This window comes from Chlorocebus sabaeus, chromosome 21 (genome assembly GCF_047675955.1).
Source record: "Chlorocebus sabaeus isolate Y175 chromosome 21, mChlSab1.0.hap1, whole genome shotgun sequence".
Classification (NCBI taxonomy): Eukaryota; Metazoa; Chordata; class Mammalia; order Primates; family Cercopithecidae; genus Chlorocebus; species Chlorocebus sabaeus.
This window is the reverse complement of record NC_132924.1, coordinates 23,990,831-24,135,009: the sequence shown is the minus strand read 5'-3', so window position 1 is coordinate 24,135,009 and position 144,179 is coordinate 23,990,831. Positions and strand designations below refer to the sequence as shown.

General features: G+C 38.7%; 1 protein-coding gene across 5 annotated transcripts; it reads left to right on the top strand.

Moving 5' to 3' along the window:
- The first annotated feature begins 27,838 nt into the window (after positions 1 to 27,838).
- On the top strand, positions 27,839 to 96,635 carry GPR141 (G protein-coupled receptor 141). 5 transcript variants are annotated; one of them, XM_073008957.1, is made up of 6 exons: positions 27,839 to 27,992; positions 50,559 to 50,653; positions 54,826 to 54,924; positions 78,852 to 78,950; positions 79,889 to 80,011; positions 90,779 to 96,635. In XM_073008957.1, the coding sequence occupies exon 6, from the start codon at positions 90,793 to 90,795 to the stop codon at positions 91,708 to 91,710; it is 918 nt and encodes a 305-aa protein (XP_072865058.1). In that variant the 5' UTR covers positions 27,839 to 27,992; positions 50,559 to 50,653; positions 54,826 to 54,924; positions 78,852 to 78,950; positions 79,889 to 80,011; positions 90,779 to 90,792; the 3' UTR covers positions 91,711 to 96,635. The 5 variants fall into 5 exon arrangements, with proteins under 5 accessions (XP_072865058.1, XP_072865057.1, XP_072865061.1 ...); XM_073008956.1 differs by lacking the exon at positions 54,826 to 54,924; XM_073008958.1 differs by lacking the exons at positions 27,839 to 27,992; positions 54,826 to 54,924 and adding an exon at positions 44,521 to 49,430.
- The last annotated feature ends 47,544 nt before the right edge of the window (positions 96,636 to 144,179 follow it).

Below are 144,179 nucleotides of genomic sequence, written 5' to 3'. Positions count from 1 at the left end.
ACCCCACTGTGGCAACTGAGTACATTACATATCCACATACAAAATCCAAGATCACATCCACATACGAAAACCAGGAAGAATATGAGTAGCTAATTGAGTCTTCTTTCTGCAAATGGTCATAAGGGAAAAGTTTGTATAACTTCCTGCCTGCCCTTTCCACATTCCCTTTATACCGTACAAGTCTTTATATAGTTCAGTAAACCAAACCTCCATTCTTGTTCATTTGAGCCTTTGGAGTCCTGCAATGTATGGAATTACTGGAGTCTTAGGTTTTAACCACTACACATGACAGTATCAGGAGGCACCCTAGAGAATCTCCATGTTCTAGAATATTCACCTAAGTTCCCATTATGTAGTTGGAAACCACTTCTTCATATTTGGGATCAATCACGTCAGCTAAATGCCACAGCAAGCATGTATTTTGCCGGATTTTCTAATGTCATGGGAGAACTGGCCAGTTGCATTCTTAACTTCCGTTTGATGGAACCATTGTTGTATTGCCTGGTGGAAGCGTTAGTCTCTTGGGTACTAAGACTGCTGAATCAACACAGCTCAAATTTGTGATAATAGGAAGCAAAATTTTTCATATTGTGTCATATTTTGTGCCATATTAGAAAAAGACACTTCAACTTCTATCCCTAGACTTTCAGACTCCTATAGTTCAAGTGATAAAAGAAGCAGCATCACATATTGGCTGCTGGTTCAGAATATATTGGCTGTATATATTCTGTACATATTGGCTAGTATGCCAAACTCACAGGCTTTTCTAAAACTTAGTTGATGCTACCTCTGAGACTCCCATAGGTCTTTCTACCCTTCTATAATGTCGATTTTTGGATGATGGATTACACAGTGAGATCAGTGAACCCCATAAGCATCAGCCTATTGCATTTACTTCTTTTGCCTAAAATGTGATCCTTGGTTAGAAGCCATGTATCATTATGATGAATACGGATTTTGTTAAGTCCGTGGATGGTATTGCTAGAGGAATTTCAGGCAACAGAGTATAACAAAAATAGGTTTCTATTTGAATGTGATATATCACCGCCCATTACATAATGAAAGGGATCTAATTCTGTTGATCTGCCACCAGGTGCAGTCTGGTCCCCCTGGGCTATGGGGTTATATTTGGGAATTAGTGTTGGTCTCCGTTGCTGGTTGACTTGAAGTTAGGTCAGACTTGGTGAGGGGAAGTACGTGTTGTGAAACTCACATGCAATCTCCTTCCCTGCTTCCTCTGGTCACCTCTTCATTGGCCCATTGTGATCAATGGTGTATCTGGAGAAGGAGGCTGACTAACATTCACAGAGCATGTTGTCTTGCCCACTTTCTTATCTAGAATCTGTTTTATAGACACCTCCTGAGGAGTGTTCTCTAGGATGCAGATATACTCATACTCGTCTAGCATTCTGAGAGGCACCTGCAGAAACCTCTTCTCCAAACCTTATTGTTATTAATCTTCAAATCTTGTTCCTTCTTAACCTTTGATTATTTACCAAATCACCAGCATCAACACAGGAGCATAAATATCTGGCCACCTGTCCTTTCAGGGAAAGGGCTTAAAGAGATAGACTGCTTGGAGGTCTGAGTACTGTGAGGATTCCTGAGTCATTAGGAGAGTAATTCTTTGGTAGTCCACTGGGGCCAGCACATAGTGCAGTGCTTAACTGTTTTTGGCCCTAGTAAGGGAGTTGCAGGATGATCCCTATTGGGCTGTAGATTTGGGAGAAGGGTGAAGAGGCCATGTGGCAGGAGTAGGCACACTGGGAGTGCTCACCAGCTGCTCAAGCAATGTACTTGTGCTTTCAGTATCTCCTCAAACTCAGTCTCTCATAGACCACTTCCTCTTGAGGGTAGGATGCTGCTGGGCACACCCAGCTTAATGCTGTGTGAATCTAAATAAATGACAGTCACTTGCTGTCCACGGTCAGAAGCTGAATCTACCAGGGCTACCAAGCATGTCTTAATCCCCAAATACAATAATGGAGTCCTAGTATTTAACCTTCCAGTGCAGTTAGACGCAGCCAGCCTACTCCATGATTCTTGTATACCTAGTACCACATCAAAGTAGTCTATCACAGATGCCACTTACTCTCTCCTAAAGATGACCCCTTACATAACTCTTTTATCACTTTGAGTTATGGAATATGATGTCCCACCCATTAACGCTAACCCTTTAACCCAAACTGAGTCAGAGAGCTGATTCTAAATTCCAATTGCCTTGATGGTCTGTTGCCTGCAAACTTTTTTTGGAGGGTTCTAATTATTGCAGGAAACAGGATATCAGGTAGATTAATCATAAAGAATTTTTTTACAGAATTTCAGCAAGAATCAGGGAAACTCTTTTGGTTACTTCACAGGTAGGATTGATGCAGATTAATCCACTTTGTTTAGTGGAAACCTCAAAGCTGCCACCTCCTCCTCAGTACTTGTGATAGTGGCACCTCTGCTGCAGATGTTCATGGAAATTCCATCTCCCTGAGTCTAGATGTCATCTCACACTGCTCACTCCTGCCTTCTAAGACTTGTATGAACATTTCTGCTTGGTGGAAGGACCTCCAGCTTTACCCCCTCTGTGGTGGAGGAGGATGTGTGAGAAGTGGTGGAAGTAGGTGTCAAATTGCAGTAACTGCCACACCAAGAAATAAATATGTGCCTTTATTATAAATACCTATATGAAGAAAATACAAATGCTCAGCAGTGAACTAAAAGGAGATACAAACATAGAAAAAGATATACTGTGAACTCGGATAGGAATAGTCACTATCATAGAGATGTAAATTATCTTTAAATTATACATGTGATGTGATCACAGCAAATACTTTAAAAACTGTTATAGCTAGGGAAGATGATCCTGAATTTCAAATGGAAAAAAATAAGCAATAATAGAAATAAAATTTTTGAGTGAAAAGCAGGTACTGAAGTTGATTTATCCTTACCAAACACTAAAACATATACTAACACTATAACTAACTAACTAACTAAAATAGCCTGGTAATGTCAACATGAATAGAACCAAATAAATGTCTAGAAATGGTACCAAGCATATGTAAATATATATGTGTGTGTGTGTGTGTGTGTATATATATATATGAAGTGGACTAACAAATCCATAGACAAAAGGTAAATTATTCAGAAGTAATGTAAAGATAAATGGATAGCCTTCTGTAAATAATATGATTGGATCAATACTTCCATTGTAAGCCAAAATACAGATGTAGCAAATATTTAAAATTAAACAGACATTTAAGTTCTAGAAGAAACTATGTGAGAAGTAGAAATGGTCCTTTCTATTAGGACATAAAACCCAGAAACCATGAAATAAAAGATTCATAAATGTAGTGCCTAAAAATAATTTCTCCATAGCAAAAATATCATAAGCAAAGTCAAAAGTCATACAGCAAACTGGGAAAATTATTTGCAACTTATTGAAAAAAACAAAGGTCAAATTTTCTTAAAATAGAAAATATGTGCTAAATGAGTAAGAAAAAAAGCTGCCAGTAATTCAATAGAAGAGAGGGTGAAGAATTGAACTGAGAGTTTACAGGTGGGCAAACATGAAAGGCTTTTAAACACATTAAAGATATTCAGCATCATTCGTGGTAATAAAATATAAACTAACACTTCACTGAAGTTGTCTTTTTCTCCTATCATACTTGCAAAACCAAAAGAGTTTGGCAGCACACATTGTTGACAGGTGTGGGGATACATCCGGCTGTTATGGGTTTAAGGGAGACAAACAAGAATGAATTCTTTGGAGTATGAGATGGAAATAATTTTTCAAAATGACCACTCTTGGGTGGGAAGAGGGAGAGAAGCAGAAAAGACAACTGTTGGGTACTGGACTGAATACCTGGGTGATGAAAGAATGTGTACAACGAATCCCTGTGACACGGGTTTACATATGTAACCTTCACATGTGCCCCTGAACCTAAAATAAACGTTAAAAAACCCCAAATAACCACTTATCTATTTGTAGGAATTTATCTCATATATATATCCACACATATGCAAAATGATAAAAGAAAAATGTTATCTATTGAAGAATTTTAATAAGAATTTGCAGTAACCTAAGGTTGGGGGCATAGCTTTCTCTTAATAGCCTACTTCAATAATTTGTAGCCCATTCATACAATGGAAAACAATGCAACTATAGGAAAAGATGGCAGAACTACTTTGTGTCCTAATATTGAACAATTTCCAAGATAGATTATTAAGTAGAAAGTAACATGCATGACATTGTATGTAGTATGTTTCTATGCTTCCATGTATGGAAAGGAAGTGGAGGGAGTAGAGAAATAGAAAAGAATACTTCTTGAATTGGAAACAAGAAACTGATAATATTATTGGCTCCTGAGGAAGAAGAGAGGGGTGAGAGATTGTCACTCTACTGTATGTTTTGAATTTTGAATCATGTAACTACATTATCTATTAAATTCGCATTAAAACTATATAGTTTTCTATATTTGTAAAAAGTATACAGTTTTGTATATTTGTGTGTGTATGTATGTGTGCATTTATTTTGTCTCAAATTACTCACCTATGAAAGTGACAACTGGAAATTTAGAAATACAGGGGTTCTTAAAATAAGATAGTCGTATGATATTTAACCTTTAAAAATGTCGTCTTTAATACTTCAAGAAGGAAAAATGTTAGATGTGTCAAAAATATAACAACATTGCAAAATCAAAACAAAAGACTCTGTCTAAAACCAGACAATATTTTTCACACCATTTTTGAGAATCACTTCAATTTGACAGGCTGGTGCACAGCAAGATGAACCAAGATGCAAAACCTCAACTATGCCAAGCATATTGTCCACTTCATTTCAGAGTACACCACCTCTGTACTTAAAAATGATTTCTTTTGACATGCTTCTTTTGTATGATATCAGTATTAAAACTTCTTACTGTATTCTTTCACCTTTTACATTCTATTTCAAATACATTCAATTTTTTTTTTTTTTTTCGTTTTCAATGTTCAGAAACTTACATGTAGTTGGGTACAACTAAGGGTATGAATCTGTTACTGGAAAGCGCTCCAGATCCAGATCCCAAGAGGCTTCTTGGATCTTAAGAAAGAATTCGAGGGGAGTGGATACAGTAACGTGAAAGCAAGTTTAAGAAAGTAAAGGAATGAAAGAACAGCTAGTTCGTAGGCAATTGTCCATTTTTATGGGCAACGAGGTGGATTAGTCATGAGCTTTCAGAAAGGAGTGGGCAATTCCGCAGAACTGAGGAAAGGAGTGGGCAATTCCGCAGAACTGGCTTACAGGCCATACAGGGTAACTTCCTGACATTACCATCACATTTGTAAACTTTCCGGGCCCTGGTGTGAGTGTCTCTTAGCATGCTAATGTTGTATAATTAGCATATAATGAGTCATGAGGATGACCAGAGGTCACTCTTGTGGCCCTCTTGGTTTTGGTGGGTTTGGGCCGGCTTCTTTGCACAACCTGTTTTATCAGCAAGGTCTTTATGATCTGTATCTTGTGTCACCTCCTATCTCATCCTATGACATAGAATGTCTAACCTCCTGGCAATGCAGCCCAGTAGGTTTCAGCCTTGTTTTACTCAGCCCCTATTCAAGATGGAATTGCTCTGGTTCAAACACCTCTGACAGATGGATTCACTTCTTTTCTGCTGTAGAAGTAAAATCTTTTCAAATAATCAAGTAGAATCTATCCTACCTTGTGGTGAATATAAAATTTGAATTTCTGAGAACAAAAAATGGACTCATAGGTATAGAAATAATATACTGTATATAGAAATCATACGTATTTTAAGCAACCAGTATGTAGTTATCATTTTAGCGTCCTCAATGATTATCTTACAACAGAAGCATTGCTTTGTGAATACGTTCGTTCACTCATTCACTCTAAAAATACTTAGTCCTTACTTTGTGCGAAGGGCATCTTTTGAGACCAGTTTCAGGTTTCAGTAAAACCTTCATGCCTACCTTATTTATTTTATAATTTCTGAAAGAAGCTCATAACTATATGCTAAGTGTGTTTTAATAAAGAAAAGTACTGGATTATTTCAATAAGTTCCAAAACATCAGCTAAACAGCATCACAAATGAATGATTTCTCATACAAGTCAGATGGATAGTAAATTAGACTAAATTTCTTTTAAAGCCAGCCCATCCAATTTCATAAGGTTACAATCTAAAATATATAATATTTTCAAAAGTTTCAATTCCACTGAACTATTTTTTATTGAGGATGTTCTAAAAAAGTAAGAGACTTTGTTCTTTCATTATTGTATTGCGAGAGCCTAGAATAGTGTTTGGAATACGGTAAGTCATGTTAAAAGAAAATCTTTAGCCGAATTACATTTAAAGGAGTTTAATTGAGCAATGAATGATTCTCAAATTGAGCAACCCCCAGAATCACAGCAGATTCAGAGAGACTCCAGTGCAGCCATGTGGTGGAAGATTTACAGACAGCCAAAAGAAAGTGATGTACAGAAAACGGAAGTGAGGTACAGAAACAACTGGATTGTTTACAGCTCTGTTTGCCTTATTTGAACATGGTTTGAACAGTTGGCTACATTTGATTGGCCAAAAACTCAGTGATTGGCACAGGTGTGGGCTATGGCTGGTTTATATCTTCACTTGTTATAGTTCACAACGTAGAGAAAAACCTTTAGGCCGAACTTAAATATGTAAGGACGCAGCTTAGGCTAAACTTGATTTAACAGTAGTGAATTTTTTTTTAGTAAATGAGTGAAGGAATAGATGTTGGTTCCATTTGTGCTAGGTCTGGGGATTCGAATATAAATAATACACACTTCCTTCTCTCAAAGATATCAGTGTTACCTACTAATGTGGTGCAGTTTGGTAATTGCTATAGGAATAAGCTTGAAGAAACAAATAATTTTACTCAAAAGGAAGGTGAGGTTACAAAGAATGAGATATTTGAACTAAGTCATGAGAAACAAATGTCTTCTCTTTGGACAAGCAGGGGAGTACACATTTTGGAAACTTGAGTAAAGTCATCAAGGTATAAAAGTTTGTAGTTAAATTGGAAAATAGTAAATAATCAGGTCTGGCAAGTAGAAAAGTTGTGGTCAGAACTGTGGAGTGATTGGAGACAAACAGTTAAATTTAGTACATACACAGAGAGCCGGGGTCTTAGGTTTCATCTGAGAGGCACTGGAATTCTGCAGGCAAAAGAGGAGAATGTTCACAAAATTATGTATAACAGATTCTGTCAGATCTTAATGTGAGGGAAACCTTTTTGTGTTGTTGCTAAATCTATTCAGCTCTTTTAAATATAGTTACCCTAAAGTGATTGTGCTAACCCGATGATTGGAATTAGTAATCAGTAGGAACAAGAGCCTCGTTTGTCTCAACTGAAAAAGCGTAAAGAGAGTGACAGCTAACATTTGGGCAAAGAGACAACAGCTGGTTCTGACAAGATGGCGCAATCTTAAATTGTTTCACAGTATGATTGCTCCCTATACCAATTCTATTTGTTTTTATTAGTGAAATGTGATCAGTACATTTTTTGTCAAAGACTTCACCAGTGTGTAAATAGGTCCACCTCACATACACTGGTGAGCCTCCCCAAATTGCTCCTGGGGATAACATCACTATTGTAAAACCTAAAATCAGTGTTTGAGATAGTTTGCAGTCCCTGCACTCGATGTGCCAGCTGACACTACCAAACCAGTAATCTGGCTCAACCAGTTCTACAGTCCCACCCAGGAAAAGAAGACGCAAGAAAAACTCATTTTGATGCCCTATGATTCCGTCTCCAACCCGACCAATCTGCACCCCCCACTTCCGAGCCCCTGCCTGCCAAATTATCATTAAAAACTCCTATCCCTGAATGCTTGGGGAGACTGATTTGAGTAATAATAAAACTCCCATCTCTCACACAGCCAGTTCTGTGTGAATTACTTTTTCTCCATCGTAATTCCCCTTTCTTGATAAATTGACCCTGCCTACACATTGGACAAGGTGAAACCTTTGGTCAGTTATAGGAGTAATATGCTTTGGCTCTGTGTCCTCACCCAAATCTCATCTTGAATTGTTATCCAAATCACAATCCTCAGGTGTTGAGGGAGGGACCTGGTGGGAGGCGATTGGATCATAAGGGCCATTTCCCCAATGCTGTTCTCAGAATAGTAAGTTCTCACAAGATCTGATGATTTTATAAATGGCAATTTCTCTCTCTCTCTCTCTCTCTCTCTGCCCCCCATCCTCTCTCCTCCCTACCTCCCTCTCTCTCTCTCTCTGTCACTTGCCACCATGTCAGACGTACTTCTCCTTTGCCTTCCGTCATGATTGTAAGTTGCCTGAGTCCTCCTAGCCGTGCTTCCTGTTAAGCCTTACAAGGAGCAACACTAAACAAATTGTGATAGTATCTGTCATGAGTAAAGTTATCTACTAAACACAAGGACTCTCAAACTAAAACAAATGTTAAAACAGGGAACTCAGAATAACTTAAAAGTAAAATGTAGATATTAGGAAGCCACGAACAGACTCAAGGAAGACAATAGAAATATTAAAAGCATATTTAAGGCAAAAATTTAAAAATTAAGCAGAGCAATTTAGTATTACTCTATATTAGCAAAAGGAACATTCCATAGTGAAAATAATCTCATAAAATATTGGGCTCCTGATTTTTGAGTATTGAAATATATAATGCCTAGCTAAATAGAAATATTGGCTACAATATTTCTTATAACTGAGAAAAATCAAACCCTTAATTTCCGACTCAGCTAAGCTGCCACATAAAATTCTTGAAAACTACCCATATGTGTGCGTATCAATACCTCATCTGTGTTTATTTCAGGGTGGTGGCATTGTATATTATTATTTTCTTCACTATACTATTATGAATTTTCCAAAGTATCCAAAGGAAATATGTACTTGTAGCCACAAAGTAGGTTAGTTGCTCTCTGCATGAAGAGTCCCACTAACAAGAGTGAGGTCTTGGGAAGTCAGTGTGAATTGGCCTTAGATTTCCTGCCCCCAGACCTTGGTGTTTTCTCTTTTAGGAAGTTAGCACAAATTGGCCTTAAGTTCCCTGTCTCCAGACCCTGTTCTCATTGCTGCCTCATTGGTACAAGAAAAGGAATTTATTTCTGAAGCTAGCCTGGGGGAAGTTCACCTTGCTTGGAATGTGTCACTTTGCCTTTGGAACAAAAAGTGGGCACTTTTATTAGGTAAGGAATGAAGTGAGCAAGGCCAGGGGGTGTCCTGATACCCAGAAGTTATCAACTAGGCAGTTGACTTGGCATCTTTCTGAGCAAGAGTCAGTTATTGAAGTGGCCTAGTGGGCATGCCTAAAGCATGTACCTGGAGATGGGAGCTCCATGGGGACATGCTTTGATCTGCAAATAGACTGTCAATTCTAGAGGAGAGATCCAGAGCAAAGAGATGAACTTGCCCTCTAGGGAATGTCTGGTGAGAGAGAGGTGAGAGGTTATTTTGCATTTCAGAAAGGGCTAAGTGAGAAGTAGGGGTAAGGGGAAAGGAGAAAAGAAGAGAAAAATAAACAATTAGAAAAATGGGGGTACTTTGTTATATACTGGTTTTTAAAAACACAATTATTATTTTAAAATTCTACATTTAATTGAATCCTTTGTTATGGCAAATACATGGTTAACACAAAGCTGTGAGATGGGGCGGGGAAAGATACTGAGGAGCGGTTTTTGTGGTTAGGATGGTGGATGGCTGGTTACTGTTTCATATATTTTTTTCTACTGATCTATTCCCCTTTTTCTTTCCCACGTTGAAACAAGCACAGAAATTTGTCACGAGATTAAAAAAAAAAATAGATGTGGTGTTTTTTTGTACATTCTCAGGTCCTCAGGGAGATTATCTGTGGATAGAGAAGTGGCTTGGCGGGAATTAGAGAAGGACTCAGTCTGCCCAGGCTAGAGGCAGTGCAGGAGCCCAGGACTCGGTCTGCCCAGGCTAGAGGCAGTGCAGGAGCTGGGTTTATTGATTGTGAGAAAAGAGGGAGCCTGTGCTGTCCTGGGGATATACCGCCACAGGGGCCAAATATAAGAGAAAGGCTGCCTGGTGTTTCTGGGAAGATGGGACTGTGGATACCTTGCAGATGTTCCCTGTGTTTTTCATCAGCTGCAGTGACAGAGAGCTTAATGTCTTCTTAAAGCCAGCTGGTAGTGCAATGGCAGATAAGCAATGAAGGATGGGATGCCTTTTTTCCCCTGCCCTGCTGGGCCTTGGCAGCATTGGAGACTCTGGACATGAGGCACTGCTCAGGGCAGATAAGGAATCTCCAGAAAGAACTGTGTTAAGTTTTTCTCAATAGCCTGTGGGAATGGGGGCTTTAAGTCAGAAAATCATGTGAACAGAATATAAACAGGACATTTCTTGTGCCCTAGTTTGTGGACTGAGAGTCATACCCATTAGTTCGACTTTATTCTTTCCTGCGTTGAGGAGAGCAAAGATCACCCGGTGGCTATCAGGCAGACCATCCAGAGGCAAACTCTGTATGCAGAGAATTCAGAAATAATTAGACGTCCCTATTATCTAAAGCCAGCACCTGGTTTCAGGTTTCTTTCCCCACAATTTATAACTAGAATTTCTATACATTTCCAAAATGCTTGCATGTTGAAGCTCATTACGTTAACCTTTACATCAAACACCAAAATTCCTACAAATGTAATCATTTATCATGATTTATGTGGCTAATGTGGTCCAATTTACTCTTAAGCTCCTGCTTTAAGGCCCATAAATACCCGAAAGGAAAAATCCACCGCTGTGTGCTCAGTTCTCTCTTGCTGAGGCACCCCGCCGCACTCTCCTGCAGTGTTCTTTCATCTAATAAAGCGTTCCTCTTCAAACCTATACTGTTGTTGGTAAATTCTTCTTACTACTTGTGAGACAATCACTTTCTGTTGCTGAGGCTCTGACACCTTGCCCAGCATGAATCTTCTTTCTTAACAATTGCTTCTCAAAGAACCTCACATATTGTTCAGTGATTTGTCAACCCTATGAGGCATTACCTGTTTGTACAGCATGACTGGTCCTGTCTTGAGCCATCACTGTTGCCCAACATTTATTATAATTTTGAGACTAAACTACAGAGCCAGACAGGACAAAGGCATCCTTAGCATATTCAAGCAAAAAGATCAGGAAACTCCTAACTTACTGTGCAGACCTCCTTTCTGAGGCAGTGAGGATTCTCTCCCCTCTTCCTCTCCTCACCTCCTCCCTCTCCTTCCTCTTCTCTCCTTACCCTCCTTCTCTCCTGCCACCTCATCACTAAGTCTCTACTCTCATTCACTTAGAGAAAGAGGCAACAGCACAAACTCAAGGCTCATGAAAGCATGTGGAGGAGAAACGTAAGAATCCTAACAATTAACTTCTTCTGATGATTATTCACAAGAAAAAACAATGCCTTTGAGAGCATTTACTCTGTGTTCTCAAGAACAAACAAGAAAACATGGACACTGAAATGAGATGAAAGGTGACAAAACAGGATGAGAGTATGAAATAAAAGCTAAGAGAAGACAGAAACTGGCCAGTGTGCAGGCTGTGGGAGGGGGAAGGGAGGCTAAGAGTGCCCATTTCTTTGTATGAGGCCCACGTGACTGGAGATATAAGACGAAGGATCCAGAGAGACCAAATAAAGATTATCATGCATATAAAGTGATAATGAATGCCGTGGTTTTGGTGTGAGAGCTAAATGGGCTTGCCAACTTCATGACCACAGGGAATGGCCTTCAGGGAGGAAACTTTGAGGGGCTGACTTCCATAGGCCCCAGGTAGAAGAGGAGAAAGAAGAAAAAAGTAATCTCTTCCATGTCAAGGGCTTTTGAAAAATTGGCTCCACCCAATATGGAAGTATGGAGACCAACTGTTATTGTTCATCAGTACAATAATTGTTCTCATCTCTGTGGGGAGAATTAAGAGGTAGGCAAGAGAACATAAGGAAAAACCTCCTCTTCTCGAAACCATCTAACATTTTCTCAGCTACTGCTTCTCTTAATTCAGTGGGGTTAACCGTTACGCTCATGCTGATCAAGGAGTTTGTGTTTACCCCTTTGGGAGGGAAGATTATGATTCTATTAGCACAGATCTCCTCCTCTAATTTTAATCAATCACTGTTCCTTTTAGGGTCCTCCTAGGACTTTCACTGTTTTTTTTTTTGACTGAAGACTCTGAAAAGGGTCAGGACAAAATATTAAATAAAATTAACCCTGTAGCCACTCTGTTCCCAAAGCTAAAATTTTTATTGACTATATTATTTTTCATCCCATAAAATATCCAGCTACATAATTCAATATAGGCTTCTGCGTTGAGATCAGATAATAACATGAAGATGTTTAGTTAGAAGAGAAACTCCAAGGCCAAGCATGATGGCTCATGCCTGTAATCTCAGACTTTGGGAGGCTGAGGTGGGTTCAACACCAGCCTGGCCAACATGGCAAAACCCCATATCTACTAAAAGTACAAAAATTAGTTGGGCACGGTGGTGTGTGCCTGTAATGCCAGCTACTTGGGAGGCTGAGGCAGGAGAATCACTTGAACCTGGGAGGTGAGCCAAGATCGCACCACTGCACTCTAGCCTGGGTGACACAGCAAGACACCATTTCAAAAAAAAAAAAAAAAAAGACACCCCGATTTGGAATGTAAGTGACTTCCATCATGATATCCCAAGGGAAAGAATTTAGTTCAAAGAATAAATTTTCTTGCAAGTTAAAATCTGAGCACATTAAAGACCAAAGGAAGTAAGGTCTGACACCCAATTTTCATGGCTCTGAAAGTTAAAATTGAAACAAACCAAGCTTCCAGATTTAGTTTACTCAATTCTTAATCTATTCTGTCAACCGGATGGGTTTTTGATACAAGGTGGAGTTGATGTTTTTTTCTGCAGTCTTGGAGTTGGGAGAATATAGTTCCTCTGAAGTTAATTCAATGCTAAGTCATTGAGTGCCTCATATTTTTAAAGTTTATCACAGTAGTCCTAGCTTCTAAAATTTATCCCAGGCAAAGTATGTTTTTAGAAAGTGTACTTATTGCTGTCAAAAGCCATAGCAGAAACACAATGGGAGTGCAAGTTAAGGAGACAGACCATGAAAATATTCTTGATTTTAGGCTCACCAGGATGTCTGTCAGTCAAGACTCACAGTCATGAGTCCAAGACTGGTAAAGATACACTCAACAGGGAGAATCCCCCTGCCAAGAAGTTCACATTGGCATTACACATTTTATCATATCTGGGGAAGAAGGAATCCGCATATGTATCTGGTCTTCTCACCTCAAAGAGTGGTATTTGAGTCACTGGTGTTGTGTTTGTGACAAGTACTTTGTTTCTCCTGCAATCTGTGAATCCCTTCAATGGCTACAAGGTAGAAGATATTAATTGCTCCTTTTTCAGGTGAGAAAGCTAGATAGGAAAATATTTCTCATCTAAAATCAGACCAAAACTGGAGAAGAATGGGAAGATTTGGTATGCAAGGTTTCAGGGCATGTGCAGGCACAGTATGGATGTGTCTGGTGCTCCCCTATTTTGGGTATTGGACAAGTTTACTGGTGTCCCTTCAGAGAGATACTATGGGGATGAGTTTGTGATCTTGCTTCAGTGTTCCCCAGATGAGTTCTTGCAATATTTATTTTCTAGAAAAAATGCTGAAAGAAAGATAAAAACAGGAAGTCAGGTGCCATGGCCTATAATCCCAGCACTTTGGGAGGCTAAGGCAGGAGGATCACTTGAGCTCAAGAGTTCAAGACCTGCCTGGTCAACATAGGAACACCTTATCTCTACAAAAAATTAGCCGGGTGTGATGGCACACACCTGTAGTCCCAGCTACTCAGGAGGCTGAGGAGGGAGGATTGTTTGAGCCTGGAAGGTCAAGGCTGCAGTGAGCCATGATCACAATACTGCACTCCAGCCTGGGTGCCAGAGCAAGACCCTGTTCCAAACAAACCAACCAACAAACAAAAAAACAGGGAAATTTCACTAATACCTACTTTTACTTGCCTGTTGGTTTATTTTACAGCTTTTCAGTGGAATTAGCTGGATGGTGGAAGCTCTGAAAAGTGTGTGTGTGTGTGTGTGTTTTGTTTTTTGTTTGTTTGCTTGCTTTTGCAGTGGTAGGACACTGTCTTTGAATTAGGATGGGAAAGGTTGAAATATCAAGTGGCATCAATGAAAAGGGCACAGTAGGTATTCATGAAAAAAGCTCTTCAGAGAGGTTTCTGGAAATATGGAGAGAGGATTTTCCTGCCTTTCCTATAGCCTTTGTCATACAAAAAATATCAGTTAAATGCAAAAAGAACAATCAATTACTCAGCAATACTTCATCACCCACTGAGATAATTGTAAGGAAATCACAGAAACTTGTACTTATCAGTTACCTGACACTAGTTATATATCAGGTATGTGTCATGTACATTTTCTTTTCACAGTAATCAGGTGAGATAGGTATTATATTCCTGTGTGTGTGTGTGTGTGTGTTTTCATGAAGAAATTGTGGCTTATCAACTTGGCCAAGTTGACAGAGGGACATGACACATGTTAGCTCTGGCTGCTGGCAGCACTGTTAAATTGTCTCTTAAGGATGCAAACGCTCTCTTTTTCTTTTCGGTTGCAACTAGTAACACATATTAATTAAGTTAGGGTTTTTTTGCACTTAAATGGAAAACTTAACTAAATATGACAAAAGTTATAAATATTAAATTATCTCATATTAGAAGAATTTTTGAGAATACATGGAAGAACAGGGGTTTTGTGCAGTGCCTGGACTGATGTCAAAGACCCAGCTCTTAATAATCCAATATGCCAGCCTCAGCATGTTGGATACTTGTTCTTAGATGTACCCCCTGCATGGGTACAGCTACGGAAGCTTGTTCTCATTCAACTCGTTTGAAAAGGACAGGTCTCTGTTATTTCCCTGCTAACCCCCTAAAAAAGGGGAGAACAAAGTCTTTCTCAGGAACCTCCAGTGGCTGCGCCTGTGTCATATTCCCACTTTTAGACCCATCACCAGCAAGGAGGATGTGCATCACCAAGACTGGCTAAAAATTTATTGGCTGAGAATAGATCCACCTATTCTGGGCACTTTGCCAACCAAACAAAATTGACATCCCATTTGAAAGGAAGTAGGAAAATCCCTGGGTGAGCAATAGCTGTGTTTTCCAAAAATGTCAATCTGCAGGAAATTTCATCCTCGTGTCAACTTTTGTTTCGTGGTGTTTGGTACTTACTTTAGTTTCTGTAGATGAATAGAAGGAAACAGAAGACAAGCAAAGATTCAATACCTGAAAATAATTGATAGGTATATTGACTTGGCGGTAGAGTACATTTAAATGAAGAATGAGGAAATTAGATAACCCCGATTCACTGTTGAGTTTTCCTATCATAAAACACACCACAGTTTTATTTCCTATTTAACCGATGTGTAAGAAAAAACAAATACATATATTTAATAATATCAAAGCATGTCAAAACCTGTGGTTCCATCCTGGTCCTTATCAATAATGGAAGATGAAGTTTCAAATTGATTTAGTGATGACAATTTAGTGATGCCAATGACTTTCTGTAATGGGGAACTAGAGGAGCAACTGTAGATTAAACTGATTTTATTTTCTTTAGGTAATGCTGTTTCTAGGAAAGCAGAAGTTTTTTTGTATGCTCCATTTCCTGGATTGGCCATGGACAGAGAAGTGAGTAAGTGAAAAGATTCCATTTAATAGCTCTCATTTAGATTGTCCTGCACGTACAGAATACATACAATGAATGTAATAATTGTACTATCTTACGGATAGTACAACCCCCTCAGGGTTGCCTGAGGACTCTGTAAGATAATAGGAAGAAAATATTTGTTGAAGGCATAAGTATCCAATAAATGCTAGCAATAGGATTATAAATATAAATGCAAATCTGACTAACATAATACCAAGTAATAATAGTATTTGTTAATAATGGTCTTGAGCAACTTACCACAATATTTCTAGTTTGCTTCCCTATCCATAAAGTGACACTGATGATTCCTACCCTTATAAAATCATTGTAGGGGTAATATTAAAAAATTATGAAATTCTTACTATCTGCCTGGCACAAAGTAAGCATCTATCCATCCACCCATAAGCAAACATTTGAGCACCTACAGTGTTTTTGGTGCTACTGTGCTAAGTGTTGGTGAAGCAGTAATAGATAAATCAAATTATCCTAATTTCATAGGGAATTTCCTATGAAATTAGGAAAATATAAGATAATATAGATATTGCCTATGAAATTAAGATAATAGATAAATTATAGTTCCTAATTTCATAGATCCGCCTTTCTGTTGAACTATATACAAAATATGGATATCAAATCTAAACAATTGAGTTTATTATGGTAGATAATTTAAGGTTTCAAAGTGCAAGTTGAAATAGTAGTGAAAGTGAGAGTGTGAGAAGGAGACTGGTGCACAAAGGTGAAGGAATTCAAAAGCAAAGAGACTGTCTAGTGGAGTGCTGGCAAATGCAAGGAGGTTGTTGAGTGACGTTGCACAAGCAGATGACACGTTCCCTAGCAAAGGCAAAATCAAACTAATGGGCAACTTCTGGACCTACGCTGTTAAGTGCAATGCCTGGTCTAATCAGCATTTTTGAATGAATTGATAAAGTCATCCTTGGAGAAAATCCACTCTAGAGATTCAGGGACCACAATAAAGGATTAAGAGAAGGATGTTAAGTAAACGGTAAGCCACAGATTTTTTTTTTTTTTTAAAGAGAGTAAAACTCTTTTAAAGCCACTAAGGGAAAGACACAGTGTAACTGTTTCTTATCTTTCTCAAGCAAGAGCTGGCCATTCTCTTTGAACCTCTCACAGAATGAGTGTTAAAACTATCATTGATGATGAGTTCCAAGCTGGCACTCCATCAGGTAGAGAGATTGCCTGGAACTGAAGAAGCTAAATCTACCTTCAAGTCCAAGGTGCAGCCCCGGGCCACTAAAAGGAGTTAAGGCTAAACTGTCAAGAGCTGAATGAATGTGGACTTGGCAGTGTGATGATTAATATTGAGTGTCAACTTGATTGGACTGAAGGATGCAGAGTATTGTTCCTTGGTGGGACTGTGAGGGTGTTGTCAAAGGAGATTAACATTTGAGTCAGTGGACTGGGAGAGGCAGACCCACCCTCAATCTGGGTGGGCACCAACTAATCAGCTGCCAGCACGGCCAGAATAAAAGGAGGCAGAAGAACATGGAAAGACTAGATTGGTTGAATCTTCTGGCCTCCATCTTTCTCCCATGCTAGATGCTTCCTGCCCTCAAACACCGGACTCCAAGTTCTTCAGCTTTGGGACTCTTGGACCTTTGACCACAGACTGAAGGCTGCATTGTGAGGTTCTCTGCTTTTGAGGTTTTGGACCTTGGACTGGCTTCCTTGCTCCTCAGCTTGCAGACGGCCTATTGTGGGACCTCACCTTGTGACCATGTGAGTCAATACTCCTTAATAAACTCCCCTTCATATATACATCTGTCTTGTTAGTTCTATCTCTCTAGAGAACCCTGACTAATGTAGGCAATGAGACGAGAAGTTAAGGTTACTGTCAAAAGAAAAGGTCAGAGACTATTCCAGCAAACATGGCTAGGATGCCTGAAGCTCGTAACTGGTGGCTGACTGGCTTAGCCTGGAATAAAAGCTCTCGTTTGGTGATTCAGTTACTAGATCTATTTGATATGTGTACATGTGTGTGTTTGAATCTTACTGATGAATAAATACATTAAAAATTGAAATTCTGCCCTGATATTCTAAGCCTTCCTGCCTAAGACAAAATACCGTTAGATTTCTTCTCTATTTATAGGAGTATTGTCTCCCACAGAGCAGGGCCTGCTGCTCTGCTTCTGGAAAAACACATTCTGCTTTAAAAATGACTCTGTAACTCTGTTTCCTGAGAATTACACACGCCTTGAATCTAGTCCTTTGCTGAGATGAAGTACAGATTTGAGGTGCATTCATGCTCCCCGTAAAATGTGTTTGTCACCCTAGCAACTGCCCTAAAATACCTTGTAATATCCTGACATGAGTATAAATACAATTTCTTGTACTCTGAGAAGCCAAGCAAGTGACATAAGTTATTCCAACAGCAGAAGCCTTCCAGGTGTAGACCTCAGGGTGGAAGCCAGGATATCATTATCGTCATGATCATCATCATCATCATCATCATCTTCATCATCTTTGTCACATCACTTTCTTGTCACAACATTTCTTTACAGGCGACAAAGGTTTTTATAACTAAATATAGTATCTGAATGCATCAAATGGTAAGAACCTTTGCTTCTGCACTGGTGGGGATGTTTGATAGCCTCTGTTTCAGATCATTCTGAAGTGTGAAGTTTGAAATTTGTTGAACACTTTAAAGAGAAAATACTGCTTTAAACAAAGGTCACACAAATTGTAAAACAAACAAATTTTCAAAAAATCTACAGTAGAGTTATAGGTAATTACCCCACTGTCGTAATTAGCAAAATGATGCTCAGAAAGTCTATATGGTCTTTCTACAGACACCCAGTTTACTAGATGAAGGGGAGGAATTGAGTGCAGATGAACTTCCAAATCTCTTTGTAGTATGTGAATGCAGCATCTACATCCTAATTCATATGGCTGGAAAGCTCAGTTGCAACAGGAATATTTTGGACAGGTCATCAGAATAAAGATGGACAATATTCATTAGTCACAGGTATGTGGTATTCAGCGAGGCATTTGGCAGGGCTACTGCTGACTATCTTGACCTTACGGAAACACAGGCTGTATGATATTTGGAGAAGACCTCCAGGCAAAGGACACTCATGAATGAACTGGTGCCCAACTGGAGGCTATCAGGTAGCTGGTGGAGGACTTGTACCTCAGGTCTGTTGTTTTGGACAATTTTTCACATCTTGAATGAGGTGAGTGGTCAGATTTAGGATCTAGTAAGTCCTGAAGAAGGCAGGGGGAAACTCAAGTTTAATAATGATCAATAAAAGGTCCTTCTCCTGGGTCCAAAATCACAGGATGGTGGAAGTTGTGCTTGAAGGCAGTTCTTAAAACACCACATAAGAGGAGAGAAATTTTATTTCACAGGTCGGAGCACACTGAAGGCATTTGGTGTAGTTCTGGATGAACACTTTAAGAAGGAGGAACTTACGGAAACTAAAGGATGTTGTAAACAGAGTGGCTGGGAGAATGGAGGAACTCAAAACCACATCACGTGAGTATTGCTTTAAAAGATCACAGCTCCACACATGGAGAAGGGAAGACTCAGACCGAACAGAACAATCGTCATTCAGTACTTGCAGGGCTGTCACGGAGAAAAGGGATTAAACTTCTTTTCTCCTTGGCTTTAAGATGGGAATTAAAAATGTGGGTCATTAGTGTAAGGAAACATTTCAGTTTGTAAGTAATAAATAATTTTAAATGCCAGAGCTGTCAGAAGATGAACAACTAGATACTGGATGGTACTTGGAGGGTTGTCTCCAGTATCAGCGAGTAGTTCTAAACACTGAATTTCTGTGCTTCACAGATCCCTCCTTTGCTCTTTACATATTTGGCATGTTATCACCACCCTGTTTCTTGTGTGAAGTCCCAATATTGGAAATCATCCTTTTTTTGTGATTCGGATAATTTTGAAGATATGCAGCAGAGTTCAACCAGAGTTTACTTTGCATGTAATAACGTTGATGTAATAGGTGAGAGCTGGAAGCTCACAAATGCCATATGCAAATTTGTTCTAAATGAGCTCTAAATATGGATTTGGAACTAATTGTTCTGGCATTTATTTCAATGAGATAAAGCATTGGACAAATATATTTTAAAGTGAGGAAGAGGATGTTTTAGCATCGTTCCCAGGAAAATGAGCTGTAGCATGCAGGTAATTCAGAAAAGGAGGACATTTAATGTGAAGCTTCATGTGAGAAAATTGAATGTTGGCTGGATCATTATTTAGAAATAATAGAACTGTGGGTGAGGTGGGTGGATCACGAGGTCAGGAGTTCGAGACCAGCCTGGCCAAGATGGTGAAACCCCGTCTTCACTAAAAATACAAAAATTAGCCGGGTGTATTGGCATGCGCCTATAATCCTAGCTGCTAGGGAGGCTGAGGCAGGAGAATTACTTGAACCCGGGAGGTGGAGGTTGCAATGAGGCCAGATCACGCCATTGCACTCCAGCCTGGGCAACAAGAGTGAAAACTCCATCATAAAATAATAATGATAATAATAATAGAACTGTGAAAATAATTAGTGTTAAATCACCTGTACCACTAAATTTTTAGTGTGGAACATTTAAAAATGAACTTTCATTATTGAAGTATATTGTTTAGACAGAAAAATGCACAAATCACAAGAGTGCAACCAGATGAATTATCAGTGTCAGCACATTTGACTGCTTACCACCCAGATCAAGAGATAGCACAGAAGTACCCCTTCTTCCCCTAATTGCTCCCACTCCTCCCACACCTCCAGTGGTAACCACTAGCAGGACTTGCAGCATCATAGATCAGTTTTCTCTGTATTTAAACTTCGTATAAATGTAACCACACAGTGAATTGTTTTTGGTTTCTGTTCTCAATACTATGTTTGTGAAATGCATCTATGTTTTTGCATGTAAAATTATTTCATTCATTTTCATTGTTAAAGAGCAACTACATGTCCATATTTTTTTTTTTAAAAAAAGAATACATTTTATTTTTGAGCCACATCAAGGATATTTCCAGATTTTGACTGATGTGCATATTTCTGTTGCAAACATTCTTGTAATATTTTTGGCACATATACATATGCATTTTCTGTTGGGTACATATCTAATAATGAAATTGCTGGATCATGAGACAAAGTATGTTGAGCTCGAGAAGTAAAGTTTTAGCTGTACCACTAGCAGTGTATGCAAATTCTATTTGCTCCACATCCTCCTCAATACTTGGTATTGTGAGTCTTTTTAATTTTAGCCATTTGGGATATATTTCGTGTTATTCCATGGCTGTTTTTAATTACCATTTACCAAATGACAAATTTAGATGAGTAACATCGCCTGTACTTATGAGAAAACCTTCTTTTGCAAATTGCTTATCCATGTATTTTGTATGTACTAATTTTATTGTATTATCTATCTTTTTTCTCATTTATACATATTTGATATGAGTCTTTGGTCAGTTATATGAACTGCATATATCTGCTTTCATTCCATGGTTTGTCTTTTTACTGTCTTGATGGTATCTTTGATGAGCATAAAATCTTATTTTAAAGTAATTTGACTCAGTCTCCTTTTTAGTGATTAGTGAAATTTGTATTCTTAAAAAAATTTTCCTATACTTGAAGGTCAAGAAGATAATCTTTGTTATCTTCTAGAAGCCTTATTGTCTTACTTTTCACATTTAGATCAACAATCTATCTGGAACTGATTTTTTGCAAATAATGTGAAGTAGAAACTCAAGATTCATTTTTTCCCCCTGATTTGAATGTCTAGTCGACTCAACACCATTTCTTAAAAAGACTTCCTTCCTTCCTTCCTTCCTTCCTTCCTTCCTTCCTTCCTTCCTTCCTTCCTTCCTTCCTTCCTTCCTTCCTTTCTTCCTTTCTTCCTTCTCTCCTTCCCTGCCTCCCTGCCTCTCTCTCTCTTTCCCTCTTTCTTTCCTTTTTCCCCACTGCTTTACATTGCCACTGTTTTTGTAAATAAGTGTTCATATATGCATGTGGCTCATTTGCTGGACTCTGTACTATACTTGTTTATGATTGTGCTAATACTATGCTGTTTTAATAATTTTAGCTTTAAAATAGATCTTGGTATCTGGTAATTCAGTCTTTCAAATATTTGTATTTTCTTCCATTGTCTAGGACATTTAAGGCTCTTTACATTGCCTATAAATTTTTGGATTAACTTGTTAATTTTCACAAAGTCGCTTATTTGGATTTTTATTAGGAATATATTGAATATAGGTAGTTTGGGGGAAGCACTGCTATCTTCACAATATTGAATCTTTTTACCTGAAAGTAATGCATATTTGCATAGTCTTCTACCCATTGAGATCTTTGTTAATTTCTCTCAATATTTTATATTATTCTACATTGAAGACTTGCTTATCTACTGTTAAATTTATTCCTAGGTATTTAAGTTTTTCATTTTGATGCTAATTTAAATGGTATTATTTTAAAAATTGTATTCTTTGCTTCTTTGTTGCAAGTGTGAAATGCAATTGATTTTCGAGAATGAATATGTAACTTTTGGCTTTGCAATAGTTAACAAATTTATTCTGTAAGTCTATCTGTGGTGTCTTTGTATTTTATATGTATAAAATAATGTCCTTTGCAAATAAAGATTCTGTTACTTCTTTCTTTCCAATATTTATACCTTTTATTAATTCTTTTGCCTCACTACATTCTGTTAGGATCCAATAAAACATTTTTAGTAAGAGTGGCAACAGATGGCATCCTTGACTTATACTTGCTATCAGGAGGAAAGCATTCAATATTTTCCCATTAAAGCAGGTCGTTTGCTGTAGGATTTTATATGTATATGTCTATTCTTCATTTTTAGGTACCTTTTAAAAAATCATGGATGGGTGTTGAATTTTATCGCGATTTTTCTGCCTCTATTTGAAATGATCCTATGATTTTTCTCCTTTATTTTGCCTATGTGGTGAATTGCACTCCCTAATTTTTACATGTCTTGTCTTGTCAGAATAATTCTTGCCTGACCATAATGCCATGCCATTGTGTGTGTGTGTGTGTGTGTGTGTGTGTAATTTTTCTGTTTGTTTGTTTTGAGGCAGGTCTCATTCTGTTGCTCAGGCTGTAGTGCAGTGACTTGATCATAGCTCACTGCAGTGTTGAACTCCTGGGCTCAAGAAATCCTCTTGCTTTGGCCTCCCAAAGTGCTGGCATTACACACTTGAGCCACCATGCCCAGCTATAATTTATATATATGTATCACTAGATTTTATTTGCTAATATTTTGTGTAGGAGTTTTGTGTCTATATAAATCAGAGTAGACTTTGCTTAGGCCCTTTATTATAATTTCCTCACTGAATTTTGCTATCAAAGTTATGATAACCTCCGAAAATGAGTTAGAAAATCTTTCCTTTTTTCTGTGCTGTGGAATAATGTATATAAAATTGATGTTATTTCTAAATGTTTAGAAGAATTCACATAAAATCATTAGGCCTGGAAATTTGTTTTCAAAGGGTTGTAGTTACAGATTTCATTTCTTTTATGAGATATTAACTATTTGTGTTATATATTTCTTCATGTGGCAGTTTAGTATATAAATAATGGCTTTTTAAATTATTTCAGCATTTTATTGAAATCATTGCTCTAAAATTGTTATGATATATTTTTGTTAGCATTTTATTACCTGAGGGATGTATAGTTAAGTCCCTTCTTTAAAAAAATCTTAGTATTTGGATTTTGTGCCCTCTTTCTTTTTTTCTCTATTTTTCTAGAGATTCATTAAATTTATTAGTCTTTAAAATAACGAACTTGTAGATTTATTTTCTCTTTTATACATTTATTTTATCTTTCATTGACTTCTGCTTGACTTTTCTTACTTCTTTCTTGCTGCTTACCTCGAGTTTCATTCATTTCATCTCTCCACCTCTACTGTATGCATTTAAATATGGCCTTAATTGTAATATTAAAGTTTTTACAAGTTGAATTTTCATTATCATTCAAATGATGGTATTTCCTAATTTTCATTTGTACTCACATTTTAGCTTGTGATTTATTTAGAAGTATATTGAGTACTTTTCAAACATATACAGGTTTTAACATTATCTTTTTGTTATTGATTTCTAGCCTAATTGTGCTTTTTGTCAGAAAATATACTCTGTATAATTTCAGTCTTATTATATTTGTTATATTTGTTTTATATCTACCATTGAGTTAATTGAGGTTGTTCATGTGATATGAATTCTGCATTTGCTGAGTATAAGGTACATGAATTAGCTCAAGTTTATTGATTGCATTGTTCAAATGTACTATATCCACATTGAATTTTTGTCTGCTTGTTGTATCACAGAGAAGTTTGTTAAAATCTTCTACTATGATAATGAATTTGTCCATTTTCCCTCACGTCATGTCATTATTTTGCTTCACATATTTGAGACTAAAACTGCAACAAATTCAGAATTGTAATGTTTTAGAAAGATTGACACTTTTATTATGAAATTAACTCCCTTTGTTGCCAATAATGTTTCGTGCCTTAAAGTGTAATCTGGTAAGTGCTCAGTGCATTTACATATTATTGTCATCAAATATGGGGTTTTAAGTTTGCTCTCTTACTCTTTGTTTTCTAATTATCTATCCATTCTATATGTCTTTTCTCTACTTTTTGGCATTTTTTGGATTATTATTTCTTCATTCCATTTTTTCCTGTTTTATCTTGCTATTTTTGTTGTTATTTTTTAGTGACTATTCCAAAGATGATGGTGAGCATTCTTGACTGATTAAGGTTCAATATTAATTAGTACTTTTACCACCTTCAAGAATATGCAAAGATTTTAGAACACTCTTCTATGTTTTATCCTATTATTGTCACGAACTTTGACTCTACCTATATTTTAAATCCTGTTAGGTGATTACTAGTGTTATTGTAAATCTTCGATATGTACTTAGGTTTACCCACACATTTGCTCTTTCTAGTGCTCTTGGTTTCTTTGTGCAGCTCTGGCTCTCACCTGCGATTGCCTTTGCACTTTTGGAATCAGTCCTTTTAGCATTTCCCTTAGTTCATGTTGGCAGGTTACAAATCATAGGTTCAGTTTGTCTGAAATTATTATTTTGTCATTAAGATGATGGGTATTTTTATTGCATAAAGAACTCTAAATTAGTTATTTTCTTTCATAATTTTGAAGATGTTGTTCCATTTCCTTTGGGTTCCATTGCAATTGTTGAAAAGTTTTATATACTGGACCTTGGTGGAGTTTTTGTTGTTGTTTCTATCCTCTTTAGGATTCATAGTGCTTCTTGAGTCTATGCCTTTTTTTAATTATGATTTTTTAAAAATGTATTGCCCTTTAAAATACTGTTTCTTCCAAATTCTTCCTCTTGTTTCTTTCCAGAGCATTATAGGCATATTAAAACTTTGCCCTGTGTCTTTCATGTCTTTTGTGTGATTTTATATGATTTTTATCTTTTTTTGTTGTCATTCCTCAATCTGGTATTTCTTTTTTTTTATTTTCATGGTCTGTTTTTCTAGACTTGTCTTCAGACATGGCTGTCAATAGTTATTGAAATTTGGACGTTGTGTCAAAAAAGTTTGAGAACCAATTTGTTGATCTGGTTAGTGTTATTGTCCTCCAGAGACTCTTTACTTTTGCTTGGTGTGTGTGCGAGGAGGTTGTTATGATGGTGGCAAATCTCCTAATCTATTCAGTGATTGTCTACCTAATTAAGTCATTTAGGTGATTTGAAATTGAACTCCCACTTCATGATGGTACAATATTTCTAGTGCATGCTCTCTCCTAGGGTGTAGCCCTTCAGGGGTCCTAACTGAAAATTTTGAGGTAATTATAAGGGCACCACCTCCTTGGTGGTCTCTAGACTCTAATTTTGCTTCTTAAACTAGATTTCCTTTACTTCTGAGCATCTTAGACACTCCATTTCTCCTGTTTCTTTACCTCTAAGTGTCCAATTTCAAATCAGCAGTGCTTTGAGTAAAACGTACTCAAGAGTTGAAAATCAGATTCACTTTTTGGTACTTCCCTTCTTCTGGGGATTTTATTTCTTTAAGTTCTCATCGCCTGGCCAGCTTTCTAAAGCCTTTGAACTTTCAGGTTTTGCATTGTGTTCATTCTTTTAAGCTGCTCTCAGCAGGAGGGTTTGTCAGCAACAATCTTCTCTACGATTAATAAAGCTTGAAATATCTCTAGCATGAGTTATTTTGAAGCAGATAACATTTCAACGCATATAACGGAAAGAACGTACATCTGCTGAAATTGAAGAGTTTCCTGATGTAGAGGCCTTTCCTTCAAACTAAGAAACAAAGTTGGAAGCACTTATAACATTATGTTCGGAGTAAGAAATGTGAACACTGATGAAAGCAAAACTGCAAAAATTTTGCCTAAAATATGAGTGTTTTAGCACTGTAAAGAAGACCAGGAATCACCCAAAATGACCAAAATTATTCTACTTAGGGACCTTAAAGTAGAAAGAATCTAGGACCAGTATCATTTTGATGCCTTTTAAAATTTCTTTTTGAAATGGTGAAATGTCACAGTGGATTTTTTAAATAGGGGAATGTGGCCGGGCGCGGTGGCTCAAGCCTGTAATCTCAGCACTTTGGGAGGCCGAGACGGGCGGATCATGAGGTCAGGAGATCGAGACCATCCTGGCTAACACGGTGAAACCCCGTCTCTACTAAAAAATACAAAAAACTAGCCGGGCGAGGTGGCGGGCGCCTGTAGTCCCAGCTACTCAGGAGGCTGAGGCAGGAGAATGGCGTGAACCCGGGAGGCGGAGCTTGCAGTGAGCCGAGATCCGGCCACTGCACTCCAGCCTGGGCGGCAGAGCGAGACTCCGTCTCAAAAAAAAAAAAATAAAAAATAAAAAAAATAAAAAAATAAAATAAAATAAAATAGGGGAATGTTTAAAATGTTGATATTTAATAAATTAGTACTTTTTAACTGACAAATTTCCATATAATATTATCACGCTCATTACATCAGGAATTCTCAATCCCGGGGCCACAGACAAGTAGTGGTTCATGGCCTGTTAGGAACTGGGCTGTACAAAAGGAGCGGAGCAGTGCACAAACGAGCCAGCAAAGCTGCGTCTGTATTTACAGCTGCTCCCCATCACTTGCATTACTGCCTGAGCCCCACCTCCTGTTAGATCAGCAGCAGCATTAGATTCTCATGGGAGTGTAAACCTTATTGTTGAACTGTCCATGCTAGGGATCTAGGTTGCAGTGTTCCTTATGAGAATCTAATGCCTGATGATCTGCCACTGTCTCCCATCACCCCCAAATGGGACCATCTAGTTGCAGGAAAACCAGCTCAGGGCTCCCAGTGATTCTACATTATGATGAGTTGTATAATTATTTCATTATATGTTATCATGTAATAACAATTGAATAAAGTGCACAATAAATGTAATGTGCTTGAGTCATCTGGAAAACATCCCCCACCCCTGTCTGTGGAAAAATTGTCTTCCATGAAACCTTTCCCTGGTGCCAAAAGGTTGGGGACCGCTGATTTACATGATAATTAGAACATTTATAAAATCCTAATTTATAGAGTGGTCATAAAATGGTAGGAAAGTTAAAACAGTTTGAGGAACTGACGATTTTTTTTTTTTTTAATACTTGCATTGCATCTCTATGACTGTGGACAGCTTCTTTTGGAGATAATGTTGACAGTCTAAGAAGTTAAGCTGTGACAAATTTACTCCCCTCCCCTGCCCCTATAGCACACTCTAATTTTAAATGCTTTTTATCTTAATTCTAATTAAATGACATAATTATAGTACCATGTCACAGTCAATGTCATTTATCAGTAACAGCTAATTAACACAATTATAAAAGTGGGAGCCCTAAGTGGGAGCCCAGTGAGGTATAGAGCAACTCTGGAAATTTTCTCCTTACTGAAAGGAAATATTACACATATTCCTTCACCAGAAGAACAATACACAGTTTATCTTCCCTTTTTGTTTTTGATAATATCACTTTGTTCCCCATTCTCTACAAAATTTCGTTTGAATAACATTTTAAAAACTTGATTCATCATAGTCATTAATCCTTCATAAATATTTCTTGACATAATTGGCCTCTCTGTAGTTTTGCAACTTGGACTATTCATGTTTAACAGCTTAGTTTTTCAAGACTATTGTGTTTCAAACGGTTTTGAGGTTTTATGGTCTGTTGACATTCTGAGGAACTTAGAACACATTCACTTCCTTTTGCTTGGTGAGCTGTCCAGAGCCCTTGCAAATGCATGCAGAGCATGGAAATGCCCCAGCTGCCCTGCTGTTGAAACAGAATCCTATTTGGAAGGCAGACATGTGGCCCATCTCTGTAGCCATCACTGAGAAATCTGGATTTTCAAGGTAAGTGCAGAAGACTTAGGTGTGGGGAGACATGAATGAAAATGCCGTAGAAATAAAGCATACTGAATTGGTTGGCATAGTTCTAATTCAGAATCTTCCAATGGTTCTGCTATAAAAAGCAAGCTTATTCTCTCTAACCACAACTCTTTCTTCATAGAAAGAATTGTTCTATTCTTACTGCTTAGGATACGCTGCTCTGAAAGTAAAACCTAATTTTTATTGGTAGCTATGAACCAAAATGATTTCAGAATCTCTCTGTCAAAATACCGGCTAAACGGATCATAGAATTTTTTAGGGCACCTGGCACTATTGAATTTATGTATAATTATTTAAATGCTTATCTTTTAAGTGATGTCTTAATTTTCTTTTGTTACGAAAAATCCTTTAACTCTATTACTGCATTATTTTCAGATAGAGTTTGAAACTATTCGGGCAGCCCTAGTCAATAGAAGGAAACAATCTGTAAGCAATCAGGTACTTAGACATTTCTAAAAGAAGCATATTCAAAATAACATGTGAAATAATGGTAATTATAATGCTTTCCATCCCACTTTTAAAGTACTACATAACAGGAAGGATCCAAAAATAACTTCTTAAATAAGACAAATAAAAGGAACAACATCTGTTCAAATAATTTTACTTTAAGTAAAATACTGTCTGTACCAGTATTTTCTACTTCCAAGCAGTAGCAGTTTTCAAATATGTCGAATGAAATATAATGCAAAGTTTTTTAAAAAATAAGTAATGCCTAACCTGAATATAGGCATTTAATTTTGTTTCACAAATTTGTTATATGACTTTTGATAGGTCACTTAATTCTCTGAACTTCAACGTTCTACATAATTGCACAATTAGTTATCTGAGAAATTACTTAGTAAGTACTCCAGAATTACATGTCTTTGTTTTCTGTTTTATTGGGTTTAAATCAATTAATTAGTCAGGATTTTAATCAGTCAATAGGAGTAATAGGAAGACCAATGAATGAGGAATCAGGTGGTGTGAACTCTAGTCCTCTGTTTTCTAGTAACTGGTTGCATAATTTGGGGGAATATTATCTAAGGATTCCAGACCACAGGTTGGCAAACTTTTTCTACGAAAGCCTAGATAGTAAATATTTTAGACTTTGCAAGCCAAGAGGTAGAACTGAGGCTAATATATTGGTACTTACATAACCATTTAAAACTATAAAAATCATTTGTAGCTCATAGGCTGTACAAAAACAAGAAGTGAGCCAGATTTGACTTAGGGGACACAGTTTTCCAACTCTTCTTCTAGCAATGATTTTCAACAATTATAAAATGGAAGTTGTAGACTAGATAAGAGATGCTCAGCTAAGGGAGATCCTGGATGGTCTTTAGAGTGATACACCAATCCTCTGAAATTGCATGCAAAAATGTAATGTGTGTTTTTCTTTTCTTTTTTTTGTGTGTGTTTGTTTTTCTCTCCCTCCTTACTTCTTGCCTGCCTGCCTGCCTGCCTGCCTTCCTTCCTTCCTTCCCTCCTTCCTTCCTTCCTTCCTTCCTTCCTTCCTTCCTTCCTTCCTTCCTTCCTTCCTTCCTTCCTTCCTTCCTTCCTTCCTTCCTCCCTCCCTCCTCCCTCCCTCTGTTTCTCTCTCTCTCTCTCTCTCTCTCTCTCTCTCTCTCTCTCTTTCTTTCTTCAGGGCCTTTCTCTCTGTTGCCCAGGCTGGAGTTCAGTGACCCAATCATGGCTCACTGACTGCAGCCTCAATCTCCAGGGGTCAAGTGATCCTTTCATCTCAGCCTCCTCAGTAGCTGAGACTACAGGTACTTGCCACCACACCTGGCTAATTAATTAATTTTTTTTTTTAAGAGAGACAGGGTCTTGCTCATGTTGCCCAGGTTGGTCTCAAACTCCTGGGCTCAAGTGATCCTCCTGTCTTGGCCGTGTTGGGATTACAGGCGTGAGCCATTGTGCTTGGCAGCGCTTTTTTTTTTTTTTTTTTTTTTAAATAAGAAAAACACGGATTTCATCAGATTTTCAAAGTGGTCCAAAATCCAATTAAAGTTAAGGACCATAGATCTAGCTAATTTCTAAAAGTGCTTTCCAAATTTAAAATCAATGAACCTGTGAAATGTTTACTGGTGTCTACTATGTATAAGCCATTGTGCTAGCACTATAAGAGACATAGCGTGTTGTGACTAAAATATGTTAAATATATTGTTAAATAATACATTAAAAATATATTTTTGGGACAGGGCCTTGCTCTGTCTCCAAGGCAGGAGTGCAGTCACGAAATCAGAGCTCACTGAAGCCTTCATCTCCTGGAATCAGGTGATCCTCTCACTTCAGCCTCACGAATAGCTGGGACTGTAGGCGTGAGCCACCCTGCCTGCCTTTTTTTTTTTTTCTTTAGAGAGGGGGATCTCACTGTGTTGCCAAGGCTGGTCTCAAATCCCTGGGCTCAAGCAGTCTTCCTGACTCAGACTCAGACAAAAAATATTTTAAAGAAGATTAGAGTATGTGCAAGTCAGTACTATCCTTCAAAGTAGTAACATTGAAAACAATTTTCAATTGGTCAAAGATTTCTGAGACATTGCTTTGCAAAGTGTTTTCTTTTCCTTTTTTTGAACTGAAGAAGAGTTTCTTTTTATTGTTTAAGTTCCAGGGTACATGTGCACAAGGTGCAGGTTTGTTATATATGTATACATGTGCCATGTTGGTGTGCTGCACCCAATAACTCGTCATTTACATTAGGTATATCTCCTAATGCTATCCCTCCCCCCTCCCCCCTCCCCACAATAGGACCCGGTGTGTGATGTTCCCCTTCCTGTGTCCAAGTGATCTCATTGTTCAATTCCCACCTATGAGGGAGAACATGCGGTATTTGGTTTTCTGTTCTTGCGATAGTTTGCTGAGAATGATGGTTTCCAGCTGCATCCATGTCCCTACAAAGGACACGAACTCATCCTTTTTTATGGCTGCATAGTATTCCATGGTGTATATGTGCCACATTTTCTTAATCCAGTCTGTCACTGATGGACATTTGGGTTGATTCCAAGTCTTTGCTATTGTGAATAGTGCCACAATAAACATACGTGTGCATGTGTCTTTATAGCAGCATGACTTATAATCCTTTGGGTATATCCCCAGTAATGGGATGGCTGGGTCAAATGGTATTTTTAGTTCTAGATCCTTGAGGAATGGCCACACTGTCTTCCACAACGGTTGAACTTGTTTACAGTTCCACCAACAGTGTAAAAGTGTTCTTATTTCTCCACATCCTCTCCAGCACCTGTTGTTTCCTGATTTTTTAATGATCCCCATTCTAACTGGTGTGAGATGGTATCTCATTGTGGTTTTGATTTGCATTTCTCTGATGGCAAGTGATGATGAGCATTTTTTAATGTGTCTGTTGACTGTATGAATGTCTTCTTTTGAGAAGTGTCTGTTCATATCCTTTGCCCACTTTTTGATGGGGTTGTTTGTTTTTTTCTTGTAAATTTGATTCAGTTCTTTATAGGTTCTGGATGTTAGCCCTTTGTCAGATGAGTAGATTGAAACAATTTTCTCCCATTCTATAGGTTGCCTGTTCACTCTGATGGTAGTTTCTTTTGCTGTGCAGAAGCTCTTTAGTTTAATTAGATTCCATTTGTCAATTTTGGCTTTTGTTGCTGTTGCTTTTGGTGTTTTAGACATGAAGTCCTTGCCCATGCCTATGTCCTGAATGGTATTACCTACCTAGGTTTTCTTCTAGGATTTTTGTGGGTTTAGGTCTAACATTTAAGTCTCTAATCTATCTTGAATTAATTTTCATATCAGGAGTAAGGAAAGGATTCAGTTTCAACTTTCTACATATGGCTAGCTAGTTTTCCCAGCACCATTTATTAAATAGGGAATCCTTTCCCCATTTCTTGTTTTTCTCAGGTTTGTCAAAGATCAGATGGCTGTAGATGTGTGGTATTATTTCTGAGGGCTCTGTTCTGTTTCAATGGTCTATATCTCTGTTTTGGTACCAGTACCATGCTGTTTTGGTTACTGTAGCCTTGTAGTATAGTTTGAAGTCAGGTAGCGTGATGCCACCAGCTTTGTTCTTTTGGCTTAGGATTGTCTTGGCAATGTGGGCTCTTTTTTGGTTCCATATGAACTTTAAAGCAGTTTTCTCCAATTCTGTGAAGAAAATCATTGGTAACTTAATGGGGATGGCATTGAATCTATAAATTACCTTGGGCAGTATGGTCATTTTCACAATATTGATTCTTCCTATCCATGAGCATGGTATGTTATGTTCTTCCATTTGTTTGTGTCCTGTTTTATTTCACTGAGCAGTAGTTTGTAGTTCTCATTGTAGAGGTCCTTTACATCCCTTGTATGTTGGATTCCTAGGTATTTTATTCTCTTTGAAGCTATTGTGAATGGAAGTTCATTCATGATTTGGCTCTCTGTTTGTCTGTTACTGCTGTATAAGAATGCTTGTGATTTTGGCACATTGATTTTGTATCCTGAGACTTTGCTGAAGTTGCTTATCAGCTTAAGGAGATTTTGGGCTGAGACAATGGGGTTTTCTAAATATACAATCATGTCATCTTCAACCAGGGACAATTTGACTTCTTTTCCTAACTGAATACCTTGATTTCTTTCTCTTGCATGATTGCCCTAGCCAGAACTTCCAACACTATGTTGAATAGGAGTGGTGAGAGAGGGTATCCTTGTCCTGTGCCAGTTTTCAAAGAGAATGCTTCCAGTTTTTGCCCATTCAGTATGATATTGGCTGTGGGTTTGTCATAAATAGCTCTTATTATTTTGAGATACGTTCCAACAATACTGAATTTATTGAGACTTTTTAGCATGAAGGGCTGTTGAATTTTGTCAAAGGCCTTTTCTGCATCTATTGAGATAATATTGTGGTTTTTGTCTTTGGTTCTGTTTATATGCTGGATTACATTTATTGATATGCATATGTTGAACCAGCCTTGCATCCCAGGGATGAAGCCCACTTGATCATGGTGGATAAGCTTTTTGATGTGCTGCTGGATTTGGTTTGCCAGTATTTTATTGAGGATTTTTGCATTGATGTTCATCAGGGATATTGGTCTAAAATTCTCTTTTTTTGTTGTATCTCTGTCAGACCTTGGTATCAGGATGATGTTGGCCTTGTAAAATGAGTTATGGAGGATTCCCTCTGTTTCCATTGATTGGAATAGTTTCAGAAGGAATGGTACCAGCTCCTCCTTGTACCTCCGGTAGAATTTGGCTGTGAATCCTTCTGGTCCTCGACTTTTTTTGATTGGTAGATTATTAATTATTGCCTCAATTTCAGAGCCTGCTATTGGTCTATTCAGGGATTCAACGTCTTCCTGGTTTAGTCTTGGGAGAGTGTAAGTGTCCAGGAAATTATCCATTTCTTCTAGGTTTTCTAGTTTATTTGCATAGAGGTGTTTATAGTATTCTCTGATGGTAGTTTATATTTCTGTGGGGTGGGTGGTGATATCCCCTTTATCATTTTTTATTGCATCTCTTTGATTCTTCTCTCTTTTCTTCTTTATCAGTCTTGCTAGCAGTCTATCAATTTTGTTGATCTTTTCAAAAAACCAGCTCCTGGATTCACTGGTTTTTTGGAGGGTTTTTTGTGTCTCTATCTCCTTCAGTTCTGGTTTGATCTTGGTTATTTCTTGCCTTCTCATAGCTTTTGAATGTGTTTGCTCTTACTTCTCTAGTTCTGTTAATTGTGATGTTAGGGTGTCAATTTTAGATCTTTCCTGCTTTCTCTTGTGGGCATTTAGTGCTATAAATTTCCCTCTACACACTGCTTTAAATGTGTCCCAGAGATTCTAGTATGTTGTATATTTGTTCTCATTGGTTTCAAAGAACATCTTTATTTCTGCCTTCATTTCGTTATGTACCCAGTAGTTATTCAGGAGCAGGTTGTTCAGTTTCCATGTAGTTGAGCGGTTTTGATTAAGTTTCTTAGTCCTGAGTTCTAGTTTGATTGCACTGTGGTCTGAGAGACAGTTTGTTACAATTTCTGTTCTTTTGCATTTGCTGAGGAGTGCTTTACTTCCAACTATGTGGTCAATTTTGGAATAAGTGTGATGTGGTGCTGAGAAGAATGTATATTCTGTTGATTTGGAGTGGAGAGTTCTGTCAATGTCTATTAGGTCTGATTGGTGCAGAGTTGAGTTCAATTTCTGGATATCCTTATTAACTTTCTGTCTCGTTGATCTGTCTAATGTTGACAGTGGGATGTTAAAGTCTCCCATTATTATTGTATGGGAGTCTAAGTCTCTTTGTATGTCTCTAAAGACTTGCTTTATGAATCTGGGTGCTCCTGTATTGGGTGCATATATATTTAGGATAGTGAGTTCTTCCTAATGAATTGATCCCTTTACCATTATGTAATGGACTTCTTTATCTCTTTTGATCTTCGATGGTTTAAAGTCTGTTTTATCAGAGACTAGGATTGCATCTCCTGCTTTTTTTTGTTTTCCATCTGCTTGGTAGATCTTCCTCCATCCCTTTATTTTGAGCCTATGTGTGTCTTTGCATGTGAGATGGGTCTCCTGAATACAGCAAACTGATGGGTCTTGACTCTTTATCCAATTTGCCAGTGTGTGTCTTTTAATTGGACCATTTAGTCCGTTTACATTTAAGGTTAATATTGTTATGTGTGAACTTGATCCTGTCATTATGATGTTAGCTGGTTATTTTGCTGGCTAGTTGATGCAGTTTCTTCCTAGTATCGATGAACTTTACATTTTGACATGTTTTTGCAATGGCTGGTACCTGTTGTTCCTTTCCATGTTTAGTGCTTCCTTCAGGATCTCTTGTAGGGCGGGCCTCGTGGTGACAAAATCTCTAAGCATTTGCTTGTCTGTAAAGGATTTTATTTCTCCTTCACTTATGAAACTTAGTTTGGCTAGATATGAAATTCTGGGTAGAAAATTCTTTTCTTTAAGAATGTTGAATATTGGCCCCCACTCTCTTCTGCCTTGTAGAATTTCTGCCGAGAGATCTGCTGTTAGTCTGATGGACTTCCCTTTGTGTGTAATCCAACCTTTCTCTCTGGCTGCCATTAACATTTTTTCCTTCATTTCAACTTTGGTGAATCTGACAATTTTGTGTCTTGGAGTTGCTCTTCTCGAGGAGTATCTTTATGGCATTCTCTGTATTTCCTGAATTTGAATGTTGACCTGCCTTACTAGGTTGGGGAAGTTCTCCTGGATGATACCCTGCAGAGTGTTTTCCAACTTGGTTCCATTTTCCCTGTCACTTTCAGGCACACCAATCAGATGTAGATTTGGTCTTTTCACATAATCCCATATTTCTTGGATGCTTTGTTCATTTCTTTTTACTCTTTTTTCTCTGTACTTCTCTTCTCACTTCATTTCATTCATTTGATCTTCAATCGCTGATAGTCTTTCTTCCAGTTGATCGAGTCGGTTTCTGAAGCTTGCGCATTTGTCACGTAGTTCTTGTGTTATGGTTTTCATCTCTGTCAGTTCTTTTAAGGTCTTCTCTACATTGGTTATTCTAGTTAGCCATTTGTCAAATCTGTTTTCAAGGTTTTTAGTTTGTTTGCACTGGTTACGTAGTTCCTCCTTTAGCTCTGAGAAGTTTGTTCGACTGAAACCTTCTTCTCTCGACTCTTCAAAGTCATTTTCCGTCCAGCTTTGTTCCATTGCTGGTGATGAGCTGCATTCCTTTGGAGGAGGGGATGCGCTCTGAATTTTTGAATTTCCAGCTTTTCTGCACTGCTTTTTCCCCATCTTTGTGGTTTTATCTGCCTTTGGTCTTTGATGATGGTGATGTACTGATGGGGTTTTGGTGTGGGTGTCCTTTCTGTTTGTTAGTTTTCCTTCTAACAGTCAGGATCCTCAGCTGTAGGTCTGTTGGAGTTTGCTTGAGGTCCACTCCAGACCCTGTTTGCCTGGGTATCAGCAGCAGAGTCTGCAGAAGATGGAATATTGCTGAACAGCGAGTGTTGCTGTCTGATTCTTGCTCTGGAAGCTTCGTCTCAGGGGTGTACCCTGCCATGTGAGGTGTGAGGTGTGAGGTGTCGGTCTGTACCTAGTGGGGGATGTCTCCCAGTTAGGCTACTCAGGGGTCAGGGACCCACTTAAGCAGGCAGTCTGTCCATTCTTAGATCTCAACCTTTGTGCTGGGAGATTCACTGCTCTCTTCAAAGCTGTCAGACAGGGGCATTTACCTCTGCCAAGGTTTCTGCTGCTTTTTGTATAGCTATGCCCTGTCCCCAGAGGAGGAGTCTACAGAGGCAGGCTGGCCTCCTTGAACTGTGGTGGGCTCCACCCAATTCGAGCTTCCCAGAGGCTTTGTTTACCTACTTAAGCCTCAGCAATGGTGGGTGCCCCTCCCCCAGCCTCGCTGCTGCCTTGCTGTTAGATCTCAGACTGCTATGCTAGCAATGAGGGAGGCTCTGTAGGTGTGGGACCCTCTGGGCCAGGTGTGATATATAATCTCCTGGTGTGCCATTTGCTAAGACCCTTGGTAAAGCATAGTATTAGGGTGGAAGTTACACGATTTTCCAGGTGTTGTGTGTCTCAATTTCCTTTGGCTGGGAAAAGGAATTCCCTTCCCCCTTGCACTTCCCCGGGGAGGTGATGCCTCGCCCTGCTTCAGCTCTCACTGGTCGGGCTTCATGTGCAGACCAGCACCAACTGTCCGACACACCCCAGTGAGATGAACCCGGTACCTCAGTTGAAAATGCAGAAATCACCCGTCTTCTGTGTCGCTCACCCTGGGACCTGGAGGCTGGGGCTATTCCTATTTGGCCATCTTGGGCACTCCCCCAGCAAAGTGTTTTCAAAGCTACTTCATGTGTTATACCAAAGTATTTTCCAAAAATTGTTATTGTCCTATCTTATTTTGAATGACAATGTTATTATTCAAGACAATCATAATCAAACTTAATCTAAGCATAGTCTGTTTCTTAAAAACATAATTTGCTTAAGGGCAGGAACTATGCCTTTGCTACCTTTATATTTTAGAACAGTGTTTGACCCGTAGTAAGTACTCAGCATCTTTGGAATGGTTATATGAGTGAATAAGTAAATGAAATGATGAAGGTATTATCATGGAGATTATGTACCATAGATACTGAAGGCTTGGAACTTCAGATGGTCTAAAAGCGGTAGTTGCTAAGTCCAAAGATGGCTTCTCTTTTCAAATTTGGAGGTAGCTGTGATTTCAAAATAACTGGCCAACTCAATATTGCAGTTCCTGATGATTAAGTCACTTTTTAAAAAGAGTGAAATTTGTGAAATTTAATTAACATAGGAGAGAGAAATACTTCTTACAAGGTTGCTAGTAACCTACTCTCTGGGATGGCGTGAGTGGAGAGTGAAATTTTGTTAATGAAAAGCATCGCCATCAGCATCTGAGCCCTTTGTGTCCTGAGACTGGGTAGAAGATATTATCAGCTGGAGCATCATGCATAAATGGTAGCTCTTCTGGGAAATCCAAAAGTCAAGTCTGGTAGAACTTAGGGCACTACTCTGCTCCCTGATAAAAAAGTTCAGACTGCGCTCCACTGCCTGCCCAATTGATGATGTCAGTCGGTGCACTGTTTCCTGGGAATTTTCTACAGCTACCTGGGGCAGGGGAATAACTTGTGATCAATCAAATCGTAGCTCTGTTCACACTCCAGGAACAATTCCACTAAAAGAAATCCAATCTATAATAACTAGTATATGATTCAGTCACTTCTCAGGGAAATTTAAGATTTAAAATTTTAAGAAATGGTAATGAAAAACCTGAGTAGCTTTGTATATAGTTGGTATCATGCCTGAGACATCCTTATTCAAAAAAGTGCCTCTCACCTCTGCTCTTGTCATCCCCTCATCTCAGAAGCTGTTAGGAAATAGCAATGTACTCTTTGCTTTGGGATACAATTATACAGTGAACCTGTGCAGAATCACTCCATATTATATAGCACCATTTTCTTCACACATTTAGCAGTTTTACTGAGGACATATTTCCGGATCTCCTTAAGGATTGAGATTAGTCCCAGATGTAATCCAAAGACCAGAACCTTCATGAATGGGAGCTCGAATAGGTCTTATGATCCAAGGTCTCACGTGGGTGTGGCAGGAAGCTTAGTCCCCTCTCTGAGGGTTTCTGAGACTCCCTGGGCAGTGCTTGCATGTTCTACAAATCCAAGACTGGTAGCACCCACTCCTCTCACTTCAACTGCTGCCCCGAGCTCTATTTTCAGATGACCTCTGCACTTCTCTGGAAGGCTTTACTCCAAAAAGTGGTCAAGACCCTTTTCATTTCCTCTCAAAGACAGGTAAACTTACATCTGTGGCAAACCTATTTTGGGGGCAAAATAGGTTTTTCTTAAAGGACCAGATAGTAAATATTTTAGATTTTGTGAGCCAAACAACCTAGGTTGCAACAATACAACTTATAGTTGTAGTGTGAATGCAGCCACAGACATAAATAAATAAGTGTGGCTGTGATCAGATAAAAACTGTATTTACAAAAATGAGTGGTCAGGCCATGGGATGTAGTTTGCTGGCCCATGAACTATATTGAATGCTTGGTGTCAACTTTAAAAAATTACAATGTAGTAGGCCGGACGCGGTGGCTTATGCCTGTAATCCCAGTATTTTAGGAGGTGGTTGAATCATCTGAGGTCAGAATTTCGAGAACAGCCTGGCCAACATGGTGAAATCCTGTCTCTACTAAAAATACAAAAATTAACCGGGCATGGTGGTACACCTGAGGTCAGGAGTTCGAGATCAGCCTTGCCAACATGGTGAAACCTTGTCTCTACTAAAAATATAAAAATTAGCCGAGCATGGTGGTACACACCTGTAATCCCAGCTACTCAGGAGACTGAGGTAGGAGAATCACTTGAACCCAGGAGGCAGAGGTTGTGGTGAGCCAAGATCGCACCACTGCACTCCAGCTTAGGCAACAAGAGCGAAACTCTATCTCAGAAAAAAAAAAAAAAAAATTACAATGTAGTAAAAAGATATACAAAACTCACAGTTAGAGAATGTCTTCCAGAGGTATTAGCACTTCCCTTCCTGGAGGTGCCCATCACTCATTTTATCCTGGCCTGAGGCCGTGCTACTGAGACCCACTCATCCTTCCTGGCCAGAAGTCCTCTCTCCTACTTGCCTTCACTTCCACAAGTTCAGGTTCTTCTCCCCGTATGTTAAGCCCCAGCTAGGGATGTGAAAAACAAGTTCATGCCATAATCATCTGACGAGAGGAAGGCCCATTGAACAGAAATGTGATCCATGGAGGTTGGAAGCATCTCTGAAACTACCAGTAGTGCTTATCTCCCATTCATACCACTAAAAGGCTTATCAGAATTTTCCTTTCTTGACTAAAGGGAGAGTCTGCTGTAAAGACAATTCCTTTTCCCTTTCTTTTGTAGTAAAGTATATAAAATTTACCATTTTAAATATTTTACCATATAGCTTAGTGGCTTAAAATACATTCAGTTTGTTGTGCAACCAGGACTACAATTCATTTCCAGAAGTTTTTCTTCATCACAGACTAAAACTCTTTACTCATTAAACAGTTAATCCTCATTCTTTCCTTCTCTCAGGCCCCTGGTAATCTTATGAAGGTATGTTGAAATTTATCAAATGCTTTTTCTGCACCTATTGAGATGATCACATGGTTTTTGTCCTTCATTCTGTTGATCTGATATATCACATTTGTCGATTTGCATATGTCAAACTATCCTTCTATCCTTAGGATAAATCCCTTTTGGTCATGGTGAATAATCTTTTTAATGTGCTGCCAGATTCCGTTTACTAGTATTTTGTTGAGGATTTTTGCATATGTGCTCATCAGGGATATAGGCCTACAGTTTTCTTTTTTGGTTGTATCCTTGTCTGGTTTTGGAATCAGGTTAATGCTGGCCTTGAGGAATGAGTTTAAAAGAATTTCCTCCCCTTCAATTTTCTGGAAGAGTTTGAAAAGAAATAGTATTAGTTATTTTCTAAATGTTTGGTAGGATTCAGCAGCAAAGTCATGAGGTCTTGAGCTTTTCATTGATGGGAGACTTTTTAAAAATTATGGATTCAGTTTTATTATTAATAATTGGAATAATTGGTCTATTCAGAGTTTCTGTTTCTTCTTGAGTCAGTCTTGGTAGGGTATACGTATCCATGAATTTATCCATTTTTGCTAGGTTTTCCAACTTGTTGGTGTACAGTTGTTCATGGTAGTCTTCAGTGATTCTTTTTTTATTTTAAATTTCTGTGCTATTAATCGTACAGTCTCTTCTCCTTTCTGATTGTACTTATTTGGGTATTTTCTCTTTTATTCTTGGTTAGTTTAGGTAATCATTTGTCAGTTTCATTCATATTTTCAAACAGATAAGTTTTTATTTCATTTCTCTTTTGTATTTTGTTTTCAGTTTCAATTTCATTTATTTCTGCTCTGATCGTTATTATTTCTTTCCTTCTACTAATTTGGGGTTTGTTTTGTTTTTGTTTTTCTAGTCCCTAGAGATACATTGTTACATTGTTTATTTGAAATCTTTTTACTTTTCTGATGTAGCCATTATTGTTATAAACTTCTCTCTTAATACTGCTTCTGCTGTACTCCATACATTTTGGAATTTTAGGTTTCTATTTTCATTTATTTCAAGACATTTTAAAATATCCTTCTTAATTTCTTCATGACCAATTGGTCATTCAGGAGCATTTTTTTTTTTTTTAAATTTCCATGCATTTTTACAGTTTTGAACGTTTCTCTTGTAATATACTTTGGATGTCCCCTCTGAATTTCATGTTGAGATGTAAATCCTTGTGTTAGAGGCGAGACCTGGTGGGAGGTATTTGGGTCATGGGAGCAGGTCTCTCATGGCTTGGTGCTGTCCACCTGGTAGTGAGAGAGTTTTCACAAGATCCACTCATTTAAGTGTGTAGCACTTCACCCATCCTTTCTCCTGTTTTCACAGTGTGATGTGCCTGCTCCCACTTCACCTTCCACAATGAGTAAAATCTTCCTGAGGTCTCCCCAGAAGCAGATACTGGCACTGTGCTTCCTGTACAGCCTGCAGAGCCATGAGCCAAATAAACCTCTTTTCTTATAAATTACCAAGTCTCAGGTATTTTTTATAGCAATACAAGAACAACCTAATACACTCTTGTTATTTATTTCTAGATTATTTCATCGTTGTAAGAAAATATATTTGATATTATTTCAGTTCTTTTAAATGTGTTGAGGATTGTTTTGTGGCCTAACATGTAACCTGTCCTGAAAAATGTTTCATGTGTTGATGAAAAAAAAAATGTATTCTGTAGCTGCTAGATGAAATGTTCTGTAAATATCAGTTAGGTCTATTTCATCCAAAGTGCAGCTTAAATCCAAATTTCTTTGTTTATTTTCTCTCTATATCATCTGCCCATGCTGAGAACAAAGTGTTGAAGTCTCCTGTGATTACTGTATTGTAGTCTATCTCTCCCTTTAGATTCAATAACGTTTGTTTTATGTATCTGTGTGCTCTGGTGTTGGGGCATCTATATTTACAATTGGTATGTTCTCTTTATGAATTGATCCTTTTTATCATTATAGGATGACCTTGTTTATATCTTTTTAGAGGTTTGATTAAAATCTCTTTTATCTGTGTAAGTATAGTTACTCCTGCTCAATTTTGGTTTCCCTTTACATGGAATGTCTTTTTCCATCTCTTTACTTCTAGTCTATCTGTATTATTATAGGTGAAGTAAGTTTATTGCGAACAGACTATAGTTGGGTCTTTTTTTTTTTTTAACCTAGTTATCCAGTCTATATCTTTTTTTGTTTTGTTTTGTTTTTGTTGTTGTTATTGTTGTTTGGGTTTTTTTGTTTTGTTTTGTTTTTTTGAGACGGAGTCTCACTCTGTCACCCAGGCTGGAGTGCCGTGGCGCCATCTTGGCTCACTGCAACCTCTGCCTCCCTGGTTCAAGTCAGTCTATATCGTTTAAGTGGAGAATTTAATCCATTTACATTCAAGGTTATTATTTATAGGTGAAGACTTACTCCTGTTATTTCGTTGTTTTCTTGTAGTTTTGTATATTCTTTGTTCTTTTCTTCCTCTCTTATTGTTTATTATTGTGGTTTGATGATTTTCTGTAGTATAAGGTTTGATTATTTTCTGTTTCTCCTTTGTGTATCTGCTCTACCAGTTAGTTTTATACTTTTGCATGTTTTCATGATGATTGTCGTTTTGTTTCTAGATGTAGGACTCCCTTGAGCATTTTTTGGTAAGGTTGGTGAGTGGTAATAAATTCCCTTAGTTTTTGTTTGTCTGGGAAAGATGTTTTTATCTCTCATTTCTGAAAGATACCTTTTCTGGGTGTAGTCTTGAGTGGAATTTTTTTTCCCCCCTTTAACATTTTGAATATATCATCCCATTCTCTCTTGGCATGTTAGCTTTCTCTTAAGAAATGTGCTGCTAATCTAATGGGGATTCCCTTAGAGTGACTTTATATTTTTTATTGCTGTTTTAAGAATTCTCACTGTCTTTGACTTTTTTGTTTTTTTTTGGTGGGCTGAATTGCATGCTGTTTTTCTTTCTTTCTTTCTTTCTTTTTTTAATTACGTCTTAAGATCTGGGATACATGTGCAGAACATGCAGGTTTGTTACATAGGTATACATGTGCCATGGTGGTTTGCTGCACCCATCAACCCGTTATGTACATTAGGTATTTCTCCTAATGCTATCCTTCCCCCAGCTCCCCATGCCCCAACAGCCCCCAGTGTGTGATGCTCCCCTCCCTGTGTCCATGTGTTCTCATTGTTCAACTCCCACTTATGAGTGAGAACATGCAGTGTTTGGTTTTGTGTTCCTGTGTTAGTTTGCTGACAATGGTGGCTTCCAGCTTCATCCATGTCCCTGCAAAAAACATGAACTCATCCTTTTTTATGGCTGCATAGTATTCCATGGTGTATATGTGCCACATTTTCTTTATCCAGTCTACCATTTATGGGCATTTGGGTTGGATCCAAGTCTTTGCTATTGTGAATAGTGCTGCAATAAATATGCGTGTGCATGTGTCTTTGTAGTAGAATGACTTATAATCCTTTGGGTATATACCCAGTAATAAGATTGCTGGGTCAAATGGTATTTCTAGTTCTACATCCTTGAGGAATCACCACACTGTCTTCTACAATGGTTGAAATAATTTACACTCCTACCAACAGTGTAAAAGCATACCTATTTCTCACCATCCTCTCCAGCATCTGCTGTTTCCTGGCTTTTTAATGATAACTATTCTAACTGGCATGGGATGGTATCTCATTATAGTTTTGATTTGCATTTATCTAATGACCCATGATGATGAACTTTTTTTCATATGTTTGTTGGCCACATAAATGTCTTCTTTTGAGAAGTGTCTGTTCGTATCCTTTGCCCACTTTTTGATGGGGTTGTCTTTTTCTTGTACATTTGTTTGAGTTCCTTGTAGATTCTGGATATAAGCCCTTTGTCAGATGGATAGATTGCAAAAATTTTTTTTGTTGTTGTTGTTGTGCAGAAGCTCTTTAGTTTAATTAGATCCCATTTGTCAGTTTTGGCTTTTGTTGCCATTGCTTTTGGTGTTTTAGTCATGAAGCCTTTGCCCACGCCTATGTACTGAATGGTATTGCCTAGGTTTTCTAGGGTTTTTATGGTTTTAGGTTTTACATTTATGTCTTTAATCCATCTTATACAAAAGTTAATTTTTGTATAAGGTGTAAGGAAGGGGTCCAGTTTCAGTTTTCTGCATATGGCTAGCCAGTTTTCCCTACACCATTTATTAAATAGGGAATCCTTTCCTCATTGCTTGTTTTTGTTAGGTTTGTCAAAGATCAGATGGTTGTAGATGTGTGGCATTATTTCTGAGGCCTCTGTTCTGTTCCATTGGTCTATGTATCTGTTTTGGTACCAGTACCATGCCGTTTTGGTTGCTGTAGCCTTGTAGTATAGTTTGAAGTCAGGTAGCTTGATGCCTCCACCTTTGTTCTTTTTGCTTAGGATTGTCTTAGCTATATAGTCTAGAGGAGTCAGGTATGGCTATATTTCTGTAAACTGAGCCAATAGGCCTCAGTGGCAACTTGGGACAAAGGGGATGAAGCACCTTATAGTGGTGAGTCTAGACCCTGGGATGGTGGGGCTTAGCAGCATCCCAGACTCTGTGAGAGCAGGTACAGTGGCAGCAAGTATCCCAGAATGGTGGGGCACAGTTGTTAGGGCCCTGCGGGAGCATGAAGCAGCACACCAATGACTCTACTCCCTCTGAAGAGAGGTATCTCAGTAATTCAGACTCTAGCGGACTAGTCCAACTCCAGGGAAGCAGAATGCTAGAGTTATTTTGCCTGTAGGATGGGGTGTCTCAGCTGTTTTTCTTGGATATAGGGTATCTTGTCAATTCAGCCTTAGATGTGCAGCTTCTTAGCTTGAAGTCTGTAAAGACACAGAGTTCCCAAGGGCAATGTGCCACTTCAGCCAGTCCTGGAGGGCAAGACTAGTCTAGATGACCCAGGCACCATTTCCTTGGGATATAGGGCACTGTTTTGGCTTAGGTACTGCAGTGTATGACCACTTCAGACAGTCAAGGCACCACTTCCTGGGAGGCAGGTTGTTGCTTCGACTTAGACTTTGGTGAGGTATGACTGCCCTGGGCATCCAAGGCACTGTTTTCCTGGGATGTCTGGCATTGTTTCAGCTCTGAAACCTGTGTCAGGGCACAGTAGTAATCAGAAGGGATGAGAGGCAGTATGCAACTTCAGTATTGGTCCTGTGGGACAGGTGCAGCAGCGACTGGGAGGGGTTTTGGAGCAGCTCTGCCAGGGCACTTTTTCCTTGGGAGGCAGTGCACAGCCTTGGCTTAGGCCCCTCGGGGCAGGGTGCAGCAGAACCGGGAGAAGTAGATTAAGCAACTCCACCAAGGTACCATTTCCTCAGGAAAGATTGTGCAACTTGAGCTCAGCCCCCAAGGGGCAGAGCGCAGCAACAACTGGAGAGGTAGATGGAGCTGTTCTGCTGAAGAACTGTTTTCCTAGCAGGGAGCGTGCAGCTCCAGCTCAGGCCCTGTCTTAGCCCATTCGTGTTGCAGTGAAGGAATATTGAGGCTGGGTAGTTTATAAAGAAGATTGGTTTATTTAGCTCATGGTTCTGCAGCCTGTACAAGAAACATGGCAGGTGTGCAGATCACATGGCAAGAGAGGAAGCAAGAGAGATGGGGAAGGTGCCAGGCTCTTTTTAACAACCAGCTCTCAGGGAAATTCTCATGGGAATTAATAGAGCAAGAATTCACTTATTACCATGAGGACAGCACCAAGCCATTCATGAGGGATCCACCCCCATAACCTTAGCACCTCCTGTTTGGCCTGGATTCCAACACTGGGGATCAAATTTCAACATTAGGCTTAGAGGGTCAAATATCCAAACTACAGCTCTACCCTAAGGGTAGAGCTCAGTGACTGGGAAGGGTAGATAAAGGAATTCCGCTAAGGCACTGTTTTCCCAGCAGGCAGTGTGCAGCGTCAGCTTAGGGCCCTGAAGGCAGGGCACAGCCACTACTGGGAGATGTATATGGAGCTGTTCTGCCAAAGCAAGGTTTCCCCAGCGGGGATTGCACAGCTTTAGCTTTAGCTCCAGACGAGGGGCCAGAAGGAGGAGCAGGTAGAGTGGTTCCACTATCACTTGGCCTCCAGGGAAGGGTGTAACAATTGCTTACAGCTCAGCTTGTGGATATCAGGCCACAGAATGGGGGTCGTTCCATGGCAGCTTAACTTCAGGGATGAAGGGACCCCCATAGCTCCATGCCCCTGGAGCAAGACGCACTCTAACATAGTTCCAGTTCCGAAATGGCATAACAGTAGCCATGCAGGCCACTGGGGGTGGGACACTGTGTCCACTCCTTCTTTGCTAGGAGCACAGCTGTGTGGACTCCAGGCAGCTCCCTCAGCTCGACTTAATGCCTGTGAGGACAGTAGAGACCCACTGGCAAGGTCTGTAGATGTTCAAAGTGTGGATGAGGTAGGCTAGGGTTCTCTTGCTCACCTTTCTGACAATGGGAGAAATTCCTCCTCGCTCCCAGCTGATCCTGGCTGGGGGATGGGATGTAGGAGTTCCTGTGTTTCCTTCTGTTCTCTATGTGGGTATCCTAAGTTTCTGTGTTCATTCAGGTTTCTGTTACTTCTTTAAGGAACTCTGCCACTCTGCTCTAGCTATTTTTATTAAAATGTAGTTATGTATTCATTGTTTTGTCTGTCTTTGTGGTGAGGACATGTGCTAGGGGCTTCTAGTTAGCCATCTTTCTGTCACTCAGCTATCCTTTCTCTTTAAACACTTCTATAGTGTTTGAATTAAAAAATGTATATTGACAAGCCAACATGTCATGTTGTCACTGTGTGGCGGTTATCCCCTGGTTATCTCTATTCTACTTTCAGTCTCTATAAATTTGACAGTTTTAGGTCCCTTGTATAAATGAAAGCATATAATATTTGTTCTTTTGCTTAAACATAAATTCTTGCATCTGTTCTTGGAGTCACAGGAAAAAATAAGTTACCCATACACCTTGGCCTCCAGCCACCTCTGGTTTGAAAGTACAGACAATCCCCCATTTAAACAATGATTGACTTACAAGTTTGCAACTTTATAATAGTGTGAAAGCAATACTCACTCAGTAGAAAACAGACTCTGAATCTTGACTTTTGCTTAAAAATCATTTATAATAATGTTATTATAAAATAGCTTTGTGTTAGATGGTTTTGCCCAACTGTAAGCTAATGTAAGTGTTCTAAGCATGTTTAAAGTAGTTGAGGTTAAGCTATGATGTTTGGTAGGTTACGTATGTTAAATACACTTTCAACTTAATGGTATTTTCAACTTACAGTGAGTTTATAAAGACAAAACTCCCTTGAAAATTGAGGAGCATCCATATTGGAATCTTGTCTAAGAGTACCCTGCTATGTGCTTTTCATGCATTACCTTCTACTATCCTCCATCTGTTGCTCCTGCAAACATATATTGTCAGTTCCCCTCTTTGGAATGTTATGATCTACGCCTGGCATTCAACCACCTCATTTTCCTCAGTGCAACTCGTCATTCGACCCAGCGCAAGGACCACTGATGTGCACACATGGAATTGTTCTCATTTCTCTATGTCATTTAGTATAATGGCACTCATATAACACATCATATGCTGCCTTACAAAGATAATTTTAGTTTAGTTTTAATCTTATTATTTGGTTGTAATCTCCTTGTAGAACAAGATCCAGTCTTTATGCTATGTGATGGCCTTGCTTAGAGATTTAGATATGAGATGCAATAATTTTTTAAGAAGTTAAACAATTGTCACATTAATTTGATGCCTACTCTCTCTCTCCTCTCCCAGTCACCCTTCATACTCATTTCAGATGCAGTAAATTTGACACAAACATATATAGGCTTCCTTAATTGAGTTTTCTGGAAAAAATTTTAATAGTAAAATAGAAATTATTTTACCTAATTTACTCTTCATAATATCATAGATAGATAGAGAGTGAGAGAGAGAGAAATTCAAAGACATTTTTATAACCCATGCATTCCAGGAGGCTATAATTAGTTAGAAGGACACAATTTATATATGTAAAACTAATGCCAAGATCAGAAGACTTTCCAAAATTCTATACTTGTAAAATGCTTTATGATTTATAAAGAGGAGGTAGAAGTAATAATTCTTATTTTACTGTTTTTTCCCCAGATATTTAATTAGGAGAAATTACAAGTTAAGTGTCAAATTTTCTTCATGGGAACAGATCTAAAACAGGCCAATTTGGAGACATTTGCAGAAAAACAGAGTTATTAGATAATCTTTGTTAGCATAAATGGAAAAAGAACATTGAGTAAATATCATTAACCAAATGACTGAGTGGGTAGTTAGTTTTGTAGCTAGTTTTCTAGAATATGTCCTAATACCATTAAAGTTTATTTTAAAAACTTTAAAGCCTTATAATGCAAATGGAAAAATCAAGGCTCAAGGTCACCTAGTCAGTCAGGAGAGTGAATTTTGACTTCAAGCTCTAAGTGTGTCTCAGTAGCCTCCACGCTCAGGCATGAGTTATGGATGTGGACCCTGAATGCTGAAGTGGTTTAGGAAGGAGGGAGGTCAGTGAAGGTGGAGAGATCAGAAGGTTGACTCTTCACTGAGTCTCAGTGTACAGATGGCATTTGGATAAACAACAAAGAAATTGACACTCAGGCACATTAAGGCAGTGATTCTCAAAGTGGGTTTGTTTCAGAATCACCTGAACCACTTATCAGCACCAGTTTCAAGGTCTCTCCACAAACTCTAATCCAGTGGTCTGAGAAGAGGCTCTGGGCACCAGGGATTTGATTAATCTCTTTAGGTGATTATGAAGGCTAGAGGTTAGGAGCCTGGTTATCTCTCATCTTGTATCCTAATCTTGTATAGTAAGTGCCAATACCAAGGACATAACTAACAGCTGCTCTGAGGGCTTAAGTTTAAGAGAGGGAGAAATATTCAGAGACAACCTGTGCATCCTGGCCCTCGTGCCTGGCAGCATGGGATACATACAGGAGGTTTATGCCACAGGGGGAAATACAGGCTAGTAATTTTATTCCTTATTTCCTAGACTTTCTTTATAAAAACAGTGATGATTCTGTCTGCTATTACATACTTTAAAGAAACAAGCTAATCTGCCATATTCCAGATGCATGGCCTTGGTCAGCTTCAACAAGCCTCAGATTCTTGTGTAAGTAAAAGGAAGAGAGTGATATCTAACTCAAATGAAAATTGTGAGGATCAAAAGTAATAATGTGTGAAAAATGCCTAGGACAGAGTATTATTCAAAATTATTACCCTTCTTCCTCCCTACCACCATTGTACAGTTTTTAGTTTTCATAACATCTATAAATAAAACCAAACTATCCTATCTCACTATTCCATCAATCAACGACTTTCAGCCAAAGGCCACGAGAACGTGTGTGTAGGGCCTATGACTCATTGTAGGGAGGGAAAACACAAGCCATGGGAAATCTTGGGGCACCTCAGCAAGAGAGTGTTAGAAACAATCTATGGAAGGATTTGGGTTTTGGTTGGGTGACTAGGGAATGTGGGGATTTGCTATGTATTGGATGCTGTTTGCTGTCAGAAGGCAGGGACAAATTTCTGGTTACATAAAGAAATGTCAGTCACTAATTTTAACCAGAAAAGGGGGTATTTGGTATTTTATGAGTGGCCCAATGACCTTGTTTTTGTCTGTGCTTAGACAAAAGTGTGCAGTAGACTTGTTTTGTACCACTTTGTCATGGCCTTAGAGTGATCTTACTTGAGCTGCTCTCTTTTTTTCTTTCTCACATCTGAAATAAAAGAAAATGTAGGAGCAAAGCTGATATATATTTGAATTGTGGAAGGTGGAGAAGTGTTGAGACGTTGAACATTTGTTGAGCAGTTTCTGTATCCTACGTCAAGATAAACTTCGATCCTTCTGAGAATCTCACATGTATATTATCTACATAAGGTGGGATTTGAAGCCAGATCTATCTGACTTTTAACCATCAAAACTCCCAGTCTGGTGTGCTGTCACCTTATTGAGCTGTGCTTTGGGCACCATTAGAGCATGTGAATGAATTCCTGCCTGTCTGTTGAAATGGCCTGCCTTTGACTTTACTTAAAATAGAAAACATACTTTGATCTAGAATCAGGGATTGGCGATTTTTTTCCTATGAAGAATCGGATAGTAAATATTTTTGGTTCTGTGGGCCATAAAGTTTCTAGTAGGACTACCCAACTGGCAATGTAGTGAAAGAGTGGCCATAGATCATATGTAAACAAATAGGTGTAGTTATGCTTCAATAAAACTTTATTTATAAAATCAGGTGGCAGGTGGAATTGGGCCCTTTGGCTATAGTTTGCAAACTTTTTATCTAGATGATAAGTAAACAAAGATCCCAAATGAACTTGGGTTTTTAAAAATGTGTTTAACACATTTAAAGTTGCTTTGAATAAGAAAATATGTGTAATAAATATAAAATAAATATGAACAAATAGACACGTTGTGAGGTTTTGGTTTTTCAGGGATTTATTAATTTATTTATAATTTTTAAAAACGCTTATTTCCAAACACAATAGAGAATCAGCATGGTGCCTCATGCCATTTGCTTTTTCCATCTGTATAGTGACAACTGGATCTTGTGAGGCCAAAGTGTTTATTGAATAGTTTTTCTGTCCTTCAGTCTATCAGGCACCATGCTTGGCCCTTCCTTTCATTATTCCTTAAAGGATAACTCTTGTTTGCTAAACTGAAGCTCAGAGATGCTGAACAATTTGTTCTCGGTCATCCAGATATTGTGGTAGAACTAGTGCTGAAACTCACACTTTTTCCACTATACCCTATCCCTCAATTTTTATAAATTATTCAATTGGTGCTCTGGGGCGTAAGATCTTTGGACCATCTTCTGAATCATCAAACTAAAATGATGTGATCAGACTGAATTTAGTGCAGAGTGTATTTTGTTACATTTAAATTTTTTGAAAACTTAGAATTAGAGGCTAAATGTGGAAATTAGAATTCAGTACCATAGTGTTGGAGGGCATTGCATATTGAGCCTCAGCATGCTAATTTCCTTTTTATATATTCCTCTTTCAGCAAAGCGTAGCATAATAACACCACCTGAAAACCAAGATCATCTACCACCACCGTGTCAGATTGTCTCCACTGTAGCTTGACGGTAGAAAGATGAGGTAAGGCATATCATGAGAGAGATTTACTCTGAACCTCTCCTACCACATGCTATGCCACTGATCTCAGTCAAAAGGAATTTTCAACTAAAATCTCCTATTCTCTGAATATAGAAAACAAATACAAACATGTATAGGTAACATGTAACGGTACAGGTACCTTCTTATGATTTTATGTTTATAGTCAAAAAACACACAATGACATTTTTCATGCAAATTAATTAAAACAATCTCCTAGTCATATAATGTTTACATTCATTTATACCATATACCCAGCTTCTACATATTTCTGTGGATAAATATGAAAGATATCCCAAAAATATCACAAGTATATTATATATGTAAGATGAAATTTGAAGCCAGATCTTCAAATCTTCAAAACTTTAATATTGCCACTAAACAATATTCTCTTTTAGAAGAGTCCAACCTATATTTTTCTCCTACCACCAGCCTGGTAAACTCACCTGCCCCAGGAAATGGTGTCTGATTCACCTGAGTGTGGATGCTTTATTCTTCCAGTCTAGACAGGATTTGCATCCTTAGCTTATGCTGAAAAGTGAGCATATACCCCTTGTGCATGGAACTATGTCATTGTGGTAGGACATTGTTATAGTGAACATACTCCTAGTAGTTCCATTTGCAAACCTTCAGACAATACATCTTACGATTCATCGTGATTTGGCAAAGAAAATTCTTCCAAATGCTTCAAATGGAATGTAGAAGAAAATGTATGATTATTTTTCCTAAGTCTCTTTCTTTCTCCAGTACCTCACTGTATATTCATTTATGAAAATAGTAATAACTATTAATAAAAGGAAATATAAATCATAATAGATAAATGGTCATCCATATATTTCTCACTTCAATGTTCGAGTGGGTTGTTGGGAGAGGAATGGAGGGAGACTTGCTTCATGACCCAAGGAAAGGCCTTTGAGAAGCACCACTAGATCTCAGCTCAATTCTGTCCTCTGTTCTATTTCACTTCCTATGCAGACTTGCCAGATTTAGAAAATGAAAACATAGGACTCCCAGTAAAATTTGAATTTCAGATAAATGGTAAATATTTTTTTAGTACAACTTTGTTCCAAATATTGCATTGGGTACTTATACAAAATAATCATCCGTTGTTTGCCCGAATTTCAAATTTAACTGAGTATCCTGCATTTTGTCTGTCAACCCTACACACAAATACTTAAGGCTCTGAGTTTTCATGTGGAGAGTTTTCTCGTTCAACAGAATTGGATTTAATTTTCTGCACAACCACACATAAGCCTTTAGAAAAGTTGCTTAACCTGGAGCTAATAATTCATATTGTGGAGTTGTCATGAGGATTAAATGGAGAGAATGCAAATAAATCTCCTAGGTTCAGGTTAGGATTCAGCAGCTGCTCAAAAAACATTAGGTAAATGTTTATTTTCTTTTTGTCTCTCAAACTTACTTCAGTGCTTTCCTAACCTTTCTGAGAAGAATAAGGAGCTCCTCCCTTTTCCCTTTTAACAGGCTGTACTTATTTCTGTTGCAGCAACCTACATGGTTTAAGGCTTGTTTCGTAATAATGACATAGACATATCAATTTCTTTCTTGTTTGGTTTGTGTTTGTCAGACATAACTTTATAAGATTTTTTTTATTTCAAAACTTTCCAAGTCATCTTATTTAAAACATGTCTAAATAATGGCCTTCTAAAGCAATTTTTAGACACAAAGTCTGATTTTTAAAATCTTATTTTTAACTGTAGAGTTTGGTACACAAATTATCTATTGATAATATGTACATCTATTTCTGCCTTTTAATTTTTTGTTTACTATTTGTCTATATTTTTGTAGGTTTTATATTTTCTCCTTTCTTCCTCTCTTTTCCCTCCTTTCCTCCCTCCTTCCCTTCTTTTTTTATTCCTTCCTCTCCTTCCTTCATTTCTTTTTTCTTAAGTAAGCTTTTTTCTTCTTTACTTCATTTTTTACCTTTACTAGTTCAGAAGATATACACTCTATTTTTACTCTTTTATTGCTGTCAAATACAAATTTTCACATTAATTTAAGAAAACTGAAGTTAAGTAATCTTACTTTCTTCTCAAACAATACACATCTCAGAACACATAGACAGAAAACACCCCCGAAGTCATATAATATTGTTGCCTGGTATTTTAGTATTTTCTTATATTTTAAACTGATAAATTAGATATTATTGATTCATACAAAATATGTTTACCCATATATTTACAGTGTTTTGGAGTATAACATTTCTTCGTTTCTTATTTGATTTTCCTTCTTGTATAACTTTCATTCTTTTTCAAATGTGTCCTCCATGTGTACCTTTAGTAAGGGTAAACTGGTAGTATTATCTTTCAATTTTCATTTGTGTAAAAGGTCTTTATTTTGCTCATATTCTTGAAACAATTTTACTGGGTTCACATTGTAGGTTGATTATTATTTTCACTCATTTTTTAAAGATAATAGTCAACTGTCTTCCTGCTTCCACTGCCACTTTTAAGAAGCCACTTGACTGTGTAGAGGATTTTTTTCAGTGGTCTGTCTTCTCTAACTGGCTGCCTTTAATATCAGCTTCTTTTTCCTTAGTATTATGTGGTTTCACTATGCTGTGTCTAAGTATGATTTCTTTTTATTCACCCTGCTTAAAAACTTTTGACCTTACTGAATCTGATGATTGATGTTTTTCATCAACTCTGGAAATTTCTCAGCTATTATCTCTCAAAAAAATTGCCTTTACTTTGCTCTCTTTATCTTCTACTCTGGAACAAATTTAACCTCCATGTGACTTCCTTTTTGTAATTTTCAGTTTTCTTACAGGAACATAGCATAGTTGCTAAGAAACAGAACTGAGTCCAAACTCTCTAGGCTGAAATGATGCCTTTAACTCTTAGTAGGCATATAAATTTGAGCAAGTTTCTTAAGCTTTCTGTGCCTCGGTTCACTCAGTTCTAAAGTGGAGGAAGCAATAGTATCTACTTCATAGGATTGTTGTAAGGATTGCAAGATGAAATATGTGTAAAGTGCTAAGAAGCTTGAGCAGTGTGCTCTTATTTAGTTTTTGTGTTGCACTCTGAGCAATTGTTTTCATGTCTATTATATGGTTCACCAATTTTTATTTTCTCTTTCTAGTTCTATTAGTATATTTTTCACTTTCAAAAATACAATTTTCCAAAAGTAATTTTTGGTTATTTTTCAAAATGCCTATTCATTTTTGAAGATCGTTTCCTTTTAATATATTACATTATTTTATATATGTATATTTACATTGACATTTGCTTTTGCCAGTTACCTTCTGCCAGATACCCAGAAACTCTGGGCCATTTCAAACTAAATTTTCAACATGGGATTTTTTGAGACCCAGTGATAGTATAGATTCCTTTGTCCAAACTCTGACAAGGCGGTCTTATGATTATGAATTTTTGTGGGGAGAATATATTTTTTCTTTTCCACCCAAAGCTAAAACTAGGACAAGTAAGTAGACTGTGTCTTTCCCTGGAGTGGATTTTTTTCCCGAGTGTTTTCCTTGTCTTAGGTTGTAGCTTTGTGTGTGTATTAGTCTGTTCTCATACTGCCATGAAGAAATACCCAAGACTGGTTAATTTATAAAGGAAAGAAGTTTAATTGACTCACAGTTCCGCATGGCTGGGGAGGCCTCAGGAGACTTACAATCGTGGTGGAAGGCATCTCTTCACAGGGTGGCAGGAGAGAGAATGAGGACCCAGTAGGGGAAATGCCAGTTGCTTATAAAACCATCAGATCTTGTGAGAACTCACTCACTATCATGGGAACAGCATGGGGGAAATCGCCCCCATGATTCAATTACCTCCCACTGAGTTCCTCCCATGACACATGGGGATTGTGGGGATTACAGTTCAAGATGAGATTTGAATGGGGACACAGCTAAACCATATTAGTGTGGTTGAGTCCAATCTGACTTTACACCTTATATGGGGCCCAGGCTTTGTCCCTGTTGTCCTGTGTATATGGGTCTGTTAACAGGAAAGATCTAAGTCTCCAGCATTGATGAATAACTTCAGAGCTGCCTCTGCTTTTAGTACTCACTTACTAGCTTACCTTTCTTGATTTATGTATTACTAAATTATTCTTTTCTACTAAGACTTTATACTTATTTTTAACTCATCCATGAATTTTTAAAAGATGTTTAAAAATTATTTTTGGCATTTTAGGGTACTTTCCACTGTGAACTGAGGTCAACACTTACTGACTCTACCTCAAATTCCACATCAGAGTTATTGCTGTATTCTCAGTGACGAGCCCAATACTTGGTATGCAATAGCCACTCTAATAATACTTATTAAATGAATAATTATATGTATAGTTGAATGTAACCCTAGTATTATTTAGATATTTCTCTAAAAACCCAAGGAAAGCTTACTTTGACATTGAAGACAATTAAAATATGTTAAATTTAAAACATTCTATTAAAACTCTGAAGAGAATGCAGGCCTCAATCTGCAACTTTAGGAATTTTTATTGACTTCAGATAGGCAGTCCACAATTCAGGTGTTTGCTCTTTTGAAGAATATTTTTCCATAGAAAATAATACTCTAAATGTTGGTTTGATCACCAGACTAAATGGTAAAACCTATATCGCTGATAAATTATTTACATCACAGCATAAATCCATCTAAAGAATGTATTCTCCATTTATAATATTATTTCTATGACCACAGTAGAGAAAGGAAATACTGGGGACTGTGATATATCAGTTGGATTCTGGCTTAGGCTAGTTGTCTGAAGGAAAGTATGTCTGCAAATCTAGGGTTTTTACTTTGGAAATTGCTTGCTGGCCTCTTCTCAATATGTTGAGAAAACATATTGAGGGCAAGAAATAAAGTGAGTTCTGTGACTTGGTAAACCTGATTTGAAGTGACAATGAGATGGGGGTCTGAGAGAAAAGATACCAAAGCCTGAGGTTGAAAATTCAAATTTGCAGTTGAGAAAATGGTTTTCATCCTGGGATGCCCATTGAAAATATCTGGAGAGCAATAAAAAATATAGACACCTATATGGTATTCCCAGAAGTGAGAACCACGTGTCACTATTTTGCAAAAGCTTCCCAGGCAATTCTATAGTGCAGCCAGAGTTAGTGCATCAATCTGGATGTCATGAGAAAACTGAAACCACTCCAGGTATTTCAAACAGGAAAGGGGTCTAATGTAGGGAATCAGAGGCTGCAACAGCACTGAAAGGGCTGAGAGAGAAAAGAGATCAGAAAAAGCTGCTGCTCCTGTTCCAGAAATCAGGAAATGCAAGAATCTTTAGAAACTATCACTAAAGAGGGCAGCTGCTTTACTCCAATGTGGGTGGTTTAGAAGAAGCCTGAGACCCACTGGTGAACTACAGGTCTCCTTTCTCGAGAAGCTCTCGGGCCTGCATAGTGTTTACACACATACACAAATAATGGCTTCTCTTTAGTTCTACCTGCAGCTGTCACAGTATCAGCTCTTATTATTCATGGCGTCTAATGCTAACCTTTGTGGCCAGGGACTCTACGGATGCATAGAAGGGACAAGATGGTGCAAGTCTGTCAATAGATTGAGAAATACTTGGAGAGCATTTAAAAACCAGATTAAGAACCATTGGTTTGGGATAGATGAACTTCCAAAATTCAGAGCACTGATGTACTCTGTTGTATTAGTAAACTTTAAACAGCAAAATATTTGTAAAAGCATTTATCTAGATTCAAGAAAAAGGCTTGAGGTTTAACATTCCCAGTGAAGAGAACTTTTTTCAACCCTCCAGATTTCTGTAAGTACCAGGAGGAAGTGGAACTATCTCCCCCGACTCCCTACCAGAGTTCCTTCCACTCTTCTGGCAGCATTAAAGAATTCACAAATCAGCGGCAAAAATAATTTTTAAGAGGATTCTAGCCAAACAAATTAAAGGCCACACTTGGCAGAGGCTCAGCTGAACCTGGTACTCAAATGGAGAGGTTTCATCATGGGTGTCATGAAAATGTGACTATACAAAAGGAAAATGTGTTGATACCAAAGTTCACATCCTTTGTTCTCCATACCATTGCCTCTCTATATGCAAGTGACAGTGTGAATTTTGTAGGACGCTTTTTCACATACATTTTCTTTTCATATAAATCGTAATGATTGATTAGAGACCCTTACAAATAGCCTGGTCATGGACAAAGGAAAAGAAGAGCTGCCCCTTCTTAAGTCGGTGGTTTTCCCTCTTCTCCCTCCTGAGAGCAACCACCCACCCACCTGGTATGTTTTCTTCTTTTCCACTCCCACTGCCCCTTCCTCTTTCCCTTTCCCTCCAGTGCTTCCCTGACCCTCTTCTCCTTCCCTTTACCTCCTTCCTGTTAAAAAGTGTGTGGTGGTGGCGCCAAACAGAGCTGTAGTCAGAGCCTTTGGGATTCCTCGGGGGCAGGGTAACCTCAGGTACTGTGCCCATGAGAAAAAAGTCACCCTAGAGGCAGCCATCTGTATCCTGAACCTCCCAGAACTTCTACATGATAATAGAGTGTTTACTTCTTGACAAGACAATTCTAAGTATTTTAAAATTTAGTGCTGAGAATGGTGATTTGAACGTAGTTTGTACCTTACAAGTAGATAACGTTATTACCATTATCCCCATTTTATCAATGTAGGCTTAGAGAGGTCAAATACCTTGCTCAATTTCAGATAGCTAATATTCAAATCAAGTGGTATATATCCCACTGTACTTTGAGCTTCCCTGATTATAACATTTTTATGACTCTAGTTGTGGCATTATAATTTATGAAGGTCATTGATGAACTACAGTGTCCAAATATCCTGGCCCTCTGAGGAAAGTATTGAAACCATACTATCTTTATCACTCTCATCAACAATAAGCATTTATCAAATGTACTCTCTATGCCAAGTCTTATGATGTGTTTTATATAGATTATTCACATGCTTGTAAAACAGTACAAAAACTTTATGAAACAGGTAACATTATAATCATCCCAATTTACAGATATGGAAAATAAATTATGGAGATATTAAGTAAATTGCCCAAGATGGCCCAGCTAGTAAATAATAAAGGCAAGATTTTAGAGCCAACGCTTATGATCATATACTACACTGGAAACTTTAGTTACTTGCCTGAAAAAGAAAGGATGACAGGACACAGAGGAAGATGGAGGTTGGGAGCAAAGAGAGAAAATAGGAATATTCAGTTGACAAGGAAATACCAACTAGAGAGGAAAAACAATTACATTGCAATGCTACGACAGGGTTTTTCTAGGAAGGCAGATTTCTGCACAATATGATAAAGGACTTTCCAGCAACTATTTTTAACAACACCACAGACTGCCTCTCAAAACAGAGTGTGAATATTTTGACCTTGGAAATTTTCAGATGCTAAAGAAATTTCCTAAATTGAAGAGAACATTGGAGTGTATATGACCTCTAAGCTAATATGTGACCTCTTAGATGCTTTGGATATACAAGTTAGCTCATTGAAACCGTCACAGCAGCCCGACAGATGTAATGATAACATTTTATAAGTGGTCATACTGAAGCATGATAAGGGCAAGTGGTTGAGCCCATGTAAATGACTAATCTAGTCATTGAACTCAGCTCAGAATCTAGTCTCTGCCAGCATTTCTAGTCTTTGCCAGCATTTCTTTCAAACTGCCTCTTGACAAATTGCTGGCCAAAAAAAAAAAGAAAAAAAGAAAAAAAAAAGCTGGCCAAAAGCAGCCTGCATTTTAATTAAGCAGAGAGTTGTTCTGGAATTTATTTTTTGTGCTAGGAAGACACATTTCTTCCTCTATGCTGTAGTAGAACGACTGGAATGGTGGTGACCAAATAAGGTGCCATGTTCAGAGAGTGGTGAAAGCTAAAGATGACCTTATAAGACCTGGGAAAAATGAGTACTCATCCTGTCTGAGAGCAATAATATCATGCTGTGCCTACAGCAAAGTCAGGGGTTCCCTCTGGGAAGAGGCAGATAACTCCAAGAAACTCAAGAGGGAAATCAGGGTGGCATTTGTAGGATACTGACCTCATGCAGACAGGGTCCTTTCATGCATAACTATTAGTTTCATTATGTAAGAGCCACCTAGAGTGTAGAAGAGCAATAAGGTATCAAAGCTCAAATGCTTTCTTTGAAGTACCCATTTAAATAAGTCATCATAGAGGCTACCATTTTTACAACATTTCATAGATTACAATGCATGTTCAGGTTTGACATCTCACTCAAGACTTCTCAACATTTTACATTCAAAGGAAACTATGAATGTAAAGGCATATGAAGGTTAATATCTCATTTATGTTTTAAATGACCCTGAGATGGAGGTATTATTAAACTATATTTTTAATTAAGCCAAGTAAAATTTTATATATATATATATCCACAAGCTATAGCACCTATTTTGAGTGCATCTAAGACTGTTGTTTTCTTTCTGTCATTAGACAACTAAGAAATTTGGCCAATTTTGCATGGTGAAGATATATTAGAAGAACATATGAAACAGGGTTCTTATTATTGCAGAAAAATGGGAAATCGTTGTATACTGTACAGAAAGAAAATAAAAATTATTTGTGATCCACCTGCCCAAAGCAACAATGTTTAAATATTTGGTGCAGTTACTTTCAATAAATAAAGATATTTGGATTATATGGTCAGGATTATAGTGTGTGTACAGGGTTGTCTTCTTTATCACAGAAATTTTCTATATTATTTAATATTCTTAGTAAGCATCATTTTAATGACATAGTAGATCATATGAGTGGAGCATAATTTACTTAACTTACTGTTAACAAATCTCTTTCATATAGTATATGTATTTTGTACCTGTTACTGATATTGCTCTTCGTAATTCCTAGAAGGATTACTACCCCAAAGAGCATGATTGCTATTAGTGATCTTGCCACATACGGCCAAACTGACTGTTAGAAATGTGGTACCAATTTCAGCTCTAATGAGCAACATCAGCTTGCCTTTGCCAGCACTGAAGATTGTCACAATATTTTAATTCACTAATTTTATAGATTAAAAGATATTGTTGTTTTAATTTTCACTTGGCATGGTCACTTTACATTGTCCACACAACTTATTAAAGACATGGATAAAAGAAATCCTTGCAAAAGGCAGCTTAACTGGATGTTTCCCTCCAAGGGAAAAGATAAGAACTCAAGGGTGAGGGCCAAGATAAGAACTCAAGGGTAAGGGAGGCTTGGGTATTGCATACAAGGGCTGGGAGCACAGCAGCAGGGACTAAAGGATGTCTGTTGTTTGTCAACTTGCTTCTCTTTCTTCCATTCTGAGTATTTTTCACTACATGAACAGTTGTCCAATGCCTGCCGGGTTCCATGCACGCCCGCAGTAAGCATTCTCTCACAGCATGGATTCTCTGTTCACGAAGCTCTCTCTGCAAAGAATAAAACAAGAATGGGTTCCAAGTACAGAAACTGAGAGTACGTGATGACCTGGAGGATGCCCCACAGGCAACATTTCCTTTTGAGGCATTGAGTTTAGTCATCTTACTCTTCATAATAGAAAATGGAAGTATAACTATCTTTTGTTACTGTTTGGATTTTTTTCTTTTGGGTATTTTTTTCTGCCCTTACTCTTTTGTTCTTAGATTACTAATTTAAAATGTTATTATGGAATATGTGAAATCTGTAGCACAGTAGAGAGCAATAAACCCCATGTACCCATTACTCAGCTACATGCAACTCCATAGACTCCATGCAAGGCTGCCCTGAGTGATTTATTCTGTCTCCCCGCCAACCCCGCAGCTAGATCATTTTGAAGAAAATTCCAGAAATCCCAGATGTAATACCATTTATCCATAAATATTTTGGTATGTATCTCTACAAGATGGTTTTTGAAAAACCTATCATCTTGCCCAAAATAATTCTTTAAAATTGCCAAATAGTCAATAACTGTTCAAATTTTCCTGATTGCCTCATATTTTTTCAGTTGATTTCTTGAATTGGGTTCCACACAAGATCTGTACCTTGCATTTGTTGTTTTGCTGTTGTACTCACTTTAATAAGTATAAGTAAATGGTACTTCTGGTGGGAAATGATATTTAAATAAATTCCCACAGTCTGAGTGCCAGGGACACTTATTGCAACTCTGATGGTTATTATTTCTGGACAGAGCCAGAAAGTAATAGGAGGGTATTTTTATTTTACATACAGAATTTTAATTGCTATTTACTTATTTATATAACAGTAGGTCATTTTTTCTCTCCTGAGTATCAGAGTTCTGTATCTTCTTAAATACTCAGTGTGATTATTGTAACTAACAGTGTTTTAGGTTCTTCTGGGTGAGAATGGGAGGGCTTACCAGTGATCTGGCTTTCAAAATCTCCCTTTATATTCTGCAACATCAATGAATCAAAAAGAAAAGAAAACAAAGCAAGTGGAGAGACTGACATTACTCAAAGTAAAATCACAGAGTAATAGAGCTACAGGGGTCTACTGAAAACATTCTAGTTGATTTCTTCATTTTGTAGAGAGAGACACTAAGGCTGGAAAGGTGACTTGCTCAAGGTGATCTAAATCAATGGTTCTCAGAATTTAATATGACCAGGAATCATCCGGAGGCCTTCTTAAAACCCAATTGCTGAGCCTCACCCCAGAGACTCTGATTCAATAGGTCTGGGTGGGGCCCTGGTGATGCCGATGCTGCCAATGCACTGACTGATTTAGTGGCACTAATCCATCTACATGTTGCCTAATTAACAGCCAACAGGAACACCTTCTTGGCTACAGCCCTGCTAAAGTACAGATGAACTCACTTTGCACTACATGGGAGTAAGTGCTGGAAAAATCAAGTCATGGGGCAGGAGCAGGTGAATTGTGGGTTGACCAGGTTGTCTCCTACCTGATGTGACAGATAGAGAAGGCTCGGCTGCCTCACCGAATCTACTGGGGGTTGTCAATTTTTCATCATAGGTTCATTCCTTTGAGATAACTCCTCCTTTTAAAAATCAAGTCCTTAAGAAAGATTCTCCCTCTCCAGACAAATTTAAGCCACTGATTGCAATGTAAGCCTGTTGCAAACACTGCCAGATACCTTTATGTGAGTCTCCTAACTGGAGGCAACCTTTCTCTGAAATCCCACAGCCTCTGCCTGTATGCATCTCTTGTCTGTGATTACTTCCTTACTGATCTGTTTAGACATTCTTGAACAGGCAGTGATCTGGATACCTGGGTTATGCCAGAGATGCAAATTTTAAACTCCAGTCAAAAGAGTACACTGATTCGCTCGAATAACGGCTTCCAAGTTCAATTTGTCGCAGCCAGAGTGCCGGAGGTTTAGAAAACTCAGTCCTGTCTGTATGGTAAAAATAGATGACAGTTGCCCTCAAAGTCAGGGGAGATACCTTCATTTCATAACAATTCAGGAATCTAAGTCCAAGAAGCACCTTTAGGATTTTAAAGTTGCTAGAAGCTTTGTAACTCTCCCTGGGTATTTGAGTTTCTCATCTCCTGTTACTTGATTAACCAAAAATATGAAAATCTCAAAGGCAGATCCCAAGGAGACAGAATCTGCCCTACAGAGAAGTTCTAAGTGGAGAGAGTGGGTGGGGGCATCCCTGGGATACTGAGAAACTGGCTGACCTTTGGTACACAGCAAGAGAGCAGCAATCAAATTCCCACCTGTGATCGCCTTGATAACAGTTATGTTTTCACCTCCATATCTCCTGGGTTCGCCTGAATTGGTGGTATATGGTGTAGGGAGGAGGACCCAAGCATTAAGGGACTCAGGGTGTGTATGTCTGAGGGCGGAGTGGGTCAAGTAATAAAGAGTGTGAAAGAAACAAAGACAAGGAGGGTAATAAAGTGATCAATGTTGTCTACTTAATACTGCTTTTGTTTGGGCCATTGATGCTAGACTGCCATTTACTCTTCACACCACCTGCCCCTCTGTTTCTCCAGGTAATACCTCAGGTCAAGAACACCAGGTCGTGAATCAAAGGCCTTTTGTTTTTAAGCACACCTGATTCCTGAAAGATGGAAAACAGTGGCTGCCCTTCTGGTGGCAATGCATGAGCAAATGGGGACAGTAATTTTTAAAACAAGATAAATCAGATGCCTCTGAAGAACATTGTGTTTAGTTAGCTACTGCCAACAAAATGCCACCCAATAAGTTTATCCGAAGACTCAATAGCACAAAAGAGCAATCATTTATCCTTATGGACCTGTGTATTGGCCAAGGGTCAACCAGATGGTCAAGGCTGAGTTCGGTGGCTCTGCAGAGCTCGGTTGGTCCTGCTTCTATGTCTGGTGTCTGCTGACTCTAGCTGGGCTGTCCTGGATGATTTCACTCTGCTCCATGTGTCTTTATCTTCCTGTTAAAACCAGGGGCTAGCCAAGCATGTTTTTCTCATGGTAATGATAGAGGCACAGGGGAATGTACAGAAAAACCGTCTCTTAATGCCAGAGCCGGAAACTAGCACATTGTGACTTCCACTTTGGTCTATGGGCTAAAGCAAGTCACCTGGCCAAACACAGGGTCAAGAGGGCCAGAAATACATTATGCTCCTACAGCATAACTTTGAGAAACTGCAAAGTTATAAGTCAGGAAATGTGCATATAGGCTTAGGCAGTGCATGAAGAATTGGGCAAATAGTGTCCCTAACACAAATATACACCATGTGTTATCAATTAAGTTAAATACATGTAAGATAATTTAGATAAAATACCATTAGGTTCTGACGCTAATTTTTTTATTGCTATTTCTTATTTTCTTAGAGATCTCATTATGTTACCCAGGCTGGTCTCAAACTCCTGGGCTCAAGCAATCCTTCTACTTTGGCCTCTCAAAGTCCTGCAATTACAGATGTGAGCCACTGTGCCTGGCCTGATATTAATTTATAATGCTTTCCTGTGAATAAACTGTTAAAACACTTTAGTCAATGTATCCAAATCTGACTGGTGTTGTTCAGAATTCTTTTGCTCCTCTGCTGTATAGATTCTTCTCATTCTTTCCTGTGTTCCGCATGCTTCCAAAGCTATACTTGTCTGCCTTGAATGTTGTTACTCAATTAAAATTCTCAGACTCTATAACTGCAATTTTCCTGCCACTTTAAAGATACCCTGTCTTTAAAGTTGCTGTGAAAGAGCCTCCAGTTCATTCTGCAGAATACCCATCAGTTATATATTTACGTGACCGAGATGTTATTTCTCTCCTCGAACATTCTGTGTAATTTTAGTTGAAACATATTGAGAACCTTCTAATGGAAGAATCTACACTAACTCCTATGTATCTCTTTGTCATCTCCTTTAAACCTTACAACAACACTGCAGTATTCATTGAGTAATCCCCATTATGTAAACAAAACTGAACTCAGGAAGATTGAATACATTGCTTAAGGACGAAGTGGTAATAAGATCAGAATTCATACAGTTTGGTTTGGCTACGAAGCCAATGGTTTTTCTACTATTTTCCACGTATCTTTTTTTTTTTTTTATCATCTCCCCTCCTCTTACCCATATACTTGAGTTTTTAAATTTTTCTCTGAGATGTAGTAAAGAATGTTTGGGTAGCAAGTGTTAGTGCCATCTCTTTTTATTCTCTTGAGAGCCTGTGAGTGTGGCAAGGCACGTGTTACTATTATCTTCTATAAAGCTGCAGGGACTAGTACTTTGAAATGAAGAGATTTACAGGGACTGGGATGCAGACTCAGTATATTTTCCTCCTCTCTTATTTAAATTACTGTGTTTAATCATGGTAATCGAAGGTGTGAGAGTCTACAATTTTGCTGCTGGAACTAACCAGTGAACTTGGACCTAAAGGACTATATTTATACAGTTCTGGAAGAGGTTGGGAATAAAAATAGCATGGGTGTTCTTCACATTGCAATAACATAGAAATAAGATGGCAGAGGATAGTTACTATTCAGCCATACAGCCCACTAAGTTCTAGAGTGTTGGGTTTATAAAAGGATTTTTGAATAACTTGGGACTCTTGTTACTATTGGTTGTTTACCTAACTTCTTGGACAATTTAAGTTAAAGGATAACCCAAGAAGAAGTCAAACTAATTTCAATTTATCTAAATAACCTTGAAGAAAGCAAATTGAAATTTCTTCCCTTCCATTGTCCTCATTTTCCAATGAACATGTTTTACTGTGAAGATATGGTCCAAAAAAAATCATGTTTATTTTTCTTCATGTTGTTTTCATATGCCATTTGTGTAGCAAGCACTGTTACGCCATGGCGGTTACTTTGATGTGTGGAAACAGGATGCAAGCTGTTATGTTCTTTGCAATGGCTTCCCATTCATCTGTGTCTCAAGCATTACGAGTTTCAAAAAACTCTATGAGTTCTGATTTGGGTTAGTTTTATCTTCATGAAAGTTAGAAAATGGCATTTCTTTTCTGGGTATTATTTGTCTTTATCTTGAATTCTGCAAAACATGTTATAGCAAGAATTGTTGGCTATTAATATATGTTAGTGGTTTTAAAGTGTTTTATTTATTATTAACAAGAATTGTTGGCTATTGATATATGTTAGTGATTTTAAAGTTTTTATTTATTATTTATCTTATTTTATTGTTTTTTAGAGACAGAGTCTCACTCTCTTGCCCAGGCTGGAGTGCAGTGGCATGATCATAGCGCACTGCAGCCTTGAACTCCTTAGGCTCAAGCACTTCTCCTGCCTCAGCCTCCTGAGTATCTGGGACTATAGATGTGAGCCACCACATGTGTCTAATTCTTGTTTAAAATTTATTTCTGTAGAGACAGGATCTCACTATGTTGCCCAGGCCAGTCTGGAACTCCTGGCCTTAGGCAGTCCTCCCACCTTCGTCTCCCAAAGTGCAGGGATTACAGGTGTGAACCACTGTGCCCAGTCTATTTTCTCCTTTAAATAGTGGGGTTTTTTTCCTCCTTAAAAAGAAAACCCCGTTAGATGAGGAGGAAAATAAAAGGAAACAAATGATATTTATGGAGTGGTTGTTCAGCATCCAATCTTATGCTGGGTGCTTTACATAGTTTATTGCAATGTTAGTTCCATATTACAGCTGAAGAAACAATGGCATTTGATAATGCAAACTGCATCGATCTCTAATTTAGCTTTTTTGGTTATCAGGCTTTGATGGGTTCAAAATTTGATAGGAAATTTTGTTTGTTTCCTTGCATATGAAAACATAGTTCTTTTACCAGATCCCTAAAAGTCTGTGGCCAGCAGGTATTAGCATCAGGAGGTGAGTATTAGTTTAAATATTGACCTCTGTTATGTTAACAAAATGGTGGCAGCATTTGTAGGTCGCCGATGCACACATTCCACTACCTAAAACAAGAGAATTTGCCTTTGTCCATGCTTCCTGAAACGAGTCCTGAAATTCATTCTGATTAAACCACCAAAAGCCTTATGTGCAGCCCGAACTAGTAATTGTGATTAGGGGTGAGGCGGGGGTGAAATGCACTGCTCCATTTAACATAGCCCAAGTCAAGAATCCCATCCTTGGAGCTAAGACAGAGTCAACTTTTCAGAATGACTTGGATCTTGAAATGGAAGTGGTAGGCTTTGAGGAAGGCAGACAGACATGGAAGTCTGGGAGCCAGGCAAACCCAGCTGTCCACAACATCATTTATTCTTTCAAAGACGCATCTAGAGAGCAATCTTGCTAAGAACAGTGGGAGAAACTGACATGAATTAGACATAGTTCCTGTCCAGGCTGCCTATAATTTGTTATGAAGAGGGAGGAGCTAAATTAATAACTATAATCAAAACCTGAAATGCTGTGACATAAAAGTGGCAACTACCCATTAGAGTGAGAAGGAGAATTACTTTTTGGCACAAATAATGGAAAATTTTCAAGGCGGGTGAGAGATTTCTTAGAGCTCGAAGGGGTACTTAGGAATAGGAATTATTTTAGCTGCATGTGATATGATGCTGAGAGAAACTGGGACATAGGGAGAGTAAGACTTGTTAGGGAACAGGATAGACAGAAAGATGAGGAGAGGTAATGCCCAGGGTTTTAGTAGAAAATATAAAGCTCCAAAGAACAAAAATTACTCAATTTCGCTGTTTTACTTCAGATCAATTTTTCCAATAAGTGTGGTCAAAAAATCAGAAGTGTGTGGACAAAAGTATAATTTCTTGTTGGCTGAAAAATGGTAAGTTCTATATTCTTTGGTGAGTTAGCTCTTTGCTCAGGAAACCAGAGTATTGCAAAGTATATTTTCTGTCAGCTTATATGATTCCTTCTTAAGAATTTCTATTTCTGAATAAAGTTTCAACTATACTTGTTTACTTATATCTCTTTTGCTCTAAAAGAAGACTCAAAGTACCTGAGCTTTCAGCTAAGTTTTCAACTCAAATTCTGTTTCTAAATATTAAAGGGAAGGTTTTCCTTTACACACTGGAGATGGATAAAGTGCCTGCCAAGGGCTGAGGGTATTGTGAGCATTTAAAAGGGCTCAGCTCTATGTAAGGTTCTCAGGAAGATAGGTGAGAGCTCCTCCATCTAAGAGCCTCAAATTTTGATGATGGAGAGGATCAAAAGAGAATCAAGCCATGTCCAAACCACGGGTGCCTCTGAGGACAGATAGGCCTTGCTAATTATGTGTGTCTTCTACTAAGGTGAAAATTTGCTTCATTTTCTAAATACATAATAGACACTAGGAGGGAATGTGGTTCAGAAAATATGCATGAGGGCTTGCGTATTTAGAAGAATACTAGAAGAATGAAAAGCTGTTTTCAAATCTACAAAAGGGAAAGCTAAGCTTCTACATTTAAAGTAGGTGGCCTGTGACCTAAAACTGAACCAATAAAAGAGAATTGCAAGTATATTTCTTACTGAAATCTCCCTTCCCCTCAAAGGTTAAGAGGATTGAGGACATCTCTGAAAAAGGAGGAGTAGATAGTCAAAGTCTAGGTGGAGGTTGTGTATTTGCTGATTGATACATTTCAGACCATAATGGAGAAGACCACTTTGTTCATTAACAAATGTTTCAACATCAGTGCCTGCCTTTTTGGCTTATGCTATCCATCCCTGACATTTTCTGCCCCCTCTTTCTTTCCCTCACCTCCTTGTTGTGTGCTGAATCCTTTCTATCTTCAAGTGTCACTCCAAAACCAGCTTCCTGAATGAAGCCTTCACAGATTCCCCCTTCTCCAAGTTTGGCTTGTTCTCCCACAACAATGCCCTGATGCACTATCTTATTTTACCTTCATGAATTTCTACAACATGCATCTGTCTCCTTCACTAAATTATAAGCTCCTTGAGGGCAGGACTGCTCTTCTTTTACTTTGTGTCCCTCCTTCATTACTGAACAATCCTTATACATCTCTTGGGCAAACACGTATATCTTAAATATGATTGTTTACATTGCTCATAAATATAATTGTTAAATATAATTGTGTGATAAATGTACCAGGAAGTGGATCCCCTGGTCTAATAGCCTTGCAAAGTATTCCTTCTTCTCTCTGGGCTGAAATAAGTCAATTATATTGAAAGTTAGAATTGTTAAAAAGTTTATAACTAGTAAGGGTGATTAGAAGCCCTAAATTCAGCAAATGTTTAGCAAAGTATTTAGTGTTTACTAGGTATCTAGTATCATGCTAGTGATGAACTAAATAGTCACTCTTACCACCCTCATGGAGACTATAGTGAGGAAAATGGTCAATTCATATGCAACTTACCACATAGATTTACAGTTAGACATTGTATAAGTGCTATAAAGAAATTAAGCAGTTCCAGTGCTTTAAGAGGCTGATGTGAGAGGATCACTTGAGGCCAGGCGTTCAAGGCCACCTAGGCAACATAGCAGGACTCTATGTGTACAAAAACTACAAAAATTAGCAGGCATGGTGGCGTGTGCCTGTCGTCCTAGCTACTCAAGCTACTTGAGAGGCTGTGACAGGAAGATTGCTTGATCCTAGGAGTTCGAGGCTACAGTGAGCTATGATTGAACCACTGCACTCCAGTCTGGGAAACAAAGTGAGACTCTGTCTCTAAAAAAGGAAGGAAGGAAGGATTGATTCAAGAAAAAAAGGTTTAGAGAAAATGTGGGTTAGAAAGTGATTTCTGCTGATGAGCTTGATTTAAGATAAATTGAGCTATCCTCATTCATGGAGATGTATGAAAAAGCCACTGGTTGGCAAAGGAGACAACATTTGCCCTGAGCATAAATGAGAGATAAATTGGTACTAGAACCCTGTCTACATCCACTTAACAATTCCTCTTCTGAGATCACAAGGGTGATAGAGCCTATGTAGATCTCCCTGGCTCACTTAACCTTAACCAAGGGCTTCTGTTAAGCTTTGAATGCACATCAGCGACATAGAACTGAAGATGCAGTATCTTAAGCAGAGTTCACATTTGTAATACATTTGTATTTTAGGCTTCCCTGATAAGTTTTTTTTTTTTTTGTGTGTGTGTGTGTGTGTGTGTGTGTTGTAGGGTGGGGGATAGGGTTGGAGGGCATTATGGAGGCAAGAAGAACAAGCTGTCTTGCCTGTGCATGAAGAATTTCATCAGACGATTTCAACTTTCTCCTGTGACCTGGGAAAGCTGTGATGTGGAGGATTGCCAATTTATACTTCAAAATGTCCACACAGTTCTGGTTGGTTCTGCCATGCCAGAATCAAAGGTTGGGCCCAGAAAGAAATGCCTTTGGCTGCTTGGTAACTGGCACTATCACAAGACAGTTGTGTTGATTGAGTCTAAGGTAGAAGTCTGTGTGAACTATGAGAGGTGGTAAGATATGACTGCAAAAGCCAGGACTTTGCCAAATCATACACTCTCGAGATAAGTCATCTTGTCTGACCACCAGATTCAGTGATGAGTTTTTGTATCTTGCAAGTTTTCAATTCGGCAAGAAATTTCCTGATAATGCTTGGATATCTGCATCTCTTCTTCCTTCATCCAGCATTGATGGTTAGTAACTTCTTTATAGCACTTATACAATGTCTAACTGTAAATCTATTTGTTAATTTGCATATGAATTGACCATTTTCCTCACTAGACTACAGTCTCCATGAGGGTGGTGAGAGTGACTATTTAGTTCATCACTAGCATGATACTAGATACCTAGTAAACACTAAATACTTTGCTGAACATTTGCTGAATTTAGGGCTTCTAATCACCCTTACTAGTTATAAACTTTTTAACTTCTTCTAATTAACAGATGGGTACTCTCCCATCTTATATGGAGGATCAAAATGATTCTAGCAACTTAGTTGCTTTCCTCAAAAATATTGACACTCACCTTTGCCACACATGTCTGCGAATTATGAGTCATTGTCATAAGGGACTAAACTGTCTAACCTTAGAGTTCACCTTGGCCATATTTAGAATGTACAGTTCATAGGCAGCTGAGTAGAAAACCAGAAAAAGGGGGCTGAGAATTAGATGAGAAACTGAGGAAATGAGTGAAATTAGTGATTCTCCACCTGGTCAGGAATTTTTTTTTGAAAAACATTCCTTCAACTCCTATGAGATACAGCAGGGAATGAACTTATTGGAAGAGATTAGGGAATGAGAGTGTGAGGTGGAGCTTGAATCCTTTCAGAGATCCCATTGGAAATAAGGCAAGGATTGGGGAGCTAGGGCAGCCCTTGGAAACAGGGAACAGCAGGAATAATGGGGAAAGCAGCCCCCAGAAAGTGTCAGGTTCAGGCTGGAACCAGCCTCTGAAGGGGTGACTAGTCTTGGAGGGTCACTGGTCAAAGAGGAACATCTAAACTACTACCAGGGCCACAACATGAACGAAAAGAGTTCCAGAGAGTGGGGAGATTGTTGGGGTTCAGGAAAGCTTGGGACTCAACAGGGCCTGGGTGGTGAATCAGGAGTTGGGCAGAAGGCAGGCAGAGAAAAGGTGTGCTGTGACTCAAGTCTGGCACTTCCAAAAGAGGGCCTGCCCCCGGCACTCATCCTGGGTTCGCAGGGCACAGGGCAGCAGGCACTTAGAGATACCGGACCCTGATGCCCACTGATGGCTTTACCTGGCCCACCTTGGGCTAGGCCTTCCTGGAGCTGAGCATGTGAGTTGAGTGCACCATAACAGTCTCTGAGTGTAGTTTCCAATCTCAACAAAAGCAGAGAGTTAAGGACTTAGAGTTCAAAAAGGAAAAGAAATTAAGAAAAGTGTTCAGAACCCTCTCTGGGATAAATTAAATTTGGGGAATTAGATTTTTAGTGCAATTTTGTTTTGCTCTTACATTGCAGTCTGATGAACTGCTTTTCAAACATTTATTGGCTTTAGAGAACTCGAGTAGGCCTGTTTTAATTACTTCTCCAAGTCCTCGCCCAGTATTCTAATTAATTACTTTTCAATACCCTGATAATTAGTCATAGAGATACAAACAATACATTTGAAAAACAAGGACCGATTGTCTAGGGGAATCCACAGCTCCAAAGGAGAGCAGGGATGGAGCAGTGAAGATACGTCACTTTTTCTCTTTTTTCGTAGGAAAGGGACTTCTGTGTTGCTGTGACCCTGTGATGTGCTGCAGAACTTTTGGGCTTCAGAGACAAAAAGTCTGGGGCTCCAATTTCAGGGCTATCATTTGTTAGCTGAGTGAACCCAGAAAGCTGCTTAATTTTTCTGAGTTTCATTTCTTCAACTAATACTTGGAATAAAAGTACCCATGTCCTAGATTTCTTGGGAGGATTATAAGTAGCATATAAGAAATTTCCATCTTAGTTTCAGGAACTGAGGAGGCACTCAGGACCTGGTGGCAAAAGTTATCAATACATTATACTATAATAGATGTGCCCATTATTGGTGAAAAGGCATAAATCTAGAGGTACCTGGGACTAAAGACAGAATAAGGGTGAGCTTGGACAGATTGGCCTGGTTAATGTCTCAGTAGCTTTGATTTAAGAAAGGTCTTCTCTGAACGGATTTCACTTTGGTGGCGTGGTGTTTTCCATCCATAGATGTTGATTACTTCTATAGATGAAATCCCCTTTATAAACATGCCCAACATGTCCTAAAACTATTTTCCATTCCTGATTCTCCCTAGATTTTCTGTTGGCATGGCAGCTGAACTTGTTGGCAGATTATATTGGGCTCCAAGACAAAGGTCGACAATATCTCCATGTCTCTGGGTGTGAAGTGGAGACACAATTTTTAGAACTTCTGGGATAGTCTTCTCTCACTGTTGGCCTAGACTGTTGAGGCCTGAAAGTATGGTGTCTGTCTCAGGGGGCAATGCGTTGCTTAAAGGATGTATTTTTTCTGTAGCCTTTTTTGTCTTGTTCATTTCAGAATTTTGCCTACAAGTGTACTTCACCTACAGTGAGTAAAGATTGATGGTTGATTGAAGTCATCTGGATAACATATTGGAAAACTTCTTGACAGGAATAGTTTAAGTTAGAAAACAGAAATAAACTTTTGACTTTAAGGAAATATTTCATGTCTGTCAACATAAAGCAACTTGGCAGTATCAATCTGTATCCACAAATACTTTCATGTCCTATGACCACTTTTTTACTGGACACCACCTTTTGGAAAAATCTAAAATACATAAAACACTAAATTCACAAAAATGATTATCCTAGAGTTATTTATAACATTAATAAGTTAGAAACATAACATCATTGAAAATTTGGTTAAATCACTTTGGAGACATCCACTTGATGAGATGTTATGCTGTCATATAAAAGTGCACAGAAACAGGTCAGGCATGGTGGCTTGCATATGCAGTTCCAGCTACTTGGGAGGTTGAGGCAAGAAGATGATTTGAGGCCAGGAGCTTGAGACCAGCCTGAGCACTATAGTTCCTGCTCTTAAAAAAAAAAAGCCGGGTGCGGTGGCTCACGTCTGTAATCCCAGCACTCTGGAAGGCCGAGGTGGGCAGATCACTTGAGTTCAGGAGTTCAAGACTAGCCTGGCCAACATGGTGAAACTCTGTCTCTACTAAAAATAGAAAAATCAGCTGAGCGTGCTTGCAGGTGCCTGTGATCCCAGTTACTTGGGAGATTGATGCGGGAGAATTGCTTGAACCCAGGAGGCGGAGATTGCTGTGAGCCAAGATTATGCCACTGCACTCCAGCCTGGGCGACAGAGCTAGACTCCATCTCAAAATAATAATAATAATAATAATAATAATAATAATAATAATAAAATTTCAGAAACTCCAAGGCTAAGTACTTTGGTATTATATATTACTAGCAAAAAATATGGTTTGAAAATTGAGGTGAAATATTATCACTGTCTAACAATCTAACACAGATGCATAGAAAGATATTAGCAGAAAACACACTAATATTTTAAAAAGTGGAAAAATTCTGTTCATCTTCTAATTTTTCTTTTTCCTTTTTCTTTCTTTTCTTTTCTTTTCTTTTTTGAGACAAGAGTCTCAGTCTGTTGCCTAGGCTGGAGTACAGTGGTATGATCTTGGCTTATGACAACCTCTGCCTCCTGGGCTTAAGTGATTCTCTTGCCTCAGCATCCTGAGTAGCTGGGACTACAGAGTGTGCCACCACGCCTGGCTAATTTTTGTATTTTTAGTAGAGACAGGGTTTCACTATGTTGGCCATACTGGTCTTGAGCTCCTAACCTCAGGAGGATCCACCCACCTCGGCCTCCCAAAGTGCCTGGATTAGAGGCGTGAGCCACTGTGCCCAGCCTAAGAGTCCAGAAATGCCTAATTTTTCTTTAGTGACTTTTAGTTGCCTCTTTTTTTTACTGGTATAAAAAAGTTCCGGAAACACTGAGAAAATAAAAAGAAATAAAACCCTAGAAGTTACTAGGAAGGAAAAGAAAAAAAAAGGAATGGCATGGAAGATAAGCAAGTCAGATAGTGAAATGCCTGAAGTGCACATGGTGAGGGAGGGAAGAAACTATGATACTGGGTGAAGCACAGAGTGAATCCTGTGAAATGACGATGTGAAAAGCAGCCTCCTTTAGTGATGTCCTGTTCTTACTCTATCACGTTTTAGTGCTTAATGGGCCATAAGGAGGCTTGGAGGCAGGGAAGTTACCAGCATTGTTGAATACCACGTTTTGCCTATCCGAAGGCCTCGTCCCTTACATGTCCGTATAGACATGCTTCTCTGTCTTTTGAGGTTGGGTGGATTAAGTAGGGCAGATGGTGTGTCAAAGGTGACAAGAAGGCCGTGGTAGCACACAGTCCCCCAGATTTAACAATTTCTGAGAATAAAGCACAGTTCCTGGACAATGAAAGATTCCTTTGAAGCAAAATTTCTGGTAATGAGATGGACGTTCCAGATCAGAATTCATAGCTCATTTCAACATCTGCAGACCCACGGATCTATGCCAGGCTCTCGCTGGGAATGGAAAGAACTCACTGACAGTTCCTTATTTTGGAGAACACGGGTGGCAGCAGGGGCACCCTGAGTGCCTTGCGGAGCAGTGTCGTTCACTCTACACAGACACAAAGCCTCTGAGTTTCAGTTCCCACTTGCCTTGTAGGTAACCAGAACTTGCATCCTCACCTGTTAGAGAGTCAGCAGCAATGGTGAACTCCCCAAGTGAGGAGAAAATGGATAGCTCAAATCCAGAAGCCTGTTCTTTGGTGGAAAATGATGTCTTTGATGAGTGAGGCTGCACATCTAATTTTACTTGAAACTGCCTAAAAAATGTATTATTATTATTATTATTATTATTATTTGCTATTAAACAAACCATAGAAAACCCGAGAGAGTCCTTTCAAACTTCAGAAATAGGACGTAAAGAGGAGGAGGACTGTGAGAAGAGTTTGAATATGGACAAAGCAGGGGGAAATTTTCATATTTTACTTAGGGCTATAATCTTCTCCAGTGGATTTCTTTAGAGTGGATATTTCTCTTTTGTTGTTTCCCACACTGCTTCAGATATTTTCAGAAAGATTTTTTGGTTTTGGTTTTTTAGCTATACTGAGCTGGTCCTTAACGTGGGAGCTGCCATCCCAGAATCTTTTTTCAATATATTTTGGATGAACTGCTGCTTGAGTTTCCCTGAGTGAGTGATTAAAGTGACTGCTCCCATTTGTTTTCTGCAAACACAACAAACTATAATTCGTTCTAAGGAGAGCTCAAAGGCAGGGAAGCCATTTGTCTGCTGACAACTTTTTCTCAGAACAACCTGTGATGCCTCTTCTAGCTGGGGCTGGACATCCATCCTGGCTCCCAACTGGTGTCCTTGAGGTGGGGCCTATGGGGCTGGACTTAAAGCATAGTTCTGTTGATTAGAAGCTGCCATCTGTCTCGCTGGGCCTCTGGAGTCTGCCTGTAGTAGTGCTGTGTCACGGGAATAGTCCCAGACTGAGACACAGAACCTGGAATTTAGCCAGTGACAAGCCTTGCTAGCTTTTGAAGGTCCTTGTGTGGGCCTCGATGTCTTCCTCAGTTTAATGAGTGCACTGGATGCTATAATCTCTAGGTTTCACTTTGACACTAAGAATTCGTGATTTTGTCTTCTGATTCCTGGTCCAAGGGTTCCTTCTGTCCCGGAGATGGAGACACCATGGCCACTCTCATGGATCTTTTCTTCTTGGAAGCAGGGATGAATATAGAGAATAACAAAGAAAAAGTGAGATGACAGTGATCAGTGCTATGAAGCACATGGCTTGGGTAGGGCTGGTTCCTTGTAATGAGTGGTCAAGAATCAAGAAGCTGAATCTGCAGTCCCATCTGTTCAATGTGCAGCAGAAAGAAGTGAAGCCAGGGATGGAGTGGAGAGCGAGGAGGAATGAGCAGCCACATCAGAGGGACTTGAGCAGAGTGAGGCACCCAGAGCTCCTGGTTCCTGTCACGGCATCCACCTAGCCCTCTAACCAGGGGAGCTTCCTACTCTGCCCCCGATATGAATGAATGAAGGAAGTCACCGGCAGCATTGATTCTCTGTCAGTATTTCTCCCGCTCCTCCCTCATCACCAAGGCTCAGCTCAGATGCAATTTCTTTCTCTCTTTTTTTGCACAATGGCTTACTGAAATATAATTCACCAACTATAAAAGTCATTTTTTTCAAAGGACAACTTTATGGCTGGTGAACCACAATTCAGTGGTTTTTAGTACAGTCACAGAGTGATAGACAAAATTTCTCCTTTTTGTAGGTGGAAAAAGGAACAAATTATAAATTGTGTGAATTCGGATGTCTGGACTTTTCATTCTTTTATCTTAAAATATGTCTATTTACCATGTTTGCTTTTTTTTTTCCTTCCTGCCTCTGTTACTGCTATTGCTGTGTTCTGTTTTTCCTTCTTATAATTTGCAAGCCATACATGTAACTTTGGTTCACTAATTGATTGCTCTTAAGTTTTCGTCAAGAAGTTACATTCTGCCGGGTGCGGTGGCTCAAGCCTGTAATCCCAGCACTTTGGGAGGCCGAGGCGGGCAGATCACGAGGTCAGCAGGTCGAGACCATCCTGGCTAATCCAGTGAAACCCCGTCTCTACTAAAAAATGCAAAAAACTAGCCGGGTGAGGTGGGGGGCGCCTGTAGTCCCAGCTACTCGGGAGGCTGAGGCAGGAGAATGGCGTAAAACCGGGAGGTGGAGCTTGCAGTGAGCTGAGATCCGGCCACTGCACTCCAGCCTGGGCGACAGAGTGAGACTCCGTCTCAAAAAAAAAAAAAAGAAGTTACATTCATTTTTTTTTTGTCTCTCTACACTTAAACAGTAACTTTAACCTCTTCCCCACCAAAAAATATTAAGATATTCACATACAATTTCTCTCTTTTATTTCCCTCACTTCCATCTTGTGGAAACCAATGGGTGTTTTAATTTGGTATGATCATGAGCATTGTAGGTTTAAAATGTATTTCACTGCATTTTGGCTGTAGGAAGTGAGACCAAAGACAGAGAATGGGGAGGAGGGATCACATTCTATAAAGTCTTCCACACCATTTCCAAATCTTGATTTGACTCTGAGAAAGGTGAGAAGCCATTGGAGGATTGAGATAAGAAGAATGACATCTTCTAACTTACATTCTGAAAGATTACTTAGGTTGCTGAGTTGGGAATAGGGGAGATAGGAGTAAAAAATGATTTGCTGTAATAATCCCTTTAAGAGTTAATGTGGCTGAATCCCAGTTGTTGCAATGTAGGCAATGAAGAGGTGACCAACTGTATGTTTATTTTATGTAATTTTTCATAATTTTTAAATTTAGAAATAATTTTACACACAACATTTACAGTGTTGTAAGAATGATATAAAGAGCTCCAATATAACCTTCACCCAGATTCCCCAATTGTAATCTTTTCCACATTGACTTTTCCCTTTTTGTATATACATGTTGTAATTTTTTTTGAATCTATTTGAGAATAAATTGAAAGCATGCTGCGTTTATCCATATGGTATGCAGTGATATTGTATAAGAACAGGATATTCTCTTATACAACCACATACAATGGTCAAGATCAGGAAAATAACAGATGATGTTGGAACTTCTATTAATAGTTTCGTTCTAGGTGTTTTTTAGCTTTTCTTTTAAATCTTCCATCTCTTGACCTTTTTTGGTTCTATCTGTAGGAGTCTTCTCAACCTTCTTACAATCTCATTGATTGTGTGGTTTGGTGCATTTTAATTAAAATAACAACTCTGAGTCTTACTTCACACCATTCTGTCCTCTCTGAGCACATTTAAAGTTACTTTTTTCCACTTTGCCTTCTTAGCAAACCAACCCATCTGTTAGTTCTTTTGTCTGGGAAATTTGGTATCCATCTAATGTGGCATTAGCTCTCCTAAAATGTCCAATGACTCATCCTTGCTTTTTTATTGTTGAATGTGGACGAAGGTACCTGAAGCATGTACTTTTCTCTTCCAAGTCCAGACTCTTCAATTTTTGTTTAATTTGGGGGCAAGCTCTCCTAGGTGGGTGTCATCTTGCTCCAATCCTTATAATATTTTAACTTGAATAACCCTTCTCCAACCCTCCATTCTGTTGCCAAAACAAACTTTCAAAACTGAAATATTAAGATGTCATTCAGTATTCTACAATTCCCTACATCCCTCATAATTTTCAGAATAAAATGGAAAATCCTTAGAGTGGCAACATGCCGTATATATGGAAACCCTCTTCTACAGATTCTCACTCATGTTCTCCTCATGTGTCAGATGTTCCAGGCACATCAAACTATTGGTAATTCCCAGAATGTGCATCCAAGCCTTTGCCCAGAATCTTCTCTTTCCCTGGAGTGCTTTATTTCCTCCTGTCTACATCTAGAATTTCAGTGCATCCTTTAAGATCCAGTAACTGCTACATATCTGTACCCAAGCATCTTTTACTTTATTTTGATGCCTTCATCCTCCAGTACCTCTTAAATAACTACTGCTCTTTCTGAATTCTTGCAGCATTTTTCATGTATCTGTAGGTGTTTCTGTAAATAATTGATGTGTCGCTTTCTCTCCTACCAAACAGAAGGAGATTTAAATGCGGGGATGTGTTTTATTCATTTCAGAATATTTGCTACCTACTGTACAATAGACACTTAGAGTGATGTCATTTGTTTAATAAATGAAGTGAGAAATCCCAAAGTAGGTTATACTTGTTTGCCTGTTTTAAAATGGTACAGGGAGGGGTTCCGGTGACTAAGGTCTACACACTAATGAGCATTTGGATTATTTAATGTCATTTTGCAGGGTTCTACAAATTGTGTAGGACTCTCATTTTGTAGGCTGGTCTCTGATGTTGGCTCTACCATAGGTTTCTTATGAAATAGCCACTAAAACCACTTCCGTATCTCACTTCTGACATTGACGTAGTCCTCAGGTCATGGACAATGACTGCTGAGACCCAAGCAAGGTTGTCGGCAAGGCTTTGGGAAGGGGGTTGGTAAGATACAAGGGAATAGCCACCAGCCAGGCCTCAGGCAGACCTGAGGAGCTCTCTTGTGTGTGGGATGAGATCAGACCAGAATCATAAGAGAATCATGCAGGCACGATGGGAGAATCCTGGTGCACCAGAATAGGGGAGAGGCTTGTTTAGAGCTACAAATACCAGCAAGACCTGGCCCGGTATGTCGGGTCAGCTAATATATCAGTTTCCACAGCTCCCATAGACAATGGGATGCCAGGGAAAGTTTTTAAAAAGAGAAATGAAATCATTGATGATGCAATTTGGACTTCAGTCTAGTTGTTTCGCTGTACATTTGGGGCATAGAGAAAAAAGAAACAAGCTGGGTGTATGAAAGAAAACATTCCAAGAACGATAGGTAAGTCTGAGTCACAGGACGAGGCTGAAGGAAGGGGGTTAGAGAGGAGGTGTCCCTTGAAATAGAAGCTGAGGCCAGTTTGCAAAGGGCTTACATGTCATCATAGGAACTCAGAATTTATTCTTTTCTCTAACAGGAAACAAAGAGGATTTTAAGCAGAGACATGATAGAGGGCAGGGGAAAATCAGAGTTTGAGGCCAGACTTCATGATGACCTTCCAAGATCAATTGCAAAGGTAAAGAGGGGATCCCCATGTGGGACAAGGAGGTTCACAGTCAGCCAGAGAGGCAGTCCTGCCCCTTGAGAGAGCTGGCTCTGGGTTTGCAGTTTATTTCTGGGATCCTGATGTCAGTTGTTGGTCTAGATCCAAATGTGGCCATATCCAAAAAATATTTAATCCAGTCAGGGCACTTGTTCACCATTATTTCACCCATTCAGTTAACAACTCATGACCGCTATTAAAAAACTATATGCTAGTTTTGAAAGAAAGTCAAAGTTAAAAGCAAGTGCACAAATGAATAAAATAATTAAAATAGAGAAATTAATAAGACAACAAAGGAAGGACTGAGAGGCACCTGTAAAGCATTTTGAAAAAGCAGCTGAGAATGTCCTGGGGGCCTGAAGGGCTTGAAAGTCCCTGTTTACACCTCAAAGATGTGCAAGACTGTGTGAGTGGGGGTAATATTTTGGGAAGAGAAAGCACAGTGAAGATATATAGGTGAAATATCTGGCCGGGCGCGGTGGCTCAAGCCTGTAATCCCAGCACTTTGGGAGGCTGAGACGGGCGGATCACGAGGTCAGGAGATCGAGACCATCCTGGCTAATACGGTGAAACCCCGTCTCTACTAAAAATACAAAAAACTAGCCGGGCGAGGTGGCAGCGCCTGTAGTCCCAGCTACTCAGGAGGCTGAGGCAGGAGAATGGCGTAAACCCGGGAGGCGGAGCTTGCAGTGAGCTGAGATCCGGCCACTGCACTCCAGCCTGGGTGACAGAGCGAGACTCCGTCTCAAAAAAAAAAAAAAAAAAAAAAAAAAAAAAAAAAGAAATATCTAAGTAGCATCAACAAATAACTGTTGTTAATGTTATTTGAAAAAAAAATTCCCTGGTTTCATGTATTTGGAATGGATTGTCTCCGTGGAAGCAGAAACTACCTCTGTCTTACCTTCTTTCAGGTTTTCCTGGATCAGCTGCACTCCTTAGCAAAACTATATTGGACAATCAACTGAGAAGAGTAACTGAGACATTTGAATCATTTCTAGGTGTAAAGAAAGACCGAAGCCCAGGAAAATATTACGGTCAGTTCAATGCCTTAAGTATAACACCAGCGTCACTGGCTGGGACCCTCAGAGCCTACTCTCCTATTTTCCCTTCATCTTCTTCTCGTCTTTATTTTTCTTATTCCTTTTCTTTGTTTTCCGCACTTCTTTCTCTTTTCTCTGTTCCTCCCTCACTTTCTTGATCTCTCACCCTCTTTCTTTCATGAATTCATTGCATCATGACAGAAGTACTTGACACATACCACGTCCCAAATTCTGAGCTAGGGTACATGCTATATTTTTCTTCAAAATTAAGTGTGAGGTGGATCTTTAAATAATAACAACAAGTGTGTCTCAAACAGTCTATCCTGGACACTTTGTAAGCTTCCATTGTTTTCTCTTCAAAGTGCCTGTGTCCCAAAGCTCAGGACAAATTTCAAAACCTGAACCTGAATATCAAGAAATCTAAACATGTATCATCTAAAGCTGGCACCCAGGAAAACAGAGCTTTTCATTTGATCAGAGACTGCATATTTCTTACCTACAAGTGTTTGTTTTATCCACACTTGGCAGGTTCTGTATATAACACACATCAAAGCCATCAGTTGCACTTGTTGTGACTGTGGGTGTTGGCTTGCTTGTTCCAGGGTCCCAGGGCCCGGCCATGGCCATGGTGTTTGTCTCTCAGGCTTGTCTGTCTCATGCCTGGCAGGCTCACTGCTTCACAGCTCACTGTGTCTCTCAGACCTTCTCTTGGCTTTCCCACAGTCTCGGGGACTGTTCTAAATAACAAGCTAATATTCTGAAGTGAGGCATTGGAAGCATTTCTGAGCAGCATTTATTCTTTTTGTATGCGTTCAATTTTTTAGCAATGAAGACATTTCCTTTCAAGGTTATTAAGCTTTGAACTTTCCATTTTGTGAAAAGGCTCAAAATTGCCTTCATTCTTTGTGGGCATCCAACTCTAACAGACACATAAATTAATAGACCAGGGAATATTTAACAGTCTAAGTTCAAACAAATATATTTACTTTGATTGAATTGATGTTGCTATTAATTGCCATTGAAGGAAACCACTGTAAAGGGAAATATGCCCTGGAGGATAAACGTGACACTGCTAAAATTAAAACTCAAATGAGAATAATCTGCAGATTTTAATGTTTCAAATTCGATTTGGAGAATACAGTTCTTTAATGTAATACTGATAAAATCATGTTATTGATCCTGCATACCCATCTCTTCTCAGGGATTAGAGAACAGGCTGTTATGAATATGTAGCAATCCCCCATGCACCTGCATAGGTGGGGAGGTGATTGTCCAGCTCTGCTGGTTAGGAACTGGCTATAGTCATGGCTGCAAGCAAGTTATGCACATGGAGAACAAGGTGTCTCTCTGAAAGAAATGTAAAGAGAAAATTTTAGGTCAACTAATTACAAATTCCCATCAATCCCTAGAATAGTATCCCATATGCAAAGGAATACTCTGTTGCCCAGGCTGGAGTGCAATGACCAGATCTCGGCTCACTGCAAGCTCTGCCTCCCGGGTTCTACAGGCGCCCGCCACCACATCGGCTAATTTTTTTTTTTTTTTTTTTTTTTTTTTTGTATTTTTAGTAGAGACGGGGTTTCACCAAATTAGCCAGGATGGTCTCGATCTCCTGACCTCGGGATCCACCCGCCTCAGCCTCCCAAAGTGCAGAGATTACAGGCGCAGAGGAATACTTCTTACACAAATATATAATCTTTTTGTCCCACTAGGAAAATATTGTGCCCCAATCCCTTTCTGGCCTTTCTTACTATCTGTGAATCTTGAAAGAGTTTATTGCTTCATGGTCTTCCTCCATTTGGCCCCATCCTAGTTCTTGCTCGGCTTTTAGATGCTGGGGAGCCATCTTGGGAGTGGGGTGCTCATTACATGAGATGAAGTGGTCTTCGAGGGGACAATAAGGGAGTAAGTGCCTTGTAGAAAGAAGCAAAGTAAAGAGGAAGAGAGATTTATTGTTTGTTTGCTTTTTATTATTTATTTATTTATTTATTTATTTATTTATTTATTTTTATTTTTTATTTTTATTATACTTTAAGTTCTAGGGTACATGTGCACAACGTGCAGGAAGAACTTTCTAACTTCTTTTCTTTCTCTCTCTCTGTCTCGCTCTCTCTTTTTTTTTTTTAAGATGGAGTCTCACTCTGTCACCCAGGTCGGAGGGCAGTGGTGTGATCTCGGCTTACTGCAACCTCTTTCTCTTTTTGTTATTAGGTTGTTGCAAAAGCATTCAAAGCAATGGCAAAAACCTCAATTACTTTTGCAACAACCTATTACCTAGGCTAGAGTCAGAGCCCCGCACCTTGAGAGTGATGAGTTGCGAGAGTCTGCCCCCAGCAGGCAGATTGAGAGAGCGCATGGTTTAGCGGAATGATTATTTTAGCTATAGTCCATGGGACAGAATGGAGATGTTGCAATCTGATGCAGATCATCTGAAAGTCTTGTGCAATATCCTGATTAAGTGTGGACAGAGCACAATAAAAAAGGAATTTGGAAGTTGGAAACATGCTGGGTTCAGGCAGACATAAAAGGCAGCATTTGGAAAACCTATCAGGACTCAATTTCAGGACAAGTGATCATAGGTAAGTGGGATCATGGAACTTGACCTCAAGGTTACAATATAGGAACAAATAAATAGGTTATGAAGATAGTGAGCAGGTAAACAGCACCACCAAGGAATCTCAGTAATAGATTTGTAACAAAGGAGCAGAGCAGAACTCTTTATGAGAGCTAGATGGTCATAAGGAGAGGGTTGGCACAGCAGTGGTTCACGCAGAATCTCCTGAGATGCAGATAAACCTTTTCTGATCGGGAGAAGGTTAATCCAAAATTGAGGTAGAGATGTAGTCACAGGAAAGTAGCAAGAGTATATGGGGGAGCTGCAACATGAAGAGGCATTTCCTAGAAGGGGGAAAATCAGGCTTTAAAGTCAGGCAGATGAGTTTGCCTGGGAAACAATCAAGAGAGCTGAGTCTGAGGCAGGGAGCTGGTGAGGAGTGAGCCCAAGTGTGTCAGGTAAGGCAGGTAAGGTAAGGCAGAGAACCAAAACCAGATATCAGGTGGCAAGTCAAGAACAAGTAACGTAGAGTACGTGGATGGATCTGGGCAGGGCTGGGAAGACATACACTTGGCTCTATGTGCTTGGCTAGCTGAATGTTTTGCAGCTATATCTACAGGTGCTTTTATTATCATGCACCTGGCAAGGAATTTTATTATAAATAGCTTGGGTCCTAGGTTTTGGGACGGGAATAACTGTGAATGGGAATAACTGTGGGAATAACTGTGATGTTACCATAACACATGGTGACTTGTCCCAGCAAATGGAGCAGGGACATGGATGAGGAAGGCCACAGAAAAGTATTGTGGCCAGGCACAGTGGCTCACGCTTGTAATCCCAGCACTTTGGGAGGCCGAGGAGGGTGGATGACCTGTCAGGAGTTCAAGACGAGCCTGGCCAAAATGGTGAAACTCTGTCTCTACTAAAAATACAAAAAATTAGCCAGGCATGGTGGCAGGCACCTATAATCCCAGCTACTCGGGAGGATGAGGCAGGAGAATCACTTGAACCTGGGAGGTGGAGGTTGCAGTGAGATGAGATCCCACCACTGCACTCCGGTCTGGTGACAGAGTGAGACTCCGTCTCAAAAAAAAAAAAAAAAAAAAAAAAAAAAAAAAAAAAAAAAAAAAAAAAAGGAGAAGAAAAGAAAAGAAAAAAAGAAAAAAAAGGAAAAGTATTGCTAGGATTAGCATCCCTGATAGTTACCATTCCAGTTATTGCCAACTTGATAGACCCCTCAGAAAAACAGAAGTTTGCAGGAATTTTGCAGCCACAAGATGATGTTTAAAATATTCCTAGAAGATGTTTTCCACTTCACATGTTGGATATTTATCTCATACATTAATCAATATTGGTCAAGTATGGTGGCTCATGCCTGTAATCCCAACATTTTGGGAGGTCAAGGCAAGTGGATTTCTTGAGCCTACGAGTTTGAGACCAGCCTGGGCAACATGGTGAAACCTTGTCTCTACAAAAAATACAAAAATTAGGCCGGGCGTGGTGGTCCACATCTATAGTCCTAGCTACTGGGAAGGCTGAGGTGGGAGGATCACTTGCGAACAGGAGATCGAGGCTGCAGTGAACCATGATAATGCCACTGCACTCCAGCCTGGGCAACAGAACGAGACTGTCCCAACTAATTAATTACTCAATTAATCAATATTAATTATGTTGTATATTGTTTTAATTTGGCATAAATTATCTAGTTTGTCTCATAATGGCTATATGAGGTAGGTAGGGCTTATCCACATTTTAGGTGAGAGAAATAAGCCTCAGAGAGGTTAAGTAGTTTGTTCACAGTAACACTGCAAACAGTAGCAGAAGTAAGAATTGAAGTAATGCACTGTTCTGTTAGCTACATGTTATGAATATTTAATTATTCTACTTCATATTTAGAGACTATATTCTATGTATTGGCTATTGCTATGGATCTAAGAGTGGAAAATAATAAAAACATGCACAGTCCTTGTCCTTGTGGAGCTTAGGAGCTTATAATCTGGGGGGAAGAGGGAAGATACCAGCAACCAGCACCCATTTACCCAAGTGATTATTTAATCACCCTTGTAGAGGTGATTCTTTTCAGAAGAGGAGAAAAGAGAAAGTCAGGTAGATCTCATGTAGTGTAGGAGTTCTCTGACTTATCTTCTGAAAGAGAAGGCCAAGTAGATCTTATCTAGTATGGGAGTCAGAGAAAACTTTCCTAAAGAACTGATAATAGAGTTAAGACCTGAAGGATTAGTAGATGGGTGGGGAGGGGAGAGAAGAAGTGTTGGTGCTAAGGCAAGAAAGAGCTTGAGGCATTCAGTGAAGGTAAGGTGTTATGGAGTGTGGGTGCTGTAAGCCGGGATTCGATGACGCACTTTAAAATGTACAAATAACAGTACTATAACATATTTACATCAGAATATAAATTTATAGCCGGGCGCGGTGACTCAAGCCTGTAATCCCAGCACTTTGGGAGGCGGAGACGGGTGGATCACGAGGTCAGGAGATCGAGACCATCCTGGCTAACACGGTGAAACCCCGTCTCTACTAAATATTACAAAAAAAACTAGCCGGGCGAGGTGGCGGGTGCCTGTAGTCCCAGCTACTCGGGAGGCTGAGGCAGGAGAATGGCGTGAACCCGGGAGGCGGAGCTTGCAGTGAGCCGAGATCTGGCCACTGCACTCCAGCCTGGGCGACAGAGCAAGACTCCGTCTCAAAAAAAAAATAAAAAAAAAATAAAAGAATATAAATTTATAAAACGGAACTAATCTTTATATGTTGGGGAGGAAGTTACCTTTCTCTTGTTAATTCCATTAATTTCCAGACTATAAGAATTTATTGCACCACTGAAACATTAAAAATTGCATTAGCTTCTGCATCTTCATAGGATGGAAGGTTGATCAACTGGTTAGCGCTCCTGCCAGGAATAATCCAAGAAATCAAATAAAGTAAAATACCGAAGTTATTTGCTTGAAGACAGTGGAGCACAGTTGAGGCAATTAGTGAAGAGGTCGTAACTCCCAAGGAGAGAAAAAGCTCAAAGCAACTTCGTTCACCACAGTAGCTTTTTCAGAGCTGAGAATTCAAATTCTTCACCAATGCATGAAGACATTTTGATGAATTCTGGGACTTTGGGGAGATGGGAGACTAAAATCCTAAGCCTTAAAACATGTGAAAAATATAGCAACAATGTCAGCAGTTTTGTAAGACCAGGATTTGAAGTCAGGCCAGATTCATCAGAAAAAGAGGTCAGAGATAAGACTGTTGACTGTAGCTGAAATTACAAAAGGGGCTAAGGAGACCCAGAAGTACACTAAGCCTTACTAGAACTGCAAACAAGGCTTGACTGAAAATAATGTTAGTATAGTGGTGGAAAGGATGACCCCTCTCAAGAAAAAGAACATTACTTGGAACCACTACCTTTTCTAAGAAAAATATACAGAACTTATTAGTAAATTACTAGACATATCAAAGGATAAGATTACATAATGGAAAACCAAGAGGAAAAAAGAGATAATAGAAATATATCTACAAATGTTCTTGACGAGCCTTTTGAAATAACTATGGTTAAAGTATTTAAGAAATTAAAATTAAAGGAAAAGGTGAAGAAAATGAAATAGATGAGAAAATTTCACAAAGTAGAATGTAGAATGTATAAGACTGACACAGCATAGAACTAAAGTATTACATATCTGATATGAAGAACTATAGTTGGTTTAACAGCAGAATAGAAACAACCAAAGATAAAAGCACTGAACAAGAATATATCCAGACTGGGCATGATGGTTCATGCCTATAATCTCAGCACTTTGGGAGGTTGAGGCGGGTGGATCACTTGAGGTCAGAAGTTTGAGACCAGCCTGACCAACATGGTGAAAACCGTCTCTACTGAAAATACAAACATTAGCTGGGCGTGGTGATGGAGACCTGTAATCCCAGTTACTCAGGAGGCTGAGACAGGATAATTGCTTGAACCTGGGAGGCAGAGGTTGCAGTGAGCCGAGATCGTGCCACTGCACTCCAGCCTGGGTGACAGAGCAAGGTTCTTTAAAAAAAAAAAAAAAAAGATATATCCAAATGGAGAAAGGGAAGAAGAGATGGATGAAATGTATATAAAATTCAGAAAAAAAGTAGAGACAGAAGGGAAGCAGTTAAAATGTCTAACATAACTACAATTGAACTTTAAGAGGAGATAACAGATTGGTACAAAGCAATATTTGGAGGGGTAAAACTGATTATTTTCCAAAAGTGACAAAGACATTAACCTATAAATTTAAGAACCCCGAACAGTATAAACAAAGAAGAAGAAAAAAAAACCGACACAGGCAAAAGAGCAAAAATATCTTTCTTAAAAAGAAAGAAGGAAAGAAAAAGACATGCAACCTTAATAGAAGCAATGGCAATATTGACAACTGAAGCCTCAATGATGAAAGGCAGGAGACAATGTAATAACATCTTTAAAGTACTGAAAGGAAATGCCAACCTTGGCTTTTATGGCTTGCAAATATATCCTAAAAATAAAGATGAAATGAAAACATTTTCAGACACACACATACAAAAGCTGAGAGAATTTATCCGTAAGAAATCTGTACTGAAAGAAATTTAAAATGGAGTTCTTCAGCAGAAGGAAAGTTATATCCAATGGAAACACAGAAATTCAAGAAGACATAAAAATCAATGGTTAAGAAAACTAAATGGACAAAAATAAATGACTAGGGATTGAATGTTAATGATACAATACAATAATATTGTGTGGGGTTTAATTAGATATATAGAAATAAAAAGTATGAAAACTATAAGAGAAGAAGGGAGTGTGTAAATGGAATTAAAATGCTCTGAATTTATAACATTTTAAGGAAGAGTCAAAATTTCTATTTACAAAACACACATTTTAAAGGTAGTAATCATAAAGATTGCAAGAAAAAGGGAAAACATATAAAGTGCACACAATAAACAAAAAAGCTTGAGTGTGTCAAAAGTTGATCTCAAAGAAGAATCATTATTTGAAACAAAGAGGACATTTCATAATGAATATATCACTTTTATTATAATTCCTGTATTTATAATGTCTTTCTTAAAACCCATATAGCTGGATCCTGTTTCTTTAATTCAGTGTAACAACATTTATTTTTTAATTGGACTGTTTAATCTATTTATATTTAATGTAAAATGTGATTGAAATTATGTGTAATGTATCATATTAGTATTTGAAATCCAGGATTCTATTATAACAGTCCTAGAGAAACCAGATAAATCTACCTCTGTCTTGTCAAATGGTCTAATCCAAGGTTATCCAACTTGCGGCCCATGGGCCACATGCAGTCCAGGACAGCTTTGAATATAGCCCAACACAAATTTGTAAACTGTCTTAGAACATTATGAGATTTTTTTTAAACTTTTTTTTTTTTTAGCTCATTAGTTATTGTTGGTGTATTTTTTATACGGCCCAAGAAAATTCTTCTTCTTCCCCAATGTGGCCCAAGGAAGCCAAAAGATTAGACACCTCTGGTCTAATCTCTCTGCACATTGACATCCCTCATTTGCTTCACTTTTGCCTCCAAGTGTTGCAATAGTGCAACAGACTAGCAGAAACTAAGGCACATACAAGCACTGTAGATGCAAAAAGTCTGTACAGAAAAGCAGTCCAGAAAAGGTTCCGGTGGATATTGAGTGAACTAACATATGGGATTGACTATAAGCCAAGTAAAGGGAATGGGAAAGTAAGATATCAAAAAGAGAGAAAAGCACCTTTCAAGATATATTGGCATACAACCATGTGAGTAGAACCAAATTTCCGTGGCCTCCTTTCCTTCTTGTATTACAATTTAGAAACTAGGACTTAGGAGATTCACAATGCTTCTCTGTAATGTATAATAAAGTTTTGGGGAGTGTGTATGTGCTTTGGACACCTTGGTCAAATGACTTATCCTACTAGGGCTCAGTTTTGTCATCTAAAATTCAGTATAATAATACATTACACAGTTCATAGAACTGTTGTAAGGGTTAAATTAAATAAGACAAAGTACAGGCAAGGATGTAGTGTAGTCCTGAAACATGGAAGATATTTAACATGTGTTTCTGTTATCTGGCAACGATCATGGCAGTTTATAAAAAGAAAGAGGACTTGGGACAAGTGATGTGCTTACTTACTTTACTTTCTTCGATTAGGAGTCAATCCTACTAGGCCAATAGCCAAAGGAAATGGTGAGCAGAACTTATGGTGGCACATTCATACTTCACTCACATGTGAACACAATATAATTTCATGTCTCCTTGATAAAACTACTTTTCTACAGGGGAAAATAAAAGGCAAGTAGAGAGATTTCAGCCTACAGATGAAATACACAGTGTAACACGAGACAGCTGTTGCAGAGCCAACAAAAAAATAATGTTCTGTTAAGTGAGTCACAGTTCCTTGAAATTGTATTCCATGCCCACAAATGCAGAAGGCTCCCTGAAGTTGGGTTATTATTATCTTTTTTTTTTTTTTAAGTTTCATTGAGGTATTCGTTATATGCGATAAAAATAATCAATTTTAAGTATACAATTCCATGAGCTTCGGCGAATAACTACAATGGTAACCAACATGATATAAAACAGAAACTAATCCTTTCCCCGACAACCTGGACCTTGGGCTAACTGATTTGCTTTTTGTCACATTAGTTTTGCTTTTTCTAGAAAAAGATATCATACAATATATAATCTTGGTGGCTGGTACCTTTTATTTAGTAATGTTTCTCAACTTTTTGTGTTTGTTATGGTCCGTCTAATGAGTATTTTCCCCTAATTGTCTCTCCCCACTTAATGAAATTTTGCTACCACAGATATATCTATATGTCTATGTACTGTGTATACACCTGTGCTTTATACAGAGTAAGATTTTTTTTTTCACAGCTCAAAATGTTTTGCCCCCTACAAGGTGCTGTCACCCCATTGAGAATACATGATTTAGTGTAATGTGTTTGAGATTCATCAGTATTGTGTATATCAGAAGTTGGTTCGTTTTACCGCTGGGTAATATTCCATTATACAAAGAGACACTCAATAAATGAATAAGAATAATTGCATATGTGTTACAAAGGTCAGGGATTGAGTGCATAATGCAATTACTGTTCTTTCTCAAATCTTAGTCTCCCTGGTGTCAGTAGACATACCTCTAATAACACAATTGTTCAAGTCAAAAATCTGAGAGTATCAAGACACTTCATTTTGCCTCATTTCCCCATATCACAGCCATTAAAGCCTGCCAATTTCATCTCTTGATTATTGCTTGAATCTTGTCTCAAGGGATCAGATTTTGCCACTATAACCCAGAACATTCCAGACATGTAAGGCTATCCATCTTTATCTTGAAAGAGATGGGAAGCCATTGAAGGGATTTAGATAGGAAACTGACATGACTTTCCCATGAAATTAAAAGATTACTAAATCTTTTATAATAAGCAATGAATAAGAATATGGAGAATGAATTAGAAAGGACTGACTGAGAGTATTTGTGGAGCGGATCTTTCAGGAGTCCAGGGGATAAATGACAATGGCTCTGTCATGAATTTTCAAGGCCTTTGAGAGTAGATGAGAGATTGGAAGACATTCTATATTTTCAGTGGGGCCCGTGGGAAGGCTTAGCAAGGCCTCACTGCTGGATGATAACATAATTATAATGAGAAATTCAGGTAAACCTTCCTATTGCTTGCTGCTGCCTTGACTTAGGTGATATTTTTGGTCAAATTAATCATATTCTAAATGAATTAAGTATGAATATTCTTGGGTTATTTGCTAATAAGTAAGAAAGAATTAGAGAATTGCAATCATGCCCATAAGAAAAAAAAATTGTATACTTCATGAATCTGTTAATCTTTCTATCCATCTTACAACTTTTTAAAGGGTTACTGTAGTACTAGTATCCAAGTATCAGCTCCAGATGGTCTGCAATCCTCCTGAAGTTTTACATAAATTGTCTTATCTACATACACATCTCTGGGGGGCCACTTGAAGATTAAAATTCGATTTTTATTCCTATTAAAGAGTAAGATTCAATGGCTTACTGTGCTTTAGGTTTAGGATATGCAAACATTCATAGGACATAATCTTCATTCTTAAAGCATGTAAAGTTTATACCATGTAAGGAGATAAATGACAAAGTCACATTGTCAGTGCTAGAAAAGAGATAGGAACAAAGTTCTGAAAGCTTGTCAGTTACTCTGGTGCTTTGTCTCCTCCAGGTGACTTCCCAAGTATGCCTGGCCACAATACCTCCAGGAATTCCTCTTGCGATCCTTTAGTGACATCCCACTTAATCAGCCTCTACTTCATAGTGCTCATTGGAGGGCTGGTGGGTGTCATTTCCATTCTGTTCCTGCTGGTGAAAATGAACACCCGGTCAGTGACCACCATGGCAGTCATTAACTTGGTGGTGGTCCACAGCGTTTTTCTGCTGACAGTGCCATTTCGCTTGACCTACCTCATCAAGGAGACTTGGATATTTGGGCTGCCCTTCTGCAAATTCGTGAGTGCCATGCTGCACATCCACATGTATCTCACATTCCTGTTCTATGTGGTGATCCTGGTCACCAGGTACCTCATCTTCTTCAAGCGCAAAGACAAAGTGGAATTCTACAGAAAACTGCATGCTGTGGCTGCCAGTGCTGGCCTGTGGACGCTGGTGATTGTCATTGTGGTACCCCTGGTTGTCTCCCGGTATGGAATTCACGAGGAATACAATGAGAAGCACTGTTTTAAATTTCACAAAGAGCTTGCTTACACGTATGTGAAAGTCATCAACTACATGATAGTCATTTTTGTCATAGCCATTGCTGTGATTCTCTTGGTCTTCCAGGTCTTCATCATTATGTTGATGGTGCAGAAGCTACGCCACTCCTTACTATCCCACCAGGAGTTCTGGGCTCAGCTGAAAAACCTATTTTTTATAGGGGTCATTCTTGTTTGTTTCCTTCCCTACCAGTTCTTTAGGATCTATTACCTGAATGTTGTGACGCACTCCAATACCTGTAACAGCAAGATTGCATTTTATAACGAAATCTTCTTGAGTGTAACAGCGATTAGCTGCTATGATTTGCTTCTCTTTGTCTTTGGAGGAAGCCATTGGTTTAAGCAAAAGATAATTGACTTATGGAATTGTGTTTTGTGCCGTTAGCCACAAACTACAGTATTCATATTTGCTTCCTTTATATTGGGAATAAAAATCGGTATGGTGAGGTAAGAATGGTATTTCATTACTTAATCAAAACCATGCCTTGATCTACACAAAACGAAAGAACTATAAAATGTCAGAGCCTTCATTGTAGTCCTTATGGGATCCCTGCCATCTCTGAGTGATGCCCATACAAAGACCAGTGATGTTGATTCCACCTGGAGTTGCAATATTACATTATTTTCCAATACAGAATGTCTGATTGGCCCATTAAAGCAACATAGGTCTTAAGAATTTTAGAGTTTCATTAGCTCATTCTAATTTCCTCTGTTTGAAGCATGATCTTTTCTTAGGTTTTGGACTGAACTCGGCCCTTTAGTTCTTTTCATCCCACTTCATCTTAGGTAAGTAAATCCTGACCACCACCCAGCTCCAAAGACATAAACTCTCCTTGGCTAACCAGGTTAGATGTCCCATTCATCTCACACCCTGATGAAAACTGATAAGGGGAGAGAATAGTTAAAAATTTTTCTAGGGTATCATAACTCTGGTGGGAAGTCATCTGTCTAGAAATCAAGAGACAAAGAATGCGTGGCCTTCTGTTTTAACAAGGTTTTCTAGATTTGTCCTGTGAAAGGTCATTTCACGACATGGGGATCAATTTCCTCAATATCACCAATTGCACTGTTGCTTCAAAAATCATTTAAAAGCTTACTGGACATATCTACATAATGGTGAAACTGTAATTTAGAAAATATTCTTGACCAATGTGCTGGTAGGCATTAAAATGAGTTCCCAAGGGAAGTGATTAAAATTTTTTTCTCTTCTGTTTTTTGAGAGAATTTCTAGATGTCCTGGGCCACAGTTAATTAAGATTTTTAGGGGGGACAGAAAGTTATACTGAAATCTTTAGAGCTCCCTTCCACCGTTAAAATTATAGATATATATTTTAAATTGTACCTTAAGTTCTGGGGTACATGTGCAGAATGTGCAGATTTGTTACATAGGTTTACATGTGCCATGGTGGTTTGCTGCACCTATCAACCCATCTACATTAGGTATTTCTCCTAATGCTCCCCCTCCTCTAGCCCCTCACCCCTGGACAGGCCCCGGTGTGTGATGTTCCCCTCCCTGTGTCCATATGTTCTCATTGTTCGACTCCCACTTATGAATGAGAACATGCAGTGTTTGGTTTTCTGTTCTTGTGTTAGTTTGTTGAGAATGATGGTTTCCAGGTTAAAATTATATATTTTTAAATAAATGAAAACTATGTTTTTAAAAGAGAACTTTTGAGAAGTATATAGCAAAACCATTAATTTAGACTCTGTGAGATTAGGTTGCATGAAGAAGGTTTTCTGAATATTTGAAGGATGGATAAATAAATGTACTCGAAAGTAATAAAAGTATAATCCTTTAAAATATAGGAAAAATAACTAATGGGTACTAGGTTTAATACTTTAGGATGAAATAATCTGTATAACAAACTCCCATGACATATGTTTACATATGTAACAAACCTGCACATGTACCCCTGAACTTAAAATAAAAGTTTAAAGTAATAATAATAAAATAATTTGGATTTTCTTTCCAAATTCTGAGTTTCTTCCTGTAAAATTGTATTAATGCCTTGTGACATGTGACATGTTAAACTGACTTTATTTCAAGAACTTCCATTACTGGCTAGGTTGATACATTGGCTTGTGGATTTTTGCTTTTTGGGTTTTTTTACCTCCTGCCCATACTCTACTATCTTCAATGTTTTATCTCCTTAAAATTTTCCCAGGATCTGATCCAGTTTCATATTTAATGCTTCAGAAAACCTAGAGTAATTAGTAACATGAATAGAATAACATAGTGAATTAAGGGAACTTTTTTTTCATTAAGATATATCTTCAGGATTTAAAAGTTTTTCTTAATTTATTATCACTCTGTGGATACACAGATTCCTCAGATGAATAAGAAATACCTCTGTGAATTTCTGTGACAGCTAAAATTAGTGAGCCACAGAAATTAATTTGAGGAAGCAGAAGGAGCAACGTAGTTCAAACACGACTTCTTTCCATATATTTTCTGTTTTATATATTCTTTTAAATGTCCTTTTAAAAAAGTAATATTTATTTTCTTTCTTGCCTTTTTTCCCATTAATTTTTTACATTTTTTCTTTCTCATTTTGAACCATAAAATTCATAAGACAATTACTAAGATCCCTGAGAGTTTTAAGAAAATTTATAATACCTGTAAATATGTTAAAAAAAAGAAATTTAGAAAATATTTAAATTAAAAGTATTCATTAGAATTTCATTACCTTGTAGATTATATCATACTCTCTTCCAGATTTTAGATATGTTGAGGTCAGGCAATTCAAAAGAATTAATCTCTGTATTAATCTGTTATAATGTTAACATAACACTATGTTATTTTCATACATTATAATAAAGGGCTTATTAGAAATGTTACTCAAAAGATAGAAATGCAATATTTCATAATATAAAATATCTTTTTCATCAGTATTTATGGAATAAATAGAAAAATTTTAGTTTTCCTGTTCTTTGTCTTTAATCAATACGGAAATGAACCTCATGTGGGATTGGGGGTGACACTGGCCTCTAGGGCCATTTTTGGATATCACCATTATAAGAGAGCGCTAGTATTAGCATTTGGTGGTTGGAGCCAAGGAATAGACATCCTGCCTTGCACATAATTGTCCGTACAATAAAGAACTATCAGGCCTTGCTCTCTATTTGAATGCCTTATTAGATATTAATGAAGTGAAACAAAACCATCAGAGCAGTTACCAGGTTTTACCCAGTTTTCATAAACACATAGTATTTTTTTGTATAGCTTTAATTCTCTGAATTTTCTGGAAATGCAATTATCATGGATTGAAGAAAGATTTTACTTTGGTTTCCTCTGAACTTTACCAAGAGTTGTTCAGTCCTTTGGAAATGACGTCAGTAGCAATGCCATTTATGACGTTAAAATATGACACAACATGCCTGTAGGCAGTATTTGTAGCTGTTGTATTCAGGGGATATTACATACAGGTGTCAGCATCAGACTCACTCATTTTGTCTCTTTATGTGGTGAGGCCTAAGCATTTACACACTGAATTATATACTAGTATTGATAACTTTTCTTTTCATTACTCATTTATATTACAGTGAGAACATTATATGTAAAAATAATGTGTATGTTTACATTATTAGTGTAGAAAGCATATACATTTCATTCCGAAATGGTAAAATTATCTGTAAGTTTTATTTTAGAATGGTAAAACTATTATCAAATATTTGTGATAAAAAGCAAAATATTGGGTCTGAGAAAGCTGAGAACCACCAAATTACCACAAAGGGACAAAATGAGAGGGAAATTTATAAATTTTAACATTATAAACAGGAAAAATATTTCTGTGTTTCTGAGATACTTACCTCATCTTCATTCAATTCTAAATTACTTCTTTTGTTTCTAAAGCAATTAAATGCAACTTTTAGAAAAATGTGAAGAAAATATACATGTGTATTTTCTTTTTTAATGAGAAAAATACATTTTTTTCTGAGCCTCACCACTCTCAGATTGGCTCTTGATAAATATCTACCAGATTTTTAACCCAGGCATAATAATTTTTGAGGTCCAGGCAGAAGGATCTCTTCAGGCACCCATTTAAAGGGACAGTACATGCTCTTATTTATTCCTTAATTTTCCTGTGACAGGATCATTGAGTCTGCTGCCTTCCTCCCCAGCTTCATTTAAATTCGGGATGAAAAGATTGTTTCACTTGTAGGTGAAATGAACTTTTTGTAAAGTGATTCAAGAGATGCTAATGAATCCCTCCTGCCTCCCCAAATCCTCCTCAATGAAGCTGCCATGAAAACGCAATTGTTGGGTTAAGATTCAGTTTTTCTGAAGGAGGGTATTGGACCAATCCATTCTCAGTCACTGGTTTTTGGTGTGAAGTTAGAATTTGGGATGCTGTCATAGCTTTGATTGGATAGATTTTGTCCACTCTCCTCTATGAGACAGACAGAGGCCAAAGACTCTCACACCTATTGCGGCAGAAACAAGGAAGCTCTTCTTGTTATAGGGGCCAACTACAGCATTTTGTAAATACTTGGTACTGAGAGCTCCATGGTAAAGGGGCATAGGGATGGCAGAACTGCGGGGATAATGCCCAGAGATTGCAACATGCCAAGGGACACCCATGGGGATTGGAAACCAGGGGAATCTGAAGACCCAGCAGGAGCTGCTGGGGAATTAAGACCCAGGTCTGAGAACTGCTAGCTGAGAGCAGGAGGGGCTTGTGGGAGTCTTGCTCAGGAGTTCTGAGCAAACAGGACTGCTCTTGAAAAACAGGGCAATGGAGGCAGCAAACAAACAAGACAGTTTTGAACAGGAGGTAAGAAGGTGCTGGAGAGCATGATTTGTTTTATTTGCAGTTTGTCCTAATAGTTTATGTCATTAGCAATGAATGATTCCTGCCCTTTGTTGTTGATCTGGGCCACAGAACTCATGGAGGACAGGGTGTGGTTACAAAAATGTAACCACTGGCAACCTGATCAGAGATTTTGGATAAAGATCTCCAGCTCATCCCTAAGTCAAGTAAGAAAAGAATCCCTCGGAATTTAGAAGAGTCAGAAGAGTTTCCCTTCTGTTGTCAGGAAAGCATCATCTTACATGTCAGGAGTAGACACTTGCCAGAGTCTACACCTGCCTTCTGGCACCCTCAGGAGGGTCTGGAAAGACATCTAGGCCCCCTCTCCAGTGATGTTCAATTCTGTATAACACAGCACACCTCTTACCACAGCCCAGTTGGGTACCCCATTCTCTGAGTTGTCCTTTGCCTCTCAGAATTCCATTATTTTCATAGCATTGTGCTTAACAGTGGGGCACACTACTGACCTGTACACTTAAGAATGCCTTAAGTGGTTGATTTCATGTCATGCATATTTACCACAATAAACAATTTTTTAAATTAGAAGATATATATATCATATATATATGTAGTTATATATATAACATTTCTAAATATATATGTGTATATATTTAGACACTTTAATAGGCAAGAACTGAGCTGATGGAGAAAGTTAAAATATTAGAAAGAAAAAAGCTAGTCTGAGACATAGAAAGAGTTCAGTCCTCCTATGAAGGAACTACCTATAGGGAAAGCAAATGGAAAACACTTCACATCTGGACATATCCTTGGAGAATGCTTTTAATATTAAGAACAAAGAATTAGTACAAAAAGAGCCAGGCAAGAGAAATGTTTACCTCTAAAAGAAAGAAAAACAGTTAAAGGTATTATTTTCCTTCACAGCCTAAGTGCCAGAAAATGGGAGTCAATGCCTATTGGATTTTGGTTTAAAATGTCATGGCTAAGAACTCTCTAAGTAGGCAACTACTGTGCATGCCCCTGGGTAGACAAAGGGACTTGAGACGGATTTTCCTCTCCATCTCATGGCTTATCATCTCAAAGCCATTGCTTCTCCAACTCCAGGGTCTTCCCCAGGTAGGAGAGCAACTCTACTTGATTATCTTGAGGCCAAATTATCTTTCCAGGAGGCAAGTTGCTGGTGAATCCTAACTTTCCTTTTAGAATAAAATCCATTCAGCACTCGGTCTAGAAAAATGTTTCTTTCATGATTCTGACAATAGGAAGGCAGGTTTCCCTGGCCTCTTGTTCTCATGTTCCATCCACTCTTAGAGCCACTTCCATGTCACTATTTCCTTAGTTAGACTAGAAAGAGCCAGATATCTGTTCTGAAATAATTGTCTCTCTCCTCCTATCACAACCATCTTCAAAATTTTGCTTTGCATTTAAATTTTTATTGCATATTTAGTTTCACAACCTTATTTCCTAAACTTTCCTAAAATTAAATTTCTGCCTTATCTCCATTTTTATCACAACCTGTTAACATATTTCACATTTAACCTCTTGTTCTACAGAAAACATTTATTTTGAATTTTGTCAGTGGTTTAAAATTGACCAGTACTGTCTACAATGTCTTTCTGTCTCATTCAGAAAATTCTATTCAAACGTACTCTTTCTACCATTTGAGCAGTTCCGGTTATTGGCCACGTGTAGTTTTCCCCTCTTATTCCTGTATTCCTAAATATGCGATCTCTAGGCCTTAGTTTTTCTTACCAACTGTGTCAGTGGCTTCTTTTCATCAAGTCCTTATTATCAGATGCTATTAGAGGCTTCTACTTAAATGTAAAAATTGGAGATGGATTACCAGTTCCTAGTGTTAAGTGCCCAAGGGCAGGAAAGAGGTTGTAGGGATTATGGAAAACTCTATTAACACTGCAGTTTCTTTTGTATAGTTATTAATTCCCTTGTGTAAAGTGGTCAGCCCTGTGTACCCACAATGATTCTGGAGTGAAGAAACTGCCTTTTTTGTGTGTGTACAAACCCTCTCCCCACAATGTCAGTGAACCTCCAAGTAGCCTTCAATCCACAAATGACAGGTGCTGCTTCATAGTAAAATTTTGTTTTTCCAGGGAAATCAGAAATTCAGCAATGATGCACTGTGTTTCTCTTAAAGTGAAACATAGTTAATGATATATTCAGAGACATATTTTTATAATCACTTTATTTGTATTATATCATAATGTACTAGAAATATTATAAACACCATTTATAAGATTATAATTAAGTAATCTGCAAGATGGTGGTTGTGCTAAGAACCACATATAGACAACTTTCTTGAAAATACTGGTCAGTTTCCAGTCTTTGGTCTTAGATGTCCTTTGGCCAGTCTTGGTATATCATGGACACAAAATGAATCCTGTATCTGCTATTGTTATCAGTAAAGTCACCCCAGATGACACATTGCCCCAAAAATAGCTGGCAAAGTTTTTAAAAACATAAATTTTTATATGAGATTGAAATTAGTTGTAAACAATCAATAAGTGAACACATTGAATTTCTCTCAAAGTCCTGACTTTTGATATATTTGATGTTTAAAATTAATTCTGCTTTTTATGGATATTAAAAGATCAAGCATGTTAAACATGTCAAAGTGAAGATTGATCCAGTTGGTCTGTTTGAATGTTCTTTTTTGTTTGTTTGTTTGAGATGGAGTCTTGCTCTGTTGCCCAGGTTGGAGTGCAAAGGCGCGATCTTGGCTCACTGCAACCTCCACCTCCCAGGTTCAAGTGATTCTTCTGCCTCAGCCTCCTGAGTAGCTGGGGTTACAGGCGCCTGCCACCACACCTGGCTAATTGTTGTATTTTTAGTAGAGATGGGGTTTCACCATGTTGGCCAGGCTGGTCTCAAACTCCTGATCTCAGGTGATCCACCTGCCTCAGTCTCCCAAAATGCTGGAATTCCAGGTGTGAGCCACTGCATCTGGCCTTGAATGTTTTTAAAAAAACCTCACAGAGTAAAAATGTGTATGCCATGAATTGTGTTGTGAGTAAATTCACAGAAGGGCATGATGAGAATAAACATCCAGCCTGCCAAGGAGAGTCATGCAGAATTTCTTGAAAATATGAGTGTTCACATATTCATTTCAGATTTATTGAACTAAATGCAAATGATCAGAGCAACTCTAGTGCATGATATAATAAGTTTTGTCTGCTGTGATGCTTTAAAACCACAAACCTTTAAAGATATTTAAATATAGGATACTACCCTAAAAGATCAATGCAGATAATTTTTTGAAATAAAAATGCTCCAAAATTATGAAACTACCAAATCTTGAGTGTTGGTATATAAATATGTACTTATTCCACAGACCTCATCCTCTCTTGTCAACTCAGGACTTTGCCTCTGCTACTGTGGCCTCAGACTCCCACACCATCATTTTCTCTCTTTCTGCTGAGTCATCCACATCTGCATAAATAATATAGTATTAATGAAACAAAACCACTCCCATCATCTCCAGTAAATGCCATGCTATTGTTCTGCCTCCGTTTATAAGTTTTCTACAAGAAAACTCCTTGAAAGTAACACCCGCATTATTTTATTTTATTTTATTTTATTTTATTTTATTTTATTTTATTTTATTTTTGAGAAGAAGTTTTGCTTTTGTTGCCCAGGTTGGAGTGCAATGACGTGATCTTGACTCACTGCAATCTCTGTCTCCTGGTTCAAGTTACTCTCCTGCCTCAGCCTCCTGAGTAGCTGGAATTACAGGTGTCAGCCACCACACCGGGCTAATTTCTGTATTTTTAGCAGAGACGAGATTTCACTATGTTGGCCAGGCTGGTCTCGAACTCCTGATATCAGGCAATGCACCCCACCCCCCCCACCCTTGGCCTCCCAAAGCTGCAATCTGTTTCCAGTTCCTCACCTTCCATTATTCCCTTGGCCCAGTTCCATAGTTTCCTTTATGCCCCACTCCATACCAATTTTGTCAAGGTCATTAATGGTATCAATTATAAAATTCAATGGTTAAGTTTGAGTCTTCACCTTATTCAATCTCAAAGTAAGGTAGGATGCAGTTGAGATATCTCTTTTTATGGAAATATTTTCCTCATTTAATTACTAAAATGTCTCCTGCTCTTGGATTTTCTCCTACCTCATTGAGTATTCCATTTCCATTTCTTTGTTTGTTTGTTGTTGTTGTTGTTTTTGCTTTTTTTTTGAGGTGGAGTCTCACTCTGTCGCCCAGGCTGGAGTGCAGTGGCGTATCTCGGTTCACTGCAAGCTCCGCCTCCCAGGTTCACGCCATTCTCCTGCCTCAACCTCCCCAGTAGCTGGGACTACAGGCGCCCACCACCATGCCCGGCTAATTTTTTTTTTTTTAATTTTTAGTAGAGATGGGGTTTCATCGTGTTAGCCAGGATGGTCTTGATCTCCTGACCTCGTGATCCACCCGCCTCGGCCTCCCAAAGTGCTGGGATTACAGGCGTGAGCCACCACACCCTGCCTCCATTTCCATTTCTTTGCTATTCATCCTCTTCTTCCCAGTTTCTAAAGGTTGGAGTGCACAGGTCTTCATCCTCAGCAACCTTCCTGCCTTTCTCAGCACACTTCCCTAAAAAATCTTAGCCAGTTTTGTGGCTTTGAATGTGATCTGTATGCTGATCTTCACTAATTTATATCTCTCTGTCTTCCCTCCTAGATTCCAGCTACACTTGAAACTTCTACTTATAATAATAAGCAACTTCAATTTAATTTCACCAGATCGGAACACTGGATTTCCTGCCTCAGCAGCCTTCCCCATCTCAGAAAATGGCACCACTTTTTACCCATTAGCTCGAACCAAATACCAAGAAGTTATTCTCAATGCCCTTTGTGTCCATCAGGTTCCAGTTATGAGACAGAAACTGCTTGGTGATTTAAACAGGGAAAGTTTAATCATTAGCTATAACAGGCGTTGAGAGATTGAATCTCTTGAAGCATTGAGAGATTAGCTACTAAGAGGTAAAGAGATGTCTAAAGAATACAGAGTAGGAGATATAGCCAGCAGCCACTATCTTCAGACCAGAGGCAAAGCATGCAAAGAAAAAAGAACCTGGGTAAGGAATCCTCCCCCTTGCCCCCACCAGCCCACCTCACAGACACACACAACCAGCACTGAAATGCAGACCTTGCAGGAAATGGTGGCGGGCAGTGGCGGCGGTGGGGCGGGGGGGTCCCCTGGATGATGGAGAAGTTCACAAAGGTGCTGTGCTGATAGAACTCGCTGAAAAGTCATTCATAGGGGTATTAGGAAAAGCTCTCCAAGGGGAGAAACTGCATCTCAGGCCATGCTGGGCATCTGTCCAGGAACTAAATGCCTTTGGAAGCTGCCCTCTGAAGGGCAGGGGTGACTGTCCACGAGGAGGCCACATGCATTGTGTGCATTAGGCAGCAGCCTGCTACAAGACAGCAGGTACCAAAGCCAGGGAGAAAAGCATATTCCTCCCCAAGTACTGCTTCAGCGCCTTGTAATGATGAAGATTAGTTTAGCATCCTGCCCACTGGTAAGGGAGAAACATGCTAGTTTCATGGCAGGGTAATAGAGGGTGGATTTGGAGCCGAAGACAATATATGGATGGATAGCCTCTCTTTTGTTCACACCCACACCACATACGTTGTATCTTCTAATATGGATGACCCTGCTTTAAAGCAAGTCTCTCATCTGACCACTTCTCACCATTTCTGCTGCTACTACCTTCGCGGGCTAGGACAACATTCTGCCTCTCTCTGTTTTCACTTTTGTAGCACTGTGGTCAATTCTCTGCACATTAGCCATACATCACGTGGAATTATAAATTCAATGTTATACTAATTTATAGTACTGATGTTAAATCATGATAGTCTCCACTGAAAATTTTCCTGTGGCTTTTGATCCCACTCAGATGAAAATATAAACACCATGATCAGACCCTTGCCTGCCTCTCACTTAACTTCTTTCTGTTCCTTTGTTTTTGCCTCATAAGCTTTCAATTTTGTCTTATCTCTGATGGGAATGTTTCCTCAAATGGCTGGTTCCTCCGTGTCATTCACATCTGCTCCAGTGTCATCTTCACAAAGATGGTCCTGATTTCTCTATTTCTCTAAAATTGTAGCTCTTCATTCCCTACTTTTCATACTATTTTATATATACATATATGTATATGTGTGTGTGTGTGTGTGTGTGTATATATATATATATTTTTTAATGGAGTCTCACGCTGTCGTCCAGGCTGAGTGTAGTGGTGCCATCTCGGCTCACTGCAACCTCCACCACCTGAGTTCAAGAGATTCTTCTGCCTCAGCCTCCCGAGTAGCTGGGATTACAAGGGTGCACCACCACACGCAGCTAATTTTTGTATTTTTAGTGGAGATGGAGTTTCACCATGTTGGCCAGGCTAGTCTTCAACTCCTGACCTCAAGTGATCCTCCCCGCCTTGGTCTCCCAAAGTGCTGGGATTATAGGCATGAGCCACCACACCTGGCTACTTTACATTCTTTATGGCATTTATTATTACCACAAATTGTTATGTATTCTTAATTAACAAGAATTTATTAAATTTTTGTCCATTAGAATTTAAGTGTCATAAAGAAGGACATTATTTTTGCCTGGCTATTGTGAGCTAAGGTTTAATGGCATTCAATAAATATATGTTGAAAGAATAAAAAAATGGGTAAAGGAATGAATTCCTGCTTTTCATCAGACTGATTTGAACCCATGATCTGCCATTTTTTAGCATATAAAAATTCGAGTCAGTTTCTCAATATCTAAGAACCTCAAATTTTTCTTCTCTAAGATGATAGTTTAAAACATTTAACTCTCTGAAGGTTACTGTGAAAATTCACCAGGTTGGATGATAACTCCTCAGAAAACCAACAGAAAGACTTCTTGATCAAGCAGAACCATCTCTTGATGGAGCCCAAGGAGTTTCTTAAAAAGAGCAATTAGGGCAGGATATTTATAGGGCCACAGGCCAGCCTGGGAGATTTTAAAGGTATCTTTTAAGGTTTGGATTGGACAGAGTTTATGAAATAACTGTGCTTTGATGGACACAGTAGGGTGAGGGTGGCAAAGTGAATTAAGTTAGCAAGCTGTTAGTCCTAATGAATAAGTGACTGGGTTGGCTAACGGTCTTATATTCCACGAGCAAGTGTTTCAAGGAGCAAGTAGCTAAGTGTGTTTTGCTTCTTCTCAGTATTGGTTAATAAAGAAGCAGGGAGAATATATTGTCTCAGATTTGGTTAGCACTGGGGCAGGAGAGTATGTTCTATGGCATTGTTTATATGGGACAGAGGTATTTTGGTCCCAGATCTCAAGTGAGATGGTGTTTGTGAGGTATGGAAACAGTGCCAGCCCATATGCACAATGCCATAAAGCCGAGTAGATGTCTAAGTGAATTGCCCTTCACTGAGCAACTTAGCATATGTACAGCCTGTATTCAGATAAAAGTGTCATGGTTGGGCCTCTTTGAAAAGTTCTTTTCATTAAAAAAATGGTTTTTTTTGGTCTCTTTTGGATGATTTAAAAATGATTCTTTCAGAGATGATAAATTATGTGCTTGGGGAAATTCTGTAATTCTGATAGGTTTGTAATGACTCTTTTTGACTTTGTGAATTGGTCCAGTAGAGCATAAACCTCAGGAGTGCCTTAGGCCTTAATAGACTATGTTCTTGTTTTAATAATTTTGACAAAATTGTTGTGAGTATCTCAGTGAATTTGATTAATTAAAAAAAAATGATAACATCTCTACATAAACAAAAGATATTAGGGTGGTGCAAAAGTAATTGCAATTTTTGCCATTAAAAGTAATTACTTACCACAATTACTTTTTCAATAACCTAAATGTAATAAGAAAGAGGGGAAAGCCTATCCCCGAGCAGGTGTGCACTTTAGGGAAGCAGTTGATGCTTGTCCTGTGTTGTGAGGCTTTGTGATTGAATCAGCTGCTCAGGCTATCAAAGAATCTTCAACCTGAGGACCAGTTACATCAGAGTACTGTCTGCCTGGACCCCTCTATTGAGAACTGTAACGATTCTCTGAGTTCAAGTGGGAAAAAGAGCTGTAGTATGGCCATAGGAAAGGTGGATGATGGCTTACTCATAGCACATTTATTGGTACCTTGTTGTTTTTGCTGCTGTTATTGCTGTTTCCTGTTTCATTGATGAATCAGGAGTCTTCTTTTATTAAAAACTATATGTACTACTTTTACACATGTTCACAGTAACATAACAACAAGCATAGGTCTTATCATCCACTTATTCCAGGGCTAAGAACAGGAGTCAGGGAAGTTAAGTGACTAGTCTAAGGACACAGGGCTAAAACTTGGCGGAGACATGGATGTGGCTACGCCCAGGTATCTATGGCTGAAAGCTGGTGCTCTGTCTGTATGAAAGACAGGCAGAGGAAAACCTCTGGTTACAAAATAAAAAAAAATCACAACAAAGTGACAGGAAAACAGAAACCATCTAGAAAAGAAGTCATGTCTCATTTTTAATGACAGCTGAACTTTGTCAAGGAATTGAGATAATTATGAGCTAATGTTGGGTAAAGATTCTGATTTAAAGCATTACAGACTTTCTAAAGTTTTACTTCTTTCAGGAGCAGGAACCAACTCCGTTTTCCCCTTTTATCTACATGATTTAGAAAAGTGCTCTGCTAGGAGGTCTATGAATATTTATAGAGGATAATATAATTAAGGACAAAAGTTTCAAGATATACACAGCAGAATTAAAGAACAGGGTCATATTTTGTGTGTCTGTTAGTGTTTAAGAGAAAGATATCTCTTAGTGTATAAGTTTTTATTTTGTGAATTTACATATCCCAAATAACAAATCACTGTTACAAATGGCCATTAGAGATTGCACAATATGTTTACGTCTCTCTTTTAGGCGACAAAGCTATTTGAAGGGGAAAAGGATGTGTGTGGGACTGAATATAACCCAGTTAAGCATTATTACTAGAAATCAATCAGGGACAAATGTTACTTTGTCACCTCACTGCCTGAAATACTTCACTGGTTTTAACTTCAGAGGTCTCTGATTCTCCTAAATTATTTGTAAAAGGAGCTGATTTCATTTCCTTTGGATATGTATCCAACAGAAGGATTACTGGGTCATGTGGCAATTCTATTTTTAATTTTTTGTGGAATCTCCATTCTGTTTTCCGTAATGACTGCCCCACCAATAGTGTACAAGGGTTCCCTTTTTTTTTCCACACCCTCATCAACACTTGCTATCTTTTGTCTTTTTGATAACAGCCATCCTAAGGAGTGTGAGGTAATATGATTTGGAATTGCATTTTCCTAGTGATTAGTGATGTTGAGTTTCTTTTTATATACGTGTTGGTCATTTGTATGTCTTCTTTAAGAAAATGTCTATTCAGGTCCTTTGCCCATTTTTAAACCACTTGAGTTTTTTTATTTTTTTCTTTGGTTAGTGAGTTGTGTGCATTTATTTTGTATTTGTGATATTAACCCCTAATCAGATATATGGTTTAGAAATATATTCCCCCAATCCTTATATAGAAATAATAGAAATATATCCTTTGTCTATAGTTTAGAAGAATTAATATGATTAAAATGTTCATCCTACCCAAGGCAGTATGCAGATTCAATGCATTCCTATTCAAAATTGCAATGACATTTTTAACAATTCTAAAATTCAGATAGAACACAAAAGACCCAAAATAGCCAAAGCACTCTTGAGCATGAAGAACAAAGCTGGAGGCATCACACTTCTTTATTTCAAATTATACTGCAAAGTTATAGTGATCAAAAGAGTATGATGCTGGCATAAAAACAAACACTAGACCAATGGCAGAAAACAGTGAGTCCAGAAAGAAGTCCAAACATATAAGGACTACTCACTTTCAATAAGGAAACCAATGATACTCAGCAGAGAAAGGATAGTCTCTTTAATAAATGCTATTGTGAAAACTGGATATCCACATGCGAAAAAAGGAAAATGAACTCTTATTTTATACCACACACAAATATCAAGTCAAAATGGATTAAAGACTTCAGTGTAAGACTTGCTGTAAAATTCCTGGACAAAAGATAGGGGATAAGCTCCTTTACCTGGGCTTTGGCAGTGATTTTTGGGTTATGACAACAAAAGTTCAGGCAACAAAAGCAAAAATAGACAAGTAGGACTACATCAAACTAGAAAACTTTACTTTTCTAGAAAGTCATCACCTAGGACTTTCTTATGTGTGAGCATTATGAAGTTTCTTTAAAACTCCCAAAGCACTTCACATGTTTTCTTGCCTCAGTGACTTTGCACACGCCATTGTCTTGTTTCTCTGCTGCCAACAGTGGTCTCTATTGTTTGCCCAGCAAATTGCTGACTGTGCTTTAAAACCCAGAACAGAATTCATTCCTTCAGGAAGAGCTGATCATTCCTTCATCTGTACAACCCTGCCTATTATCCACAGGTGTTTTATATTATTATGTACTCCTAAAAATGGTGCTGCTGAACTTTTCTTTCTATGAGAAAATGTTCTTTATGTATTATTAAGTAAACTAAGCATGTGATGAATCCAGTGTGTGTGTTTCTCTTTTCATGTAGAGTTATTGAGAAGAATATAAATTGAGAGTTTGGCTGTACTCATAGTTGATTCTGATTGGCTTTTTCTTTCTTCTGAATGTCTTTACTCCTGTGGACTTTAAAGTAGTAAATGTGTATGACTTAGAGAATATTTTAAGGTTTAAGAAAGCAATCTATTCACTCTTGGAAAAGGTGAATTTAGTGTTGCACCTTTGGCGAACAATTAAAAGCAGCATTGAAAGAATGTTGATCATGAGGTAATCTCATTTGATCTGCCAAAGGAGATTTTTGCTGTGAGGGCTGGGTGTCTAATGACAGTAAACTGTAGTCACAGATAAGGAGAGAGGATGGTTTTCAGTTGGAAGGAGGTGGTATCACATGACTACTCTCTGTTGGAATGAGGACAGAGAACTCAGCCTCACAGAGAAGGGTGAGTTTTGAAGTGCAACTAGATTCAATACAATTTCTTCATTTTTGTGTTTTTTCTTTTCAATAAAATATTTCCTAGGTGCTTAAGTGAGTATTTTCAGAAAAAGAACAAATAATGAAGTTTTAAAATTAGGATATTCCGATCAAAGTGAGGTAACAGAATATCATCTGGGCCCCTTGTGGAAGAGTCCCCTGGCATTGCCATGCATGATGGGAGCACTCCAGGGGGAAGCCCCACAGCCAGGGCCTCGTCTTCTCTGGCCATGCGCTAGTGCAGCATTTGACCTGAGTTTTTTTTTCTTTTTCTTTTTTGAAATGGAGTTTTGCACTTGTTGCCCACGCTGGAGTGCAATGGCATGATCTCGGCTCACCGCAACCTCCACTTCCTGGGTTCAAGTGACTCTCTTGCCTCAGCCTTCTAAGTAGCTGGGATTATAGGCATGCAACACCACACCCAGCTGATTTTGTGATTTTAGTAGATACAGGGTTTCTCCATGTTGGTCAGGGTGGTCTCAAACCCCTGACCTCAGGTGATCCCGCCTTGGCCTCCCAAAGTGCTGGGATTACAGGTGTGAGCCACCGTGCCCGGCCTTGACCTGATTTTTAACCAGTGCTCTCAGATGTGGCTGATTAGCTCTCACACCACAGCGATGTCATCACTTTTGTCAAAAGCAAAAGACAATTGGTAGGGACAGTAGTACTTCCACAGAGTGTTAGTAGGACACAAACCTGGCTGCACCCTCCCTAGGCTCTGTGGTTCTAGTCATCAATCCCTTATGTGCACTTGTTGGCAGGTACTTGATATAATCTGCTCTTAAGTATTTGCTTATATGTCTCCTGGATCGTGAGCTCCTTGAAGGCAGGGCCTGTTGCTGAAACAATCTTTATCTCAAAGTCTGCCATGTGGTCATAGCAGTTAAATATTTCATCTAGTGTAAATTAATAACTTAATTTAATTTAATGTAGTGGTACCATAAACCAGACATCATCTGGTGTCAGCATGCCTTGATTAAAGCTACAGAGTTTTGGAAGAAATAGAATTTGTATAACTCTCAGTCTTGATGACTTGCTTTTCTCCAAGGTAATGAGATTCTTATTATGTATTTGCAAGTATAACCTGGAGAGTGGGGAGCTTTCAGATTCTCATTCTTTTCCTTTTGCATTCTTTTGGGCTTTTGAGAAGAGTAGCACTTAGCCAGACCAGTCATTTTTCTTTCAGTGTGAAGAAACTAGTCCTCGCTGGAGGCTGACTTTGACAGAAAATCACTGCAAGTGCCTGGAATGTGGGTTCTGAGTAGGAGTCCATGAGGGCTAGTTACTAAGGAAGAAACAGTGGACAGAGGCAAGTGTCAGGATCAGGAGGGCAAAGGTTGAGATGGGCCTGCTTTCCTAGTTCAACTGCAGTCTAGCGATGTCCAAGAACATTTGGACAGTCATCTCAGACAGGAGCCCAGTTACATTCTCTGAATTTGACCAGACTTGGGGACAACAAAATATTGGACAAACTACCTGTTAGAAATATTTTCTGTGCTCATGTAGGCAAGGGTGGCACATGCAGCATCAAGTGAGTGAGGAGGCAGGTCCATGTAGTTCCGCACAGTCGTTCTCAACTATTCTTCCCTATCCTGTGATGGATAGTACTCACACATGGAACACTATATCTCCCAGTAGAACTCACAGAGGCTGGAGGCTGGTGGATATTCCCTGTGGAGTAGCTGTAATTCTGCATTGTCCTCTCGTCTTCAAGGAAACATGTTGGAACATATGGAAAATATGTCATAACAGATGGAACTTAGATGCTGGCTGAAAAACTCCCATTTCCTTTGAAAGCAGTTTTCTCCCTAGGGCTGGAGATAACCAGACTTTGTATTTTTGTACCTGAAGTTTTGTACCTACTGAAATAGACCCTTTTGCTCTCAATGGTCCCTCTTAGTGATGTTGCTGTAGATCAAGTACCCCACTCACTGTTCTGAAAGAATGTGTCATCCATGTACAGCTCAGCAGGAACCTGGGACACAGAAACCTTGCTGTGTATAGTTAGGCAAAGTGTATCTCTTACATATTGATTTGATTCTGCTTTATGTTTTTTCCTAGAAGCCAAGGACCTTTCTGGAAGAAAGAGAAATAGAACACAAATATCATCTCTGAAGTTTACAATAATTAACTAGAACATGTGTGATGGATTAGAAGGGTGGCAAATAAAACCAGCTACCAAGAAAGGTCAACAGGGTACCCCAGGAGGAAACTCACCATCAGGGAGGGATCTAAATGAGTGATTTGGATGTAACCCCAGAGCCTAGATATTCTTAGAAAAAGGCTGGATTGAGACACAATTTGTGGCTGTACTGTACCCTTTCCTGTTGCAGTTCCCATTGTTTTACTCTTTCCTCCTATCTTCTACTGGGAAGAGGCTGCATGTATGCACACTCAAAGAGCTGGTATCTCAGAGCCCAGTCAGTTGGGTGTTGCATCCTGTCCCTGTTGCTTTGGGGCACACCTGGTCGAGTGTACTATTAGGAGTCAAACACTTTCATCTGTTACAGAGAAACATTGAAGGATCAATGACTGTAGACAGCATATTACACAGGGTTGCTGGAGTGCCAACTGTGCAAGGGTGGCTGGGCCTTGGTTACCATGGTGATTCCTCGGGCAAGCAGAGCCGAGCTCCAGAGCTGTGGGATCACACTGGCTTACTGCTCGCTGGGTCCCAGCAGAACATGGGGCCTGCACCACCTGCCCAGAAGTGAGCAGATTAGAGATCAACTGTCGTGGGCACAGCTGGTTCTGTGCTCTCCAGACAGATGGCAGCAGCAGGGAAACACCAAGGAGAGCTAATTATTCAGGAGTATAAACTACACTAGAGAGTCTTAGCATGACCTGGATAGAAGCCCAGAATAAAATCTCACTTTCCAACCATGTGCTTGGGGACATTGTCGTCACAGTTTGAATACTGGAGGAAATATGACTGTGTTTTCATTAATGAACTAATCAGTTGATTTATTTTTTATTGTATATATTTACAGTGCACAACATGATGCGTTCATACATGTAGTGAAATTATTACTCACCTTGGAGTACCTTTACTTTTATAGCATGGAATACTATACATTCTTTAAAAAGAATAAAATCATGTCCTTTGCAGGAGCATGGATGTAACTGGAGGCCATCATCCCAAGTTAATTCAAGTAGAAACAAAAAACCAAATGCTGCATGTTCCCACTTATAAGTCGGATCTAAACATTGAGCACTTATGGAAATAAAGACGGGAACAATAGACACTGGGGACTACTAGAAACGGGAAGAGAGGGCAAGAAGGACTGAAAAGTCACTCATTGGGTACTATACTTGCTATCCAGCTGATAGGATCATTCGTACTCCTAACCTTGGCATCATGCTATATACCCATGTAACAAACCTGCACATGTAGCCCTGAATCTAAAATAAATACTGAAGTTATTTTTTAAAATGTTGAATAAAAGGATGAGAGAGAGAGAGCTATCATTAATTGCATGTATGGATGAGATAACTGATACTTAGAATAATTTGTCCAGTATCACACAGCATAAGCAAAACACTGTCTTTCTGATTGTATTTTTGTACTATGGTACATTATCTAGAGACGTGCCTCATTCAAATAGGTAATGCATTAAATGTTATAATTTATGTAGAATTGTGTGTTACTTTCATGTTACAATTTTTTTCAGTTAAGATGTATCTAGTAAACATAAAACTAAATGTGATTTAATTATATGTAAACATTTTCATTTTAAATGCTTGATATAAAATTCACCACCTTATCAAATTTTCAATATACAATACAATATTATTAACTATAGTCTCCCTGCCATACATCAGATCTCTAGACTTGTTCAGCATACATGATAGCATTTGGACTCTTTGACCTACATCTCCCCATTTCTTTTCCCTTCCAGCCCCTGATAACCACCATTCTAACTCTGTTTCTATGTTTTTGACTTTTATTTGGATTTTACATATAAGTGAGATCACATAGTATTTTTCTTTCTATGATTTCATTTATTTCACTTAGTACAGTGTCATTCAGGTTCATCCACGTGGTAGCAAATAGCAGTTCTCCTCCTTTTTATAAGGCTGATGAATATTCCGCTGTAGATATATACTGTAATGTCTTTATAGATTCATCCATCAATGGATACTTAGGTTGTTTCTATAACTTGGCTATTGTGAATGATGCTGCAATGAACATGAGAGTGCAGATATCTCTACCAGGTGCTGATTGCATTTCCTTTGTGGCAAAACCAGACTCATATAAAACTTTAAGCTCGGAATACTTCTATGTTGAGATAGAAATTGAGAATAAGAAAGGGAACTTACACAGCCAATTAATTCCTGGCCAGGAAAGACTTCAGGGGCCAGCTAAGTTCACTCACAGAGGAACAAGAAAAATATCACTTTCAGCTTCTAGGGAAACAGTGTCTTCTATATTATATCAGCTCTTAATTTAGTTGATTTTTGAATTTCTCTTCTCTGCCTCTGATACTTAGGGGTTATTACATCAGAGGACCACTTGCAGAAGAAACACTTTTGTTCTCCAGTTTCTCTCTCTCTCTGTGTGTGTGTGTGTGTGTGTGTGTGTGATCTTATGATTAAGATTGTCAAAGGGAAGAAAGTTATAGGTTCTTTAAGAGCACAGGGAGGGCAAAATGTACCTAGCTTTGAAGACCATATAACCTGGATAACTGGAAAAATGAGAAGGAAATAAGAAACCAGCTGTTACTGAGAGCCTCCCGTGTTTGACAGCCTACATGTTATTTAAAAAAAAATTCATATAACATGAAGTCATCTGCTCCTTGAGAACAGTGACCATGTCTTGTTCAATGCACTCTGTGCTGTGTGAAGTACATGGTAGGTACTCAATAAATATTTGTTGAGTTTATACACTCTTGGTGAGAATGTAAATTAATTTAGCCACTGTGGAAAGCAGTTTAGAGATTTCTCAAAGAAATAAAAAACAAACTACCATTCTACCCAGCAATCCCATTACTGGGTATATACCCGAGGGAAATAAATCATTCAACAAATAAGACACATACATTCATGTTCACTGCAGCACTATTCACAGTAACAAAGACATGGAATCAACCTAGGTACCTATCAACAGCAAACTGGATAAAGAAAATATGGTACATATACCATGGAATACTACACATTCTTTAAAAAGAATAAAATTATGTCCTTTGCAGGAATATGAATGTAGCTGGAAGCCATCACCCTAAGTGAATTAACACAGAAACAGAAAACCAAATACTGCATGTTCTCACTTATAAGTGGGAGCTAAACACTGAGAACTCATGGGCATAAAGATGGGAACAGTAGACAATGGGGATTACTAGAGGGGGAAAGGGAGGGAAGGACTGCAAAGCTGCCTATTGGGTACTATACTCACTATCTGGGTGATGAGATAATTCATACTCCTAAGCTTGGCATCATCCTGTATACCGATGTAACAAACCTGCCTACCTACCCCCGAATCTAAAATAAAAGTTGAAATTATTTTAAAAGAGTTGAGCCGGGCGCGGTGGCTCAAGCCTGTAATCCCAGCACTTTGGGAGGCCGAAACGGGCGGATCACGAGGTCAGGAGATCCAGACCATCTTGGCTAACACAGTGAAACCCTGTCTCTACTAAAAAATACAAAAAACTAACCGGGCGAGGTGGCAGTCGCCTATAGTCCCAGCTACTCGGGAGGCTGAGGCAGGAGAATGGCCTAAACCCGGGAGGCGGAGCTTGCAGTGAGCTGAGATCCGGTCACTGCACTCCAGCCTGGGCGACAGAGCGAGACTCCGTCTCAAAAAAAAAACAAAAAAAAAACAAACAGTTGAATAAAAGGATGAGAGATATCATTAATTGCATGTATAGATGAGATAACTGATACTCAGAATAATTTGCCCAATATTACACAGGAAAAGCTGAACACTAAGTCTTTCTGATTACATTTTCATAATATAGTACATTATCATTATTCAAATAGTCAGGTAATGCATTAAGTGTTATAATTTATATAGAATGGTGTATTAGTTTTATGTGACAAATTTTTTTCAGTGAAGATAACCTAGTAAACATAAAACTAAATGTGATTTAATTGTATGTAAGCATTTTCATGTAAAAAGTTCTACAACTCAGAAAATAAAACTGTCCAATCGTGTATTTTTATTTGATTTAGAAAATAATATGACTGGGGGACAGGGCCAAGATGGCCAACTAGAATCAGTGTCGATCAGAGGCTGTCATAGAAAAGAACCAAAACAGTGTGCGAATCCTCCACCGGCAACCCAGGTATCCAGGTTCTGTCATCAGGACTGTGTAGGAGGCTGGCATGACCCATGGAGAGGAAGGAAGAGCAGTGTGATGGGCGGCCCACCTGAGAGCCACAAAGGACAGAGGAGACCGCAACCGCCAGCCAAGGGAGGTGGTGAGTGAGTGTGCTACCCAGTCTGGTAAACTGTGCTTTTTCCATGGAACTAAGCAACCCACAGATCAGAAGATCACACTTGTGAGCCCAAGCCACCATGGCCTAGCGTCCCAACCATGGAGCATGCAGATTCTCAACAGCCAGTCAGCTAGAATCTGCCTAAGCTTGCCCAGTTATTGAGGGGAGGGGAGGCCATCATCACAGCTGTAGCTGCCTGCTGTCTAAGCTGTCTGGGCTCCTTGGACGAGGGGCGGCAGGCAACACTGGGAATGCTAGCTGCCTGACGCACTAAGCTGCCAGGGCAGGGGAAGCGTGGCAGCCATCTCTACAGCTCCAGGCCACGCTTTTCCCCTGCTGGAGCCAAGGAGGCTGGACAGTTTGGTCCCAAGAGGTATTCCCCACGGCCTAACAAACCGGCTGTGGCAGAGTACTGAAAAAGTGCCTCTTCAGGCCTGACCTTGACCTATCCCTCCTCACTGGGTGGGGCCTCCCTGCAGGAACTCCAACAATTCCAGCCAGGGGCTCAGGGACAGAACTCTAATTTCCCTGGGCCTGAGCCCATAGAAGGGGTGGCCATAGTCTCCGTGGACCAGCAGACTCAGTCTTTCCTTCTTCTAGTTCTGAGGAATCAGAGCAGCCCAGAGGAGTAAGTTTCCCCACAGCAAGGCACACCCCCTCCACCAAGGGACAGCCAAAGTGCTTCATTCAGTGGGTCCTGCATCCCATGCTACCCAACTGAGTGAGATCCTCCAACAGAGGTTGTCAGACACTTTATATGGGAGCATTTCTACTGGCAGCAGATTGGTGCCCCTTGAGGTCAGAGATCCTAGAAGAAGGAGCAGCCATCCATCTTCGCTGTTCTCCAGCCTCATTGAGTGATATCTCCAGGCACAGGAGTGAACCAGATGAATAGGGCCTGAAGTGAACCCCCAGCAAACCACAGCAGTCCTACAGAAGAGGCAGCTGACTATTGAAAAACAAACAGAAAGCAACAGCAATAGCATCAACAAAAAAAGTCCCCACAAATCCTCATCCAAGGATCAACAGCCTCAAAGATCAAAACTAGACAAACTCATGAAGATGAGAAAAAAATCAACAAAAAAAACCCACTGAAAACCCAAAAGGCCAGAGTGCCTCTTCTCCTCCAAATAATCACAACACCTCTCCAGCAAAGGCACAGAACTGAACAGAGGATGACATGGATGACAGAAGAAACAATAGATGCTGGCGAGGCTGTGGAGAAATAGGAATGCTTTTACACTGTTGGTGGGAGTGTAAATTAGTTCAACCATTGTGGAAGACAGTGTGGCAATTCTTCAGGAAACTAGAACCAGAAATTCCATTTGACCCAGCAATCCCATTACTGGGTATATACCCAAAGACTTATAAATCAGTCTACTATAAAGACACATGCACACGTATGTTTATTGCAGCGCTATTCACAATAGCAAAGACATGGAACCAACCCAAATGCCCATCAATGATAGACTGGATTAAGAAAATGTGGTACATATACACCATGGAATACTATGCAGCCATAAAAACAAATGAGATCATGTCCTTTGCAGGGACATAGATGAAGCCAGAAGCCATCTTCCTCAGCAAACCAACACAGGAACAGAAAATCAAACACTACATGTTCTCACTTGTAAGTGGGAGTTGAACAATGAGAACACATAGACACAGGGAGGGGAACATCACACATCGTGGCCTGTAGGGGGAGGAGGGGAGGAAGAGCATCAGGACAAATAGCTAAGGCATGTGGGGCTTAAAGCCTAGATGATGGGTTGATAGTTGCAGCAAACCACCATGGCACATGTATACCCATGTAACAAACCTGCACGTTCTGCACATGTATCCAGGAACTTAAAGTAAAATAAAAATTAAAAACAACAATAATATGATTCTAACAATAGATCATATGTAAAGACGGCAGGTCGCTGCAGTATACTGGTAATTTTTGAACTGGTTCCCTTCTCCCTAAAAAAATCTCTGTATGTGTATGTGTATGTGTATGTATGTGTGTGTGTATGTATGTGTGTGCGTATGTATGTGTGTGTGCATATGTGTGTGTGTATGTATGTGTATTTTATATATATACACAATATTCGTTATTATAAATTTCATACAGTCAGTTAGTTCCCACAGAACGCTTCATTAATTTCTACCAAACTCTTATCTATAGCCAATCTTTGTTTGCAACTGATGAACAAGTTAATTGACACATTTGTTTATCTCATGTAAGACAAAAGTGAAACAATGAAGGCTCACATCTCGGAGCTTCACTGTTTTGTCCATGGTGTGAGCAACTTCTCTGTTGAATTGTATAATAGTGGTTGAATACTAGAAAACTATATTTTTCATAACTACAGACACACAGCACACTTGTAAGTTTAATCTGCTATATCAACATTTTCTCTACCACTTCCATAAGTCTAGACAGTCAAGAAAAGATAAATTGAGCCCTAATTTGTAGCATTTGCCAATTTTTGAAATGTATATACTCCCACCAGGCCAATTTCAAGCTATCCGACTGACGTCACCAAACACAGATTTGGGAAGAGATGTGCAGTGACATAGCATTATGTAGAACTCGCAACTTGCAACTAAGACATAAGTAACTTCAAAAGCATAAATAAATAAAACACAGTAAGTGATGAGTTCTAGTAAATGATGAGTTCTACACATTATTACTCGAATTTTTAATAATGGCTAGTTGATAGAGAATGTAAATCAGTTTAGTTTCTACAGTAAAGTTTCTATACTTTAGTGACATCAGATTCCAATGAAAGGGTGAGAAAAAAAAAGTGAAAAACAGAAGAAAGGGGAAAGAAATATTTGAGCATGTGATGTGGGCTAGGCACTTTCCTTACATGAGCTCCTTTAGAGTCCTTTCTCCAACTTATGAATGAACAAAATGAGTCCCAGCAAAGCACCTCCCCCTTCGACCACAGGATGCTGCCTCAGAAGGAGAGCCATCAGTTCCTGTTGCTCCTGGTTGCTTTTCTTTGTGTTCCATATCCTCTGTTTAACTTAAATTACTGAGAAGTAGTCTGCTTATGTTTTAGTCATAAGCCTCTGATGGAAAGCTGAGCCAACCACCCACTAGGGAAGATAGATGGCCAGACCCTCTCTCTTCATCTCTCTGGCAGGTAGAACTTAGACAGGTGACCCAGCAGGGTCTAATCAGGCATACGTGCCCAGCACTTGGACGTGGGAGCCAGGAATGGTGGAGAATTTATTGCCACTAGCATGACCAACTGTCCTGCTTTGCTGAGGACAGAGGGGGTTCTCAGGAGCCCAGACTATCAGTTTTAAAACCGGCAAAGAGTTTTGAGCACACCAGCACCAGTGGGTCACCTGCTGCTGGAGTCTGGGGGTGGCAGTTTCAGCCTCAGTGTCCAGGGTCAACAGTGGCTGTAGGGGAAGCGGCAGCATCTGCAGTGAGGCGTTGACCACCCTAAGATCAAGTTCTGAGTCTTGATTTGGGCTGTGGTTCTGGTTGCCCTCTGTTCCTGCCTATTTCCAGACACTAGTTCTGCATATTCCCAATCATTCTGTGAACAAACTAATAACCTTGCAAAACCTCCTTTTCTGTTTAATGTCAGCCAAGGCAAAGTTTCTGCTGCTTGTAGGGAATAGCCCTGGACTGACACTGTGCTTCTCTCAGCTTTCCTTACTGTTGTTCCATCTCCCAGCAATGGCTGGCTCTGGAATCCATTCTTCTGTGCTCTGCATGGGTGAAGGTCTCCAGGGAAAAGTGCTTCTTTCTAAGGCACTGTCAGACTTATGGAAAAGATTTATTTAATATGTAAGCCAGCACTGATGACTTCTAACCAGTTAAAGCTGATTGTTTTTTCAGTCAGGAATTCTGGTAAAACCATATACCTCTATCCATAGTGTTAATTAGTCCCTAATTGCCAGGCATGGGCTGTAGAGTTTAAGTGGGATTAGAGACCAACACTCTTACGATAAACAATACAGGTAGGAAATATACCTCAAAATCCTGGCTGTTGATTGATTCATAAAACTATTTTATAATGATCCAAAGGATTAAGCAACAAATAAAGTCATTAAAATAGTGTACTTAAAAGTTGCACTTTGCAAAATGGGTATGTTATCCAGACACTCGTACACTACTTTTGTACTGCTGGTCCTGTACCAGAAACATTTTCTTTTATTGTTACTTGCTTTTTAAACTTTGCTTAGCCACTTAAAGAAAATCTGCTTATGGCACAATTTGCCTCAAATCCACTCCCATTGTGGGTTGATTTTTTTTATTTTTCCAATAAAAAAAATCACAATTTATGCCCTCCCCCCCAAAAAAAAACCTCATTAAATAATAGTGAGACAAACCTTCCATGAGGCCAGACTATACCCTTCTCATTCAATAGGGTTAGTATTCAGAACCAAAAGAGCTAATCATCTGTTTCAATACAATGGAAATATAATGCCAGCCATGTGAGAAAATTTAAATTCCCTAGTAACCACATTTTTTAAAAAGTAAAAAGCAATAGGCAAAATTCATATATCATTTTGTTTAACCTAATATATTAAAAATATTGCTTCAACTTGTAATCAATATAAGGATATTAACAATATAGCTTACATTTCTTTTCTTTAACAGACTTCAAAATTCAGCGTGTATTGAATTTCAACTGGGACGACCATATTTAAAGGGTTCAGGCCCACTTGACTTGGGGCTACTGCCTTCAGCAGTGCAGGCCCAAGCTACAAGCCCAAGCAAGACAAGGGTTGTCTCCGCATCCTTCTTCATGTGAGATGTGGCAAGGCTTGAAACTTCTCTAGCTCTGATGCCTTATAGTAAGATTGGTAGTTGCGACAGATTATTGATGTTTCATTTGAACACTGACGATTTTATGATCCTATGCTTTCTCTCAGCAAGTAGTCTTCTGGATTTTTTTCACTTATTATCCAGCCATCAGGACTTTTACCTAAATTCTAGATACAACGGCTAATTGTTCTGCAATAATATTTTTTATTGTTCCTAAAAAAAGCTTGTTTTGAATATTCAAATGTGAGTTGTTTGATACTGAGATTTTTTAAATGTACCTTTGCCAAATAAAAGGGAATGAAAGAATACAGAAGCCAACTAAGATACTCTTATTGCTAGTATGTATTCTCTTGACATAGCTTTAAAAGTGCAAACCCGATAATGAAATTATGAAACATTAATGGAACCGAGCAGGAAGTCTATTTGTTTGTTTGTGTTTTTAGTAGAGATGGGGTTTTGACATGCTGGCCAGGCTGGTCTCAAACTCCTGGCCTCAAGTGATCCTCCCTCCTCGGCCTCCCAAAGTGTCAGGATTATAGGCATGAGCCACTGCACCTGGCCTATATGTTTCTAAGTCACATTATTCACAGAAATCATTAGGCATGAATGTCCTTGTGGGCATATAGAAAAACATGGTTTCATGTCATTTCAAAAACAGAACCCAGACTACTTTTGTACAGCATTTCCTAAGACACTTTCCCCTGAAGAAGGAAATATGTTAGAGGTGCAATATCTTTAGATGAGCCTTGAGAAAAATAAAATGAAAAGAAGTTAGAAGAAGGAATTTATAGTTTTTTTAAAAAGTGAGGAAACATCTAAGTTATGAAATATTGCTAAGTGCATCACAAGGGTTGCAATGACACAAAGAAGATCCGCAGTGTCCTGCACAGGAGGCTGTGTGCTGGGAATGTACACTGTTTTACTGTTTTTCAGAGGAGGATGAATGGAAGGAGGACTTACAGGCTTCTCAGTTGTATTTGGAGCTTAGTTCTTTGACCATAACTTTACTGCCATAATTTGATAATGGGCAGACCATGAGGAATTCATGCAGTAAACTCTGCACGGATATGTTCTTGGCATTTAGAATCTCTTGGTTAAGTTCCTGAGTCAAAGGATAAAGGAACTATGTGTTGTCTTTGAAGAGATATGCCAACTCTTTCCTTGCTCCCTGCACCACAATACTTTTCTGTACTGGGAGGAGTAGGCTCAGGAAAAAGAGGCTCTTCTCTAGCCACAGAGTTTGAACCATGATGCTTCTAAGATGGATTGAGGAATCAACAAATATTCATTCTGTCAAGTGAGGTATAAAGGGAGGTGTGCATGAGGGCTTCAGGAAATGTTTTTCTCCCTGATAAAAAGAGGCACCAGGAAGATACAGTTTCTTTGTCTTCCTTTCCAGAAGGTTGTGTGATGGCCTGAAAATTGAAGCAACATTCGTCTTTTTATAGTCATGAAAAGAAGGCCGTGAGACCACAGGGAAACCAAGCTAGAGTTCTGCCATCAGTGAGTGCTCAAGAATAACCTAGCCTGGAGCCATCCACCCTGAATCTCTTGTAATGTGGGATACAACATTTCTCATTTTATCCAAGACTCTTGTATTGGGATTCTTCAACTTGAAGGCATCACTTGGTAATGAATACTACTGAGGCTACTCTAGACGTGATGTATCCCTACCTTCTAGGCTTCTCTATGGTTGGATCTGCCTCTAAACCCTGCCTCTAGGGTTATATCTCACAGACCGCAGTCATGCAGGAAGTGTGTTAGGGCTTTGGCCAACATGTATGAGGTGAAAACATCTGGCCAGCCCGAGTTAAACGTTTTCTGCTCATCAGCCTGTTGCCTGGTCCATGCAATTATGACTCTGCTTCCATTTCTCCTCTAGAACACTGGCTTCCTTTTTAGGTGGCCCTCAGGTAAAATCTGGCCCTGTTGTATGCTGCCTTGACACCTGGAATGACAAGGTCTGCTTTCCATTGCTTTAGAAAGGGTCGTCTGATCAATCGCATTAGGATAATGTAGCGGCTTTCAAAAGTGTGGATGCCTGGTCCCCTCCCAGCTCCCCACAGCCCATCAGGAAGGGTCCTGTCAGCAAGCCTCCCAGATGACTCTGAAGTAGGTTAAAGCTGAAAGCTCCGCCTACCATCTGACTGTTCTCTCACCGGGCCCATGCCCATGCATGAATGATCACAATACCAGGTTCATTGCTTCTACCTGTCTGGGTTTAGATTACATCCGCCACCTGGATCTCTTCTTGCTTCTTTGCCCTCACCAGGTCGAACTTGGCTGAGGCTGTCATTTCATCTGAGCCTACCCTTGCAAGGCCCCACTGCCCCAGTGGGGCAAGCTCCTTAGTGTCCATTTCTTCAGTCCCATCTTTCTGTCTTAATCCTTCTCTCCAGTGCCTGTAATTAAGCTCAACTCAATGATGTCGTCTCCCAGATGTCCATTGATACCATGTCCCCATGAATGACCTCTATTAGTTAATCAAAGGAAACTCAAATTTTTTTAAATTGCTTAAAAGGAAAGTCTAAGCCATCAACTAATGTTTGGTGCATGAGCTGGGTCAGCAGTGCTCAACTACCTGAAGAAATCAAGATGCCTTTTATGTCCTTGTTTATTTTGCTTTTTGTTCCTCTAAAAAAAAACCTCTTAAGAGAAGAAAAAAATATATTTTGCCTATTTTAAAAATAAAAGAATTAAAATATTCTGTGGTTTGCCTGAAGTCACACAGTACTCATTTGAGCCAAACTCCCATTGTCCAACTTGTCCAAGAGTCCTTTCAAGTAACTTTGCCTACTGTCATTTGCCAGCATGCAGTGCAGTGATGCAATGCTCTGGTAGCAATTTGGAACAATCCAGGAAGCAATATTCTCAGTGTTCAAGGTGCGCCACTGTTTGGGGGAAATTAAACCTTGTCTACCCCAGCACATGATGCCATTCTCCTTCAGTGGGCTTTGCCGCTGCTGCAGCGGGAAAATGCAGTCAGTTTCACCCATCACCGAGTTCTACAGGCTTTTGTGTGTGTGTGTGTGTTTTTATTTACTAATAATAGGACAATTAATGTAATTTTTAGAAGTTTTCTTTCCTTTAAAAAGAGGCTGGCCTGTGCTCCTAATTAAAACTGCTTTTTCACGCTCTGAACAAGGCATTAGATTTCGATTGGCAAAATCCCACAGGGCTTGGCCTAGAGGGTTTGTTTTTAAGGGTCTGGTGAGATTTTGAGTAAAAAGTGATTAGTGAAATTGCTCCTCATCCTAACTAGAGTCTGCAGAAGAGCGAAGAGTTCTGTAGTCACTGGTGTATTCATGAAAAAGTAATTATTTTTCTACTTAGCCAGAAGGAAATGGGAAGTTTCTTTGAAGGCTTGTGATCTGCTTCTTATAATGGGAGACTGAAATCTTTAATAGCTAATGGTATTTATTTGAGTTCTTTGAACTGTCAGAGCATAAACTAGGTCACCACAGGGCCCATTTTGACTTGAGCATTCAAAACCAATATATCCTTATGCCCATTCTGAGAGTTATCATGTAAACAAGCAAAAATCTTCCATCTTCAGAAACTCTTGTTTGATGCTATATTCCACAAACTCCTGCCCTCTTACTCTGCCCTCTTCAAGGTCAGTGAACAGTTTTTAAGCCTTAGCTTCTTTTTCCTCCCAGCAGCATTTGACCCTGTTGACCATGCCTTTCTTGAAATCCCCTTGTTCTTTTGATTCCTTAACAATTATTCTCCCAGGTTCTCTTCAGTCCCATTGCCCGCAGTTCCAAATCCAAGTGCTTATCCAGTCAATTTTTGCTCTTCTTCAAATGTAAGCTGTCGCCCACAGCTGAAAGAGAGATGAGGTGAGATCACAGGGATTAGGAGTTGTTTGATAAATTGTGTTTTCTTTAGTAAATCTATTCAATAGAACTCTCTCTGATTGAGCACTTGAAATGTGGCCAACATGATTGAAGAAGTAAATTGCTAAATGTAATTTAATTTAAATTAATTGAAAAAGCCACATGTGGCAAATGGCTGTCATATTGGACAGTATTTTGTAGAGTCTTGTCACATAAAATGTGGTCCATGGCCCAGTGGCTTCTGCATCACCTGGGTGCTGGTTAGAAACGCCTACACTCAAGCTCCTCCCTAGATCTACAGACTCAGAATCTGCATCTTAGCAAGATCACCAGATGATTCGTAAGCACAATAATATTTGAAAAATACTGCTTTAGAAGTTTAATTTTTAAACCACTAGAGTGGTAGACATGTGTACAGCTTCTGGATATTATTATGCCTTGAAGAAAGTGCTTTCTGTGAATTCCTACAAAGTCCTCCTTGTCACATTTATCAGATATATTGTTGATTATATCTTGATTGACATTCCTCTGGATGTCAAAATTCTAAGATAATTGTGTCTGCAAACAGTTGAGTTTAATCTACTGATGTGAGCTACATGTCATTCTTTAGTCCAGTGTATATCATTTGTTAGAAAAAACACCAGCTCCCTTCCTGTGCTCTGAGGAAATAAATAGTATCTTTCTTTCATAACAACGTAGAATAAAGAAGATGAAAAAAAATTAAACCTCATTGTACAGTAACCTCTGAAGAGGTCACTTGCTTCTTCTATACTAAAATCAGACTGGTACCCTACGGCATGAGTGAAGATTTGCACAAAACATTTAAGGATCTAAGACTAAAAAGAGGATCAGAGAAAAAGTCTACATTGGGAAAATGTTTTTTCATTCCTTTTATTTACTTTTTAATTTTGAATTTTTATGGGTATATTGGTGCATATTTTTGAGCTACATAAGATATTCTGATACAGGCATACAATGTGTAATAATCACATCAAAGTAAATGGGGTATTCATCACCTCAAGCATTTACCCTTTCTTTGTGTTGTAAACATTCCAATTATGCTCTTTTAGTTATTTTTAAATGTACAATAAATTACTGCAGACTGTATGTGTGTACTAGATCTTATTCCATCTATCTAACTATATTTTTCACCCATTAACAATTAACTATCCCTACTCTGCCCCCTGCCACTTCCCCACTACCCTTGCCAGCCTCTGGTAACCATCATTCTACTCTCTATCTTCATTAGTTCAATTGTTTTAAATTTTAGCTCCTACAAATGAAGACATGTGAAATTTGTCTTTATTTGCCTGGTTTATTTCACTTAACATAATGATCTCCAGTTACATCCATATTGATGAAAATAACAAGATCTCATTCTTTTTTATGGCTGAATAGTACTCCATTGTGTGTATGTACCACATTTTCTTTATCCCAGATTTCTTTGAGTTGTATCCCAGAAGCACAAGTATCAAAACAATAATAAACAACAGGGATCACATCAAGTTAAAAAAATGCACAGCAAAGGAAACAATTAACAAAGTGAAGAGACAACCCAAGAATGGGAAAAAATATTTGCAAATGGTCTGTCTGACAAGTGATTAATAACTACAATGTATAAAAGAGCTCAAGGAACTCAATAGGGAAAAAATTTTGTTAATGAACACTTAGATTGATTCCAAATTTTGGATATTGTGAATAGTACCACAATAAACACGGGGATGCAGATATCTCTTTGATATACTGATTTTCTTTAGTTTGGGTATATGCTTAGCTGTGGGATTGCTGGATTTTATGTTAGTTTTATTTTTAGTTTTTTTAAGCAACCTCCATACTGTTATCCTGGGTGGCATATATAATTCACATTCTCACCAACAATGTATCAGGGTTCACATTACTCTACCACCTCACCAGCATTCATTATTGATTGTCTTTTGGATAAAAGCCATTTTAAGTGGGGTGAGATGATATCCTATTGTAGTTTAGATTTGCATTTTCTCTGGTAATCAATGATGTTGAGTACCTTTTCATATATCTGTTTGCCATTTGTATGTCTTCTTCTGATGAACGCCATTTTTAACTGGATTATTAGATTTTATGAGTTCCTTGAGTGCCTTTATATATCCTAGTTATTAATCTCTTGTCAGACAGACAGTTTGCAAACATTTTCTCCCATTCTTTGGGTTGTCTCTTCACTTTGTTTGATTGTTTCCTTTGCTGTGCAGAGTTTTTTTTTTTTTTTTTTTAACTTGATGTGATCCCTCTTGACCATTATTTGATACTCATGCTTTTGGGATATTACTCAAAAAATCTGTGCCCAAACCAATGTCCTGGAGAGTTTCCCAATATTTTACTTTAGTAGTTTCATAGTTTGAGGTCTTAGATTTAAGTCTTTAATCTATTTTGATTTTTTTATATGTGCCAAGAGATAGTGATCTAGTTTCATTATTCTGAATATGAGTATCCTATTTTCCCAGCACCATTTATTGAAAAAAACTGTCCTTTCCCCAATGTATATTGTTGGCACCTTTGTTGAAAATGAGTTCACTGTAGATGTATGGGTTTATTTATGGATTCTCTATTCTATTCCATTAGTCTATGTGTCTGTCTTAATGCTAGTACCATGCTGTTTTGGTTACCATTTCTCTGTAATATAATTTGAAATCAGGTATGTGATTCCTTCAGTTTTGTTCTTTTTGCTCAGGATGGCTTTGGCTATTTGGGGTCATTTATAGTTCCATATACATTTTAGGGTTTTTTTTTCTGCTTCTGTGAAGAACATCATTAGTATTTTTTTTTTTTTTTTTTTTTTTTTTTTTTTTTTTTTTTTTTGAGACAACGTCTTGTTCTGTTACCCAGGCTGGAGTGCAATGGTGCAATCTCGGCTCACTGCAACATCCACCTCCCGGGTTCAAGCGATTCTCCTGCCTCAGCCTCCTGAGCAGCTGGGATTACAGTGTGTGCCACCATGCCTGGTTAATTTTTGTATTTTTTAGTAGAGACTGGGTTTCACCATATTGGTCAGGCTGGCCTTGAACTCCTGACCTCATGATCTGCCCACCTTGGCCCCCCAAAGTGCTTGGATTATAAGCGTGAGCCACTGTGCCCGACCAATGTCATCAGTATTTTGATAAGGATTGCATCGAATTTGTAGATTGCTTTGGATATTATGGACATTTTCAAATACTAATTCTTTCAATCCATGAACATGAAATATTTTTTCATCTTTTTGTATCCTCCTTAATTTCTTGCATCAACTTTTTATAGTTGATATGGTTTGGCTATGTCCCCAACCAAATATCATCTTGAGTTGTAGTTCACATAATCCCCACAGGGACTTGGTGGGAGGTAACTGAATCACGGAGGCAGTTACCTCCATACTGTTCTCCTGAAAGTGAGTGAGTTCTCACAAGATCTGAGAGTTTTATAAGGGGATTTTCCCCTTTTGCTTGGGACTTCTCCTTGCTGCCACCATGTGAAGAAAGATGTGTTTGCTTCCCCTCCCACCATGATTGTAAGTTTCCTGAGGCCTCCCCAGCCATGCTAAGCTGTGAGTCAATGAAACATCTTCCGTTTATAAATTCCCAGTCTCAGGTATATCTTTATTAACAGCATGAGAACAGACTAATATAATAAATTGGTACTACAGAGAGTGGGGTGCTCCTATAAAGATAATCAAAAACGTGGAAATGACTTTGGAACTGGGTAATAGGCAGAGATTGGAGCAGTTTGGAGGGCTCAGAAGAAGTCAGGAAAATGTGGGAAAGTTTGGAACTTCCTAGAGACTTGGAGGGCTCAAAAGACAGGGAGACGTGGGAAAAGTTGGAACTTCCTAGAGACTTATTGAATGGCTTTGACCAAAATGCTGATAGTGATATGGACAATGAAGTCCAGGCTGAGGTGGTTTCAGATGAAGATAAGGAAATTGTTGGAAACTGGAGTAAAGGTCGCTCTTGCTATGCAAAAAGACTGGCAACATTTTGCTCCTCCCCTAGAGATCTGTGGAACTTTGAACTTGAGAGAGATGATTTAGGATATCTGGCAAAATAAATTTCTGAACAGAAAAGTATTCAAGAGGAAGCAGAGTATAAAAGTTTGGAAAATTTGCAGCCTGACAATGCAATAGAAAAGAAAAACCAATAGTCTGCAAAGAAATTCAAGCCAGCTGCAGAAATGTGCGTAAGTAATGAGAAGCCAAATGTTAATCATTAAGATAATGGGGTAAATGTCTCCAGGGCATGTCAGAGATCCTTCCAGCAGCCCCTCTCATCACAGGCCTGGATATCTAGGAGGAAAAAATGGTTTTGTGGGCTAGGCCCAGGGCTCCCCTGCTGTGTGTAGCCTAGGGAATTGGTGCCCTGCATCCCAGCCACTCCAGCCATGGCTAAAAGGGGCCATGGTACAGCTCAGGCCATGGCTTCAGAGGGTGCAAGTCCCAAGCCTTGGCAGCTTCCACATGGTGTTGAGTCTACAGGTGCACAGAAGTCAATAATTGAGATTTGGGAACCTCCACCTAGATTTCAGAGGATGTATGGAAATGCCTAAGTATCTAGGCAGAAGTCTGCTGCAGGGGCAGAGACCTCATGAAGAACCTCTGCTAGGGCAGTGCAGATGGGAATTGTAGGGTTGGAGCCCCCACACAGAGTCCTCACTGGGGCACTGCCTAATGGAGCTGTGAGAAGAGTGCCACTGTCCTCTAGACCCCAAAATGGTAGATTCACTGACAGCTTGCACTGTGCAACTTGAAGAGCCACAGATACTTAATGCTAGCCTGTGAAAGCAGTGCTAGCTGTATCCTGCAAAGCCACAGGGACAAAGCTGCCCAAGACCATGGTAACCCACCTCTTGCATCAGCATGAACTGGATGTGAGACATGGAGTCAAGATAATTTTGGAACTTTAAGGTTTAATGACTGCCCTTTTGAATTTCAGACTTGCATGGGGCCTGTAGCCCCTTCATTTTGGCCAATTTTTCCGACTTGGAATGGGCATATTTACCCAGTGCCCATACCTCCATTGTATCTGGCAAGCAACTTGCTTTTGATTTTACAGGCTCACGGGCAGAAGGGACTTGCCTTGTTTCAGATGAGGTTTTGAACTTGGACTTTTGAGTTAATGCTGGAATGAGTTGACTTTGGGGGACTGTTGGGAAGGCATGATTGTGTTTTGAAATTTGAAGACATGAGATTTGAGAGGGGGCGGGAGTGGAATGATATGGTTTGGCTGTGTTCCCACTCAAATCTCATATTGAATTGTAGTTTCTATAATCACCACATGTTATGGGAGGGACCTGATGGGACGTAATTGAATCATGGGAGTGGTTACTTCCAACTCCTGAAAGTGAGTTCTCACAAGATCTGATAGTTTTATAAGGGGCTTTTCCCTTTTTGCTTGGCACTTCTCCTTGCTGCCACCATGTGAAGAAGGACATGTTTGTTTCTCCTTCCACCATGATTGTGTTTCCTGAGGCGTCTTCCAGCCATGCTGAATTGTGAGTCAGTTAAAGGTTTTTCCTTTATAAATTACTGAGTATCAGTAATAGTTATAATAAAATAGCTTTCATTTTAGAGACCTGTAACTTATTTGGTTGAGTTTATGCGTATGTATTTTATTTTACTTGCAGCGATTGTAAATGGGATTATATTCTTATCTTCTTTTTCAGATTGTTTGATGTTGGCATATAGAAATGGTACTGATTTTTGTGTGCTGACTTTGTGTCCTGAAATGTTATTGAATTTGTTTCTCAGTTCTAATAGTTTTTTTGGTGGAGTCTTTAGTTTTCTCCACATATAATATCATGTCATCTGCAAAGAAGGATAATTTGACTTCTTCCTTCCCAATTTACATCCACTTTATTTCTTTCTCTCATATCATTGCTCTAGCTGAGACTGTCAGTACTTTACTGAATGACAGTGGTGAAAGTGGGCATCCTTGTCTTGTTTCAGATCTTGAGGAAAGACTTAGTTTTTCCTCGTACTGTATGATACTAGGTATGGGTTTGTCACACGTGACTTTTATTTTGTTGAGGTAGTTTCTTCTTTATCCAGTTTTTTGAGAGATTTTTCTCATGAAAGGGTGTCGAATGATATCAAATGTTTGTTTAGCATCAATTGTAATGGTCATATGATTTTTGTCTTTTATTCTGTTGATATGATGTATCACATTGATTGATTTGCATACACTAAACTATCCTTGGATGCCTGGAATAAATCCCACTTGATTATAATGCATCTTTTTAATGTTTAGATGACTTCAGTTTGCTGGTATTTTGTTGAGAATTTTTGCATCAACTTTCATCAGAAATACTTACCTGTATTTCTCTCGCTCTCATTTTTTGATGTGTTTATGTCTGGTTTTGGCATTAGAGTAATAATGGCTTCATAGAATGAGTTTGGACATATTCCCTCCTCCTCTATTTTTCAGAAGAGTTTGAGTAGGATTGGTGTTAGTTATAAATGTTTGGTAAAATTCTGCAGGGAAGCCATGAAGTCCCAGAGTTTTCTTTGCTAGGAAATTTAATCTCATTACTTGTTAGTGTTCTATTCTGAATTTGGATTTCTTCATTGGCCAATCTTGGTAGATGCATGTATCTAGAAATTTATCAATTTCTTTTGGTTTTTCTAATTTATTGGGATATAGTTGTTCAGAATAATCTCTAATGACTTTTCGAATTTCTGTGGTATCAGTGTTTTTTGTTTTTGTTTTTGTTTTTGTTTTGGGATGGAGTCTCTCTCTGTTGCCCAGGCTGGAGTGCAGTAGCATGATCTCAGCTCACTGCAAGCTCCACCTCCCGGGTTCATACTATTCTCCTGCCTCAGCCTCCCAAGTAACTGGGACTACAGGTGCCTGTTACCATGCCTGCCTAATTTTTTGTATTTTCAGTAGAAACAAGGTTTCACTGTGTTAGCCAGGATGGTCTCGATCTCCTGACTTTATGATCCTCCTGCCTTGGCCTCCCAAAGTGCTGGGATTACAGGCATGAGCCACCGTGCCTGGCCTGTGGTATCAGTTTTAATATCTCCTTTTTAATGTCTGATTTTATTTGTTTGGGTCTTCTCTCTTTTTTTCTTAGTCTGGCTAAAGATTTGTTGATTTTGCTTATCTTTAAAAAAACAACTTTTCATTTCATTGACCTTTTGTGTTGTACTATTTCTTTTCTTATAATTTTGGGCTTGGTTTGCTCTTGTTTTTCTAGTTCTTTAAAATGCATCATTAGGTTGTTTATTAGGTTGTTTATTGATTATTATGCTGTTTTTTTGAAAAATTTTTACTTGACTGATGTAGGTGCATATTACTATAAACTTTTCTTTTAGTTTTGCTTTTGTTGTACCCTCATTGGTTTTGGTATGTTGTGGTTTCATTTTAACTGAAATTTTTAAATTTCCTTTATTTATTTATTTATTTATTTATTTATTTATTTATTTTGAGATGGAGTTTTGCTCTTGTTGCCTAGGCTGGAGTGCAATGGCATGATCTTGATGCACCACATCCTCTGCCTTCTGGGTTCAAGTGATTCTCCTGCCTTAGCCTCCCAAGTAGCTGGGATTACAGACATGTGCCACCGTGACCGGCTAATTTTGTATTTTTGGTAGAGACAGGGTTTCTCCATATTCGTCAGGCTGGTCTCAAATTTCTGACCTCAGGCGATCCACCTGCCTCAGCCTCCCAAAGTGCTGGGATTACAGGTGTGAGCCACCATGCCCGGCCTAAATTTCCTTCTTAATTTATTAATTGAACCATTGGTAATTCAGAGCATATTGTTTAATTTCCATGAGTTTGTATAGATTCCAGAGTTCTTCATGTTGTTGATTGTAGTTTTATTCCATTGTGCTCGGAGAAGATACTTGATATGATTTCGGTTTTTTTAATATTTAAAGACTTGTTTTGTGGCCTAACATATGGTCTATCCTTGAGTGTAACCTATATGCTGAGGAGAAGAATGTGTATTCTGCATCCATTGGATGAAAGGTTCTATAAATATCTATAATGTCCATTTGTTCTATGTGCAGATTAAGTCCAATGTTTCTTTGTTGATTTTCTGTCTTAGTGATCTGTCCAATGCTGAAAGTGGAGAGTGTTGAAGTCTCCAGCTATTATTGTATTGAGATCTATCTCTTTATATAGGTCTAATAATATATGCTTTATATATCTGAGTGCTCCAACAGTGGATGCATATATATTTACCCAATATCCTCTTGCTGAATTGACCCTTTTATCATTATATAACAACCTTTGTCGCTTTTATAAGTTTTTTCTTGAAATCTATTTTATCTAAGAATAGCTACTTCTGCTCTTCTTAAATTTTTATTTCATAGAGTATCTTTGTAGCCCTTATTTTCAGTCTATGTGTTTATTTACAGGTAAAATATCTTTCTTGTAGACCGTTGGGTCTTTTTTTTCAATCCATTCAGCCACTCTATGTCTTCTGATTATGTAATTTAGTCTATTTAAATTCAATGTTACTGTTGATAATAAGGATTTAGTACAGCCAGTTTGCTATTTGTTTTCTGGTTGTTTTTTGGTATTGCCTTCCTTCCTTCCTTCCTTCTTTCCTTTCTTTCTGTCTTCTCTTTTCTGAAAGTGATTTTCTCTGATTTGTTTAAATGTCTTGCTTTTCTTTTTTTAATATCTGTTATAGGTTTTTTGATTTGAGGTTGCCACGAGGCTTGCACATAATGTCTTATAAATAATTATTTAAGATGATAAAACTTTGACTACAAAAACAAAGAGAAAACTAATGAAAAATCTACCTTTAACTTCATCCACATCACCTTATAACTTTTTACTGTTTTTCTATTGATATCTTATTTTACTATCTATGTATTAAAAATTCATTGTAGTTACTATTTTTGATAGGTTTAACTTTTAGTCTTCCTACTCAAGATGAGTAATTTACACACCATAGTTACAGTGATATAATATTCTGTATTTTTGTACTCACTATTACCAGTGAGTTTTGTACTGTCAGATGATTTCTTATTGCCTGTTAACATCCTTTTCCTTCACATTAAAGAACTGCCCTTAGCATTTCTTGTGAGACATGTCTGGTGTTGATGAAATCCCTCAGCTTTCATTTGTTTGGGAAACTCTTTATTTCCCCTTCATTTATTTTTGCTGGATACACTATTCTAGGCTAAAAGTTTTTTCCCTTTAGCGCTTTAAATATGTCATGCCACTGTCTTCTGGCCTCTAAGCTTTCCACTGAGAAATCTGCTGCCAGGTGTATTGGAGCTCCTTTATATATTGTTTGTTTCTTTCTTTTACTGATTTTATGAATCTTTCTATATGTTTGACCCTTGGGAGCTTGATTATTAAACGTCTTTAGGTATCCTTATTTGAGTTAAATATGCTTGGTGGCCTATACCATTCTTGTACTTAAACATGAATACATTTGTATATTTTGGGAAGGTTCTCTATTATTATCCATTTGAATAAACATTCTACCCTGATCTCTTTCTCTCTGCTTCCTCCTTAAGGCTAATAACTCTTAGATATGCCATTTTGAGGCTATTTTCTAGGCTTGTAGGCATGCTTCACTCTTTTTTTCTTTTGTTTAATCTGTGTGTTTTCAAATAGCCTGTCTTCAAGCACACTAATTCCTTCTTCTGCTTGATCAATTCTGACACACAGCAATGCATTCTGCAGTTTGTCAATTGATTTTTTAGTTCCAGAATTTCTGCTTGATTTTAAAAAATTATTTCAATCTCTGTACTAAAGTTATCTGATAGGACTCTGAATTCCTTCTCTGTATTATCTTGAAATTCATCGAGCTTCCTCAAAACAGCTATTTTGAATTCTTTGTCTGAAAGGTCACATATTTCGGTTACTCTGGGATCGGTCACTAGTAATTTATTTAGCTTGTTTCATGAAGTCACATTTACTTAGATGATTTTGATGCTTGTGGACATTCACTGACATCTGGGCACTGAAAAGCTAGGTATTTATTCTAATCTTCACACTCTGGGCTTGTTTGTACCTGTCCTTCTTGAGAAGGCTTTCCAAGTATTCAAAGGGAATTGAGTGTTGTGATTTAAGTCTTTGGTCACCCACTGCAGCCACATCTGCATTAGGAAACACCCCAAGCCCAGTAACAATGTGACTCTTGCAGACTTGTAAAAACATCATTTTGGTGGTCTTGGGTAAGATCTGAGTGAATTCCCTGAATTCCCAGGCCAAGTCTCTGGTTCACTTTCCATACCTTTCCCCCAAACAAATGGAGTCTCTCTCTCTGTGCTGAGCTGCCTGGAGTTGGGGAAGGGGTGATGGAACCACTCCTGTGGCCTCCACTGCTGGGTCACACCTGAAGCCAACACAGTAGTGAGTCTCACCCAAGGCCTGTGGTGACTCTTGCCTAGCTATCACTGATGTTTATTCAAGGCCCATGGGCTCTTTAGTCAGCAAGTGGTGTATCCTTCCAGGCCTTCAGAGCAACAGGTTCCCTTCTGGCCCATGGTGGGTCTAGAAATGTTATCTGGGGACTAGGGTCTGAAATCAGGAATTTAAGGGATCTACTTGGTGCTTTATTTTACTATGGCTGAACTGGTACCCAAGTTGCAAGACAAAGTCCTTTTACTCTTCCCTCTCCTTTCCTCAAACAAGAGTCTCTCCCTGTGTCTACCACTGCCCTGGCCCATGGTGACTACCGTCCAGCTACTGTTGATGTTTATGCAAGGCCCAAGGGCTCTTTAGCCAGCAGGTCATGGTGAATCCTGCCAGGACTGGGTCCTTCCTTTCAGAGCAACAGATTCCTTTCTAGCCCAGGGAGGGAGCTAGGTCCTGGAACAGGGGCTTCAGGATTCTGTTTGGTGCTTTATTTAACTGTGGCTAAGTTGGTATTCAAGCTACAAGACAAAGTCCTCTTTTTATTTTTTATTTTTTATTTTTATTTTTATTTTTTATTTTTTTTGAGACGGAGTTTCGCTCTGTCACCCAGGCTGGAGTGCAGTGCCTCGATCTTGGCTCACTGCAAGCTCCACCTCCTGGGTTCATGCCATTCTTCTGCCTCAGCCTCCTGAGTAGCTGGGACTACAGGTGCCCACCACCATGCCTGGCTAATTTTTTTTGTAGTTTCAGTACAGACGGAGTTTCACCATGTTAGCCACGATGGTCTCGATCTCCTGACCTTGTGATCCACCTGCCTTTGCCTCCTCTTTACTCTTCCCTCTCCTTTCCTCAAGTGGAAGAAGTCTCAGAGCTGTGACCTACACTGCCTGAAGTTGAGGGAGGGGTGATGAAAGCAATCCCTTGTCCCTGACATCTCAGCTGGTGTCTCACTGGGTCGCATGCACTCCAAGTCCACTGGCTTTGAACCCAGCACAGCACCAAGACTTGCCCAGGAATTGAAGTCCTGTGGCCTAGATTGTCTTTCAAATTTATTTAAGATACCAGAGCACTTTAACCTGCAGTGGTGAAGTTAGCTGGAACTTAGGTTCAGGCCACTAAGATGAGCGATTCTCCTCTGGCTAGGGATAGTCTAAATACTCCCTCATTGGGCACAAGCTGGATTCTGCCTGGTGTTGCTCTCCACTGTTAACAGGGAAGCACTGATTTCCAGTGCAAAGCCCCACAATCACTCACTTTCCCTCCTGCAAGCACACAAATTATCTCCCCATGCTCCACATTGGTGCTGTGGAAGGATGGGGAAGGTGTGTTTCAAGTCTGTCTTTCTGTCCCTCTTCCATTCTTGTTTCCTTGATATGATGTTAAAACCACATACTGTGATCGCTCACTTGAGCTGTGCTTCTTAAGAAGGTGCTTTCTTGTGTGGATAATTGTTCAATTTGGTGTTCCTTTGGCAGGATGATAAACTGAGGGCTTTATTTCCTCATCTTGCTCCTCCCTCTCTCATTCTTGATTGAATGTATCCATGCTCTGGGATGTTTCCAAAGTGTTAAGATATACAGTGTCCTTAGCTGTGAACTGGGATCAGAAAATTTGACTTTTATTTTTCACTCATCTATAACTAAATCTGTCATTTCCTTCAATTATAAATGTCGCCAAAAAAGGAGAATTGTATGAGAGAAACCAGTGACTCTGTCACCAGTAGGAATCACAGATCACTTGACATTACACTGCAACTGTGGCACATTATCAGAATACTATTTATGCAAATCATTTCAATATTACAGTGACCATTAAACCTGTCACTAGGTACTGTATTTACTATACTAATAAAGAAACACATATATTAATATTAAAATAAAGATATACAGTGCCCTAAAAAGGCCATCTTTGAAATTGGAGAAACCTCCAGCTATAGTGGATTTGAGATGGTCCCTTTGGTTGCCAGTTCTGGTTAAGAAAGGAGGAAGGACTGAGAATCTCAGAGTCAGGGCATTTCAACGCTTTCTGGTCAGGTTGCCTCTCTGGGTTCTGTTCCTTCCCTGTAAAATAATGTATATAGATTTGATAGAGCCTTTTTTTTAGGTCAGTTCTCTTCACATTCAATCCTGATCCCAGAAAAGTTTTGAAAATCAAGTTAAGAATGATTAAATAGCTATCTACAAAACAAGGATTATTCCACAACTACTCTCAGAAAATCATGTATAGTTAGACCGTCATTGAAAATATTGAATTAATTGAACAAATATGTGCAAGGCATTATTCTGGGCACTGGGAAATAACAATAAACAATATAGTTAGGGCCATGTGGAATAGATCATTAGAAAAGTGTTAGCTAAATCAGCAACAGCTAATTCTCAAACCTGTTTACCCTCCCTGTTTACACTGATCAAAACTATAAAATGCCAGGTGGGGGTGCCCTGTTTGATTTAAAAGTATAGTGGCTAAGTCCACTAAGATACTGGAGGCAGAATATCTCAGCAGAAGGCAGACAGGAAACCCATGCCAAGTAATAGGGCAATGAAAACATCTGGTGGAAAGTCATAGGCAAAGAATTCAAAGAGAACAATGTGATAGTGCTTGAGCAGTTTCCTAACACTGTGGCAGTCAAAGCAGGCTTCCCCAAGTATGTGCCATTAATACTGAGAATGGAATGACCAGGGACAGCCCCACATGTGGAAGTGAGAAAAGCACTCCAGGCAGAGAAACCCACAGGTGCAAAGAACACAATGCAAAAAGAGCTGGGTGGGCTCCAGAAGCAAAATAAAATCCAACGGATGGAGTGTGGCGTGGTATGAATAATGGTCCAGCATATAAAAGGAGGATGTTGTAGGCCAGCATAAATCTTTCTCTGTAGTCATTACGGATCCCTTCTTAGTGTCTAATCTCAAGCTCTCTTGTTGCACTTAAAATCATCTGTCATTTTGTTAGATGTAGAAAACACTCTTACAGGGCAGGGTATGCATTTATAAATATTTGGAGACTAATATCCACAGCTTTCGATCATCCAAGACTTTTGTGTGCCAACTATGATTTCATTATTTGAGACTATATCTAGACTAGAAAAGAAATGCCAGATAATATGTTTTTTTAACATGCTTGTTTTCTTGGTCCTGTGGATGCTCAGAAATGCTGCCTTGGATCACCTTCCTCTGGGGGAGGAGTGAGAGAGACAGAATGGCCTTTGTGGGCCTTCATCTCTCAGCTGCAAAGTGGAAGACAGGGATGGGATAACCTATCTGGACTCTTCTCATTTGAAATCTCATGTTTCAATGGAAGAAAGGTCTATTGTACCATTGCTGGGAAATCTCTGTTCTGTGGTTTCGCCTCAGGCTACCTCTCTGGGTTCTGTTTCTTCCCTGTAAAATACTTCAGCAACAGAACCCAGAGAGCCAGCCTGAGTGGAAAGCACTGAAATGCCCTGGCTCTGAGATTCTCAGTTCACCATCCTTTCTTAACAAGCTCTGCCACCCAACGTGACCATCTCAGATCCACTACAGCTGGAGGGTTCTCCAAATTCCAAATATGGCCTTTTTAGGGCACTGTATATCTTAACACTTTGGAGGCATCCCAGAGCGTGAATACATTCAATCAAGAGAGAGTGAGACAGAGTGAGACATGCACATACGTGGAGAAGGAAAGATGAATAAAGACATACTTTAAGAATGCAGGTGCCTAGTGTGAAGAGCCTACACACCACTCCCCGTTTCTAAGATGGTTAAGACTCTGGGGTTTTTTTAGATCAAACAGGGTACCAAGCCTGGCATCTCAAGTTTTGGCTAATGACTTTTGAGTGTAAACAGGTTTGGAAATTAGCAGTTGCAGATTTTGTTACCACTTTCCTAAGAATACTTCACAGTGGCAGTTTAAGAACTCCAGAGAAGAAGAATGACCTCCACCCATTCTTTCAGGAGCAGATATTAGGAGTAATATCACAGCAATGGCCATTTCAAATGGCACTTCCATGGAAAAGGAGAAGTGGGCAAGTTGGTGACATCTCCAGCAGCATTTGCTTTGGACTTCTGAGGATAGATTGACTTTGTCTTCTGAAAATGAAATTAGGTTAATTATTTATGTTAATGTCTTAATTTAACAGTTCAGAGGGGGAAAATAATTATATTTAAAAAATTTTAATTCTCTGGGATTTAAAAATATACTTCTACTAAAAGATTAAGTTCCAGCTCAAAAATTAGTTTCCAGAGAGCAAAAAGAAAAAGGTGGAAAATGAAGCCATAGATTGTTAATGTGTCTGCCAGAGACTGTCTCAAATTCCTTGCCATGTGTAGTGTCCATCATGGTGCAGTGGAAATGAAGACTTGGAACAGAAACCCTGGTTTTCATCTTTATCTTTTCCCTAAGTAGCCCTGTGGCCTTGTGGTAAATTCCTAAACTCTGAATTGGGGTGGGCTCATCTCTTAAATAAGAGAATTGTACTATTCTGGAGTAAATTATTTCTAAGCTCTCACATTAAGGAATTGTAAGTTTTCTTTAAAATCTTCGCACTACCCAAGAAAAAAGTGCTAAATTCTGAGTATAGTAAGAAATTACATGAAACACCTGTATTCTTCTAGCTGTATTGCAAATGCAATATGTACTGATTTTAGTACTTTGAAATCCTAATATCATCAATGCGAACAGTTAAAGTATGTGTTGGTCATAGTTCCAAATCGTAGTTGATTTTTACTTTTATACTCCACTGTTGGTCACATCTAACTTATTTCTTAGTTTATCCTTTGTTAGACAAGCAACTCCTAAATATAGCACCGTTTCTATGGGAACATACATTCTCCTGAAGATTCCAGGAACACATTTTATCTGAAAAATAAGGAACTGTCAGATAATACGTCCAAATTCAGAACTATAACCCGGGTTTTATATTTTTGAATGAATTTCATTTAAGTAGATTGTTTAAAATTAGTTGAAAAATTGGTCTCATGTGAAATTTTCCAGCTGAGTTGAATTGGTACATATTTGATTTTGATAATAAGAATCAAAATCTTATCTTTTATTGAGAGCCTTTTTTGAAATAATTAAGCATATGGCTCCATAACATTTGGATTCTGCTGTTTTACATCTCTGTGGCCGCAAGTACTGTTGGATGATTGTGGAGCAGATGGCACAGGTGGGGACAATACTTACTCTTTTCCAAAGCAAATGAGAACTTTATCAGTTTTTACCTAAACGTAGGCCATAACGCACTTGCATTATGCATTTTCGTCCTTTGGAATTTCTGTAGTTGAGCAGTAATAAGATTTGGTGCTGAGTTTGCCTGTAACTGCTAGTTCCTTCCGTCTGTAGGGTGTAGTCACCCAATACTTCCTCAAAATTATGCTTTGATGTCTTAGCACAGCTACAGATGACTTGTGAAGTTAGGACAGAAAGTGAGACGGTTGATACATGAAACTTAAAAACTTTTGAGGAAAACAACCTTCATTGTTTTTTACCTCACCAGAGGATTGGACTTCAAAGAAAACCGTATGTCCAAATGGTAGTTGTTGAGAGAAGGGACATTTGACAATGGAAAATTATAGTTCTAAATATTGGAGGCTTACTGCTGAGAATACAAAAGTCTCACAGGGAGTCATGCCACAGGTCGTTTTCATTCTGAATGTGAAACATTTGGGGCAACACATAAATACAATGAGAAACAGCACTGAAAAATACCTTTTAAGTGTTTCATTTTAATAAGGAATATTTCTGAAAATAAGACATTGAGAGTGAAAATGAAGCATTTACTTATGAGAATGTTCTCGAATGTGTTTCACCACTAACTGTAGAGATAAACATTCCTTTGTGGCTAGGATGGTTCATCTGGGCTCTCAATTTTCACTGTTTCTCCTTGTGAGCCTTCAGTCTAAAGCTATTCCCTCGGTTCATTATTTTTCGCATGGTTTTCAAGACTGTTGAGGTTAGCGAAGTCTTGGTTCCAGTAAGTTGCTCTCATTGCCTGCCCTGATCATGATTAGTAAATGACTACAGTAAATTATATCATTATAAATAATATTAGGAGTAACATTCCCCTAACATACTATGAAAAATATCACAGGGTGTACACCCACTGTGATATTAGTAGTAATATCCCCCTAAGACATTATGAATAATGTCACAGGTGTACACACCAGGTGTATGCCCATTGTGATATTTGGAGTAATATCCCCCTAAGATATTACAAATAATGTCACAGACTGTACACAACAGGTGTACACCCACTGTGATATTAGGAGTAATATCCCTATAAGATACTACGAATAATGTCAGATGGTGTACAAACTGAGTGTACACCCACTGGAATATTAGGAGTAATATCCCCTTAATATATCACGAATAACAACACAGGGTGTACACCATTGGTGATATCAGGAGTAATATCTCACTAAGATATTACCAATAATATTACAGGATGTACACCCACTGTGATATTAGGAGTAATATACAACTAATATCTTACTAATAATATCACAGTGTGTACACACAAGGTGTACACAAACTGTGATATTAGAAGTAATATCCCCCTAAGATATTATGAATAATATCACAGGGCATAAACACAAGGAGTACATCCACTGTGATATTAGAAGTAATATCCCTCTAAGATATTATGAATAATAACACAGGGTATACACCCACTTTAATATTAGGAGTAATATCCTTCTAAGATGTTACGAATAATTTCACAGGGTGTGCAGCCACTGTGATATTAGTAGTAATATCCCCCTAAGATATTACGAATAATATCACAGAGTGTAAACCCACTGTGATATTAGGAGCAATAACACTGTAAGACATTATGCATAATATCAAAGGGTGTACACTCACTGTTATGTGAGGAGGAATATCACCTTAAGATATTACGAATGATATTGCAGCATGTACAGCTACTGTGATGTTAGGAAGAATAGCCCCGTAAGATATTATGAATAATATCACCGAGCGTTCACTCACTGAGATAACAGGAGTAATATCCTCCTGAGGTATTACAAATGTTATCACTGGGTGTACATCCACTGTGATATTAGGAGTAATATCCTCCTGAGATATTACGAATAACATCACCGGGTGTACAACAATTGTGATATTAGGAGTAATATCCTCTTGAGATATCACAAACAGTATTGCCAGGTGTACACCAATGTGATATTAGGAGTAATATCCCCCTGAGATATCACGAATAATATCACCGGTGTACACCCATTGTGATAATACGAAAAATCTCCTCCACAGATGTTATGCATAATATCACCAGGTGTACACCCACAATGAAATTAGGAGTAATATCCCCCTGAAACATTATGAATAATATCACCTGGTGTACACCCACTGTGATCTTAGGAGTCATATCTCCCTGACATATTATGAATAACATCACCGGTCTACACTTACAATAATATTAGGAGTAATATCCCCCTAAGATATCATGAATAATATCACCAGATGTACATCTACAGTGACATTAGGAGGAATATCTTCCTTAGATATTATAAATAATATCACAGGGTGTACACCCACTGTGATATTTGGAGAAATATCCCCCTACAATAATGCAAATAATATCACAGTGCATACACCCACAGTTATATTAGGAGGAATAGCACCCTAAGATATTATGAATAATATCACAGGGTATACATCCACTGCGATATTAGGAAGAAAATCCCCCTAAAATATTTCAAATAATATCACCAGATGTACATGCTGGTATATATTTACTGTGATATTAGGAGTAACATCCTTCTAAGATATTATGAATAATATTAATGGGTGTGCACACCAGGTGTACACCCACTGTGATATTAAGAGTAATATCACTTAAGATACTAGGAATAATATCACCGGGTGTACACCCACTGTGATATTAGGAGGCATATCCCCCTAAGATATTACAAATAATATCACTGGAGTAAACCCACTGTGATATTAGGAGGAATACCCTTCTAAAATATTACGAATAACATCTCCAGGTGTACACCAACTGTGATATTAGGAGGAATATACCTCTAAAATATTAGAAATAGTATCATAGGGTGTACACCTTCTGTGATATCAGGAATATCCCCCTAAGGTATTATGAATAATATCACTGAACGTCTACCCACTGTAATATTAGGAGGAATATCCCTCTAAGATATAATGAATAATATCACAGGGTGTACACCCACTGTGATAGTTGGAAGAATATCCTCCAAAGATATTAGGAATAATATCACAGAGTGCATAACTTCTGTGATGTTAGGAAAAATATCCCCCTAAGATATTACAAATAACATCACAGAGTGCACACCCACTGTGATATTAGGAGGAATATTTTCCTAAGATATTACGAATAACATTACAGGGTGTAAACCCGTTGTGATATTAGGAGGAATATCTCCCTAAGATATTAAGAATAATATCACAGGCTGTATAGTCATTGTGATATTAGGAGTATTCCTGTAAGGTATTATGAATAATATCACAAGGTGTATACATATTGTGATATTAGGAAAATATTCTCCTAAGATATTAAGAATAATATCACAGAGTGTACACCCACTCTTATATTAGAAGGAATGTCCTCCTAAGATATTACGAGTAATATCACAGAGTATATGCTCACTGTGATATTAGGAGGAATATCTCCCTAAGATATTACGAATAATATCACAGAGTGTACACCCACTCTAATATTAGGAGGAATATCCTCCTATGAGATTGCAAATAATATTATGGTGGGTACAACCGCTGTGATATTAGGAGAAATATCCCTTTCAAATATTACTAATAATTTCACAGGTTGTACACACACTGTGATATTAGAAGAAATATCCCCCAAAATATTACAAATAATATTGCAGCACGTACACCCCAGGTATACACAAGCTGTGACATTAGGAGTAATTTCTCCCTAAGATATCAGAAATAATATCACCGGGTGTACACCCACTGTGAAATTAGGTGTATTATCCATCTGAGATATTATGTATAATATCACTGGGTGTACACCCAGTATGATATTAGGAGTAATATCCTTCTGAGATATTAAGAATAATATCACCACGTGTATACATGCTGCTATATTAAAAGTAAAATCCCCCTGACATATTACAAATACTATCACTAGGTGTACACCCACTGTGATGTTAGGAATACTATCCTCCTGATATTATAAATAATATTACTGGGTGTACACCCACGGTGGTATTAGGAGTAATATCCCTGTAAGATATTACGAATAATATGAGCAGGTGTACATTCACTGTGATATTAGGAGAGATAGCCTCCTGATATATTAGGAATAATATCACCAGGTATACATCCACTGTGATATTAGGAAAAATATCCCCCTAAGATAATATGAATAGTATCACAGGGTGTACAGCCACAGTGTTATTAGGAGGAATATCCCCCAAGATATTACAAATAATATCACAGGTTGTACACTCACGGTGATATTAGGAGGAATATCTTCCTAAGATATTCCGAATAATATCTCAGGGGGTACACCCACGGTAATATTAGGATAAATATTCCCTGAGGATGTTATGAATAATAACACAAGGTTTACACCCACCGTGGTATTATAACGAATATCCACCTAAGATATTACGAATAGTATCAACAGGTGTAAACACCAGGTGTACACCCACTGCGATATAACCGGGGGTACACTCGCTGTGATATTAGCAGTAATATGACCCTGAGATATTACTCCTAATATAAATGGGTGTACACCCACTTTGATATTAGAAGTAATATTTTTCAAAGGTATTACTCCTGATATCACTGTGTGTATACATTGGGTGTACATTCACTGTGATATTAGGAGCAATGCCACTCTAAGATATTGTGAATAATATCACCGGTTGTACACACTGAGTGTACACCCACTGTGATATCCTAAGATATTACGAATATCATCACTGAGTGTACACCCACTGTGATATTAGGATTAATAGCCCCCTAAGGCATTACAAATAGTATCACCGGGTGTACACACTGGGTGTACACCTACTGAAATATTAGGGGTAATATCCCCCTAAGATATTACAAATAATATCATAGGTTGTCCACACACTGTGATGTTAGGAGGAATATTCCTCTAAGATATTTTGAAAAACATCATCGGGTTTCCCCCTCCATGATATTAGGAGGAATACCTCTCTAAGATATTACAAATAATATCACCAGGTGTACACCCACGGTGATATTAGGAGGAATACCGTCCTAAAATATTATGGATAATATCACAGGGTGTACACTCACTGTGACATTAGAAAAAATATCCCCCTTGGATATTACACATAATATCACAGGGTGTACACCCACTTTGATATTAGGAGGAATATCATCCTATGATATTACGAATAATATCACCGGGTGTACACACTGGGCGTAAACCTACTGAGACATTAGGAGTAATAGCCCCCTAAGATATTACAAATAATATCATAGGTTGTCCACACACTGTGATATTAGGAGGACTATTCTTCTAAGATATTTTGAAAAACTTCATTGGGTTCCCCCCCGCCATGATATTAGGAGGAATACCTCTCTAAGATATTACAAATAATATCACCAGGTGTACACCCACTGTGATATTAGGAGGAATATCACCTTAAGATATTACAAATAATATCACAGGGTGTACACTCACTGTGATATTAGGAGGAATATCCCCCTAAGATATTACAAATAATATCACAGGTTGTACACCCACTGTCATATTAGAAGAGATATCCCCCTAAGATATTACAAATAATATCACAGGATATACACCCACTATGATATTAGGAAAAATATCCCCCTAAGATATTACGAATAATATCAGTGTGTACACCCAATGTGATATTAGGGGGAATATCCCTCAAAGATATTATGAATAATATCGCAGAGTGTATACCCACTGTGATATTAGGAGAAAAATCCCCCTAAGATATTACAAATAACATCAGAGGGTGCACACCACTGTGATATTAGCAGGAATATCCCCCTAATATATTATAAATAATATTACAGGATGTACACCCACTGTGATATTAGAAGGAATATCCCCCAATATAATACGAATAATAACACAGGGTGTACACCTATTGTAATAATAGGTGGACTATCCTCCTAAGGTATTAGGTATAATATCACAGGGTGTACACCCACTGCGATATTAGGATAAATATCTCCCAAAAATATTACAAATAATATGACAGGGTGTACACCCACTGTGATATTAGGAGAAATTTCCCCCTAAGATATTATGAATAATATCACAGGGTGTACAGCCACTGTGATATGAGGAGGAATACCACCCTAAGATACTCCTTATAATGTCACATGGTGTACACCCACTGTGATATCATAAAGAATATTCTTTTAAGATATTATGAATAATATCACAGGGTGTACACTCACTGTGATATCAGGAGAGGAATCCCTAAAGATATTACAGGGTGTACATCCACTGTGATGTTAGGAAGAATATCCCCATAAGATATTATGAATAATATCACCAGGTGTATACCCACTGTGATATTAGAAGTAATATCCTCCCGAGATATTACCAATAATATCACCGAGGTACACCCATAGTGAAATTAGGAGTAATATCCCCCTGAAATATTTTGAATAGTATCACCTATGTACACCCACTGTGGCATTAGGAGTAACATCCCCATAAGGTATTATGAGTAGTATCATCAGGTGTATAGCCACTGTGATATTAG

What these genes read in the sequence shown, in the direction of transcription:
- GPR141 (XM_073008960.1), top strand. Translation starts at nt 90,793, where the DNA reads ATGCCTGGCCACAATACCTCCAGGAATTCCTCTTGCGATCCTTTAGTG.